General features: G+C 36.0%; 6 protein-coding genes and 1 long non-coding RNA gene across 11 annotated transcripts in view; 3 read left to right on the forward strand and 4 right to left on the reverse strand.

Moving 5' to 3' along the window:
* Positions 1-42,165: 42,165 nt before the first annotated feature.
* Positions 42,166-80,921, reverse strand: LOC121409411 (chloride channel protein C-like). Its single transcript, XM_041601349.1, has 20 exons — positions 80,793-80,921; positions 77,126-77,223; positions 76,143-76,392; positions 75,323-75,452; positions 74,454-74,534; positions 73,455-73,630; positions 69,976-70,068; positions 69,207-69,330; positions 68,471-68,590; positions 67,554-67,748; positions 66,678-66,763; positions 66,111-66,250; positions 65,484-65,661; positions 64,533-64,704; positions 63,969-64,135; positions 62,913-63,095; positions 61,790-61,892; positions 61,184-61,279; positions 60,141-60,398; positions 42,166-42,680 (listed from the first exon to the last, which is right to left on the reverse strand). Exons 2-20 carry the CDS (start codon positions 77,136-77,138, stop codon positions 42,636-42,638), a joined length of 2,610 nt encoding a protein of 869 aa, XP_041457283.1. The 5' UTR covers positions 77,139-77,223; positions 80,793-80,921; the 3' UTR covers positions 42,166-42,635.
* Positions 80,922-85,244: 4,323 nt separating this feature from the next.
* On the reverse strand, positions 85,245-101,377 carry LOC121407208 (protein arginine N-methyltransferase 5-like). Its single transcript, XM_041598170.1, has 13 exons — positions 101,260-101,377; positions 99,656-99,774; positions 98,909-99,126; positions 98,287-98,443; positions 96,763-96,926; positions 95,753-95,914; positions 95,413-95,549; positions 94,842-94,964; positions 93,910-94,085; positions 93,039-93,148; positions 89,459-89,666; positions 86,069-86,133; positions 85,245-85,734 (listed from the first exon to the last, which is right to left on the reverse strand). The coding sequence occupies exons 1-13, from the start codon at positions 101,358-101,360 to the stop codon at positions 85,582-85,584; spliced, it is 1,893 nt and encodes a 630-aa protein (XP_041454104.1). The 5' UTR covers positions 101,361-101,377; the 3' UTR covers positions 85,245-85,581.
* On the forward strand, positions 90,458-90,727 carry LOC121407209. Its single transcript, XR_005968886.1, has 2 exons — positions 90,458-90,621; positions 90,664-90,727. It is a non-coding gene; the product is annotated as an uncharacterized LOC121407209 (long non-coding RNA).
* A 3,785-nt stretch (positions 101,378-105,162) lies between the features above and the next one.
* On the forward strand, positions 105,163-111,760 carry LOC121407210 (60S ribosomal protein L14-like). 2 transcript variants are annotated; one of them, XM_041598171.1, is made up of 5 exons: positions 105,163-105,201; positions 105,757-105,774; positions 110,285-110,386; positions 110,913-111,161; positions 111,607-111,760. In XM_041598171.1, the coding sequence occupies exons 1-5, from the start codon at positions 105,190-105,192 to the stop codon at positions 111,667-111,669; spliced, it is 444 nt and encodes a 147-aa protein (XP_041454105.1). In that variant the 5' UTR covers positions 105,163-105,189; the 3' UTR covers positions 111,670-111,760. The 2 variants fall into 2 exon arrangements, with proteins under 2 accessions (XP_041454105.1, XP_041454106.1); XM_041598172.1 differs by lacking the exon at positions 105,757-105,774.
* Positions 111,761-114,102: 2,342 nt separating this feature from the next.
* On the reverse strand, positions 114,103-121,760 carry LOC121407212 (methyltransferase-like protein 9). 2 transcript variants are annotated; one of them, XR_005968887.1, is made up of 6 exons: positions 121,480-121,760; positions 119,256-119,446; positions 118,048-118,257; positions 116,766-116,953; positions 115,118-115,827; positions 114,103-114,943 (listed from the first exon to the last, which is right to left on the reverse strand). XR_005968887.1 is itself a non-coding variant. In XM_041598173.1 (5 exons), exons 1-5 carry the CDS (start codon positions 121,585-121,587, stop codon positions 115,544-115,546), a joined length of 981 nt encoding a protein of 326 aa, XP_041454107.1. In that variant the 5' UTR covers positions 121,588-121,760; the 3' UTR covers positions 114,103-115,543. The 2 variants fall into 2 exon arrangements, 1 of the variants encoding a protein (XP_041454107.1); XM_041598173.1 differs by having other exon boundaries at positions 114,103-115,827.
* A 2,419-nt stretch (positions 121,761-124,179) lies between these two features.
* LOC121407213 (serine/threonine-protein kinase 24-like) lies at positions 124,180-132,510 on the reverse strand. 3 transcript variants are annotated; one of them, XM_041598175.1, is made up of 5 exons: positions 132,017-132,510; positions 130,059-130,099; positions 129,433-129,556; positions 126,196-126,865; positions 124,180-125,169 (listed from the first exon to the last, which is right to left on the reverse strand). In XM_041598175.1, exons 1-5 carry the CDS (start codon positions 132,155-132,157, stop codon positions 124,997-124,999), a joined length of 1,149 nt encoding a protein of 382 aa, XP_041454109.1. In that variant the 5' UTR covers positions 132,158-132,510; the 3' UTR covers positions 124,180-124,996. The 3 variants fall into 3 exon arrangements, with proteins under 3 accessions (XP_041454109.1, XP_041454108.1, XP_041454110.1); XM_041598174.1 differs by having other exon boundaries at positions 126,196-126,868; positions 132,017-132,500; XM_041598176.1 differs by having other exon boundaries at positions 125,018-125,165; positions 126,196-126,868; positions 132,017-132,508.
* A 9,637-nt stretch (positions 132,511-142,147) lies between these two features.
* LOC121407214 (phosphoethanolamine N-methyltransferase-like) overlaps positions 142,148-144,179 on the forward strand; it is a 9,647-nt gene continuing 7,615 nt past the window's right edge. The window contains exons 1-3 of the mRNA XM_041598177.1: positions 142,148-142,503; positions 143,101-143,256; positions 143,673-143,809. Coding sequence (XP_041454111.1) covers positions 142,214-142,503; positions 143,101-143,256; positions 143,673-143,809 — 583 coding nt within the window. The 5' untranslated portion in view covers positions 142,148-142,213. The remainder of the gene's footprint in view (positions 142,504-143,100; positions 143,257-143,672; positions 143,810-144,179) is intronic.

Consider the following 144,179-nt stretch of genomic DNA (forward strand, 5'->3'; position numbering starts at 1 on the left):
CTGCGTATTGTCGTAGGACACTCCTGGGACTGTCCTAGGACAAGATTATCTAAATAAATTTGTCGGCGTTCGGTGCTGACAGCATGCAGATCGTATTAGGACAGAACCGGAGACATTTAGGACAACGTCACGAGTGGTAAATTCAAGGACTAGGACAATCGGACAACTTGCGAATACTCCATGAAAATTATCATCCATATTTTTTTTTATTAATTTAGGGGTGTTATTTTGGTTTTCTTCGACTACAAAGACTATATAGGATTTTCTTTTATTTCAAATCAAATTGCATACATTGGTGGACATCCCAGGGGGACAGGGGCGACGCGTCCCCTCACTTTTTGGAAGAGGGGGCATTTGATATCAAATGCCCCCCTCCCCAATATTTGGAACGAGCAAAAAAGAAAAAATGGAGAGGGAAAAGAACCAGAAGGGAAAAGAGAAGAGAAAACGAAGAGGAAAAACAAGTAGAGAAAGACGGGTGAATTATATAAGATGAGGGGGAGGGGATTTCATGTCACTATGTTAATTTTTCGCTCACGCTTTGTGCTCGCTTTGCCTAATCTATGAGATGTATAACTTGCTCAATAGACTTATATTGAGCTTAAAAGATCAAGTTTTGAAGTAAATATACCAAACATTTCTCGGAAATTAAGTTTTCATTTTGTTTGATTTACAAATAGATTTTATAGTTTTCTGTAAAATGACTATATTTCATGGTCTAAATATGAACATTTTCCGCTCGCGCTGCGCTGCATTATTTGATTTGTCAAATAACTATTCTCTTCGTGTATTCCATAATTTTTTTAAAATATCCCTTTTTAGGATGGTCTGATTGTGAATAATATCAGCTAAAGCTGCTCGCTTACATTTTGATTGGGGATTTATGTATATCAATTGTAACAAATTATTTTAAATTCCTCTTTTATGACAGTTTACTAAAATTTTCGGCTCACAGTTTGCGCTCGCATTATTTTTGTTAAAAATATATCAACCCATGCATCCTATTCATGATAACAAAATGTCCAGTTATCTGACCTTAATATCAATTTCGCGCCCTCATTTGATTAATAAGTAATGTAACAATATTTTCATGATTTCCTAATAATCATTGTCCGTTTTTTTTTTCAGAATAGAATATCGAAAAGTTTCTCTCCCTTAGGAAGATAGTCATCATAGTCATATGAAGACAAAAAATGTCCTTAAAATGTCCCGGTCGCAACTCAAAATATATGTAATGATAAAAATATAAACTTGAGCTTCGCATTCGCATCATTTATTAAGCGAGATCAATATCCAATTCGTAACTGCGCTTAAATTCTTTTTTTAGATCTGAAAATCAAATATCATTAGCTCGCTCATCGCGCTCTTATTATTGATATTATAATAAAGAATGTAATTAGAATGTCCAGATTCTAGGTCTGGATCTAAACACACGCACGCATGTTTATTTATTTTTATTATTAATGTAGGAATATTATCCATCTATCCAATTATCCATCCTTTTCCTGATTTACAAAACGTAATATGTCGAATTTCGTTTCGGCTCGCGCTTCGCGCTCACATCAAGTGTATAGTCATACTCCTTTCCTGTTCATGCTTTTAAAAGGTGCTTAGAATGCCCAGTATTTAGGAAGGAATGTAAAAAAAAATATACAGCTCGCGCTTCGCGCTCGCATTATTTGATAGTTGAAATATGTAGGATAAAGGAAAGTGTGTTAGCGGTGTAATGTAGTATTCACTTTTTGAAAGCAGATTTTGTGCATTTTTATACATAAAAATAAATTATCTCGGATCTTGATTTTTTTTCAACTAAGGTAACTTTAAAAAGACTGCATGTGTTCATAGCAAAGTCGGGGCTCTCTTTATGACATTACTTTCTTATAATTTTTTCTACAAATTAATACATAATCATATATTACAACAGAGGAAGAAAACAGGAAGTAAGGATGCAAATTGCATTCGACAGGCACATGCGGATCAAGGGGTGAGGTGGTCTTGCTCCCCCTTTAAGAAACTACAAACAGAAGAAAAATAAGTGAAATGGAAAGGGAAACTTAAAAAAAATGATATGGTGGAAAAGAAAAAGGGGGTGCCGTGCTGATGCGGCCCTCCTCTCCCTGCTGCTGGCTTACCCCTCCCAGTATTAAAGAAATATACAAACAGCACAAAAGAAATAGGAATAAACGAAGGAGATGAATGAAATAAGGTGAAATAGAATCGAGGAAAAAAATCGCGATAATGAACAGAAAATAATTGGTCGAGATTATAAAAGTGTAAGATTAACAATATCAGTTTTAATTTTTAGACGAAAAATGTGAATCCAGTGTCCAATCGCCTTTGCCTCCTCTTGTACCAATTGAAATAGACTAAGTAAGAAAATGTAAATGGGCAATTCTAGGAGGCCGAATGCGATCGCTACGCCCTATTGACTGCGTAAAAATAGGAAAAATGGAGTAACCAAAGAAGAGGGGGGAAAAATGAAGAAGATTGAAGAAATTGACAGACCTGCAGACGGCGAGAATATCTACGTTCAGCTAGTTCAATTTGTAAAAAATAATGGTCCATTTCACGCTTCATACTTTCAATAGTTTAATCATCAGAAGATTGTGCACGCTGTTCATTTTTTTACGAAAAATACTTAGGTCTTTTCTTTTTCGTCCTTGATGTTTGAAAGAAGCAAGTTTGCGCTTCGCGCTCATATTTTATGTTTATGAGAAACATGCTCTGTGCACGACTTTTTTCAGGAAGGCCTATTTTTTTGTAAAGAGTCGTGGTGTAGTGGTTCTTACTCCCGCCTTGTAAACGGAGAGTCGTGTGTTCGATTCTCACCGCGGTCTAAACCGTCCTTTGGCAAGACGTACTGCATACTTTGCCACTCTCCACCCAGGTGCTAAATGGGTACCCGGTTGGAAGCGAAAGTTATTGTATGCTTGAATTTGCCAGCGCCATTTTTAGACTGGGATGAATGCAAGGAATGCTTCCCAGGGTGTGGAAATTGTGCACTTTTCATGCGGGATTGAAATGAATCCTGGGGTAAATCGTTTTGCCCCTGCTGTAAATCGTTTTGAGCCGTTCTGAGAAAAGCGATATTTATAAACTTGCTACCATTTATTATTATTTCTTATTAATGACACCTCATTCATGATCAAACAAAGTGCTTAAAATGTAATAGGAATATAAACTTGAATTTCAGTTTGGAATCTACACCTGTATTATTAATTTTGTTATGATATTTGTCCTATTTGTAAAGTCAAGCGCTGCCTATACGGTCCTTTTTTCAGTCGAGTACATTAAAATAATCAAACTTTGCATGAAACATCTTTTTATGTTCAGTACAGAATAAAATAATCTGCTCGCATCATTGCCAGTTGAACTATTGCAAGAAATATTTGAAAAGTCCACTTTTTCAGATCAGTAGAAAATGCTTGAAATATTCCTCCTTCAAGTCTGTAACCCCCCCCCAAAAAAAAAAAAATCAACTCGTGCTTTGCGCTCGCGTAATTATGTTTAAAACACTACTTGAAATACTAGGTTCTCAGTTTTCTTTAGTATATACTAATTAGGCCCCTTGACCCCGTACTTCTTTACTTTTTGTAATTTTCTTGTCTTGTATTATCCCGTTGCCCCATCTAGTGCTTTTGCAAATGGTTTTTGCTACCTGTGTACTCGTTCCATACATATTAGCATTTGATCCACACATTCCTGAATCACTCCGCTTGCCTTCCTATTCCAGTCCGACCGTTCCTGAAACAGTCCGCTTGCCTTCTTATTCCTGTCCGCACGTTCCTGAAACTGTCCGCTTGCCTTCTTATTCCAATCCGCATGTTCCTGATAAAATCCGCATGGCTTCTTCTTTCCTTCTTGAAGCTGACCTGATTGCGGATGGTTTCCGGAAGACGCGGAAGGGTTTAGGAAGGGCAGGACATCATCAGGACATCGTCAGGACAGGGTCCCGAAGGTGTCAGGAATTCAATATCCGCGTCCAAATTTTGGTCTCGACCAAAATTTGGATGCGGACAAATTTTGATTTCCCGAACACCAGGAAGGGTTTAGGACAGCGTGCGGACACTCCTAGGAATGTCCGGACAGGTTGCGGAAGGGTCGCGGATTGCAATTATTACATTCCGCGCCTTGTCCTGACGCTGTCCTGGCCCTAGTGGAAAAGGGGTTTTAGCGAGACAGGTATGTAACATAATAACAAAAATTTGCTTATAATGTCCCTTTCTAGGTCTAAATGTCAAAAATTTTCAGCCCCGTGCTCGCATGATCAGTGAGATACTTATCCGTTTATTGGCACTGCCCTTAAAATAACTCTTTAAGGTCAGTATACCTGGCAACTGAGCGCGCTTCGCGCGCTCACTAGGTGACTCAAAATTTTTGATGGCGCCCCCCCATGCCGTGACCCAAGGTACGCCACTGACTAACCTATTCCAGAGAAAGATGCTAAAATTATTAGAAATACCACTACTGGTAGTAATAAACTAATATCTCTATAAAATGTAGAAAATTAAATGAATATTGTTTCTAATAATTACGATACCAATAACAATACTAGTTCACTTGTGAACTCTCAATGATTTTGATACCTAAACAAAATTTATACCATGTTTATCATTGTTAGCACTTCACTGAAACGCATTCTAAGTTTATTCCACTGATGAAAGGCAGATAATTATATAAAGTTGCTTGTGAATTTCATCTACACCCCCCCTCGCAAGTAACACACACAAAAGTAGTAATGTTACATGGACATCTGTCATCATTCTTCGATCGAATTGTTTGAATGTTTCATGTTTCATGTCATTCTCCTTTTAAGACCAAATAAGAAGTCGTAGCAAAGAAAGTGCATTAACCACAGATGAACTAATGTTGTTGAGGGATTACATTTCAAGTTAAAAGGGAAACCTCTTTGCCACAGCACCTAGTTGTTCCTCTCAAAACTTGTCTTTCTCTGGTATAACTTTTCCTTTCCATTGTGCGGACGATTTGCAAAATATTTTTTAGGACAAACGAAAACTTGTATTGATAAAATCAACCCTCACAGAACTGCTTTCTAGATTGTCATGTAAGAGCATATAACCATTTAGGGGCACCGGGTTCAGACAGGTTAATCGATGTGACACCTACAGGTGCTTAAACCATTCCCAAATGACGGGGATAGCTGGGTTAATGAACCAATTCGTTCTATGAATCATTGGTGGTCGGAAATGAAGATGGCTCTATTTGCGAGGACTAATTATATCTCCCATACTTTTTTAGTCCAATATTGTTTTATCTGTCTTTTTTAGCCGTGGGATCACATTGGGGTTTTCTGTTTTAATTGATACTAGACCTCATTGTCACGCACTAGAAATCCTTCGATGTCTATAAAAGCTTTGTTCTCGATCGTGTGGCGTTTAATTTGCTTGTTTTGGTGGAGAATGGTTGCGTAGACAACAAATCCGCAATGAATAACAGAATGAGGTGGAAGATACCTTGCACAAAGATGACAGCATTCAAACGAAACAGGAAATATAAATGGTAGATACATATGATTTTGGTTAATATGATTGGTCCTTGAACTGGCTTAAAAATAGATTATTTTGTATAGCGTTTGATCATGGAACAAGTGAATTGTTGATATCATTTTATTGACTTGTCGGGAGATTTAGCAGGAGGTGTGAGTGACCACTAAAAGTCTTGATTGATAGATCAGTTGACTGGTAAATCGAATGATTGACTGATTGATAAATATAGATGATTGGTGGATCAATTGACTCGTTAATTGAATGATTGATTGAAGCAGGGGTAGTCCTTTGGAAGCGCATAGAGACGTTTTCATAATGTGATTTGCGCTATACAAGGACTGTTTTATTATTATTATTATTATCATTATTATTATTATCATTATTATTATCATTATCATTATTATTATTATTATTATTATTATAACTATTATTATTATCATTACTATTATTGATATAAATTATGAATATATTGATACATAAACAGATACGTGGGTTGCTGGTTTCTCAAATAAATATACGATTGATTATTTGACGTTAATTCTGTACTGATTAACAATATATTCACTTATTGATTAATTGTTCAATTTATTGCTTTCATTATGATTACATAAATATATATACTGATTGATTAATCATTTGATTGAATGATACAAATCGATTTCATTCCCATGTCAACAATCGCCTGATTGATCAATAGTTAATTGTTAATAGTGACAAGTGAGAATGGTTATTTTTTCTGTATCATTATTATTTTGTATTACACTGTGTTATACTGTGTGATTGACTTATCGATCGAATGATTTTAATATTAAATTTTTGGACTGACGAAATATAATCCACACGAGTGGATCGGAGAGTTACTTAAAGTTAATAATTCATTGATAGGTTAATAACCTTTAATTAAACAATTTTACAGATTATATTTTGTGGGGTTTTTTTTCGATCGCGTGACTAACCTATTGGCTAATTTGATAAATTGTAATTCAAAGAATTTCTGAAATTTGCTCAAACTATATCGAAGTAACTGTAGCAGTTGTGTCGGTTCAAGAACGTTAACGACAACGGTGGATCTAGTATTACTAGATCGGGAAGGGTGTTCCACCATTAGAAATTTGTCTGTGTGATGAGATTCTTTCAGCTTTCTTTCAACAAACAAAAAAAGTGCAATACAATTGATGGGGAGAATATTCTATCCCTATATATGAAAAGGAAATAGCACGTTAAAACAAACATGACACGCTGCATTTCAAAAGGGATAAATAATGGTAGCAATATTATTGAAACAAACAACCTAAAAAATACAAAATCTCCATGCACGGTGACCTTTTGGATGATAAATATCATTAAAATAGATTGATGAGGTTACGGTTATGGTTCAAATTCATAGTTAAAAAGCTTAGGCGAATTTCGAGGCGCCTAGCATGTTTAGAACCCGGGTTTAGAAGCGCTACTTAGACAAAGCTCACTTGCTGGAAAGGGTTAATGAGATGTGAAATCGAGAATATTCAATTTGCTACAAAAGGGTGTGTAAAATAAAGAAAATGGGTTCTATAGACGAGAAAGAGCTCATTTCATTTTATTTAATTTTGTTCGTTCTGATAAAAATATAAAATACAGGTATTAAAGGTAGAAAGACAAACATGATCAGATGAGAGGACTATACAGAGAGTGGGTTAGAGAAAGGGAGATGAGAGTCAAATTTGGCTAAATACATTTTGTTTCAAAAAGTGAAAGCATGAAACAAAGTAAATATTATGTGAAGAGGGAAATCATTCAGCCATGGATATTCATATCAATTCGAAAAAGTATGAAATATCATAAAGATATATAAAGAGTGACGACTGATGCGATCAACCTCAAGTATAAAAAAATCCATCAACTGACCGTCATATCTTTTTCTTGGGAAAATGTCCACAATGTCCTTTATAAACAAAGAAAAGCTCAGTGAATTTTCAAGAAAACTGTGAATGTATGAATATAGAGCATATCTAGGAAACATTTTGAACAAACATGTATTTTAGATATTGGCGTTTCTGGTTTTCCATAATTGTGGTCGATTGGATCAACCAGTTTATTTTCAGTTTGGTTCAGTTTTTATTCTTTTTCTAATTTCCAGCATTACAATTCATACATATATCAATAAATTTAATAATCATTTAAAGTAGAGAAGTATGATTCATGCCAATATTTAGAGAATAGTAATAAAGTGGTTTATGTTTTTATATAAATTAAAACAAAACATGCAATATATAATTAAACTTATAAATCATAACTTTAAAACTAATTATTAGTACTCATCCGCTCATTGCAATTCATAAATGTATGGTTTAATATATCGATAAAACTTACAATGCAGATCACAACTCTTTGTAACTCAGATCGTATACTCTTTGTAAGAAGGGGCCCAAATATTAAACTGAATACATGGTTGATGGGCGGGGTTAGTGACCAGGCCTACTCTTTAAATGAATTGGAAACCTGAAAATTTACTTTCATCTCTCCAAGTAATTCTAGTTCAATTTTTAAGGTTTAAATCTAGCGTTCGCTGGTCACTGACTACAGCCGGTCTGAATTTATACTAAATCCATTGAGTGAGTTGTGTAATCAGGAATCAATCGATGAGTTTAAAGAAAGACTGCGACTTTTTTTTAAATATAGAAACCATATTGGTAACACCAAATAGTACTTTGATTGTGAAATAAAACTTTGAACTTCATTGAAATAAATCATGACGAAATATATTTATGCAAAGAGATAACTTTACCGAGAGGGCCTAGTAGAAAGTACGAAATAAGAGAGAAAGAGAGGTGGGGAATTTGATGGGGTCAGATAATGATTATGAAAGATGGTTCGCTTTGCATGACGAAGCGCCGAAAGAAATCAGATTTTATTTTTTTATTATTGATAACATTTCGTAAAAAGTACATTTCGTAAAAAAAAACCATTTTTACAATGAAAATACATGTGTGCATCAACTGCATAACACCTGCAGGATTGAAACGTATCAATGAAATGAAAATAAAGTGGAGGGACCTACTAAAAATGCGAAGCTTGTAAAATGTAGACCCCCTATCAAAATTGTATACAAGGGGGTCTACATTTTACAAGCTTCGCCTTTTTAGTAGGCCCCTCCATATATAGATTATGAACATGATAAGTAAATGCAATGATTACAGTTTAGAACTCTGTGGGACGAGATACACTATGAAAGCAACTATTTACCTGCCCTAGTTCTCGGTTGTTGACAACAATTATTATATTCATTTTTGCAAATAAGTATCTTTTATTATTTTTCTAAAGCTGGATATCTTTATTAATAAACTTAATAATCGGACATCAAGTTATATTCCTATTTTCAAATGGATATTTTTCCATCTCGTCTAGCGGTATAGTATTAGTATATTAATAGTAGTAGTTTTTGTTGTTGTTGTAGTAGTAGTAGCAATAGTAGTAGTAATAGTGGTGGTAGTAGTAGAAGTAGTAGTAGTAGTATAGTAGTAGTAGTAGTAGTAGTAGTGGTAGTAGTGGTAGTAGTGGTAGTAATGGTAGTAGTAGTAGTAGTAGTAGTAGTAGTAGTAGTAGTAGTAGTATAGTAGTAGTAGTAGTAGTAGTAGTAGTAGTAGTAATAGTAGTAGTATAGTAGTAGTAGTAGTAGTAGTAGTAGTAGTAGTAGTAGGAGGAGTTAGGAGTAGTAGTAGTAGTAGTAGTAGCAGCAGCAGTAGTAGTAGTAGTATAATAGTAGTAGTAGTATAGTAGTAGTAGTTGTAGTAGTAGTAGTAGTAGTAGTAGTATAGTAGTAGTATAGTAGTAGTAGTAGTAGTAGTAGTAGTAGTAGTAGTAGTATAGTAGTTGTAGTAGTAGTAGTAGTAGTAGTAGTAGTATAGTAGTAGTAGTAGTAGTAGTAGTAGTAGTAGTAGTAGTAGTAGTAGTAGTAGTAGTAGTAGTAGTATAGTAGTAGTAGTAGTAGTAGTAGTAGTAGTAGTAGTAGTAGTAGTAGTAGTAGTAGTATAGTAGTATAGTAGTAGTAGTAGTATATAGTAGTAGTAGTAGTAGTAGTAGTAGTAGTAGTAGAAGTAGTAGTATAATAGTAGTAGTAGTAGTAGTAGTAGTAGTAGTAGTAGTAGTAGTAGTAGTAGTAGTAGTAGTATAGTAGTATAGTAGTAGTAGTAGTAGTAGTATATAGTAGTAGTAGTAGTAGTAGTAGTAGTAGTAGTAGTAGTAGTAGTAGTAGTAGTAGTAGTAGTAGTAGTAGTAGTAGTCGTCAATGGTGGATCCGGAGGGCATATCCGGCCCATGCCCCCCCCCCTTGAGAGTCATTGTCAATATTTTTAATGTAAATATGCCGTTCATACACAAGAGTGTGAACGGCATACCCCCTAGTAGTAGTGTAGTTGTTTTTTATTAAAGGTCAAGTCCACCCCAGAAAAATGTTGTTTTGAATCAGTAGAGAAAAATTCAACAAGCACAATGCTGAAAATTTCATCAAAATCGGATGTAAAATAAGAAAGTTATGACATTTCAAAGTTTCGCTTATTTTTAACAAAATAGTTATATGAACGAGCCAGTTACATCCAAATGAGAGAGTCGATGATGTCACTCACTCACTATTTCTTTTGTTTTTTATTGTTTGAATTATACAATATTTCAATTTTTACGAATTTGACGATTAGGACCTCCTTGCCTGAAGCACAAAATGTTAAAATAATGGAATTCCACGTGTTCAGGGAGAAGTGAAACTTCATTTCTCATGACAATGACGAGAAAATAAAGATATTTCATATTTCATATAATAAAATACAAAAGAAATAGTGAGTGAGTGATGTCATCAGTTCCTCATTAGCATACCGACAGAGATGTGCATATAACTGTTTTGTGAAATTAAGCGAAACTTTAAAATGCCATAACTCTCTTATTTTACATCCGATTTTGATGAAATTTTCAGTGTTATGCTTGTTGAATTTTTCTCTTTTTATTCAAATCAAGTTTTTGTTGGGGTGGACTTGTCCTTTAATGGATTTATCATCATCATCATTAACGCAATCACCAATGTCGTTATCACCATCTTCACCAGTTCCATCAGCACCGTCGCATTTTACCATTCTGACTATTGATTTTTTTTACCTGTTTAATAGCATTCATATGCATCAATCACTGCTCAATTTCATCAGAATGACTGAATCAGGCTCAATAAATATGACGAGCTGTCAATTAAAGCCTACACAATTAAATATTGCATTCCATCAAAACAACTATATTTTCTACAAGAGCACTAAAAAGGAAAGTTCGATACGAAAGAGTTCTTGTTTAGGATCATAATTTGGAGTTGATTACGGTATTGAGTTGGAATGCCCATTATCTTTGTTGACATAATTAGAATATTGACAGTTTCAGGTGCATTTGAGGCAGATTATTGTGATTATCGGGTTTTTATTGTGAAGGAGGAGCCTGTGTTGTTCTTTCGACCAGAAAATGACACACAGTCAGGTTGATTACTAGTCTAATTTCAGATATTTTGTATTTTTTTTACTCGCTGTGGAATTACGGTTTGTTTTTGTTGTTTGTATTTTTTGTTGTGTTTTATTCACTTTGGTTCCTTTTCAGTATCTGATTAGCATAATCTAAGCTTACTTTAATTCGTTTGAAACAATAAAAAATGAGAAAAAGAAAAAGACAATGAAGAACACGAAATTCTGTGACACACACTGTAATCCGTTTGGTGACCGAACAGAAAAACAAATAAAGAACTCATTTAGCCTGAAATAAGGTCAGGTTGTTTGTGGTGTTTTGGTGAATTCTTGAATGTCAATGGACCGACACGAAATTAAAAACACGATTACGTCCAACTATCATGGGAGAAAAATAAAGTTTTATCTGAAACTATAACTTATTGGCTGCCAAAAGCTATTTTTGCTCCCTGTACGCTAAAATTACCGGCGATGTGGTTTTTAAGTTCGTTTAGTTTTTATTTTAGATCTATCCATCTTCCCTGTAACATTTCGTTATCAATTTGAATATTCTAATCCGGTGACTAGAATTTATGATTTGACGGATAATAGTTAATTTTCTTGTTTGTATAATAATATCGACATTGATTAATCACTGGCAGGAAGTAAATTAACTTGGCAATCTGTTGGCGAATGAAGGAAAGTAAATAACTTTAAAAAGTCCTTATAATAATTATTGTTAAGTTTCCTTGTGATACTATAATATGAACTATATAACTATTATACTATCAAATTATTAACTTCAAACACTGCTAGAAAAGCCATCTGTTTTGAGGTTGTCAAGAATGAAAAAGTGGACCAAAATCTGCATCTTTTGAAACCATGTAAAAAAAAGTACGGCAGAAAATGATAAATATAATGAATCAATGAAATGGATGAAAAATAATCACTGTGAACAAAGTGCACCCCTAGGGGTTCAATCTAAAATTTAGGGGTGCAGTTTTGAACCCGTAGGGTGCAAAAATGAACCCCAACCAGGGGTTCAATTTTTGAACCCATAGGGTGCTGATCTTGCATCAACCTTTCGGGGTTCAGTTTTGAACCTTTATTTTTTAGTGTGAAGTTGGTTCCAATAAGATTCGCCCCAAAAAGTAGCATCGTTTTATAAATGCCAACAACCGAAAAAACTTGAGTTATGATAAAAAAAACATTTTCTATAATTATACTATTGAGCAACTCTCCCTTATTTATCAGAAATTTAAAGTGATTATGAAATATATAGAATCATCATGAAATATGATGAAAGTTACAATCTACAGCATGGAGGCGAACATATTGCAGACGCTAACAGAATTAGTACCTGAATAATCATACAACCCTATACTTTCGCCAAAACATTTTTGTTTCTCTCATATCAAAACTCTATTCTTGTTAAAATTCAAATATAATCCCATGACATCAGAATTAACTTTTCATCTGAGAAATGTTATTCTGGTTTCTATATAGAAGTCAATGAAGCGTCGGAGTTGTCATATCTGACAGAACAAATACATCTCCTAATATTATATATAGATATAATTTTTCCCATTACGTTATCATCTAAATTGAGTTCTATCCATACATTTCAATTTGAAACAATTATTACCGCATCCCCTGTCTAAAGTGGATGTGATTAATAATGTTAATACCCAGAAGGGAGATTTTATTTTTCATTGATCGTTGCCCGGGCGTGATCAAAAAAAGGTTAATCGTCCCCTTTTGCAATTTTTCAAGGAAATTGCAAACTATAAATAAGTTGTGTAAAGTTTGTGCAAAGTTTTGTCATTCTAACCAAGCCTGCTAAATATAGAATGCGATCTCGTTTATCGTGAAATCAAAACAAACTTTACACTTTATATATATATATATATATATATATATATCCACTTTTTCAATCACAAAAAAGCAAGAAGGAACAATATGGAGAGTTTGTTCTGAATAACGATAAAGGTCTAATGATGAGAATGAGGCAGAAGGGAGGGGCATTGAAATGTAAATTATTTTCGCATTCCCCGGCGACGCAGGTCCAAATTAATAAGATATGTAATTATTAAGGATCTAATTTTGTGGCTTTCCAACCGCATGTGATGATATTTTCAGAAAATAACCACCAACATCCTAACAAGTTCAATTGTTTATAATCAGGCTTATTTCAATTCGATGGGGGTGTATTCAGTGGACCAAGCCGGGGATGGGTGTCATAAACATTTATTTCATTCACGTTAACAAATAAACATATTATCATGAAATATACAACTACACAATAATAAGTGTATGGTGAGAAAAAGAAGGTCTCTTCAAAATTCGACGATAGCTGAGGTGGTTAGAGGAGTGGAAACATAATATGAGGTATAACAAATATCAGTATGCCTATTAAAAGAAATGAAGTGGTATGTCGAGTATATTGAAATAAAATGAATTGATAAACAGTAATGGCTAAATAAATGAATAGATAGATAGATAAACATACAATGTGATTGATAAATGAATATGCAATAGCTGTTACCATTGTTACATTATGTATCAATGCACGACTCAGATAGTAATTTAGCCCTTATAATCTACAAAAATAACACCTATATCATAATACCCATGGGCTGAAATTTCATTATATGAGTGGGGGTGGGGAGCACCGAAATTCTCTGCCCCATTTATCAGTATTTCGAAAGATCAGAGAGAGACAATTGATGATATGAAAGTGAGCGAAGCGAGCAAGTACTTTTTTCAATGAAAAAGCATTTTGCAATCGAAATAGATTCTTGGGCTCTGAAAAAAATAAGTATTTATTCTAAATTGGGCTCTTTGGCTTTAAAATATGGAAAAAGTGAGATCAAGCCCTCAAATTCGAGGGGACTGTTTCCAGGAAATAATTGAGAAGGGGGCCCCTTCCCCACCCTATCAATCTACACTTTTTGCCGTTCGCACGTGTTCCCCAGACCAGTCTTGTTTTTCTCACGTATCTCTGTGGCTTGTTAAACAGGTATTTTCATTTCGTTATTATCATATTCGTTCTCGTGAAGGTGACGTAATATTGGTTGACACCAAACCATGCTATCTTCCTGTCTTTACCGAGTCACGTGATTTGAAGGGGGTGCGTCTCGCTGGCGTGTATGTCATATTTTTTATCGCATTTCTTTGTTCAGTCGATATTTTTATTATTTACAGAAAAGAATATAAAAGATTTTCTTTCAAGAAATCCTTATATGAAAAAATTTCAACCAAGTTTCATGTTTGTTTTTTCATTCTTTCCTTTTCCATCTTTGATTTTAGATTTTGAAAATTTACAGGTCAATCTATCTGTATTCTTAATTTGAGAAACATAACAGGTGTAGGTCTGTATTGCAATTCAAATATTGTGCAAGAATGAAATCACCAAAATAAATGTCCTGTGTACCAAGAAATTAGACAAAGGAAGGAATAATTTCAAATCATTATACTGTCAATCAAAAATGACTACTCGTAATAGTCTATTCCCTTTAAACACAACTATTTTCAGTAATGACCACATTGTCCAGAAAGAAGTCATTTCTGTATACATATTCTGTACATGTTTATTGATTTGAGATCTATATTCATACCAGTGTTTCACGAACAAGTAACTGACAAGTCAACAATACAATTTGGAGTCCATTTGAGGGTTAAACATACTTGTCAGGACCAATACATCACACTGGCGCAATAAAACTATCGTGGGGACACAACATGAGTCGAGAGAGAGAACGAGATTTTTTGAATTTTAAAAATAGAAATCTAATTTGGTGGTAGTTTTGAGATTTAAAAAAATGTATAAGAAAAATATATACCATATTTCACCCCTATTAATTTTTCCTCCGTCTTTTTAGCTCGGTCGTAGAACTAAAATGGGGGCACAGCCTCAAGCCTCCAATATCAGAATAAATATACTCAATAGTGATGTATAGTAAACTCGTAAGACCAAGGTAACTTAAGATTCCCCCTCGGTCTTAAAAATAGACCTTCTATTGGTATTTCATTTTCTCAGATAGTTAATGTCAATATATAAATCTTAAACAGGTCTGACGGGTATATCAAAATCTCATTCTTTATTAATTTTCATCCCCCCATCTCTGCATTGTATCCACCACAATGTGCCTACAGGTGGGATAATTATTTGTATTTTCATTCAATTTTCATGAAATTAATTATAGACAGTATGTCTACTTCCATTGTGTGGTGACGTAAAAGTATATAGATAATGTTGAGTCATGTTTATCATTTACGAGTCAAGACTAATGATATATACTTTATTGGGATGTGATTTTAATAAACTGTGGTTAATTTTTTTTTGGTCAGCTTAGCCTCGGTGCCATGATTTCCTGTGATTTTAGTAGATTTGCTCAATCTTTCATGGAAGTGTGAGAGGTTACGTTGCCTAAAATCACAAATAGATATTTTACCATGTTAGTTGTTTTACTTTTAGATTGAAAATCAGAATAAAGATGATTAAAAAACGACAAAGTTAGATGTTTGTTGTATAAATAAATAGTTGTAGTCTCCTTAAATTCATTTCCTTTCTAAATTTTTACTCACCCCCCCCCCCAAAAAAAAAAAAAAACACGAAACAAATTAAAACACAAAATGTATTCCTTAGTAAAACATTAAGGTAAAAATTAATTTACAAACATACTTAATCTAATGTACAAAATATACTTTAAGTGATTTCAATTTTTTTCCCCCCAATGGGCAAACAAGAACATAGAATACAAAGGAAAAACAACAAATGAAAAAAAGGATTAGGAATGTTCAATTATTGAAAACTAATAGGTCACCGACGAATAGAGCAAACATAAAAATGATTTTCACTGAAACAAAAATCCTAGCCTTGGATTGCTAACCTCAAATTATGTATTTCCAACCTTTTTAATCCCACTGCACCTGTTTTCTTACCATGGCAACGGTCATAAACAATCGCCAAAGACCGATGTCACGTGACCTAATTTGTGACTTTTGCCAATTTTTGCTCCAAATTAGCCCGGAGGATGGTGTCGCGATTATAAATCGTGTTTGAAACCTATTTCCCCTTTCGTTAATAGTTTCAGATGGCAAGTGTACACAGCAGTGTTGGGTTCTCAAACTATGGCCCGCGGGCTGGATCCGACTCACGAGATTCTGGTAGGTATCCTCCTTCTTATTATGTTATAATATTAAATATCCCTCAATAATGAATGATCGCAATATGTGACCATGCAGCCATGATAGAAATAATTAAAGTAGAATTATTTTGACTTTCAAACGAAATTCAGTGACTTTTGTGTCGTTTCTGTCTGAATTGATATTAAGAAACATATAGCAACTAACTTTGCTGCACAGATGGGCATCCCATGCACAGGCAGTTCAACGAATCTCAGGAACATACAGGTATATTTTCCACGATGTACAACTCAAAAACTCATACCAGATAACCTTGACCAGTGAACATTTTGCACCTTCGTCTGGTAATGACTCATTTTGTATGATATTTAAGCAATTTGTTACCCACAGGCAGTGTCACCATGGTCACTGACTTTCCCACTGCAAGTGATAGATTTAAGAGAAACTAAAATTATTATGCCTAATCTACAGCTCCACTTTGACTACAAAATTTACTTCTATTTTATACCGTATCTGTCTCCTCAGTTCCAACTATTTGTTAAACTGATATGATTGAAAAATTAACAAGTTTCTTTCTTTCATGATTACTATTAATTCTGGCTGCATTTTGTCTTTTTGCCTATGTTTCATAAAACAATTTTGTCAGCTTCGAGCAAATTGGTTGTGTATTGTTGGTATTTTTTGGAAGTCTCCACCGCTAGGTGTAGAAAATGGCGAGGGGGCTTCGGGCCCATGCCCCCCCCCCCCGAAAATTTTCACGACCAAGAGGGGAAAACAGAGATATAGAACAAATTAGTGACATGGAGGAAAAATTACATTATTTTCTGAATAATATGTCAAAATCCATCCAAAAGGTAGTTTTTTGTATTAAAAATGGTCAATATTTTTGTTCGCTCGTCCGCATTTTTAATATATAATGCTTTACCCAACTGCCATATCTTGCCTCCTCAAAATTCTGGGCACATTATGCCACTGATTTCCAGTTTACTTTGGCCCTTTTAACAAAAAAAAAACACCTGTGCCCCGTCTTACAAAGAGTTACGATTTATCCACTCAATAGACACTGTTAATCTATATTGATTAAACTATTTAAAACAATAGATCTATGTCGATTGTGTGCAACTGATATTATGCAGTCGTATTCCTTGCTATATTCTTGTCAGAAAGGACTGCGTTCTCGTCAAAATGTGACTATAACAAAGTAAAATAAAACTATAGCACTACAGTTATAATAGACACATCATTTACTATGCGCCATCTATCTAGTAAACTATTCCGAGGCGCAGTTGCTTCCAGGTTCCATCTGATTTTTCATCTAGTTATTAATAAATATTGTTAGAGTGTATTATTCCATGTAATTTGTTATCTGAAATATATCCCCTTTTCTAAATAACAATGAAAGCCCGTAGAACAATGACGATAAATCGTTTTCAAACCACGGTAATTAAGAACTCGAGGTCAGAATAGTGAATAGTAAAGCTTTCAATATTTAACCACTCTGTCAAACGATGTACTGAGATAATAAAAATCAATTAATTATTAATTTCAAGTGCACTCCCCTGTTTTTATATTTATTTAAATTAATACTTGATAACACAAAGTAAAATAAAGGAATCAGTCTGACTTGATGTGTTATTTGATTGACAAGTTTCATTTTAAGATCAATAATTATTTGGACTCTTGGGAGAGCGAAACCTACTTTCCTTGGGATACATTCGACGAGTGACCGTACTTTCAAAGCCTTGGCTTTGATTATTGCAATGATCATCAATCATTTTCACACTACAAGTGTTTCTACAAGTGTTGTTTTAGTTTCGAGCACGCGAGCGAGCGAGTGGCTAGCTCGTTGGCGAAATAGCCCGTGCACATGGGAGGAGAACTTGAAAGGTTTGTATTGGCTCTCCTGGGGCTTTCACCCCGCCCCCCCCCCTCTCTCTCTCACACACACATATCTATCTGTACGTCTCTCTTTCTATCTATATTTCTTTCTTATTTATTTCAATGTATTTATTTATTTATTCATTCATTTACTTATTTATCTATCTATTTATTTATTTATTTATCTATCTATTTATTTATTTATTTATTCGTTTATTCATTATTTTATCTATTTGTTTTTTTTTGCAAGTACCAGACTTCATCAAAATCCACACCCCCAGAATAAAGAATAAACAATTTGATGACGGGGAAACACACGTCACCATTTAGAAAATACCAGTCAGAAAAAGAGCATGATAAGTTATGTCATTGTTTCTTGTACCAACTCTCTTATGATAGATTTTTTTTTAAGATATGGTAGATTTTACGATTTTAGAAAAGGGCAATATATGCATAGAATTGCATGGCTCAGTGTACGTAAACTTTTATAACGAGAGTAATTTAAACCACCTATACAACATAAAGTGGTATTGATCATAATTATTGATAGGCGAATATCAGATCGAAACCTTACTCTTCTATGGAAAGATTATAAGGAAATGAAAAAAAAATTCATCATAATCAACAAGACAAGTATTATGTATAATGTCAAATTATTGTATTTATCAGATGGACGCAGAACGTCAACAGCGCAGCCGTACAGAGGTGCTGTCTTCAATGTTTGCAAGGGTGGTATATTTTATGAAATCGCTCTAAATTGTGTTTTTTTTCTTAAACATCAAATTACCTCTCATATATGCCGAGTAGATTTTCGAACGACAGCTTTATTATTTAATTATAATGATTATAATTTACTTATCAATTGAAAAAAAAATACTAATTGTTATAAGTGCAAAGTATACCCTAAACTGTCCCGCTCAGAATTTTGCCTCATCATTTTTGAAAAATTATTTCATTTATTTATTTACCACTTGTGGAGCACCCTATATTAGCAAATGGTGTTTTTCGTAGGAATCGTACCACTGGTCAGTAGCAGAGTTGCGCTGGCCTGTGTCGACGGATATGCACTATAAGCTTCTCGGAATTTTGAATTATCCTGATAATCAGAAAATGGCGACAAATAGAAATTCATTTTATTCCAATTAAAAGAACGATTCTACTGAAAGCCAAAAGGAAATAAGGCTATATCTGTTCCGCTTATATACTCCGAGAATATAAAATATGACGAAATCAACAACAAAGATATTTCCAAGCAACAACAGCATGGCAACAGCATGGCAACCCTAGTTCTATTTTAGTTGTTGATTTATGTTTTACTTACTTTTAAACCAACCGGAAAAGTATAATAAGTAATATTGACTTTACTTTTCCGGTTGGTAAAAAGCACATTAGTATGTATTTTTGCTAGAAAATTCCCAAAGACCCCGTTCTTATCTATTTCCTTAAACCAGTTTTATGGAAACCGGTTTTAGTGGAAACAGTCTAACGTGGGAAGGCTCAATGCGGTCTTACAAATTAGTTTGGAAATTCACCTCGTGTAGATTTCCCAGAGCATATTGGCAGCAAGGAGCTGAGGACTTGTCCCGCCACTATCATACTCATATAGCGAGATAAGTGCAATTTATCTTAACACACTTGTACAGAAACTCTTGGCCTCCACACTGCCTCCAAATGAAGACATTGGAAATAAATTCACCTGCTTGAACAATGATTTATATGTATTTAACGCAATCTTCCGAGGCGTTAATAGTTTGTATTGATATTAAACGCTTTATTATCAGTTTAGAAATACCTTCATTTATTTTCCTCTGCCACATTCTTATTTTCCATATTGAACACACGAAATCGATAACGAGCCTTGGCGACTTGATTGTCTGGATAAAATATTACAAAAGTATCTAGAAATAAATCACAGTTTTTTATAATTGTATGCACAAGCATGGTTGGAGGAAGAAATAAATTTAATGTGGATTGCGTTGATTCCACACAAAAATCTCAGGTAAAGAATAAGCATAAAAATACTGTTTTCACAATCTATAGGAGGCAGCATAACTGAGGCTCCCCCCCCCCCCTCGTAAGAAAAAAAAGACAGAAGACGGATGATAAACAGCATGAACAGGAAGGGCGTAGGTTGTGCATTCATGAACATGGATTATTAATTCTTCACAAACATACTTCACCTTTCTTCTTTTTCCCTTGGAAATCAACAAGTAAATAAATCATCGCTAACATTTTATGTTGAACAGAATGGTTTAGATCTTTACCTTGCACGCTTTCTAATTATTGGAAGGAGGAAGTATATTTCTTTCCTTTGAAAAGTAGGCCATATCCATGATATCTGTGAATGAGTCGAGGCGAAGCTCAGTATACATGGTATTGTTGGTAAGGCATTCATCCTCACGAATCGGATAGGACATAAAGCCGTCGGTTCTCTGGCTGCTTACTAGCAAGTAACCATGCCATTCTCAGCAACCACGTTCAACATGTTCAATCGCATACGCGTAATAAGTTCCTACTTTCCCTCACTTCCTGGGAGCAAGGTTTATATATATCAGATGGTATGGTAAGTAATCAATTTTAAATCGTCAAACTATTTAAACAGGATTTTTCAAAGTATGCGATTTCAACTCAGAAGCTGAAAGTTTAAGACCTTGCGAAGTGGGTCTCGCTTCTGAAGAAAGACCACCGAAGGTGTTCGTGGAGAATCCTTTATCTAAAATACACCCAGAACGAAAATGAAGCAAGTGAACCAGACTACTCGAAAAGTATATAGTTACTCAATTGCGCTCTCCTCCATGTGACCAATACTTAGAAATGAACAACCATCTTGCTACATCAGGCAATTAAGACATGGCATACCAGGAGCGGTGCCAATATATTTTGACAGAAGTGTGGGGCAAGACGGCCTAGAGGTTGATTTTTTTTTGGTTCTGACTTAAATAACAGGGGTAATATACCGTACACCTACCATGCAGATATTTCTTTTTAAAAACATTTTTCTTGTTCCCCTTTCATATTTGTTAAAACGTTTTTCACTACTAGAAAAATGGGGGGGGGGGGCTGTCAGACGCGGCCCCTTTTAGCGCCGCCCATGGACACGGCATCAGAGATGGTGTAAGTAAGAAAGGTAAAATTTGTTACTTTCAGAAAACTACTCCTTTGATGACATGCATGGTTTGTCGGTCTACTCTCTGAATGCAAGAGCCAATCTAGACCCTAATCACACTCCTTTTGGAGTGTGATTAGGACCAATCTCTTCGGAGGACCAATCTCTTCGGAGTGAACTGTACAGTATCCTTTTAGAGTGCATTATAACTCCTTTTGGAGTAACCTGCTAGAACATTCAGCAGTTCACCCCAAACGGAGTCACAATGCATTCTAAAAGGATGTTAAATTCACTCCAAGGGGATTATATCACTCTAACCGACCTTTAACACAGTAACAAAAATTTCGTAATTTGAATGATAATTCCAGTGAAAAATGAGGCTAATGACGAATATTCAGCTCGTGTGAAACCAAACTAGAACATGATAGAATCACGTATGCTAATCACAGTCACGGTTACAAAAGCAATCGGCTCATTGATGATTCAAGATTCTAGTCACACTCCTCTTGGGTTCTTTTCACACTGTAAAAAGGCCCCAAGAGGAGTGTGACTAGAAAATAGATTAGATCTTTTGCATTGAGCATGGAGGTAGAAAGAAGGCATTGAGAGGGTATATGACATTTGTCACTTGCTTCAGTTTGTTTTAGGGCCTTTTCACACGTGAATCTTGCGTCATCATTGTAATGATGATATTGCAATTCGTCTTTAGAATCATCAGACCTTTCACACGCTTCACTTATTTGAATTCGAACTCCCGAGCGAAGGCAGTATGAGTGCATGCCAATTGTATTATCTACGGAAGTGCTTGAAAGGTCACGTTTGCTCCGCCTCTTAAGAGATGTTTTAGAGGTCGAGCCTTTCACACGCAAACTTCGTACCGTAATTTGAGTGAAACTTAATTGAAATTCAATTCCAGAGAAGAATTTGAATTCGTGATTGTGATTCTAATCATGATCTAGTTTCACACGTGCTAAAAAATTATTTTTCACTTATTTTTCACTGGAATCATTATACAAATTACGATTTTTTCACCGTCTAAAAGGGTCGATAGTCAAGCAGAGTATTCGATTGCATGACAACTGCGACAATACATTCATGCAATAACTACTGTCTTTTTTATATTGGGTAATTAGAGGAAGTCTTAATTTAGATTAATATTTAGCTAAGCCCTGGATAATTTCAAGAGAAATGTTCTCTACGAGTTATAGGAGCTATACAAGATTATGCATGGCACGGATGTTCAATGACACCATAGGCGGCGGAAGCGGGGGGGACGGGGGGGACGTGTCCCCCCCTAAATTTTAGGTGGGGGGGACGGTCCCCCCTAAATTTTGTTTTGATAACTTTTTTTTTTTTTTTTTTTGCTTGTCAATTTTTTTTCCTGCGTCCCCCCCTAAATTCACGTGGACCCCCTTGACACGTGTGTTGTCCCCCCCTAAAATTTAGGTTGATGACCTTTTTTTTTTTTTTTTTTTTTGCTTCTCAAAATTTTTTTACATTTGTCCATCCCAAAATTTCAGGTGGACACCCCCTAAATTTATTGGCTTCCGCCGCCAATGAATGACACGTTTGACAACTAGAGTACGCATGCAATCATTTGATGTCTAATTGTTTCATTTATAATCAATGTCCATTATCAAATCATTTGTTGTTTGATTAGTGAGTTTGATTTCACTCCTTGTTTTAATCATACTATTTAATGCAATATACAGGGACAGCAGAATGTTTTTTTTTAAGTTGAAGATACATATATGTATATAATCAATAACCATATATGTATATAATCAATTACCAACCCACCCCTCCCCCTCCTTAATTGACGGAGTGGTATCGTTGGTCACATTTTTTTTGTGGAGCACGTGTATCCCAAAACATGTTAAAGGCTTCTTTTTTCGTGTCTGCAGGTGGCTCGGTCTTTCAGGATAGTTTGGGATTTAGAGAACACTGAATAAGAATGCAGATTAAAAATAATATTTACTTCGACCATTTAGAAACATCACTGGCGGATCAAGGAGGGGGCACAGCCGGCCCGTGCCCCCCCCCCGCCCCTTTGAGAGGCACAATTAAAATTTGTAATATAAAACAAAAGTGTGCCCCTCCCGTTTTGAAAGAGAAGACCTTTCTTCTCTGCTTGTCAATTTTTTTTGTGGACGCAGGGAGGGGGTGTCATATTTTTCCTCTGGAAAAATGGGCCCCTTTGAAAAATCCTGGATCCGCCCTTGAGAAACGTACATGGCTCATGTTATTACCTGAAATTATTATCCCGGGGTATTATTTTTTTTTAGATACAGTATCACAATCATTAATTGAAATGTCAATTAAAATACTATGGACCTTTGTCCATGCCGTCAACCGTCAACCCTCATTTCACTGCTTAGAAAAAATCTCTGATAATCTAAAAAGCTTATTATCCCAAGTTCTGATGTTTCTGTCAAATGATAGAAAAAAAAATCTAAATCGATTTTCGACAATTTTTGAAGCAAGAAATCTCCCAAACTAATGATATGCAAATTTCATGACGTAATTTGCATATGTAAACAATAATTTCTGTTTGTGAAATTTTGCATGTCTCTTTTGCATTACTTGAACAATATATTTTGAAAGTTTTATACAAAACTAACATGGTTTGGCTGAGATATTCTCCCTTGACTTCATGCTATGTGTAGAATGTCTTAAAAATGGTGAAATAGGGCCATTTACGTCATTTCGGCGGGAAGACCACGAATAAAACCCGGCAGCAATGCATTTTGTCAAGATCCATACCATCCATGCAGCTATGGGGTCATTTGCTTGTCCGGCTTTCGGTTGAATAAATCTCTGGGCTGCCGGACTAATCGTCTTACTTACATAAATGTTAGCAATATTTTATAACTGAGAAAATGTATATGTTTTGTTTGTTGAAGTAGGTTCCTCTTCACCATCATCAATCAGAAATCTTCAGTCCACTGGGGTTAATGATGCACAGGTTTTGAGAGGACAGACCGATTGCATTATGCATGAACAAAAAAAAATGCATTAGTGAGCGAGTCCATAACACATTTTTCACGTATGATTATCAAGATTAAACAAGGCCAATTGATCATGGAAAAAGTAAAGTTGAAAAAAAAAATACTCTAATGATTTAATAAAAATGAAAAATAATTTTGCGAATTTCCAAAGGTTTTTAAATGTAATATATTAGTTCAAGCATTTCAGTTCATCGAAATCAATATTATGTTTATTTATTCATTTTAAAATATTTATGATTATCATTTTAATTAAGATTAGGCTTTTATTAATTGATTAATAAAGTAATTAATTGATTATTTTTCTAATTAATTAATTAATTTATTTATTTGTTGTTATGAATTTATTTTTTATGATTTCATAAAATATATTGACTTTTGGAGGGGCCGTTTTCAACCCTCCTCTCCTCGAAAAAAACACATACATATTAAACGGTAAAAAGAAAGATCCAAAACTGCTGGCCATAGAATTACAAGTCTGCACACAGTTTGAAAGAATGTGTATAGCATTTCCATTTATTTGAAAGTAGGATGAAAGAGCATTTTGCACTGCTGACGGGCATTTAGTGCCGTGGCCGGGACCCGGATCGAACCCCGGATATTCGCGTGTCTATAGCAAGCGCCTTCGACCACTAGGCCACGGCACCTCTTCTATTGTTTTGTTTTTAGGTAATTTGTATTGATTCTTTCAGTGACATTAACAAACAACAGTGAAATATAAACATTTCGGGACCGAGCTTTTAAAGTACTTGTGCACCCCCACCTCCCCCAAACGACCCAACCATCCCCCTTACCCTCATGGTCTTGACCTTCTACAAACTCATGAACAAAAGAAAGGAAAAAAAATGTCAATTTACCTCGCAAAACTGTATACAATACAGCAAGGTTATCATACACATATTACTCATCGTGGATATTAAGTTGCATCAAATTCACGCGGAATAAAGCCGACAATATTTGTGGAAAAACCACCGAAGGGGCGTCAACGATATGTCCCTTAGACTACAGAAGCACCAATTAAGTAGGATTACAACATTAAAGCGTCGTTTCCATTGATTTAAAAGTCGTGTTTTAGGGGAGTACAAATAAAAAATGAAGTTCCTTTTAAAAGTCATTTATTAAAGAGAACAGTTATATTAGAATTTTACTAACTTACCAATAATTATACAAGACTTCTTTATCGTGTCGTAATGAGCAAAAAAAAATATGAGGGGCCAAACATGGTGAATGGGGCAATATTACGAGAAAGCGAAGCGAGTCAGCAAAAATAATAAATATTTTAATGCGAGAAGCTATTGAGATAATGATATCATACTTAACATTCTTTTTTTTCATTTTTTTAAATGTTTAACTTTTCTTTCATTTTCTCCTTTTTTTCTTGGTCGTGGACATTTTTGGATCCCAAGCACCCCACCCCTTCGTATATACGCCAGTGTTGCTCTTGAAAACAATTGGCCTTGTACAGGTGGTAATAGACCCTAAAGTAAAAGACATGTCTGGATCAAAAAGCAAAAAAAAAAATAGCCAATTGTACCCTTAAAAGAGCAGAAAGCATTCTCAGGTGCAAACCTGCACCCAAAGGAGCTCCCAGTATTTTTTTTTCTGGAAAAGGTTACAAAATTACAGCTTTTTTCTTCGTGTGATAACTACCATGCTAACAAGACTAAGGAGTCAATCGAAATCTAATTGTTATTGGTCACACCTACCATAATGGCAACCATGGAGTACCGTTATCATAACTATCATATCTTAATGATGAAAGACGCCTCTCCTGCTCATAGTGTGAATCGGGGAACATCTTGCCATACCATTGAAGCCAGTGGGAACGTATCTTCATTTATTACCTTGTTTCCAATGCGGTAGTCAAGTAGGTGTTCACATGTTACAAATTAATGAAAGACTTCCGCGCCGAGGAAGTAATTGACATTAGAAATCCCCTCCTATCACACTTTTCGAAAAAGAGAGGGAGAGAGTCATTAGAGAGATGGAAGGAAAGAGAGAGAAAGGGAGAAAGAAAGAAAGAAAGAAAGAGAGAGGGAGCGAGAGATGTGCACTAAAGAAATCGCCACATTGTTGTGTTTGAGTTTGAAAATGACATCAAATTGACAACACAATAAAATTAAGTGTATCCTGTCAGCTTATGATGATCATACTTATGACCCACTATTTCATCACAGCAAAAAAAATGGAAATGATATTCAAAGATTATAACAATTTTCCACATGGATTCCTCCCTCTTGTGTTTGGTAAATAGTTTATATGAATATCATGAATATGAAAAAAATTACGAAGATCACCACCGAATAAAGGAGTAATCATAATAATGAAATATTTATTAAAGGGGTTCTCCAAGCTGAAAAGGATGTGATATGATCAGATAAAGGAAAATCAGACAAACAAAACATTGAACATTTTCATCAAAATTGGACAAGGAATAACAAAGTTAAGACATCTTAAAGATTTGCATTATTTCGGTGAAACAGTTCTGTTCATGTAAGAACATAACAAAAAGAAAGTTTGGATGTGACATCATCAGCCCATCTAATAAACATTCATGATGACGTTCTGACAGCGCGTACCCCAAAAATGTCCCTCTGACATTTGGCTTAATAATTTCTAAAATGTGGAAGTATCATCAATGAAATGTACAAAAGTAGAAAGCTCATTTCCTGTTCTAACTGCTATGAAAATTTCATAGGTCTCGCTTTAGCGGTTTTGAATACATATGCCATTACAGTTTGAGAGCCATCATAAAAAAATGAAATGTAAATATACTGTACTTATTGAAGTGTTTTTTTTTTTTTTTTTTTGCTTGTCAAATTTTCCGCGGACGAAATCTTTTTCAAATTTGGGTGAAAACCTCTTTTCTTCTTCTTTTTGCTAGTCAAATTTTCATCGGGAAAATGCCCCCCCCCCCCCCTTCCCTTTTGGAAAATCCTGGATCCGCTCCTGATTCAAGACAAGTAGGAATTAAAAATTGTGATTGTTTTCCACTTGATATGAGGAATATATTACAAAAGCGGGGGGTATCAATATCCAATCAAGACCTTGGCCCTAACCCGGCCAGGACTGTTAACTTGTCCACCTCAACCTCAAGCCCAGGAGCTTGAAATAAACTCAGGGTTTGGCGACAGCTATATATCAGGGGGCCAAGCAAGGTCCGATTGCCCTCAGCTCTGTGCACTTGTTGCGCGATCTGTTCCTCTCTAATTATCACTTCCTATAGTTGGGCGTTAAATTCTGTACCCTCTGACGTATAAACAGTAATTGCATGTCTTTATTAATAATATCATCAAGCCACTTGTTGGCCACACACATACATACTCGCACACCCATATTGGGGGTTGGTACGAGGGTGAGGAGAAGGGAACCCCCTTCCCCTTTACACATACAGTAGCCCCCTCTCCAAAGAGAAAGAGGGCGAGAGAGAGAGATTTGAGTTTTGGGTTACGCGGTGAAATGAAGAAAAAGGAGTGAAAATGTACAGGTATATTAAAAAGGTGATAAACGCTCCCTCATTGGTCGCAGGCCCCCCCCCCCCCCCCCCCCGAGGAAGTTGTTCCACGGAGGGTATAAGAAGCATGGAAGTGATGAGAATTGTGGGGTCGTTTACTTGGAAATAATTGATTAAGATGTCAATGTCATCATGACTTCGTCTCTTTTAGATCACACGTGCCTTGGATCTCCCCCAAAATAACCATGCATTCACTATATACCATGTATACTAGCATCTCCGTTAATGGATAAAGAGATCTGGTTGGACGGAACGAAAATATGAGACAGTCTTAAACATGAATATAAACTTTATTGTCCAGCACTCAAAGGGCATGCTTCACAGAGAATAGGACTTCTTACAAGATACTTTTATAAGCTACTAAACCATGAAATTTGATTGGATATTACTGGCCGAACTTCATACATTCTGTTTGACCCCCTTTTCACTCTTACACGAGTGTAATATCGGGAGTGTAATCAATTTTGTGTGCAATCAAGTTTTACTTTTAGGAGTGACTATTTCACAGTCATTACCAAATTTGAAGGCAGTATTCAAGTGCTAAAACAGGTAATCGACCATTTGAAAAAAAATGATGTCATTATTTCTCGGACCTTTAACACGATGATCAATCCCCGGCGATCTAACGCCCTTTTTATTGAATCGTTATTAGCTAATAGATAGTCACCAATACTGATAGATCACACATTATTATGAACACGAGTAATTAAATCATGTAAATTGAGCACCTGTTTGCGACACACAGGTCACCTAATATATTTAGGGCATGCCTCTGATTCAAAAGACTATTTTTGTCGAAAACAATCAATACTTTTCAGTTTTAAGGTACAATGAACTTGAGAATTTCAAAATATGTCATGAAAATTATCATCAAACACAAATTCCTTTCGTACCTTTACGGAGAGTGGGGGTGCCCACGTAACAGCTCCGAGAAGCAATATTTATTTACTATTCCCCGCAAAAAGAGGAAAAACAAAATACCGTAACAGGTGGCTTTATCGTCGTCCACGTGGGTGATACTATTGTCAAAAGTGGTGCAAATTAATTTTGTTATGACGATTTGCTCAAGCAGAGACAAAAACATTCACAACTTTTGTTCCAAAACTGTAAGATCATCCCCTTGAAAGAATAGGTACACTGACAAAATATGTCAAAAATTGCCCCTTTTCTGAAATTTCGTCTCAATCAAACGCGTCGCATTCAGGCGTGAACAAGTGTTTCGATTATTATCACGAACGAACTGTCAAAAACACAATAAAGGCATAAATTGAATAAATCATTAATTTCAGTCTGTGGTGTTTACCAAATCCTGTTTTTTAATTTTGCCTTTTATCGTTTCCGACAAAAATATTTGCTCACCTTTTGATGTGATGTGTAGGTTCAATGAAGTTGACTCCTACACGTTTTGACACGGTGAACGATATTATGAGTGACTTCGGTCGTTAAAGACCCTCTTAAATTTTGAAAAAATGTCCTAAATGATGCCTGTCATTATAGCGATATATAACTGAATTATGATAGGAATGTATATGACCTAAACCTGTAGTTACGCGGATGATACGAAATAAAATGTGTTGATGTATTGTGTGATATTATTACTACTTTTTAATCATCTTTAACAAAATCAAATTACTTGTAGAATAATGAGATTGAAATGGGCTTAAAGTGTCAGTAATAGTTTTCAGCTTCCATTATGAAAAGCATCATTTGTTGACAGGGTATTCAATCCCACAAGTGATAATAAATTAATAAAATGAACAAATAAACAGATATGTAATCACTTAATTTGTTTGTAAGATAAAATTTTAAATAATACTTTTCAAATAAATAAAAGAGGAAAACTATTCCGCGAATGACCAATTAATAATTATCCTTAATAGTAATAATACAAAAATCAATAGATGAAAAAAAAAAGAGAATGTATTTCTCTTGGAATGTATAATACTCCAGTATATTTCTCATCATTCAATTTCCCCAATGTTTGTACATGTATCTAAGGCGTTAAAAGATTGTCGCTATATATACTGTTGCTGTTGTTGTTAACCTAGCTGCAAACTCCAGTAAGAATATCATTTGAAGAAAATTACACTGGAATTGTGATTTCACATCAGTGCAAAATAATTCTAATTAATTCAAATTTGATGAAATTAATCTTATTTATTTTGTCCCTATTCCATTGTTCCCTGTTTCTCAACAATTATAACAAAATATAAAGAATTATGACAAAGGTTTGCAACGTGGCACTGCAGTTATAAATCCAATGCTTGTCACAATGAAATATCCATGCACTGTTTAATAGTTCTAGATACTGCTCAATAGCATGCACTGACTGTGGGGGCTGATGATGTCACACAGGCACTATAAATGTTTTTTTATTTTAATATCAAAGCATAGAAAAATGAAATAAATTACATTTCATAATAAATTACAAACGAGAAACGTCTAAGTGTACGACATCATCAACTTTCTCTTTAAAATACAATGTGTCCTTATATTTGAATTTTCAGGCGAAAATTAAGGGTGTAACTTTTTTCAGTTCACATCTGATTTTGATGTATGTTCAAGAATTATATTTGTATGTTTTTTTTCAGCCTATTTATTCAACTCTACATCCTTTTGGGGGGAGGGCGAACGTTAGATTTTTGTTCTTTATTTGACGTTCTGTTTAATTTAAGTTATGGCATCCCTCCAAAATGATTTTTTTAATACTGAAAAATAACAATGACGGATAATCTCACTTTTGATTCATTAAAGGCCTATATGACAACTCGATTAACCCAACAAAATCAGGTCAAACAGGTTCTAGCGGGCCAAAAATAAGCGTCATCAATCACATATAATTGGTCATCTTCGCACTCGGATTAGTCAATACATTTCACTTTTAATCTGGGATTTACAATCCTCGGGAAGTGAACACGCCCACCTCCGCGTTGCAGGTGGTTGAAAAGCAACCTTAAAACAGGTGGGAACTCGCCCTGCCTTTGCAGTAGATCACGTGGGTACTAGTGATAACCCAAAAAGGGTCCAGTCATATTAACACGTGCTCCGTAAACTCCCGGATGTAATTCATCGAAAGGAAATACATCCATATCGGTAATTTGTAATTTGCGGATATGTCATGCCAGCTGGGATTGAAAAACATTAATTATCATAATGAGCGTGTGTATTTATATCTCAATAATCAAATCGACAATTAACGCACCTCGCCCCCTAATGACGACAGGTTGCAGTGCAGATCACGAAGAAGTCGAAGAAGTAATGTTATGTTAGGATATTTTATAGGGGCGGCGCCAGAATATTTTGAGAGATGGGGAAAAGGGAATGGAAGGGAGTACAAGACGAGCTAAAATTGACATCATTTTTTATCAATTAACTTATTGTGATGATGATAGAGTGACCCCCCCCCCCCCGTAGCAGCGCCATTTACCCAGAATTGGTCTCCAGAGTAAGAGTTCGATTGAAAAAAAAGACGCTATAGGTCATTTTAGACCCCGAAATTTATGTGCTTGTGTATGTTGAATAATAGGTCCATTATGATATGATTTTCATGCTGAAAATTCAATATCTCGAGAGAACATTTTTTAACCCAAACCTTAACGAAGTATAACAAAACATATCGCGCTTTGAAACAAACCAACTTAAAGAGGCAAAGGTAAATGCGCTTGAGTTGTGATAGGTTTAAATTTCACTGGATAACTGAAGCAAATGAGAAAAAATTGTCAATGTGTCATGGGATGTACATGACAATATTCGATTTTGAAAATGTACAATTATAATTTCTTGCCGATTATATGTTATCTCTATTCTCTTCTGCTAAGAGTCGGGTATGCGAGGGGTGCACAATTAACATGGCGAAATGAATGGTGTATGAAAAATCTTAACGATGGAAATTTTAGGAAGTTATATGAGTACCGAATAGGAAATCTTATTAAGACAAATCAAATACAATTATTTTAGAAAGTTATATGAGTACCGAATTGGAAATCTAATTACGGAAAATCAATGTGAATGAAATTATCCCCACCCCCTGAAATACGAATGAATGAAAATCAAACAGATAAATAAGCAAAAATACACAATAAGCCCACAAGTTATCACTACTCTGATAAACTAATGATGTAGTCAATTGATTTTTTTTTCATATCTCGTTTCATAAGGGACCCCCTCCCCCAACTCGCCGTTTGTACTGCCATGTGATCCTCCGGCCTTGAAACTTGGTGAAAGTGCATGAGAAAAATGTATTCTGAGCATGTGCAGTATGGACACGTCACATTTTTAAAACTGACTTACGATAAACGCGTGACAATGATTGTGATGATTCTTGTCTCGAGAGGTCATTGCACTTGTCGATGACGGGAACAAAAACTATTACCCTAATAAGATATATACCACTGCCTCTCTCTCTCTTGAAATTATGATGAATGCTACGTCATGATTAACCGAGAAGAAAGTTTTTAATTAAGCGAGGGATGTGGGCGGGAAACACCCGAGAATTAACCGGTATAACAGGTGTGCACTATACATCACATTCACAAATAGGTTTTATCTGTAAATAAAATTATGAACATGAACGAGCATTATCCTTTGATGACTCATAATGTACAAGGAAAATAATGAGTAGAAGAAATAACCAGTTGTCTCACGATGCATTAAACGTTTGATACATCCTATGAGACAACTGGTTATATCTTCTACTCAATCCTTCACCACGATGAACCGCTTCCACATCATCAAGGAAAATGTTCTATATCATCGAAAGTGATATTGTTTGTATTGAAATTTTAACTTATTTTGTTACGTCTTTTTATTTTATATTTTTGTTATAAAGATTGGCAAATGAATGGATCACCCCCCTCCCAAATTGATTAAGTCCTGGATAGTTCACTATCTGTTCCTTTTAACCGGGCATGTTGGCTCAGTGGTAGAGCGTCCGCCTCATGACCGGGAGGTCGTGGGTTCGATCCCCGGCCGAGTCATACTAAAGACTTATATAAATGGAACCTTCTGCCTTCTTGCTTTTCGCTCAGCATTTAGACCGGAGAAAGGTAATAATAACATATTACGTTATGCAGGGCCCGCTGGAAGAGCAGTCTTATGATTGAAGTGGCTACCCTGGATAAATAAAATATTATTATTTAAGATTTTTTTTTTCTTTTGGCGGGGGTGTAAAGAGGTATGACACGAATACTGTGCATTGTAATTAAAATGCATCTTTATCGTTATTATCATCATTTACAATATTACCTAGAATAAGTAGAAGCCATAATTTTCTCACCCTGAGCTCAATTGAGGTGTAATAATTCATCAATTAACCCAAGATCATAATCACAACCAACCAGACCACCTAATGCAAACAACTTTTAGCGTTTTACCAAAACAATAAACTAAAGCGAAAGAAGATTCATTCAAACATTGTTTATAGCGTGAGAAACTTGCCTGAAACCTCTCTCTTAAAATCCGTGAAGAAAAGTTTAGAATGATGCCTGAAACTTACAGTTTAGTCCCATGACAGATATATACGTAAAGTGTTAAACAAAGTACGTGCAACACTATAGAAATTGATTGATTACATACAAGAAAAGAAGAATTCGTTACTGTTTGTGAAAGCTTTGGATCTTAAGAATCGTCGAAATTCAATCAAAAAAAATCTGTGGTATTTTTATTGACACAGTGTTAGAATGTTGATGTCATGAACTTGATGAATATGCCTTATATTAAGAAATGTTATCTTCATAACTTCGATCCTGGCTGGTCGGAGTACTTTTACTTGCCGCTTTTTAAGAAAATATCCAATTGAATCCTTTTTGTCTTTTTTCGCATTTGAAGTACTAAAAAAGTAATGCACTTCATTTTTTTTCGTGTGAAAAACACGACATTGAGGGGAAAATTGAAAATGACATCAACTGATAATAAAATTTCACCGACGAGGACTTGCAAATTACTGGAAAATTCGAAAAGGAAAGTGTTCAGATCCATGTCACTTTAAAAGGGCATTGATTATGATTAATTAGGTTAACTAATTTCCATAGATGGATTACGCAAACATGATTCTATAATGACCATGTATTGCGGGGGCAGTGGGGCTGCATGTTGCCTCCAAAATAATGTTCATAATTTGTACTCCACACCATATAGGACACAGCATATACATTTCCAATAAGTGCCCCCTTTCGACCCCCTTACCCATTCTTAAACATAAATTTGCTCCCAAGTATATTGGCAGAATCTGTGGGAGAAATGTAAACCTACGAAGTATTGATATGTTTTCTTTCCAAACATTATTGAAAATGGTCCACTTATTATCCTAGAGGTCATGGGAATTGGATGACGGAGTGCCAGCACCTGTATCACGGGTACCCAGCCCGGTCGACAGGTAGCTGAACTTTGGACGAAAACATCCTGCTCAGATAGGGTATAATGAAATGAAATTAATGAGCATTTTCCGGGATGCCGGGATGGACCGAAAGGAAATCTCTTCTAACAAAAGGTGTTGTGTTATCATGATCATGAAGAGGTAGGAGAGATCCATTATCCTGGGATTTAGCACCCCCGCCGCATGCACCCAAAGATTTTCTTGGGGTTGTTGCGTGTATTATTCTCCATAGGCAGTCCCCCTTGTGGTAGGTGTGGTAAAATAGAAAAATATTACCAAAAATGACCTACATTTTGTAGTGAAGCCGCTTATTTCTATTTTGGCTTGTCAAATTTCTCGGGACTAAAATTTCCTTTAGTAAAACCCCCTTTTTCTTGTTAAATTTACATCAACACCCGCTGTAAAAAAAAATCGTTCCCAGGGCCCAGGAGAGATTGTGAAATTATGATTGTGGATTTGAAAAATGGTAGAAAACGAGATTAGACAAAGGCGTTAAAAGTTAATAACAATGAAACATGAAGGGAAAATAAAATCTCAATTATGATGATTAATCAATGTCTTGCTAGAATGCGAAAGGGCAATTTTTAGAGGAGTTATATTCAGTTTCTTTCTCTCTACTGCCATACAATATCTTTGAGTATTATCAGCCAGCACTTTCCTCTGGAATTCTCAGATAGTCCATGTTAAGAAAAAGTTCTAAAAGCACATTTTGCTTTATCCGAAAACATTAGAATGATTTACGACACTATATCTTTCGGAACGCAAATCAACAAAATTGATAACATTACTTCTTCCTTTCTCTTATCATCATTAATCATTTTGTTTTAATTTTTCTTTTATATTGATATAAGTTGTTTCCTTTTATGTTAATTTTAATGTTTTCATGTTTTTAAATGTTTTTGAAATAATTTTTAATTATGTTTTTGTCATATTACTTTTGTATGGTTGTGATTTATTTTAATGATTTGCTATTTAGAAATTTTGCATTTTTGCATTTTCTTTTAATTACGGCCTAGGCCTAGCTCAAAAACAGCTATATGCTGATTGTGGCTAATTAAGTTTTATCCGTGAATGAAATTAAGTAAGACAAACAATAAATAAACGGCCACGTTTTTTCTTATTTGCGACATTCTCATTATTAAACATAAGACAAAACTTAAGAAAAAAAGGAAATAATTTGAATCAAAAGAGAATGATAATGCTAGTCTCATCTTAATTCAAAGTTGATCCTGTCTGGGCAATCAGAACCAAAGAAAGGTCGAATATGTGTGATTTCATGTCGATTACAGAGTTGTTCGTAGTTCCTTTCTGCGCATGATCAAAAGATTCTACGCATGATCAGTGGAAGGTCATTTGTACTAAAGCGACATGGTGGTTTAAAATCTAATGAGATAAGCACCAACTTTGATGTCTTGATTATTCATATATTCTTTTGAATTGTGGTTTTCATTTACATCCACAAAAAACAACAATGCGTACATGAACGACTGGTATTTCACAGTTTGTCAAGTACATTGTGCAACATGTTATGATATGCATTCAAAGTAGGAATGCAACAAATACCTTCATAAAGTGTTCATTGGTGTGCTATTCTAGTCACCTGGTCTGTTCAATTTCTTCATCCTGCTATGTAAGGCAAGCTTACGTAATATCTTGCTTTGAAATCTGCCTATCGTAATGAAAGGTCATTTGAACGAACTTGTCCATGAAGTAACTACGAACTGGTCTATCAAATTGATGAAATCACTGAAGGTATACAGTATTAACGACAATGACATAGACAAGAGATGGCAGTATTTACCAATTAATGTGACTGGTTATTTTTGTCTCTATGTTGCGTATCTTTTTTGAGTGTGTGTTTAGTTAAATTCTCATTGCCTGACATAGCAGTATACACTAACCCTATGGTAATTTACCCGAACTGGTTTGTCTTGAAAGAGCTGTAGGCAAACTTTGGCAAAGGCAACATACACACCTAACGTCAATGCCAATACCAATTTGCAAAAATAGAGAAATAAATTTTCGCGCCCGGGCCACTGTCACAGAGGATCCCTTTATCTTACCCCCCCCAAATAAATACATAAGGGATGGAATAAAAGTTTGAAAGGGCATGTTAATGTAAAACTATTCTAATTTCATGCATTAAAGGGTTGTCTTATATTTTTAAGTCGATATAAAATTTACTATATATATACGTTTGATTTAAAGGGTCTTAAAGAGCCGTATCACGATACATTTTCAAATTTCCCATTTCAAATGTAGCCAGTAGATTTATTAGATTATATTTTCTTCAACATTTCAAAGTCATTCCTGGATTTATTTTCAGAATTTGTAGAGTTTTATTGTTGTTTTATATTCAGAGTTTTCTGGCCTACGTCCACTTAGTATGGTAAGAATGTCGATATTGTAAACAATAATAATTGGAAAATATATAAACAAATATATGAATAAATACCTCACTGAATAAATAAGTAAATAAAGAAAACATAAAGGTAGCTACAATACAAATAAGACAATGGAATACCTTTTCAAAACAAAGACGAGTGTCAAACTTAATAACGTTCCAAACTATTCATTAATATCGTTCCTTTCCTATAAATATCACCATCAAATTTTGTCTTGCAGTAGCTATATCAATTGAAATTGAGAAGAAAAGGAAAGATTAAACAAACAAGTGATGCTGCTTTGGGAGCGCAAATGAAACTAGATGCCCCAAGATAATAGCAAAGCATGGGTAGTCGAACAAGTTTGACTTCCTCGTTTTCCTTCCGCCAAACAGTCAAGTGCCATCAAACTGTTCACACGGACATTAATTAATGATCATTCATAAAAGGGGAAGTTCACCCTGACAAAAAGGTTTGTTGTAAAAATACCAGGAAAATATTAAAATATGGGTAAGGTTTGAGGAAAATCCATCAAAATTAGGAAAGTTATTATAATTTTATTTTTTTTTATTTGTGACGTCATATACCAGTACCTGCCCAAATTTGTTATGTAATATAAAAAGTATACATTTCAATTTTAATAGTTCATGATGACTACAGATTTGTTCAAGAGCGGATGTGAAAAGATTTGTCCGTTGATATACTGAAGGTACATTAAAATCATTTACATGATGTTGTTTTTTTAAATAGAAAATGACATTTCATTGAATGTTTTTCCTTACACGATATATGGGGAATCTGCACGCAAATTATGATGTCACAAATTTAAAACAAAAAATTCTCAAGGCTTTATTTTTAATCTTTGGTGGACTTCCCTCGTCAAACTTTCACCAATGTTTTTTATCTCCTATTCTTACAATAAAGGGTGAACTTCCCCTTTTAAATAATGTTTCATTCGAGTCACTAGTTTGTATTCTTTCAGTTAAAAGAAACCAAGCTTTTTCATTCTTATTTTCATGTTTGCATATTTATAACATTCTAACCTCCCCGCCCCACCCCCCTCCTGGAGAGGGAAATGTTATATCAAATGACAAATTTTAGGAATGCAGTCGACGGGTGTATAACATGTATAATAAGATGTGAATTAATCTTCTTCATAAAATTAGAAAATGACTGGCAGTGGAAACAAGACCAAATTACATTTCGGGGTAAATATGTTGACGTGATGGAACAAGTGAAAACGAAAGAATTAAAGACAAAAGCGTGGCGAAAAAAGGGAAAGAATTCTCAGCACAAGAATAACAAAATCACGCGGTGTTTCCCATGATGTTGAAGTTTTTGTTATAAACATTTTTGGTTATAAAACACTTGTTTGTCACAACACAGCCAAGGTCTTAAATTCTCATTAGCAATCTGGTTTAAAATGATAATTAAAACTTTCATTTAACAGAGACGTACATAATTAATGGACCACGAGGTGACTACATGGGCAAAAATAATGAAAGTTGATCTCATTGATGAAATGTCTCGAATTTCGTTCTCTGTCATGTTGTTGTCCTTCAGTACAATGGCCAGGAAGCGAGATTTGAAAGTGCGTGTGTGGGCGAGAGGTGGGGGTGTGGTGAGTGTAACCATCAAGGGCCGCGGAACAGTTTTAAGAAAATGGGGGGGGGGGGGCTGAGCCCAAAATCACAATCAGGGGGCGTTTCATGAAAGTCCCATTTTACCCGACAATTACCATAGTAACAGTACCTCTCAGCCAATCAACATCAGAGAAAGACTTCAGATCTGACAACTTGTCGGATGAAAATGTTGATGAAACACTCCCCAGATGTTATTTGTACGTTTTCGTACAGTGTTTTTTTTTGGGGGGGGGATGTAGGAGGGGGAACCCCCCCCCCATCCCTCCTCCTCCGGTTCCGCGGCCCCTGACCATGTTCGGCAATGGTATTAGCAATTTGCCTATGCCTTACGATGAAAACAATGTTCAGGAGAAAAAGGAGGATGAAACTTAATACTTTATATATCGCATATACAACCATGTATTGATTCCCGGGCCTTGATGACGGTGTCTCAGCAATTGCCCCAGCAAATTGAAATTACCCTTATTGAGACGATCTTTCCTTTATGATAAAGGTGATGATGATGTTAAGATGACAATAATGATAGAAGTGAAACTTTGTCATAATGTGACAATGTCATAATGGTAAAATCAAGATATAGAACATCATGATTGTGGGATTAGGATGAAGATGATAAGATGAATATTTTTTTTTATTACGCAGAAAACAATGATGCTGATTGCAATCATATCAAAAATAGAAAAAATGTGGTAACAATACTGCTGTTATCACAAATGAAATGGAACACCAGTCCTATATACCTCATAAAACAGTTGCAATTACTTCAGATCAATCACAATTTTCAGAGTGATTTCAAACATGAGCTTCAGAAATAGGGAGTGAATTAATTTTCAATGTTATCTGAATCTTTACAAGACACTAGGTAAATTGAAGTAAGGTGTCGGTGATGGTGTTGAGAGCATTAATTAGTCTGCCGAGCTGAGGTCCAAAACATACTTATGATTTAGAAAATCACATTCATATCAAGCTGCACACCATATCATGTTAATCTTAAGAATAATCCAGCGTCAAGTTGGGTGTTAGTTCTAGTGTTCCTTTTTTTTTCGTATAGAGGTAATATGGTGTAGTGGTTAAGTCTCACGACTCTTGAACCAAGGGTCGAGGGTTAGAATCCCACCCAGTGCTAATGTCTTTTGGCAAGGCACTTACGGTTACACTTCGTAATTCAGAAGGTTCTTTATTCCGAATGTTCGTAATTCCGAAACATGTAAATTGCCTATAACTCGATGTTCGTTAACCCGAAACGTAAAAGGGTTCGTTAATCCGAACATTTGTGGCGTTATTCCGAAGGTTCGTTATTCCAAAGGTTTGATAAAACGAAAAAAGGTTCGTTAGTCCGAAAACGAAATAAGGTTCGTTGTTCCAAAGGTCCGTTAATCCGAAAACGAAATAAGGTTCGTTGTTCCGAAAACGAAATAAGGTTCGTTAATTATTACAATTTCGGACTAACGAGCCTTAGGAATTACGAACCTCATTCGTTTTCGGATTAACGAACCTTAGGAATTACGAACCTCAATGTATGAAGCGCTACAGAAATGTAATTATTCATGTTATTAACACTTATTGAAAATCACCCATTGAGGACAACAACAGTGAAATCTGTTTTACATGTTTTGGCTGGAAACACATTACAAACACACAAATACCATTGGTTCAGTTTTGAAAATAAATCTGAATCACAATAAAGATCTATCAGTACTTTATTATATCATATTTCTTGTCATATCATGGACAAATTCAGCTTCAAATCACTAAACTAAATGTACAGTATATGTGAAATCACTTAGTAATATTGACAATGACGTCACAATGTACAGTGCTAAATGAGTAAATTCATTGGTTTGGCAAAATAAAACACTACTCAATGTATATAGGTGATTCTTATCTTCTTGACACTTTCTAAACCTCATAAAAAATGTATAATATTTTCACCTTTTGCTTATATTTCTGATACCCGAAATGTTTTAAAATGAATTGAAATATCTGAGTATCATGTCGTAAAAATTTGCTGTTAGTCAAGTGTGATATCTACTTACTAATTCAGATGTTCATCTTTGTAACATTCTTTAATATGAGTCAATGCATTGTAATTCACAATACACTTGTAGTTTGTTGCTGCTACATAAGGGCAAGAATATATATATATATTTCTATCATATATTACAAAAAACAATTTAGAGACCGAGCATTAATTAAGCCTTCAGTCATTCATGATAGATTACCAAGAATTCAACAGGAACAATACAAGTTAATGTATCCCGAGAACTGAAACTACTTAACCACAAAAACATATAAAATGGGAAACAACATTAATTGTAAACGAATAACAATGTATTGTTAAAATAAGTGACTGTTATGAGCATTTGTGAATGGAATGAGCAATGAATGGTAAATTCCTAGAAGTGGACACTTGTATTCTTATGTCAATTATTGAAGTGTCCAGAAAGAATGTATTGTCATTATTGTAACTACCATGGCAACAGGCTCAGCAGCCAATCAAAATCATGTAGAAGTTACCATAATGACAATTCACCATATTCGCATCTTCTTAGTGAAATAGGCCCTATATGTTGTGAGAGTTTAGGTTAAATTACGACTGCTCCCTTACAAAAGTTGACTTCGACCATTAAAAAAAAATGCTGTGCTACTGCTACACAGTGAAATAAAATTATCTGTTTAATTTCAATTCAGGCAGTATTAGTGACAGCACACTTAAATAATTAGTACTGACATACACAATATTTATGAACCTTTTTGTTTCTCTTTAAAAAATACAAACATTGCAGGAGCTCACCTTATCTTCACTTGACTCAAACAATGTTCACATTACCTGCATTTAATTGATTAGACATATTAGGGCTGCATTATGATATTAAAGACTTTCAACACTTTTACACTCATAATGTACATTTACAAACACCTGAATGAGTATGATAATGAATATGAATTTTTATAAGAAATCACAAACATACTAATTGACATAATTTACATTGCCTACATGACAGAAATGACCTCTGATCATTTTTAATAGAATGAATAAGTTGAAAACAAAAGTTTTGAAGTTCTGATGGGGTGTGTTCCTTTCCATATCATGTTGGCAATGAAAATATTTTTTTAATTAATGATGTTTATGATTTTGAATCAAATGTATTCATGTGTTAAAACTGTTAAAGAAATACTTTAGAACAGGGGTTCTCAAACTACGGCCCGCGGGCCGTATCCGGCCCTTGGAACTTCTCGATCCGGCCCGCGAGACTCTGCTGGGTTTTTAAATAATTTTTAAGTCACAATATGAAACATAGCTCAATATGATTACATTGTGTATCCATGTTAGACCTAACTGTAATAAAAGTAATGAAAGTCAAAACATATGAAACTGTCATAAATTTGTTGGATTAAATGCTCCCAAAATAAGGGCAAGATTGCACAAGAGAGCATCTAGGACCCCAACCACAAGGGTTTTTGCACTTCGTGCACATTTTTTTTTTCTAAGTATCCACTTCACCCTGGCCCTTTCAGGTTTACTTGGAGTCTAATCTGGCCCTTCAAAGAAAAAGTTTGATAACCCCTGCTTTAGAATGTTAATACAGCTCAAACTCAACAAAATATCGCACATATCCAGAAATGTCCTGCATTTCTAACCCCAAAAACATAAAAATATAGATTGCACACTCTGTCTATTTACCGTAGGCCTAGTCATCAATAATACGCAAGCACTTGGATATATCATGCCTAAAGTGCCTTATACATAACAATAATACTATTACAAAGTATTGAATTAATAACAATACATAAGTAATGCGTGATTTTTACTGAGTATATAACGAGAACAATTCATAATCTTCCATTAGGAACATGCAGACATTACAAGCTCTGCTTTTTTATGCAGGTTCCTTCATATTTCATTTTTTATTTACTGCCATTATCTTTCGTATTTGTATTGCTATTATTTTGTTGTCATATGAAGTATGAAAATAATTCAACTTAATTCAATATTGAAAATTTTGTCTTTTTAGAAATACTAGACAAAAAAGGGAAAGCAAATGTCAGAGATTTTCAGTTTATAGCAATGGTTTGTTTAAGATCCATATGTTCCGATATTCGAGTTTACATACAATTATCTTTTATATATTAAGGCCATCTCATTTTTGTAAATTATCAGCTCATTTCCTTATCTAACCAAATAGTTCCTGATTTTTTTTCACATTGTGTAATCTCTATGAAACTTCCATGCTGTATGGGAGAAAATGGTGTTGAAATGTATGTCATCTTTTATTCAACTTTACAACTTAAAATTTTGACAGTATGAAGTAAAGTTATTCTTTCAGATAGGCTTTTTTTATAATTTTTACTTTTTTGAAGACCAAATTATTATTTTAGCTATTTACAGAGAACGTTCGCTGGCGACTTATTGTTGGTTTTGGGGTGACCTTGCCTTTGCCTTGTGTTTTGCCTATACATGTAATCATATCAATTACAAGTGTTCAGTGGCCATTAGAAGAATGCATTTATGCATTGTCTTGGATGACTGAGTTTATACTTAACACAAAGTTTGGCATCATGGTGTTAGACATACTGATATTTTAGACTAATTTAACGTGTTAAGCACCTTTTTAGCACCTCAAGCCCAAGGTCATGTTCCGATGGTGGCATCCAAATAGTCCCATTCTTCAAAATTCTGTTGGCAAATGATGAAAAAATTAAATTACAACATAAAGATTATAGATAAAATATTCTTAAACATGTTAACACTTCCTGGGGATGAAGGCAGCTCAAACTCACTGCAAAGCAAGACTACTGGGATCATCAGTACTCTACAAGAATCTGAGGCAAAGGGAAAGGAGATTCTCACAAATATAAAAAAATCTGAAGTTAGAATTATATGAAATATCAACATGGATGTTAAAGTCCCCAGTTAAAATATTAGAAACATCAGTTTGATTGAATGTACTCAGCTGAATTCAGAGAATGTCTTTAAAAAATGCATACTTGGACCGAGTTTAAAGTTGATCTATGAAATCGTTTTTCAGATATAAAGCGAGAACAAAAATGGGGCACATGGATAACCCGATAATTTCTGTGTTTGCCTATCTCTTACACTCATTCTCACTAATTTCACCTGTCGATTTTCTGTGACCCTCCACACACACTAGTCCTTTACCTTTTTCTATCATTTTTCTAGAAAGGCAAACAGTTCTTTTTCACTTTGTTAATGCTTACTTTTTCCAATGTATGTTTTTTGTCTTTGTATGTTCTATTTTGTAGCCCTCCAATTTCTTTCTTTACTGGGCTGGAACTTCTAAGATCCAACAGATCTTTAATGTCAGTCCACATTCTAAGCCAGTTTTGCACATTATTTTACTGTGTTATCATTTTTGCCCGGGGGGGCCACTTACATTGACGAGTGGATACCATGCGCGACCAAAAAAACACGTAAAAAGGATGTCCTTTTCACGATAGGGCACGTTACGTACGTAACGTGAAAAGGGTGTCAAAAATACAAAAATAATGAAAAAAGGGTATCTATTTCGCTAGGAAAATTACGTGTTTAGGGTTGAATTTGCGGGGATGATAAAACAAAATTAAAATGTTTTATAAAGGATGTCCTTTTTGCCCCAACACTACGTGTTTAGAGTCCTATTTGCGCGAGGTGTAGAAGGTGGGGTCGTACTAAACCAAATAACATGAATAAGGTAAAGCCGACAACCAAAGGACCCGTTACAATAAAACATTCCTGTACTTGTTTAGGGGTTCATTTCAGGGAATAATTGCCAAGAGTATCGTTTTGTTTCCAATACTTGTTAAGGGTAGGGTTTCACACGCCAATACTTGTTAAGGGGTGCATTTTCAGAATATGGAAATTACGTGTTTAGGGTGCTTTTCGAGACCCCATGGTCGCGCATGGTATCCACTCGTGAATGGAAGTGGCCCCCCCCCCCGGGCATTTTTGTTACTATGTATTGTTCTTTCTTGCCATTATGTAATTTCTCATTTACTTGTATGTATGTTATTTTTATCAAGTGAAATAAATGAATTAAAAAACATACTCCAGGCGCGTATCAGCATCAGATCCTACAAAGCGCATTTCATGGGCCCAATCGTCTGGGGACAATAGTGACTCTATTATGCTTGTACATGGGGCCATACATTTCTTTTAAATTGTCAATGCTGGATACGGTATAGCGACCCCGCCTCCAGCAAGTACCGCCCACATTGGACCGAGATATTAAAACTTCCTTCACCTTGGTAACTCACATCATAATAGAATCCATACATCATTGATACACTTCTCAGTTTAAACAGTTTTCAGAAAATTACTTTCAAAAGGTCTCAAATCTTGGTTTTTGCATCTACATCAGTAAATAAAGGTTGTTCCCAGTTCATTGTAACATCATTTGAAGCCTTATAAAAAGGGAGGTACTTCATTTTTTGAAGGCTTTGAGAAAATCATAAAGTATTAAAAAATGCTTCAAACTCTCATTAAACAGTTTCTGTCACGCAACATTTTTTTTGTAGGCTTGTTTTATAAAAGCCTATTTCACTCATGCAAAGCTTGTATATCATAAATATCAAGGAAGAAGAACAATTTTTCTTCAAAATTTTTGCCTTTATTGTTCATAACATGATTACTTTCAAAGAAAGTTGCCCCAAATTTTAATGAAAAACAACTAACTTGTTTAAATATATTGATGATGGGTCATGTATTTTGTATATAGGACATCAGTTTTAATTACATTTCCACTTCAGCAATACGATTGGTGATTTCAAGTACGGTGTTCGGTGTTCCACGTCAGCAATACAATGGGTGATTTCAAGTACGGTGTTCGGTGTTCCACTTCAGCAATACAATGGGTGATTTCAAGTACGGTGTTCGGTGTTCCACTTCAGCAATACAATGGGTGATTTCAAGTACCGTGTTCGGTGTTCCACGTCAGCAATACAATGGGTTATTTCAAGTACGGTGTTCGGTGTTCCACTTCAGCAATACAATGGGTGATTTCAAGTATGGTGTTTGGTGTTCCACTTCAGCAATACAATGGGTGATTTCAAGTACGGTGTTCCACGCCAGCAATACAATGGGTGATTTCAAGTACGGTGTTCGGTGTTCCACTTCAGCAATACAATGGGTTATTTCAAGTACGGTGTTCCACTTCAGCAATACAATGGGTGATTTCAAGTACGGTGTTCGGTGTTCCACTTCAGCAATACAATGGGTGACTTCAAGTACGGTGAGAGCATGATCATGGCTATCTGAACCAACATCATCAGAAAGCGAAATTAAACAAAGCAAAATGGAATTGAAGCAAAAACTTGTTTTCCATATATCTGTCCCAGTCCTGCGTCATTTGCCATCAGTAGGGGAATCTCTACAATACACCATTCACGAGCAGATAAATGCTGCATCACATAATCTTCATTTCTGATGTATAATTTCAAAACACATCAATGCCAATGGTTTCTTCATGACGTACAATCTTGTTTTCTTCTGTTTCATCTTCAAAGGCCTTTGATTTTTTCCCACCTGTTCGGGTCTAATGGTTGATATATGATTTGGATCACAAAACGCCACTTCATTCAAACATGGACCTGATTATAATAAAATTGGAAGATGATCAGATTTTGTTCACCCTGACCCATCACCAATGAGATAAATTCTGTTCAAGATGAATGATTAAGTAAAAGAGTCCAGATATAGACCACCAAAACCTCATAGGCCTGTATTCTGAAGTCGGGTTTAATTTAAACTCTGGTCTATTGTGTTAAACTATTGACAACCAATTATTGTTACATAATTCTCTTACAGTAGGGGCCTAAGGGTTCAGACAGTGTATCAGCTTCATTTAAGTCTCAAATCATTCTTAACTTACCGGAAAGGATAAGATACTTTTCCTCACCATTAAGAAGTAGAAATGAGCACAATTAATATAAAAAACATACCATTTGAATAAACTTCTGGCACTTTTTTTGCGCAATAAGTTTAGCACAGAGTTAGACAATGACCTATATTAAACTCAACTTCAGAATACAGGCCATAATATTTTCAACTGATTTTTTTTTTCTAAAGACATTCTTTGGGCAATCTGAAGACATCCGATTGCAAATTTAGTAGGTGCAAGAGATGTTTACCAGTTTTGATGCGACATTAAAAAACAAACAAACATGGGTTTATTTTATCCATTGACTAAACATCTAATCCCTAGGGGAAGACTACTTGAGATCTGCTGCGAAAGAATATTAAATAACTGCCTGATATAGCAACACTTCTAAATTCATCCAAAATCCCAATAGTCCCATTCTTCAAAATTCTGTTGGCAAATGATGAAAAAAATGAAATTGAAAAATAAAGATTATAGATAAGAGTCAAATTACTCTTAACATGCTAAACACTTCCAGGAGATGAAGGCAGTTGCAAAGCACGACTACTGGGATCATCAGTACTCTACAAGAATCTCCAGTAAAGGGAAAGGAAATTCTCACAAATAAAAAAAAATCTTGAATTAGAATGATAAAAAATATCAACATGGATGTTAAAGTCCCCAGTTAACAAAATATTAGAAACATCAGTTTGATTGAATGAACTCGGCTGAATTCAGAGAATGTCTACAAAATGCATACTTGGACCAAGATTGAAGTTGATCTATGAAACTGTGTTTTTTTCAGTTATACAGTGCGTATCAAAAAAAAGTTTACACTTTGAAAAAGACCTGGGAATATAAAAATATACAACACGTGGGTATTTATTTCACATATAATCTTAGGTTTGGGTCTCATCTATCCAATGAAAGTAAAAGTTTTGACAGAATGTTACACTTGAGTGAGCACTGTCCATTTTTGTAAAGCTCGCAGAAATCTGTTTGCGCAGAAATGCTTGTTTTCACGCTGTGTCAAGTGGAAAGGGCGAAATCAAACTTACCCTGCGAAACATTTCTCATACATTTCCCTTGCACTTTTAGTCAACTGAAATAAAACGGATACATTCAAGCATCTTGTAACAATTTTGCTGCCCAAATTGACATTTCAACACTTAGTAAGCATAACCTTTAACCTTTTTTGTGCCAGCTGGATCTTAGGACATAACTGAATCTGAACAAAAGTTTATTTCAGACATCTCTAGCATTTTTCACTAAGTTTTTATCATTTAAAGTGGGTTTACATTTCATTTTTCATTTAATACTTGTTTCTCCACACTTTTCCCAAGCTTGACAATGATTATCAAAATTCAAAATGAAAATCAAGCCTAAACCATTTCATGTTAATCACAGCTCAGTGTAAAGCAAATATCGTCAAGATGGCCTCTGTGTGTGGGGAAGTGAGGTGGGGCGCAATGCACTCTTCAAAGTGTTTTTGGCAAGGAAACAAGTTTAAAAAGGTAAAAGATATCTTCAAATCAATTTTCCTAGCTAAATTTCACATGTTCTTCATGATTAAGGTCTACTTTTATCCGCATAACTATTTCAAAGTTCTGCGCAAATCATTTTTCACTAACTTTTCAAAAGTGAGTGGTGCTCACTCAAGTGGAAATATTTTTCGACAGTTATATCGTCATTTGCTTAAATGGATCTGTACCAATGTTAAAGTGTGGAAAAATCTTCAGGAAATTACAAATGTATAATTTTACAGGATTTTTTCAAAGTGTAAACTTTTTTTTGATACGCACTGTATAGCGAGAACGAAAATGGGGCAGATGGACAACCCGAAAATTTCTGGGTTTTCCCTTCTCCTACACTTATTCTCACTAATTTCACCTGTCAATTTTCTGCAACCCTCCACACACACTAGTCCTTTAACTTTTTCTATCATTTTTTTCTAAAAAGGCAAACATTTCATTTTCACTTTGTTAATGCTTGTTTTTTTTCCAATGTATGTTTTTTGTCTTTGTATGTTCTATTTTGTAGCCCTCCACTTTCTTTCTTTACTGGGCTGGAACTTCTAAGATCTAACAGATCTTTAATGTCAGTCCACATTCTAAGCCAGTTTTGCACATAATTTTACTGTATTATCATTTTGTTACTATGTATTGTTCTTTCTTGCCATTATGTAATTTCTCATTTACCTGTATGTATGTTATTTTTATCAAGTGAAATAAATGAATTAAAAAACATAATCCTGGCACGTATCCAGCATCAGATCCTACAAAGCGCATTTCATGGGCCCAATCGTCTGGGGACAATAGTGACTCTATTATGCTTGTACATGGGGCCATACATTTCTTTTAAATTGTCAATGCTGGATACGGTATAGCGACCCCGCCTCCAGCAAGTACCGCCCACATTGGACCGAGATATTAAAACTTCCTTCACCTTGGTAACTCACATCATAATAGAATCCATACATCATTGATACACTTCTCAGTTTAAACAATTTTCAGAAAATTACTTTCGAAAGGTCTCAACTCTTGGTTTTTGCATATACATCAGTAAATAAAGGTTGTTCCCAGTTCATTGTAACATCATTTGAAGCCTTATAAAAAGGGAGGTACTTCATTTTTTGAAGGCTTTGAGAAAATCATAAAGTATTAAAAAATGCTTCAAACTCTCATTAAACAGTTTTTGTCACGCAACATTTTTTTTGTAGGCTTGTTTTATAAAAGCTTATTTCATTCATGCAAAGCTTGTATATCATAAATATCAAGGAAGAAGAAAAAAATTTTCTTCAAAATTGTTGCCTTTATTGTTCATAACATGATTACTTTTAAAGAAAGTTGCCCCAAATTTTAATGAAAACAACTAACTTGTTTATATATATTGATGATGGGTCATGTATTTTGTATATAGGACATCAGTTTTAATTACATTTCCACTTCAGCAATACAATGGGTGATTTCAAGTACGGTGTTCGGTGTTCCACTTCAGCAATACAATGGGTTATTTCAAGTACGGTGTTCCACTTCAGCAATACAATGGGGGATTTCAAGTATGGTGTTCGGTGTTCCACTTCAGCAATACAATGGGTGATTTCAAGTACGGTGTTCCACTTCAGCAATACAATGGGTGACTTCAAGTACGGTGAGAGCATGATCATGGCTATCTGAACCAACATCATCAGAAAGCGAAATTAAACAAAGCAAAATGGAATTGAAGCAAAAACTTGTTTTCCATATATCTGTCCCAGTCCTGCGTCATTTGCCATCAGTAGGGGAATCTCTACAATGCACCATTCAGGAGCAGATATATGCTACATCACATAATCTTCATTTCTGATGTATAATTTCAAAACACGTCAATGCCAATGGTTTCTTCATGACGTACAATCTTGTTTTCTTCTGTTTCATCTTCAAAGGCCTTTGATTTTTTATCCACCTGTTCGGGCCTAATGGTTGATATATGATTTGGATCACAAAACGCCACTTCATTCAAACATGGACCTGATTATACTACAAATGGGAAGATGATCAGATTTTGTTCACCCCGACCCATCATCAATAAGCTAAAGTCTGTTCAAGAAGAATGATTAAGTAAAAGAGTCCAGATATAGACAACCAAAACCTCATAGGCCTGCATTCTGAAGTCGGGTTTAATTTATATATGGTCTATTGTGTTAAACTATTGACAACCAATTGTTACATAATTTTCTTACAGTAGAGGCCTAAAGGTTCAGACAGTGTATCAGCTTCATTTAACTCTCAAATCATTCTTAACTATCCGGAAAGGATAAGATACTTTTCTTTAGTTCAACATTAAGAAGCAGAAATGAGCACAATTAATATAAAAACATACCATTTAAATAAACTTCTGGCACTTTTTTTGCACAATAAGTTTAGCAAAGAGTTAGACAATGACCTATATTAAACCCAACTTCAGAATACAGGCCATAACATTTTCAACTGATTTTTTTTCTAAAGACATTCTTTGGGCAATCTGAAGACATCTGATTGCAAAGTTAGTAGGTGCAAGAGATGTTTACCAGTTTTGATGGGACATTAAAAAAACAACAACATGGGTTTGTTTTACCCATTGACTACACATCCCTAGGGGAAGACTACTTGAGATCTGCTGTGAAAGAATATTAAATAACTGCCTGATATAGCAACACTTCTAAATACATAGGGATAGGGGAAATGGGACAGACTTGTGGGATGCTGGGGGAAGGGGCAAATCTACCCCCTCCCCCCGGTATGGAAGCCATTGCAGCAAGATGAAAGAAAGTTTACCCTTGAGTGGTTGTTCATGGTTGGATCATGAACAGTACTACTTTATTTGCCATGTCAGTTTTACCCCTTAATTTGGGGTTTGGTACCTGGGTATGAAAGCCTGTGTGAATAGGAGTCAAGTAAAACAGAGTTTCTTTATTAGTGAGGCATTAAATCTCATTATTTACAATTCTTCCCATGAGATTTCAGATTTTCCCACTGTAGGGTGAACTATAGTAACAACAAGTAATGAAAGCTACATTTATCTATTACTTGGCATACCCACACAAAATGTACATGTATTTACTTTCTCCTTTCCCTGAAGGGCATTTTAGGAAGAGTTCCAAGACTCCATTGGAAAGCAAACTACATAATGCTTTTGCATCCTACCAGGTACCCATTTGTTCAGACTCTTTCTCAGACCTACGTCATTTGCCATCAGCTAGGGAATCTCTACAACACAGTATTTGCAAGCGAGTCAATCGGATACCACAATGATTGCATAATAAGGGCATAATACTCTTATCCATCTTTTCCAAACACTTCCAATGCCAATTACTTCTTTATGACGTACAATCTTGTTTTCTTTCTTCTCAAATTAAAAGGCCTTTGATGTTTTCATCTGTAGACCTAATGGCCCTTATTCTGAACTCGGATGTAACTTAGAACACACTCTAACTCTTGTGCTAAAAATCAAGGAAAGCCCAAAATATCAAAATTGTGTTTACCCTGTGTTTCTTATGTTTACTGTGTTCTTCCCAAATTTTCTAATCATGAAGACATCTATGTTTTTCATCCTGAATAGACAGTTAAGAATTATTTGAGAGTCACACAAGCTGATACATTCAAACTCTACTGCTAGGAGATTTATGTCACAATTGGCTATCCATAGTTAAACCACAACTTTAGACTTTTGTTTTTTAATCAAACCCTAATTCAGAATCTAAATGCCAGTAATCAAAGTTTATGACCCTAGTTCCTACTAGGAGATGACATAGATTTAGAAAAACAACTTGATTATAACTTTCTCAGATCTACGTAATTTGCCGTCAGCTGGGGAATCTCTACAACACACTATTAACAATCTTAATGTCTGCATTATTTTCCTATCCATCTCTTCAAAACACTTCAATGCCAATTGCGTCCTCATAACCTACAATCTTGATTAGTTCCATCTCAAATTTAAAGGCCTTTGAGGTTTTCACTTGTATACCTAATGGTCCATATTCTGAACGAGGGTGTATCTTTATTTGTACTAATTTGTATATATGTTTAAACAAGTGGAATGCCTCTGGCCGTCTCACCTGCATCACGCGGTTCAATATAGCAGCAGTGCTGACTTTGAATACTACTCTAACTCGCACAAGATGTTCAGTGATACATGGTTACTCTTATGTCCACTTTTTATGAACTAGACCAATAAACTTACAGAGATATGATGGTTATTCAACAAAAAACCCAACATGGCCAAAGTTCATTGACCTTACATGACCTTTGACCTTAATCATGTGATCTGAAACTCGCACAGGATGTTCAGTGATACTTGATTACTCTTATGTACAAGTTTCATGAATGAGATCCATAAACTTTCAAAGTTATGATGGTAATTCAACAGATACACCCAATTCGGCCAAAGTTCATTGACCTTTGACCTTGGTCATGTGACCTGAAACGAGCACAAGATGTTCAGTGATACTTGATTACTCTAATGTCCAAGTTTAATGAACTAGACCAATAAACTTTCAAAGTTATGATGGTAATTCAACAGATACCCCCAATTCGGCCAAAGTTCATTGACCCTAAATGACCTTTGACCTTGGTCATGTGACATGAAACTCTAATAGGATGTTCAGTAATACTTGATTAACCTTATGGCCAAGTTTTATTAACTAGGTCCATATACTTTCTAAGTTATGACGTCATTTCAAAAACTTAACCTCAGGTTAAGATTTGATGTTGACGCCGCCGCCGCCGTCGGAAAAGCGGCGCCTATAGTCTCACTTTGCTTCGCAGGTGAGACAATATTGATACAGAAATCAAATAAACTAGTAAATTCAATTCAACTTAGACCATGATCTATTAACTCTGTCAAAACTGTGTTTACTTAGCTCTTCCCTAATTTTTTTAATTGTGAAGACAACTATCTCATTCATCTTGAACAGATAGTAAAAATGATTGAGAGACACACAAGCTGATACTTTGAACCTCTACTGTAAGAGATGTATGTTCCAATTGGTTATCCATAGTTAAACCACAGCTTCAGACCAGAGTTTCAATAAACCCGTCTTCAGAATACGGCAAATGAGTCCAAATCCAAGTCATAAAAAGTTACTAACCCCAGTTTCTTCAAGGAGATGATATACAGTTAATATACTACTTGATCATCACCATTTGAGTAAATTGGCAGCCACTGAATGCTTAATAAGAGTGAAATAGTCTTCAGGATGCTAGAGATTTAAGAAGGTAACTATCAAAGCAAATACATGGATAGGTACAGAAAGAGAGTTATCAAGTTAGGGTAGACAAATAATATGTTTGGGCCGTATACCAGCTTTCTATTTCTATTCCTTATTATCTAGAGAAAAATAAAACACCCCAAAGAGCAAACAGAGCACAATACATTAACAGTCTTCAAAATTAGACTTTGATTTCAATTGTGCCCTGAGGGAAAAGGGTAGGGTCACTTAAGCATATTAATCATCATTATTATCATCAGCATCATCATTATCATCACCATAATCCCCTTCGTCATCATTATCACAATCATCATCATCATCATTATCATCATCATCATCATCGCCACCACCGCTACCACCAGAATCATCAATACCATCACCATAACTTTCGTCATCATCCCCTTCTTGCCGCACATCTTTTTTATTGGTTTTGCTGGAATGTAGCTCTTCCAATTTGACGAGGAGCAGTTTCTCTAGCATCAATGATCAACTACTGCAACCTTTATCCTATATTTTTAGCTACTTTCAAAACTAGCCTATCGTTAGTAGCGCAGGGCCAAAATTTCTTAAATTTGAATTAAAATAATTTCTCTTGATATTACTCCTTACTCTGATTTGGGTTGGGCCTTATCCAATTTATCCCACGGGTATCTGGCAAAAAAAAAAAAATCATATTCGGAGGATACATTTTCACAACCCACTGCCTAAATCTGCAACAGTGGAAAAGCTAGCATTGCAGTTAATGGGATATTCCAGGCTCTTTTTTATTTTCCAGGGTCCTTTTGAGTGCTTGGGGTGTGAAACTGACCTGATCCCCAGTTGTTTTTTTTCTGATGGGTATATGAAAAAGAGGAATTCAGAGATGTTACTAATGTAAGAATAAGAGTTAGGAAATAGCAATAATGATGTTAAAGCTAACAGAGTCCAAGATTAGCAGATGTAGTGTGTAAATAATGGTGTAATTAGATGTTAAAGTGAAAAGCTAGTGTCCCCTAACAGACAAAACAGCATACATGTATGTCAGAACACCTGATGTGACTTCATGCTTGTGTGATGAAAAATTAACGGTAGTTAGTGGATGGGTGCGTTTAAGTGATTTTAGAAATAGAATAACAAATTTAAAAACTAATGTAATGCACACTTCAACAAAAGAATAATGTGGTGATTTATTTTAAATGTCATTCTGCAATTCAAGAGCAAAATGCAATAATGATATGTTTGAATTCAGGACAATAAAATATCTCCAACAGTGACCAAGGCCGAAAAAATTTAAAACTCATCAAACCATACCCAAGGTATGATCAACACATGATCGAAAAAAGAGACAGAAAATGGCCAATGATAATTAGCTAGGTTTTATTTGGTCAAGACGGCTGACAAAATGGCAAGTAATCAGTGAATATTGGGTTGATCAATTATTTTTTAGTTTAGGTCAACAGAGATATCAGCTATTACCCTGAATCCAACTAAATAGGACAGAACTATGAACAAGAAGCTACGAAAGGTATTGATAGTGTTTTGCCATTTCTATATTTGCATAGCACATATATTTTATTTATCATATGACATATATAACTGTATCATTAGCTCACTGTTTTCACATTGCTAGCTTGGAGCACAGAGCAGTAATTACTCTATTTCAAGGACTATGCTTCATTTTTATGGGATTCATAGAAATAAATATAATTTGACAAAGTACTGTATTTCCATTATATTATACCATTATGTCATGTTCTTAATGATATTAGTTTTAACATATAAGTTTATTCGTATTTGCATGCACCGTATGTCACACAGAAACAATAGTTCTTCAAAACAGAGATGACATAGTTCTTAAGTAATTTTTTAAGTACAAATATCAAGGAATATAGACTACATAGTAGGAAAGTTGTCAGAACATTTTAGTGATATTCATTTCATGTTTTTATTACTAAAACAGACAAGTGATTTACTCATTACAAAAAATTAATAAATAAATAAGCATCTCCAATTTAACCATTACCATTATCACTATAATAATAATAGTACTTCCGGTAATATATGTTTTACTTTGTATCATTTGTAGAATGTACCTTGGATCACACCTTTATCATAGCTTTTATCTATACTTAAAATTACAATTATATAAATTGTGCATCTAGTATTGCAGCACTATGACATTGCATCTGAGTGAAATAATTAGTGGTGCAACATTATAACAGAGTTCAATAAGAATCATGCAGTTAGAGAATTAGAAGTTAGATGAGTACCATCAATATAAAACACAAATGAAGATTAAAGTAAACATAAACGTGACAAGAATTATAATAAACATTTAGAATTTCATATTTTTGACATTTGAATTAAATCATCTTCAGTAACTGGACTAATTTTCTGACTCTATCCCAGAAAAAGTGGAATAGATTTTCAACACTTCACCTTCAAGATGTTTATTTGTATTGTTGGAAAAGTATCTCCTTAGTAGCAAAAGAATAATAACAAGATCATTGAACTTGGTGAAGTAATTTCCATCCAATGCATGTTTCTTAAAATCCAGTCATTTTGCAAACTTTGGCCATGGATTCTGAACAAAATTTGGTTGCAAAAAACATGTGGAATTTGAAAATGGCTGGATTTAAATGATTGATCAAATTCAATGATCATGGTACTATTTTTATGAGCAAAAGATGATTTGACCAATTACATCTTTGGCAGGCAAAGTAATTATGTCTCTCATATTTTCTTATGGGGTTACCAAATTTTGTGAGCAAAGTGCGCAGAAAATTCATGGTTTTATAGTGCTTTCCAGTGCTTTTAAATCACACTTGCATGTCATATAAACTTTTCAAGCTGTCCAAATTAGTGGGGGGGAGCAAATCAATATGTTGCCCCCCATCCCTCTGGGAATTACAGATGATGCATAGAGTCATAAAACTTGACAAAACTGTAATTCCAAATACAAGTAACTTTCATTCAAATGAACTGACTTGAAGATTAGTGCAACACTGAACAAAAAGCAGTGCAAAACTATTAAAATCATGCAGATCAGAGAAAACAATATAATAAAGTTATGCTCACTCTGATAAACATAAGGGAAATATAAATGGAATGTGTTACCATAAATTTGAAAAACTTTACAAATTCATCTTCCAACAATATTTTTCTGACTTTGCTTCTCTCATTTTTTTGTTTTAGGAAGAAAAACAAACATAAGAAAATTAATTTAAATGCTATGAACAAATACTTTAATTCATGTTCCTTTTCAATTTTCATTTTAAAAACCTAATACAGTGAAATTTCCCTTTAAAGATGGATGTGAAAAAATGTTTAACATTCCTGGGGATGATTCATATTGAGCTAAGTGATATAAAATAATAATATTGTTAACCTTGAAAATTTTGGATTTTGTTTGATCAAATTGTAATTTTGGCATAAGAAAATGTAAACTTTATGAAACTTAAGAACACTACTTTGCTAACATATACTATATCAATATTAATTTTAAAATAATTCTTTTTTTTTCAAAAGAAATTAATACAATGGTACAAAATTTAATATTCGATTGCACTAATGAAGGCTAATGTGACATATGCAAAATTTATTATGATCAAATGTCTTGCGACGGATTACAAAATTGGAAATGAATGCTGATCTGCTCCTTGCAACACCCCAATATTATATATTTTCTAGCTACATAGTATTTTTTATCAGCACGTCTTCCTTTTCATGTTGAATATTGGTGCTTATAGATCTTCACAGGGTGTGTCGGCCAAGGGAAATGATTGGGTGTTATTTTCAGGCAAATGACATCCTGTCTGAAGACAAGCAAGGTAAGATTAATTACAAACCTCAACTTATTATTTTGCCCTTCTTTTCCGGATCTTTGCATTTCTTCTTCTTCACATTCTTGTTTTTAATAATTCCTTTGAATCCTTGATTTAAATATTCCTTTGATTCCTATCTATAAAATATTCTGGCTAATCTTATTCATAATTAATACTTAATACATTGCAAAGCGCTTTACAGATATAGTTTTAATCCCTGTTATCGGATACTGGCTTGCCTACATACATTGTATGCAATTTCTCCTCTCCCTAGGAAAAGTTATTGGAGTCAAATGAGTGTCATCAAAGACATTCAAACATGATTGTGATACACTGTTAAAAAATGATTATCTTAACAAAAACTTACATACTTTTCTTGATACAAAAATAAAGGGACATATTGACTTTTTCATTGAACATAGAAGACCGTACTCAGTCTTACTTTTCTGTGAATTAAGAAAAAACATCCAATTTGCATTACATTTGGTGGAGGCTTATTCAAATTATTTCATAAGGATGATGTTGTAAAGTTCACCAAACAATTCTAGTTTGGGAGTTATTTTCTCTTCTATGAAAGAATGACAACTAAATTGGGTGTGTAAAGAGGAAATCAGACTTTAACAATTTTGAAATAATCATTAGTGATCATGAAACTTATATCCCTCAGGCACTTTGTCACAGTCTGTGCTGCATCTTTAAGCACAAATTTTAATTTTCTTTCAGTGAATGTGCTTGATAAGTTTGAAAGCGTAAGGGCCATGATCATAAGCACATCAGAGGACATTTTCCCAAAAAAGAATGGCATATCAGATTTGAGTTGACGTCAAAACCCTTGTGGACAAGTCCTCAACTCAGGTAGTTTTATACTCGCACAACTGGCATTGACGTTTAGCAGTCCTTTATGTCATTGTGTAATCAAATGCCCCTAAAATTACAAAAGTACAGTGAATTTATTCAGTAAAATCATTTAGTAAAACATTTAAGCCATTTATATATTTTTCCCCTTTAAATCTTTGTTGATAAATACATCAAATAAGAGCCATTTTAGTAGTAAAAGCAGAAGGTTAATAACTTCAAGAAAATAACAATTTAATCAGTAAATTAATTAGAAAATTAATGATTAAGCATTTTGGTTTTCTTTCAGTGAATGTGCTTGATAAGTTTGAAAGCGTAAGGGCCATGATCATAAGCACATCAGAGGACTGTTTCATATATTTACAACGATGGCAACTTTGCCATTATGTAAATTTCCATGGTAATGTGGCTCATAAGCCAATTACAATCCATTGTATTTACCATAGTTGGAAGTCCTAACAAACAACAATTATGGTCTAATTTAACATTTTAAAAGTTTTGTTTAAGTATTCATTGTGTCTGATACGTCTAAGTTTAGAATGCAAGTAAATCACCAACAATCCTGCATGACATTTCTTGTCAGAACAATGGTGTTGGGTTATGCATGGTCCCTAAACCTCATCAAGAAAACATCCAAATTCCAATTTGATCTTTCAACTGAAAATTAAAATGATTGTCATTGATTTGATGATTTCTGTTAAAATGGTAAACTCGAATTCCCGTTTTGATACACCCAGTATACAAGGTTCCAACATGCAGACATGTTGGAGGACAAACAATAAAAACTTGTGCATCAAACTGTGCATGATCAATCATTTTCCTTTAATGGTCTAATACATAGGTTTCCCAATATGTCTTCCCACATGACAGCTTGTGACATCATGTGGAAACCCTCTTTACCCCACATGAACTTACACATATACATGCATTTCTGAGAATTTGCAGAGCATTTCATGTTTTCCATGTTGGTATCTTGACATTTTCCCAAAAAAGAATGGCATATCAGATTTGAGTTGACGTCAAAACCCTTGTGGACAAGTCCTCAACTCAGGTAGTTTTATACTCGCACAACTGGCATTGACGTTTAGCAGTCCTTTATGTCATTGTGTAATCAAATGCCCCTAAAATTACAAAAGTACAGTGAATTTATTCAGTAAAATCATTTAGTAAAACATTTAAGCCATTTATATATTTTTCCCCTTTAAATCTTTGTTGATAAATACATCAAATAAGAGCCATTTTAGTAGTAAAAGCAGGTTAATAACTTCAAGAAAATAACAATTTAATCAGTGAATTAATTAGAAAATTAAAGATTAAGCATTTTGAACAGGTGCATTGCTAGTAATTTTCAAAGGAGGTTAGGAAGGTGGAATAAAAAAAATGGGATACAAAAGGTAAGGAGTGAAGGGTGAGAAAAGAATATAGAGGAGGGATATGAGGGACTGGGAGCATGAGAGAAAGAGGGTTTGGAAGCTATATGAAAAGGATGATATGAAGTGGAAGGGAGGCCTTCAGATACAGATGCAATCAAAACCAATCCAAAAAATCAAATGCAACAGTGTGTATTAGGGATTTGCGATTGAGTTTTTGAGTTACGATCAAACACAACTATTTTCCGCAACAGGTCCCTGATCACTGAAAAATATTTTAATTCCCATTTACTTATATACTTAATAAACAATAGCTAGGGAGGTATTTCTGGTACCTGTACAAAAAATAATATGGAATGTTTTGAAAGATATGCTCCTGTACAAGCCAACTTCATTTTAGATTTGAAGTGATTTGATGATGGGTGAGCATTTCAACAAGACTGCATGCCAATAAATGACATGATCTTGCTTTGTGTTTTAATGAATTGACAAGTAGTGTAGCAAACTTAAAAGATATAAAAATATAAAACATATCATAATATCAAAAGCAGAGAAAAATATATGACAGGGCAAAGAATACATTGCTCGTAAAATACTGAAAATAGCCCTTGCCTATTTGCCAAAATAACTCTTCAGTTATCCCTAGAATACTGATCCTTTCCATGTACAGTATAACAACACCTATGATATTTGGTATTGTAATGCAAAAATCTAATGTCATGGTCACTGAAATGTGCAACCATGAACAAGAGGCAGAACTGAAGTTGATCAGTCAAATATTTCTATGAAGTATAGTAAGAGAGAATACAATACTAATGAACAGAGACCAAAAAACAATCCTAAGAAGCATCCTTGGTGAGCAAAGGCAGAAATAAAGGTAGAGTTATTGGTATATCTAGAAGTTATCTGGCATCAAAATAAAAAGTAGGGCTCTCAAAAGAAAAATACTAATACTGATAAGGATACAATGTTTGAATACACAATAATATTATTCCGCTGTTGTGTTTCCTATCATTATGATAATGATAATTTTCATTATTTTTGAATCAGTTTTTTTGATAAAGCAACCAAATGAAAACATGAAGAATGAATGAAGTAGTAAAGTCACATGTTATCTTGCTAGTGGCCTGTTTTAATGAATCATACACAAGGAACTTGACACTATGGGTCACTAGCAGTTAACTGACTACATCACATATTGTATTGCTGCACTACTGAACTAACTTTACAACCAATTTAGAACTTTGTGCAATGCAACATTGATGATTTTGTTGTACTAAATTTAGCCTAAATCGTGACTAAATGTCTTATTGGTGAAATCTACCCTAACCTACCTATCACTGGTGTAGATTCCAGCACCAAACATTTGGTTCAAGGGGGGGGGGGTTATCTTCTGTATCATCCCCTCACTTGAAATGGGTGATGTCACATATCTAAACCCGTGATTTTTTTATATCACAGGTCCCAGCTCATGTTAATAAATTTCCCTTTGGTCACATCTACCCTAAATTAGATATGACTTACATCTGAAAGCTCTACATTGGAGTTCTCCTGCGAGGACAGGCCGTTGTTGAGCATCGCCGACGACGGATGAAGCACTGCATCAAGCTTCTCCTCCATCCTGAAGCCCATGAGATCCTTTCTTGTGATGATGCCCATGACCTGATTCTGGGCGTCGACCACGGTGAGATGTCTGAGACCGAGGGTACGGAATATGATGTAGGTCCGATGGAGGGAGAAGTATTCTGGGATGCATGAAGCTGATTGGTTCACATAAGGTGTCTGGGGAGATAGCGTTAACATATTACAATTATCAGTAAATGGAATGCTTAAGACTTGCGGAAGAAGTTTGAATAATCTAAACATATTTAGAGTTTGTACTATGTAAATATTCAAATCAAAATATGGCTTATCTTGTTAATTTAATATGGTAAGAATGTAAAGCTTCCATTTGAAAATATCAACCCCCAAAATACTATTTTGTTATATCTTAGGGAACTGTTTTTGAATAGTTAATATCCCAATTAATATTTGAGAACAATTTCCCAATTGCCATTCCTTGTAACAGTTATTTCAATCTTTCTTTTCCACGATGATATTCTCTGCAAAGCTATGTTTGTAATCATTTAAAACACCTTTTTTTTGGGGGGGGGGTCAGAGCTTTTAGAAGATATAATGCTATCCATATACCCATCTCTTTGACTTGGACTTTAAATCATATGCTCAGAGTGCAATGTTTGGAGTTTCTTTAAACCCAAGATTTCAGTCACTATTTGTGTTCACTGCAGAAAACTCAGAGTGAGTGACCTACATGTATATTTTACAGTATATTATTATACCATTTTTCCTTATTACTGAAAAAAATACACTTGCAGTAATTAAGAATGTGCTAATGATAATTTAAATAGAAATATTCACAATGATCACAATAGAAAGTTTCTAAATGAACTATTTAAACTGTTTTGAGAAAAGTATATTTTTCTTTAACTTTTTTACATTCTAGTCAAAGTGTAAAGCATTCATGGAATTCACATATGATTGTAAAACTGCCAAAATAATAATCTCACCAAATTGATGAACATGTGTTGATATCTCTCATCCTCCACATATGATTGATATAAGCTGTAAGCTGACCTTTTATCCTTCAGATGATCTAATCGTAGCTGGGGTCAAAGGGCATATATAAAGGTCAAAGGTTAATATATCAATACCACGGTACATTGTAGTTAAAAAAGTACTAGGGAAAAAAATGACTCCATTAAATTAGGTGTTTTCTGGGCCTATTACACAGAAAAAAGAAACTCAGAAGAAAAAATATCATTCATATGCAAGAGAAATAATGCCTGACAAAAATGATATCAGTCATTTTTTGTTGCTGATAATTTGTAATGGCTCACTAAAACAATGTATATTTGATTGACTTTTAATACAGGCCTTTGAGAGCATTTCAATTTTATTTTTGAATATGACTTTAAAACAGATCATAATTTTATACTGAATTAGAATAGAAATCTTTAATTCATATCATGATATCCTCATACAAACATCTGTCTTCAGAATCATTCATATTTGAGCATATAAAATAAGGATGCATTCAAGCTGGATTGCATTTGACTGGATTGAATATGAAAGGAGAAGATGATTAAAGATGTAAAAATATATATACTTCTTACCTTTTGGTAATCTAATGGATTCACTTCAGGGTTATCTTGGTCAAGGGTATCATTTGGTCCTTGAAAAAGATCTTCATTCAGCAACATAATCTGAAGCTCAATTCTTTATTTAGAAACAAAAGAGTCAATAAATTTTAAATCATTTAGTCGCAACATTAGTATTTATTTCCATATTAAAAAGCATATACACAATGAAATATAGTAGATTGCCCACATTCAATTTGACTGGCACAGTCATGCTGGTCATCTGTGGGGTCCAACAAATTAATAACACTTCATATTGACGTATTTCAAGTAGAAAATATATAAAGATAAAAAAACGAACAAACATAAACAGTAGGTAAAATTAGCAAACCATCAAGAACATTAATTATAGAAGTAATTCACACAGAACATAGGTAAAAGATAAAACTAAAAAAATCAGACATAAAATTGTTTTAAACAAACATGTAAATGCAATTATTAAATACATAGATAATAAAAGTATCTGCAAGATATGTCTGTCATATGCACAAATAAATGAATAGTATTAATAAACACTTAACATAGGTAAACAGTAGAAATCAAGAATCAATTATCAAATTGTAAGTATAAGTATACTTGCATAAACATAAACTCAGAAACTATCACATACTAGTATGTTGTGCACATACATTAAGGTTAATAATAAGCTTTGCTAAAGTGCCATATTGGTTATTGAAAATCTGTACTGTGCCACTATCCAACATGTGTATCGAGCAAGGAGTCATGACATGGTATCCAAGGTTCCCACATAAGAGCCTCTGGCAAAGGTCAAGGGGCACCATAACACTTAATATGAGGCCTATTAATTGGCATACCTGATGACTGCAGTCAACCTCTCATCTCTCTAACTCATCACGCCTTTTCATCTTTTCTGGTTTACGATTCTTTTACGACTTCATTCACCTCAGAAATCCTTCAAACCCTCTACATTCTCGCCTTTCCTAATTTTCTTATTCCACCTTGGACTCACCACATGGTGTAATGCAAACCATTACTGCTTTCATTCTTGATTACACACAAAAAAGACATGAAACAATTCTGTCTGAAGCAAATCTTTCTGTTTTCCAAAAAAGTCATTCGATCCCTTTGACAATCTTACCTGGTGATGATACCCCGGAACTGATTTTTGTTGCTGGGATCATCCCCTCCCTTGATAACGGGATACCCTCCATGTCCCGTCTCTATTAGTAGCTTGGCAACCTCCTCAACTGACACTCTGGGATGAAGCGTTCGCACTGGTGATGTCATTGCGTGTTTAGCTTGATATAATTCCAAGTTTACACTTAGAAAAAGAGATATAACACGTATTGGGTAATTGACTAATCAACAAGAAGGAATCAGAGGTTGCTATTTTAACCATATGGAAATAATATACTAGTAGTGATGTTAATTGATCGATCAGTCACAAATTTAATTATGTCAGATGATAATTGCTGACAAGTTCTGCACAAAGATGGTTCCACATTTTCTTTAATGAACAAATATGTACCACCAACAGAGGAGGTGGTTTAAACTATGGTTCCCGAGGTGATAAAGGAAAGTGACCATTTGTGTCACTGAAGCATCACTGACGGTTTCAATAAACTGTTCAGAATGCTGGTTAACATGTACATATCCTGGAAGAATATTAAGGCTCTGTCAAATCAATCTGTGCAAGCCTTGCATGTGACTATTTTTGCTACACACAGGTTAACCACACTGACAGTATCTCGCAAGTTCATGCAAGTTTGATTTACACGCAGAAAAGTTTTGAACATGCTCAAAACATTTTTGCGGGCGAGTCGCGGGCAATCACCTACAACTCACCCACATGGCTTGCACAGATCGATACAACAGAGCCTTCAATATCAGTTTGGCTCATGATATCACTATTGGTCAATATTCCATCCCTTGTTCAAAATGCACAGGGGCCTGTTTCATAAAACCTTATAACTGTAGTAGCTTTGTCAGTGAATGTAACTCCCATGAAAACCTTGACTGTGATTGGCTGCTCAGCCCTGTTACCATGGTACTTGCCATAATGTTAAAGTTACCAGAGTTGTAATTCTTAATGGAATATGACCCAGGCCTGTCATAATCTATGTGTAGTATATTCACATTAATTTCATCATCTATTTACAATCTTAAATGAGATTAAGATCAATTGCAGTCTTACTTTTTTCCTTGATGCATGATGACTGGTTCCTCGTCCAGGAAAGGGATACACTTGACCTCTAGAAGGGCATGGTATAGGGGATGGGTCAGGTAGTCTCCGACCCACTTGGCTACCATGATGGCTACCATGATTGGTAGCAAGAATTGGATGTCGTTGGTGATCTCCATCTATTGGAGATAAAAGAGAGAGAAAATGAACCGTTATATTTGACTTCTAGAAGGGCATGGTAAAGTGGATGAGTAAGGCAGTCTCCAAAACACTTCAACCATGATCGGTAGCAAGAACTGGATGTCGTTGGTGATCTCCATCTGTCGGAGGTAGATTTTCATTTTAGATTCTTCATGTACTCTTTTATTTTGATGACACAATAGTCTATCCCAATGAGCTGACCCTTTGTGCCATTTTATATTTCCTCCTCATTTGGTTTTAAAAAGTTTTTTAATATCGTTTATTTTCATCAGTTTATCAAACAAAAAAGATAATAGAACAATATAATGAAAGATTGTGAAACATATGTTATGTGAAATGTGCTACATATATCTGCAGTCTGCAGTGTCATCTTACCATAATGACAGTGAGAGACATGGTCAACCTAGACACGCCCCCAAAGAAGGATGCAGCACCAATCAGAGCAAACGCTCCTGGATCCATCCACGCCCAGTATTCACCGGTCTGGACGCCAAACATTGACACCATCGTCAGTCCAATCAGCCGGCCATACAGACCACCTATATACCTGGGAGAGATTTCAGGGTAAATGAACGTTATTAGGATTTAATCTGAGATGTGGTGTGAATTACATCTAGCAATCATTTTCAAGAAACACACACATGGGTCCTGTTACACAAAGGTTTTTTAGCGATTATTCTTAAACCTAATTGTACATCATAGTCAATGCAATCAATCATGAAATAATGTTCTATGATCATTGTTAAGCATTGTGTTACAGGCCCATGGATCATCAAGGCGAATGGGTTATATTTTGCTGACATCAGACTTTAGTGAAAAAGCACAAGAAATGCTGGTAATAAAGGTCCAACACATTTCTATCATCTGACTTCTTTCACAAGATATTCCTCATTGAGGAATCACTATAAAAAAACAATCGTGTACATTTCTAATCACTTTATGTATTACAAGTACAACCACTACTATCAGTTACTTCACTATATTGTTACATGAATAAAACATTGCATACTAACAAATGAATACATTGCACTCAACTAGTAATGGTAAATTCAAGGGCAAAAAATAGAGAGATACAATTCTATCTTCGATCAGGGGGCAACATATCGCACATAATTATCAAGGTATAGCTCATTAACGCAGCCAAATGACCCTGCCATGGCATTGAAATCTGTCATGTCTATTTTTTTTACATCAAAATTAATAACCACATTCTGTACATAAGGTCCAAATTTAGTACAGTGGGTAACACAAATTAATTAACCATATCCACGAATGTACAAACGAATTCATTAAAATTGCCAAATGTTTGGTTAAGTTTTGACTTACAGCATGGGAACTACCAGACCAGCCGAGATGGAAGGTCCACACGACCAGCAAGCCATGATGAAGTAGAATGCAAGGACAGTGAGAAGAGCACCGTAGGTGAACTCCCAGTGGGTGTCACGAGAGAAGAGGTGATGGATGGCTTCTTCACCGGTCACAAACAACAGGGTAGCAACTATTAAAGAAAATCATGATGAAGAAGAGGAGATGACTATGGCTTTGATTATCCTTTTTATCAAATTGATTAATCAAAGTCACAAACAGGGTGGCAACTGAAAAAGTTAACCCTAACTAGACTGGGGAACCAACCACCCCCCCCCCCCCGCGATAAGTATAAGGTGCGAAAATAATTTCTTGACATTTATTTTTTCAAGTCTTTTGCAACTATCAAGGCCATGCTATATTTTTGCCGCCCGGATGTGTGGTTCCAAAGTTACCCAATATGTGGTACATGCATGTAAGTGAGTGTCGCTCGACCCCCTCCCCGGTTGCCTCCCATCTACTATCCCATCTATCTACCTTGATTGAAAGTTACAATGAAAAGAAGATCAAATGATGATGCTACCCAATATAAATCTTATCCTAAGAGGCCAGCAACCCTTGCCCATCTTCTAATGGATCTACATGTACCTTGATTGAAAGTCTTGTTACTGAATGATAAGGTGCCATTGGTGTTGTATTGAACCATGCCTGGCTCACACGTATACATGCTGACTGATTTCCCTGTAGAAGCCTGTTCATCTAAACATCTAGGACTATACCCAGTTGGTCTGGAAATGTAAGAAACAAAAACCCATCAAATCACATGAAGCAAGCATTAAAATTACTGTTATTGACAATGAGTTGAGTAATGCATCAATCAGTTCTTATACCAGTACAAAATATGTTTAATAGTGTACTTCAATGAATAAATGTATATAAATACAATGATATCAAAGTCACTCTCTTTTCACATTTAAAGACCCCAAGATGACCTTCATGAATGAATTTTCTCTGCGTTTTAGTATATGTGAAAGTTGTAATTGCTTTAAATTATGAGTTTGTGAAATGAAATAAATATGGAGAAAAATGGTGGTCAGACCTACAAAATGATTGATAATTTCTTGGGATTTCTCTTTGATGCATCTGAGAACACTAGCTTATTTATATCTATATTTTTTTTCTTTCTAACTTCTCCAGCAAAGATAACTGACTTACGGTTTGTTTTCTCCTTCATAATAGCATGTGTAGGGTGAACACTTGAAGGCTGCTGGTAGAAAAACGGTGCCTGTGGCCACTAAAATCTGAAATCATATCATTCAAAGTAACATTGTTAGAATATTCAAGTTTACAAAAGGAAACACTAAGGCAATGAGCAACGCCCACCTCCTAGAGGGCCGAACAAACAAGCACAGTGAGTGGTCTGTCATTGACTGAGTGTTATGAATAGCTGGTCTTGACATTTACTTCTTTTAGACAATACAGAGAATAAATTAACCCAAAATTTTATTTGTATATAGAAACAAATGGTTTTGCTTTTAGAGTAAGCATACTTGCTTTTTGTGTACTTGGTACCTTAATTATTGTGGATGAATGCATCAAGTAATTAATTAGTATGATTATCTCACAAGTGGTTCAATGGTACAAGGATACTCAGAATATTGCATTATGGGTTAGGAACTGGGCCAGATTTGAGTAGTTTAGGACTTGATGTGGTGCTATTGAGACTGCTGGTTTGTATCTGCTTTAAACTGACAAATTAATCAGCTTGCTGATTCAACAGCGAGAAGACATTCACCATTTTCATTGCAGTTCTTAATTCATTCCTAATGTAACTAGCTATTTGCTCAAAACGTATATCACTCTATGCATTGTAGTGACGGCATTGCATATCAGACATTATAACTACCTAAATATTAGCTTTATACAAAGGAAGGAAATAACTAAACAATTACGTTGGCAAAATACATTATCTAATTACAAAAAAAACACTTTGTAATGCTTTTTGTATGATATTTCTGATGTCAGAATGAAGTTAAATTTTTCAACATTTTCACTAATAGCTATACAAATATATACAATCTTGGAATTTACTATAATAATGCAGGGTTCCAACAGCCTCATCAGTTTCTGTTGCCATGGTAACCTTGTCAATGCGATCATGCGTCGTCTGAGTCTAGCAAGCTTGAGGTTACTGAAGACAAACAGGCTTCCCAGGACACCGCCGATGATTCCGATGATGACCGTTGGGATAAACATGATGATGTTGACATCGATGCCTTCTCTGACCTGATAATGCATTGTGGGTAATGGAATATTAATGAAAATATTATTTTTTTATGTAATACATAGTTCAATACAATTTCATTTTACCATACTCCAGAAAACTACAACTTTCATTGTAACTTTGAAGATCAAAGCTGTGTTCTAGATAGATGAGTAAAAATCAAAACACAACAATAGGCAAATCTATTATTTATTATAGATTCCAGTATGTGGAATACAATGCACAATTAAATCAAGAGTCCTATAATCATATTAATGCAGCATCATTAGACTGGCTTTATCAGAGTAGTTGTCGGACATACATTATCTAAAAGATGTAGGGGAGTGCGTTCCATTAGAAAAGGGGCAAATTCTACAATATGGTACTTCTTCCTCAAGTACTAAAACTTAATTTCAAGATCAAGACTGTTGTCCCCACCTTGTCCACTAGACCAGATACAGAAATGTTTTTTTTTTTGAGGGGGTCTTCTAGCCTTCATCAAGGTGACTTTACAAGATGCTGCATCTCACCTTCTCGTCCTCATCAAGAAAGCAATACAACATACATGATTTTATCTTCTTGTCTCTTCAACCACATCAAGTTGACTTGATGAAGTTCAAGAGATGGCATTTCAGCAGTCTTGTCCTGACAAAGACAAGCTGATGAGACATAGTATCCTGTTTCCTTGATTCAATTTCTTGTCTTGAATCTTACTGCACTTTTTAAGGTTCAGTAGAGAACTCACCTGAAACATGATGTATTTCTCTGCCTTGAAAAGCCCAAAGTTTCCTTGGTATCTGAACGCTGAGAAAGCCGAGTTGAAGAGGTCGGTTGTTACTGTTGATACCATGCAACAGAAAAACACCTGCAATCATCAAACAAGGCATCCTAAAGTGTCACAACTTTTCTTGATTTCAAAACTACCATTTTCATCCTTATTATTCTTTCACCATTGAACCCATTTTTTGATCAATTGTCTAATCATTAATATTGTACTCACTACTAGTTTCCAATTTTTGTATTTTCATTTCAAAATACATCTCGGACCCTGTCTTGCAAAGAGTAGCGACCGATCAGATCAATCATAACGGAAAGTCAGCAACACCATAAGGATCATGAGTACACGTATCAGCTCAAAGTGTTTGCCAACTCTACAGTCACACACACGAACTGACTCCAAAAAGACAAAATCTATATGTTATTCCAAATGACAGATGACTATCAGTCAATTTGGAGGCAGTTTCGTTTGTGTGATTTTAGCATTGTTATTCAATACTCATTCATGCATCAAGTTGTCGACAAATCTGTGTGCTCCTGATCATCATTTCAAAAAGGACATTGCTACATTCCCACCAAAAGAGAATTATGACATTTATAGATTTCCACACTTACATTGAACTGAATTTTCACAATTGATTGGATTAATTACAACTCTCTGTAATATGGGGCACAGCTCTACATGGAGATTGGGTATATCCTACCTGCCAAGATAATTTCATACTCCAAAACGATGAGACCTCTTCCATAGCAAACAAGAGTCCCCCCACAGGAGCTCCAAAGGCCGATGCTACCCCAGCTGCTGCTCCAGCTGATATGAAATTTCGTCTACACAAAACAAGGAAATGAAATCACTTACTAACAGAATTTTTTACATTCTTGAAGAACAAAATTTATCATAATCGTCATTGCTTGCATAACACCCGATACTTAGTTCATCAGAAGTCTCTTAGTGCACTACAATAAAGCCATATCATTTAAAGGACTAAATTCCTGCTAGATCCCCATTCATCTCACCTGGGTTGATAGCAGCATAATATGGATGAATTTCTTGCTAAAAGAAAATATCACTAGTAGAAGTACTACCCAAACCACTTAAATCATTTCTAATGACTATTTGAAAACTCATTTCTGATTCCATTATCTTGTCAATGTCAACAAAGAATATTTGCATTTATAGAAATTCTCCTTGGTCAATTCACAAACTAGCTTAATACACTATAGTACAAGCTAATGATTTTCAATATTTAAAGACAGATTCAATTCCAACATTGCATGCATAATTTACAGAATAAATGCCTGATTATAATTAAGGCTTAACATTAATAGAATTGGGGTATGTGACTACAAGTAGAAATACATCAATGATAAGAAATGCTGAAGAAAAGATATGAAACCAGACTATTTCAACATATAGTAGTTCAAAGTTGAAAGACTATACTAATAGTTAAAAGGTTATACTGACTTACTTACCTATCTTCTGGGTTTCTAAATCTTTCAAATAATGGCAAGGCAAATTTCATAGTCTCTGATTTGAACTGACTCACTCCTGCACCAATCAGGGATCTGCACATAACACATATGGAGAAACAAAATTGTTTTAAAAAGCATGTCCACAGAGTGGTAATGACATGTACCAAAATGAATACATCACTGTAATTTTGATAATATTGAAGGGTTTTTTTTATATGGCACTGAATCCATCAAGAAATCTCTAATTATTTTACAGACAATAATATACTATGACACAATTTTTTTATTAATTCTGGCTTGGCCATACACAATGTACCGTATTTGCCGGCGTAAAGGCATGACAGAATTCCTGGCAAAGTCAGACAAAAAACTTGGTTGGAAAATTGTTCAACAATCGCCGCAGAATGGGAAATAATAAACACACATGCTTTAATTCTTCTAACTTACTATTTCATCTTTCCCGGAGGCGACGCAAGGAAAATAATCCACCATCGGCGTGAAGAAGCGGCCGAGGTAAACAAGCGCTGCGAAGGTAAACAAGTGCGGCGGATGTATCTTATTTCTTTCAATTAATGTCTTCTTTTCTTACAAATAGAGTTGAATAAATACACAAGCACGGGCGGTGTTTCAATGTTTTTTTACTGAAGTCGGCGATGTCATATGAGAGAAATAAAGACAGAGAGAGGTAAAGACAAAGAGAAATAAAGATGAACACTGATTCTTTCTTGGAGGTTTGTGGTCTTGAAAAAGACTGTTTGTTTACCAGGCTAAAAGCCATAAAAATCTTCCTCGTCTGAGCTTTCCTCAAACAATTGCCGGAGCTGCTCATCATCCATGTCTGGGTAGGCCAAATCCTCGGTCTTCACCCCTTTCGTCGCGATGGTGGAGCTGCTGGGCACATCAAACGTCAGGGGCGTCTGGTCTGCGTTGCCCATCCTATCGAGGGGATAGTCGATGTGGGTCCTTCGTCGGATGGACAGATCGTGCCGCTTCATGAACCGGTAGGCCCATGAGGTCCCAGCCATGAAGTCATGAACTCCTTGCTCGTTGGCAATCTTCCTAGCCTTCAAGCACAGAGCCAATGTGGACACAGCATGACCCTCTGCCCTCTTCTCCTGCACCCAGCTGAAGACGGTCTCCTCTACCTCTGGCCACCTTGATTTGCCGCTCCTCATCGCCCTCTTCTTACTCGGCATGGCCTTCAACGTCTCCTTGCTGTTGCGCCATCGACGAACGTTCTTCTCATCGACGTCGTATTTCCTGCCTGCAGCCCTGTTGCCAAACTCCTCTGCATACGTGCAGACAGCGAGTTTGAATGAAGCGGTGTACGAACTTCTCATGATGATCGAGGGTAGTAAGAGATGCTGAGCAGGAGTAGCTGGAATCTGGAATGGATGGCGAAGATGTCGAGCTTGGTGATTGCACTGCAACAGATGATCGAGTTGATAACGGAGCTGTTGTAATCACTGGAACTGATGGTATGAATGATGACAGGCCTTGATTTCACAACCATTTTATAGGCATAAACTCACTCCGTGATCTGTAACGAGGGTCACATAGGCACTAATCTCTTTTTAGTTCTTTTAAGAGTGATTGGCTCTGCTATTGTCCTCTAATTGGTGTTCGATTGGCGCATTACGTAACGCACTAATCCCCTTTTGTTTAGTGGAACTGATGCCCTGTAGATCCTATTGTGCACTAATTTATTTCTGACTGGTGTATTACATAATGCTTAAGTGTACCCATTTTTATTAAAATTTACTCCTGCCACCCTGTAACTGGTACGTACATCATTGCCACTTGTTTATGCGCATTTAGTTTATAACACAAATTATCAATTCATGCACAAAGCAATTTCAAATAACATACCTTGTTATAGTTCCCTCGATCTCTTCCTGAGCGGGAAAATATATATATTTGCCTATACGCCGGCAAATACGGTAAGTACTTTCTCCACACCCTAGGGAGTATTCCAGAAAGGGTTATAATCAAGCTTAAATTGCCTAAATATACTACAATTGTCTTTTGCAACCTACCATGTAGAAATAAACATTTGTGATGAGAGTAGAGACTAGATTGTCTTTCTATAAAAAGTGCATGAGTGTCTCGGTGGAATCCTTTTTTTATATGAAGTGTCACTAAATAACTACACCAATATATATTTAATAATAATAGGCATTTATATAGTGCCATCTATTCTATTCCGAGGCACACAAGAAAAGAAAGAATGAGAAAGTTTGGATGAGTGTCACAGTGCCAATAACTAATACTAAAATACTTCAATACTAATATAGGGTCATTCCATGCCAATTCACCCAATGAATGTGCAGTTTTGCACCCGACCCTCTCAGAATTTGTTGTAGTTTGGTATACATAAAATTCACCATGGCCCAAGCACAAAACAAAAAAATAAGTCCAATTGGTCCGTCGGTTTTTTATTAAGCTTAATCAGTTCACAAATAAAACATTAAACATTTATGCTCATGAATAGGTATCTGTTCAGGCATTTTGATGTTCAGCAATATATATCACATAGATATATATATATTTCGATGATAAAAGTGAAGACTTTACTAAAACATGAATATATATATATATATATGATATATATTGCCGAACATCAAAATAAATATATATTGCTGAACATCAAAATGCCTAAACAGATACTTATTCATGAGCACAAATGTTTAATGTTTCATTTGTGAACTGATTAAGCTTAATTTCTTTTCATGTGTTTGCATACTGTAACTTAAGATTGGAAGAAATGATGTAACTAGTAAACACTTTACTAACATGAATATCAGTATGTGGGACTAGAGTGAAATTTCACGGTATCTTTGGAAGAGTTTTAAAAGGAGAAGAAATAAAATATCATCATTGATTTTAACATATTTCGTCAACATCATACCAATAATTAACATACACGAAAATCAAGTTAAAAATCTATTTGTCCGGGGGTCAAACTCAAGGTCAAAGTTAAGGTCAAAGATCATGACCTAATAAATTGCTCCAATGCATTATTTGATGCATGCTATGGATTCCTCTCTGAATTTCCTATCAAATGGTACCAGTTTTGTGAAAATTGGTCAACAGGTTACAACGCATTGGCCATTGAAAGTTGAAGGTCACGCCCATTTTTGTCAAAACAAGGAGAAAAGGGCGGGCCGCAGCGCGAGAACCGACCGACCAATTGGACTCATTTTTTTTGTTTTGTGCTTGGGCCATGGGGAATTTTATGTGTACCAAATTACAACGAATTCTGAGACGGTCGGGTGCAACCACTGGGTGAATCCAGATGGAATGACCCTATATCTGGTACACAATACTCCAATCATGTCATAATATATTGAGATCTGGTATGGTTTTGATCATAAGAATTCTACAATACACAAAGCGCAGGGTATGAATGTCTTGTTGCTTTATAGGGCTTTCTTGCACCAATGCAACACACAACTGATAGCACAACATGGACAACTTACCCCATATGGATCATAGGACCTTCTGGTCCTACTGGTAGTCCGCTGCTAACGGCACAGATACAAGAGAAGAACTTCACAACCAGGGTCTTTACATTGAAGATGTGACGTACCTTGGTCCCATTCAAGAACCCAATCAGTTCAGGCATCCCAGAACCAGCAGCAGAAGGTCGCAAGTACTGTCAAATAGAAAATAGGGTCTTATAAATATGCTCGTGATTCCAATTAGAACCAAATAAGACATATATATTCCAAAGAGCTACAATTTTTTCGGCATGTTTAATAAGAGATCAATTAATGGATAAGCGATAGCTAAATTCATAATCATGAGAACATGCAGATCAATCTTCCAACCTATCTGATTATAAAAAAAAGAAATTATATTGCTCAAAAATAGTAAAACAAAATATAGCACTTAAAGTTTGAATGCACAGTAAAACTATCAAAAATAGAATAAACATATCTGTATAAGAGTTCTGAATGGTGAAATTCAGATTCTTTTCTCCAAAGTCAGAATGATTAAAGAGGGCTGCATGTGGGTTCCACAGGGAAAGGTCCTAGCACCATGGTCTTTTGGTTGCCTAATTGCACTAAATAAAATGCGTTCCTGTCATCAGATAAAATAAACTCTCAACCAATTCAAACAAAAGCAAATTACGATATGGTTTCTCAATGCAGGTTTCTTATCAATAAATTAATCCTTGTTTGATCATGTCATTTTTAATTCATCAGTGTAAATCATAGGGATTCCCAGGTAATTTTAGTGTGGGTGCACCAACAGAGATGTAGGTTGGAGCTATGTCTATATTATCATGCCTGTAATAATTGAATATTGCCTTCACACAATGTATGCACATTCTCTTGGCATACAAAGTAACTGTAGACAACATTTACTATGAATATATCATTTCTAGAAGTTGCTTTATTTAAAGAACTTTTAATCAAGATAGAGTTACAATTAAATCACTGCATCATACATTCATCTACTGTTACAGTACTTACCACAACAATACTAGTGCCAGCCAAGACAATAGCCAAACTGACTCCAGTTAAGAAGAGCCAAGCTATTCCCATACTTCTCTCCTGAAAGAAAAGCACAATATTTGATTTATTACAAAATTTTGAAAGGCTTCTAAGTCAAGTATCAATTATTTGAAAGATATAATTGATGTGCATACTGTATCATAGAATTGGAGCATGTTTTGAGAATGTCATTGAGACTACCACTCCAGTATTGAGGATATCAACTCTGTGAGGACAGTGTTTGATGAAACATACAGTAACACAATGATAATTATACTTGCTCATTCATAATCTATTCACTCAACACTTACTTTATCAGAACTCTCTAAGCACTCTACAGTAATGCAGCATAATTACCCTAGTTTTAGCAAAGTAGCAGTTACATGCATTGCGTTTCAAAGAATAAATTCCTACCAAGTATTCATTCACCTCACCTGCGTCGTGGCACAATGGCAGTACATTTCTTGTTGAAAGAAAACACGCCATGGTTTGGATTTGAACCCACGTCCCTCAGATTGAAAGACGAGAGTCATAACGATGAGACCACAATGTCCCCCACACAATGCAGTTGATAGATACGTACTATTAACTGTACCTACCAATCAATGCAATTAATTGTAAAATATCAATACTGTGATCAACTGAAGCTTGTAATTATGGAGTATGGAAGCATGAAATTGTCATAAACATGCTGAATCGACACATAATTTTAATTGCAATGTGTCAGAAGAATTAACAGGTTGTAATCAGATGTAAATTGACATGTTCAATTTGAATAAAAACATGTTCGTTTGTTGTGTCAATGACGATTTTCTGTTTCCATTATGTGGCTCAATCTGGTCAGGTACCTGTAAATATTTTTCTGTCCTGTCCCATTTGAAGTCTGATATAAGATCTATCATCTGATGAAGGAGGAATCCTACAATGCCCGTGGTGAACCCGATCAGACCCATCATCACCCATCGATCCCAATCAAGTCTGATGATGCGGAGAAGAAAAAGGAAACATGGATAAGTAGTAAAATTGCAACAACAAAAAACAGCAGGCCCTAGATTCTTACATTCACAGGGCAGGCCACTTTCAAGTCAGTGAGAAGTGCAATGAAGCCCATTATCAAGAATAAAGAATTAGAGAGTTTATAAAGCACCCCATCAGACCCATCATCACCCATCGATCCCAATCAAGTCTGATGATGCGGGGGAAAAAAAGCAAACATGGATAAGTAGTAGCATAGTAAAAAAAACAGCAGGCCCTAGATTTTTATATTCAAAGGGCAGGCCACTCTCAAGTCGGTGAGAAGTGCAATGAAGCCCATTATCAAGAATAAAGATTTAGAGTTATAATTATAAAGCAAAATACCTAGCTGGTATTAAGGCATTGAAAATGCATGAAAATTGCATTTTCGTATTCAGATTCTTCACAGCTTTCCAGTAATATATAGTTGTCTAGGCTTCTGATATTGGCCTTGTTGCATAAAAGTTACTATTATGGTAAATTTGCTACCTAATGGTAATGCTGATCAACAGCCAATCAAAATCAAGGATTCCATGCAAGTTATCATTATATGGCAAAGTTACCATAATGGTAATTTTATGGAAGGGGTCTCAGGTCTCTAAGTCAGAGTTCAGAATACAAGCCTTAAATATTAGTGCACACATTCACATGTACCTAGCTGGTTGTTGCTTGAGCCAATTCTTATAGACATGACTGTGTGGTGGGAGGTAGTCTAGACTCTCATATGCTGATAAGATCTCCCGCTCCTGGGCTGTATATTGATGGTTGACAAAGCGACTCTCATAGTCCCGCCCCTTGGCAAAGAATCGATTTGTGTCATCTGTCGGGTGATGATCTTCTCCGACACCATACTTAGGCTCTTTACCACCTCTGATCTTCATCCTTCCGGCTGAATAAAGAGGAACTGTAAAAAAAAAGTAATTCATATCACTGAATCTTGAAGATTACTCATATGCCATCCTATCACAATGATCTGATGTGAGGAACAGATATATGCTGTTACCATGGCAACACAGTATCTGGTACATTAGAAAAATGAGTCTTGCACATCTCCAATTCAAGACTTACTGTATGTGTATCACTGATTTGTCGTAAGCCTTTTCTTTTGTTTTAATGACTATACCAGAAATCTTGTCCGAGTCCCAACTGTCTGTTTAAAAAGGCACTAAACCATAACACAACATTCAAATTTATTGTCATTTGAATAGAATTGCATTTTGGTACTTTTTTCGCAAGGTTGTTCAAGCCCTTGTGGTTTTCATTGGAAGCAATTGCATGGGACATTCTACATTTACTTTTCAGATTTTTTCACACCTTCTTTTTAGAAAAAGGTGAAGGAATATTGGGATGATATACTTCTTGTTCAAAATTGTTCATGAATGTAATTCCCTTCCAATCTTACTATTTATTATTTTTTGTTAGATTTATCAACCAAAACGCTTGGTAAGATAAAACTAAAAGGATGAATAATTATGTACAAATAACAATTTAAAACATAACCTAAAAGATATTTCAGAAGAATGTTCATTAATTTTTTAATTAACAAATCATTAAAAGTGCATGTACTTCATTGATATCATTTCAAATTGGCAACAGAAAAAATGCATGAACCATACATATAGTGATTGTAAACTAACCTTCCGTTGGCATAAGTGGAGAGTCAAAGAAACCACCAAATCACTGACTAGATGCTATGTCTTTCAAGATAAATACCATGATTTAATCCAAGAAAATTCTGTAATGACAAAAAAGAAATTGTTCAAAAATGAAGATATTTAATTGAAATTTCAGTTTCATTAAATACAAAGAGCAAGAATAGTTGTAGGCATTACACGTGATTCAGGAATTTTCATAAGGCTGCATTTTGAGGCCATTAATTCAACGAGAAATACCAGTAGTTGCAGTAAACACTGATTTCATAAGAAAGTCTGTAAAACCAGGCTTAATTGTCGGTATATCATAGAGGATCTAGATCTGGTACAGTAACATAAACTGAACTTTGTGAAATCTTGAAATCTACACTGAAAAATGTTCACACTGAAGATCACCAACACAGATAGGCACACGTGGGACAGTGTATTATTATTGCTGGAAAAAAGACCCGATGGAAGTGACCGAATCCGGGTGGTCATTATATTAGATTCTGTAAAAAGTCATTTTGAGATCGTTACCAGAACTGGAATTTATCTTTAAATGCTTAAATTCAATCATTTTCCTCCATTTTGAGTCAGATTTTTTAATGAATATTTGTCTATGTATTGCAGGTGTAAATTTGCAGTCATTGCGGGTCTTCTTTGATTAGAATAGAATCTTGACAAGCACAACTAGTACAATAATATGCCAATGGCAGTCTGTACAGATGCGCACATGCGCAGACAAGGGGGACCTTAACAATTTTAGACCAAAAGCTTTGGTCTCTGTTAAATTGGTTGTTCCGGAACTCTGTTGGCTGCAGCTGCACCCACAAATTACAGAGACCAAAGTTCTTACTCGATCTGTACAGGGATTCAAAGGCCATATTTTTATGTATTAAGTTCGGATAAACCAGGGAAGTGGGAGTTGCGCGACAGTCAAAGTCACTGTTTTTTTTTTTCTTTTAAGTTTATTTTTTCCCCGTTTTGGTGCATTTCAGGCCAAAAGGGAATAATAATGTTTATTTTAGTCCAATTCATTTAATATATTTTTTATGATATAAACACAAAAATCAATGAGCCCCATCTGGGGGATTTTCCATTGTTAATGGCAGCTGCACAATTGCGAGCCATCTGTTTATGAGGAGAATTTTTTTTTTAATGTTTAATAAACTCCTCAAAACAGACGACTGCTAGCTGTCTAGAATCTAAAACAATTTATGCATTCAGCAGTCAAAGAATATTAAAGGGGAATCCAACCCAAATAAAAACTTGCTTTTAGAGGAAAAGGGAAAATCAGACAAGTTGATAGGTGAAAGTTTGAACAATATCGGACAAATAAGACAGTTGTGAATATTAATAGTCGCTATACCTATATGGGGATTTCAAATTGGCAACAAATGTTATGTCAAAGTGATGTAAGGCAAGGACTACTTTCCCATGTACTCCAATACATAAAATGACTAAAATTACATTTATTCAAATGTTTTACTTCAAATTATATTTTTCTTTCATGAGGACATAAAACAATATACTACTTAGACTATATTTCAATTACTGCTCCAGGGGAGTGGGTACCACAAAAAAACCCACAAATCCCTCATAATTAAGTACATGGCCTATGGGAAAGTTGTCCTTGACTCTTGTCACAATTTGCTTACACAGTTGCCAATTTGAAATCTACATAGTCTTAGAGATCTCAATTTTAAAACAGTCATAACTTTCTTATAGCTTGTCTGATTTCTTTCAAACTTTAGGCATTCTGTTTTATATTTTTTTTCCTTGTAAACACATATTATGACCAGGGCTGAATTCCCCTTTAACAATTTTACAAACACTGCAAACTGAATTTTAGATGCAGAGAATGAAGTGGGCATCATGATCAATTAATAACTGAAGATTAACAACAACAAAAGAATAGTTTCAAATGCAAGAGAGGGGATCATGAGGAGATATAAGCAATTATCTTTGAAGCTTGATGATGTTGTTGGCTCATCATGCATCCTCCTCCTCTTTATCTTCTTCTAGTATCTTCTCCTCCTGTCCCCCCCCCCCACTCCCTGGCTTACTTGCTAATTGCTCCTTCTCCCCTTCTTACATTAGCTTCTTCATTTTGTTCTGGCTTCCCTTCTTCTTTCCTTCATTTTTTTCTAATTTCTTTAATATTCAACTCCCAACTTGATCTTAATAATCATCACTTTTTTCACAATTATATTAGTGAAGTCCATGTCTTTTCCTCATATGAATTTATTTCTGATGATTTCAACTGTGAATATTTCCAATAAAACTTTTTATTTAATATGTAGCGCGCGCTTGACTTTAACATGTTTAAATTCAGTAATGATTCACATTAGAAATACTTATTATTACTTCATTATTTAAATCTGAAATTACCCCCTTCTACAACTTCCACTACTATTGTACTAGATCTAGATCTTAAGAATTGTTCAATCACATCAAACAGTGACAGTAACACAAGGACAAGATCACTCACACAACATGCGAGGTTAGTAATACTAACCTCGCACAACGCATGTGGTTTCATAGTGGACTTTGACGTTTTCATTCATCACACGAATGTGAGGGAATTAGAAACGCCAAACGTTTCAGTATTTCTCCACTAATGATTTCTTTTTAATAAATTTAGTTTAAAAAAACAAAATGAAGTGGAAATTATTTATAAAACTGTTTTTATCGCTTACCTCCAAGTCTCAACCAGGATACTCCGTTCGATCCGTCCTTAATACTGCGGTGGAAAGTACGCAAACAACAATCGAAAAGCAATTTTTCGTATCGAACATTCTCAATTCAAGTCGTCAGCGCATAATAGGAAATTGTACCAAAAATCAACAGGTTGCATCTCATGTATATACTTATTGGTAAAGTACGCCATCTTTTGACAAGATGATGATGAAAGTGGATTGAACGAGCAAGAAAATAATGCTGATCGCCTAGAATGCAGCTAGCTTGCAACACCGTAAACAAAGGTACGGTAGGCACTTAAGAACCAAGTTTGAAAGGACACTCGTAAAATTACGTCACTCTCGCGATGAATAATCATTAGATCGTGGTCGTGCGTGTTCAATAAAAACTCTCTGCATGCATGCACTCAGTGTGTATTGAACACGCACGACCACGATCTAATGAATATTCATCGGCGAGAGTGACATAATTTTACGAGTATATATCCTTTCAAACTTGGTTCTTAAGTGCCTACCGACTTTGAAATAATATCGCGCGCCCTCTTTAGGCAAAAGTTGATATCAACGCTGATCAAGAGGCATCTACGTGAAGATCACGAAAAATGCTCTTATTTTATTCAAAACAACACCAAACAGAATTCAACAAACGATCCATATGGTTCGGTAAGTGTCATAGAATAAATATAATGCTTAGCTACGATGTAAAGTCATAGTTATTTTAGTAAAAAGGGTGTGAAAGATTCGCGTGCACCAGGTGCATATGAATCCTTCACACACGAGACGATTTGAAACCATGAGTGGGACAAGATCTACGAATTGTCATTTAGCGCATGAAATTTAACGGTACACTTAACCCAATGTGTGGGACTACGATTAGAAAATGTCAACAAAGAGATCAATGAATACATAGCCATAGGCCTAACGCTTATTCTAAAAAATATCAGACCATGATTTTTGACTACCGTACTTACATTGAATGCACCTCTTACATCAAGAGAATCGTTTGAACGTGCCTATCTATGATTGCCCGTTTAAAACAATACAACTTCGTCAGCTGTTAGATCTAGATTTTTGAGCGGAGCTTGTTGTTGGAAGTTGGATCGCTGATCTTAATTCTTGTGGCCGGGCGCCTGATTGGAATTGCTCGATCGGCCGGGGCCGGCGCGGGTTAAGGCCGTGATCGCGGAAACGCCCCTCACCGTATCAACTGCACCCATCTATATCTCCATTCCTCATCCTATTCCCTATGATTTTCTTCTTTTTTTGTTGTTGCCTTTTTGTATTCATTATAATGATTGCAAAAATACTTCATCAAATAACCATATTCATGATCTTTTAATCCAGGTATTAAACTCAAGAGGCAATTTATTTAGAGGAGGGATGCTCTAACCCCCCCCCATCAAATCACCTTAATAATAATAATAGACAGTTCTTGTATAGCGCATAACACATTATAAATAACGTCTCTATGCGCTTCCAAAGGACTTGGATATTATTACCCTGGCTTTAGCGCCGCAGCCTTTTACAGCGCGGTGGCATTTCAAGGAATAAATTCCTGCCAGCTACCCATTCACCTCACCTGGGTTGAGTGCAGCACAATGTGGATAAATTTCTTGCTGAAGGAAACTACGCCATGGCTGGGATTTGAACCCACGACCCTCTGTTTCAAAGTCCGGAGACTAATCCACTGGGCCACAACGCTCCACCTTAATTTCTCTTTCATCTCACAATAACCTCTTCTCAATTTTCAATCTCATTCATACATCATGTCTTAACCATCCTCCTCTTGCTTGCATTTCACATCCAACATTCTCCATTACATCACCTACCCTTCCCCCTATCTCTTTCTTCTTATGTCTTACATATTTCTTCCCTCCCTTTGTTGCTTCATCCTTGAATTCTTTTTCCCTCTCCATTCAAAAATTTCCTTCCTTGTCCCTATTTTTAATTAATGATGATCTGTTCCCCTCACCTTCCCCGTCATATTCCTTATCCATTCTTTCTCTCCACATAATGACTCTCACTGAGTGAGTAAAAGAAAAAAATCAAGCTTGATTCATTTTAAGAGGAAATGGGGGAATAATATCGAAGTTTGGTGAAAATCCATTAAAATGTGGAAAGTTGTGATTTTGTGACTGTTCATATAGCAGCCCCCCCTAATAATCCCCTATACTTCATGTAATAACAATTCATTACATTTTCTCAATAAATTGAAAAATGTATTAGCTGCACATTTCTTTCATGTTATCAAATTATGTACTTAGTACTTTGGTGGTTAAACCAAAAAAAAATCACAAAATATTGAAAATGACAATGAATAGATCGATATTACATGGCATATGCGGGAGCTGTATACATGTGACATACATGGCAACACTTAGGAAATCACTAGGCCCATTTATTCTTTGGATTTTCAATAAAACTTTTTATGCATTCCTCTAATTTTTCTTATTTTATCAAAACCAACTTGAAGGAAGGATCTAATTCTGCTTAAGAAAATTCTAAATGATACCAAAATCACAATCCAGATACGATCATAGTTACTATTTTATTGACCTAAATAAAATCAAGCCATATTTGCAGCAGATATTAAAACAGTTCACGGATGTGGAAAGAAGCACTTTTTTGTCGTAAAAAGCTGAAAAATATAAACAAAACTCAGCCAGAAATAAACCAATACAAAATATGAAGGCTTTGACAAATAGATGCACTTGAAAATGTTCACAGAAAGAATAACATTGTTGAATATTATTGAATCATCCCAGAAGCACTGTATTGCGTACTAACTTTGGAATATCAACTAGATAATTTATCTTCATGGTACAAAATAAGTTATTTCAACTTATTCATTGAATTTCATGTGACAGTATTAATAATAATTTCAGCACACCAAGACATTTATGCGACCATATCAAAGATATATAGCAGGAATTATAGTGGTCATAGAGTATTCATATTTTCACGCACAAAGTCACATATACTTATTGGTCAGCATCTTTGCTCAATCCACTTATGTAATGAAGACAGCATACAATAAATGGCTTACTGATTTTGCTTGGGTAAGATATGCATTGTGGTTACACTGTGAGTTTTTACTATTTCTAACATCCATTCTCATAATAAAAAAAAAATATGTTGTGTACGAGAGAAGGGTTTACTATACATATCTTGACAAGTACCTAAATTATTGTATCTAAAACTGCCAATTCAATGCCCAAACAACCTGCATGATGTTTCATTGTAGAATGTATACAGTAAATTAAATAAAACATCTAAGTACATAAATTATGGTTGTCTAATCCCTCACCGTATCAAATATGTGGAAGTTGCACACACACATTGAAATCAAGAACAAGCCATGCAATGTATCAACTTTGATTTTTAAGTGTGTATGCTTAGTTGTAATAACGATCTAATCATGAAATAATTATAATTAGTCTGTGCATTTCCTAGAAGTCCTCAAACTTTACTTTTGACATCTTGAATACATCACGTTTGGATTCCATAATCTGCAACAATGCTCAATTACATGTATCTTACTTTTGTGTTTATCCATCACTGAATATGGTCTTCCTGAATACCAATTAAAATGAATAAAATCATATTCAATCAAGATAAATCCATAGTTCCTCACAGGAGTTAATCAAACCCTACCTCTTCACACCAAGAATGCAAAAGAAGTTGATTTGATAATTCTTTGTTGTGATTACTCAAGTTAGATGTTAATATGCCAAATAGATCTCAAGTTAATTGAATTTTCATGCAAATGAAGTGCCACTCCACTTGGCCACTATGGAAAGATAAGAGACCCCAAAATCGATACATAAAGAGTGATGATTACATCATGAGCATAAGTCACATTCATATTTTTAAATGGTATTCATATATGCTATCCTGATGATCACATCAATCGACAGCAGAGCATGTACATTAATTTTACAATTCTATATAGAGCTAGAAAACAACTTGCAGTATAAAATTTGATCACACAGACTTTGTATTTTGTTCATAAATTACATGTTTTCAATGAATGTTTTGTCCTCTTTATCTTGTCAGTTAGAGGAGAAATTTCACATTGAATATTTGGTCCTCACTGCAGCTTTTTCCCCATTTTTATTGGCTGATAAAATTGTTCTTTATATGGTACAAATTTGCATCATTTGTCAAATACACATTGATGTATTTTGCACACAGATTTATTGCAATACAGTGAAAAGCTTTTGGAATTGTGTGAACTATGTCAATACATTAAAATTCCATGATTATATGCATTTGTTGGAGTGGATAGAAAGAATTCACAACTCACTTTAATACTTTTAACCCTAACAGCCATTCACTTTTATTCTACTAAATATCAACATGGACATAATTAATTCATTTTACATCTGTGACAGATTACAAATCTTTCAGATGCAACATAAATTGATGTCGTTGTTACATGATGCAACATCATATGTTGATAATTGCCAGGGACCTTTTATACAGTTGTGCGTAGAGTTACTGGTATACAACAATAATAAACTTGAACAGAGAGTGGCAAATGGGTACCTCAAACATATACTGAAGTTTTGATATGCAGACATCGATTTAAGTCATAATGCCCGTGTACATTTCATATTTGCTCACATTTAACTTGAGAATAGTCCGAACTGAGGTGCTATCAAATGCTCTCACACCTTTTCACAAGATCTAGAAATAATTTAGCTGTTACATCTGACTCTGCATGATAAAAGTGTATCTACAGCCACGCCTGAATATACCAAGTGCGGAACACCCCCCTCCCCTCATCCCAACCTACAGTGCTGAATAGTGAAGAACTATGGGATTACAACAGGGAAGCATATATGAAATGAATAGTAACTTTTCACTAAAATCTGTTATGCTTCTGAAATCCCAGCATCTGATCAGGTCAGAATAAATGAAGGTGAATTTCACACACTATTTGTGTCATGAAACACTCCACATATCACTTGTTGAGAGTCTGTTTAGATATGGTAGGCAAATAGGCAATTATCAAAGAAAATAAATAATCCTGCAATGTTTCTTACATTGTAAGTCAATTTGGAAAATTTTCATTTGCTATTCTACTGTGATTACAATTAGACGAAAAGTACTTCACAGATGTAGCTTCCGGGAGCGGTCTCATAGAGAACTATAATTGATGGGATCAACCACAAGTGTTCCAATCAATTGCAACCTTACAATCAACACATCTCCAGAACAAGGGTGCAATGAATAACATCAAAGAATTGTTCTTGCATGGCTCTTGTATATGTCACATGATTCTAGGACACCTCCCCGAGAAGACAACTGCCTAGGTGACTTGCAAGTTTGTCTTTTCAGAAAGTGGAGTATGAAGGAGATGATCTCTGAGGAGAATACACAGTAAAAAATTATTCCAAGATACTTTTTCGATAATCTTATTTAATGGTACAGCTCTCTCCTAGGGTGATGTCCTGTACCTTTAGTGGGTCTTGTACAAGTGAGGTGTGAGCTGAGAGAACACTCACTGGGGAGTCTTATCCAGTGGAGTTGTCCTCCTGGGGGAGTTGTCCTGTATTTTCAGTGGGCATCGTACAAGTGAGGTGCGCTCTAAGAGAATGTTCATTGGGAGAGTTTATCCAGCAGAGTTGGACTCTTGGGTTTCCTAGTGCTCCACAATCAAGCTGCAGTTGATTGGAATAAGTATTGACCTTTCCAATACAGGAATAGGGTTATTAAGGATTAAATGCTATGATAGGCAAAGCAATGAATGTATTATCACAAGCTGATGGTGTACGATTGGCCATTGATGTTGTGGATGGGCGTAGCCACAGGTTCAGTCAGTGACCACTCATACCATACGCTGCGGCTTCGGACATTCCTCCAGAAGTGGACAGTCACCCTTGAGTTGGCTCTTAGATGAATAGGAGTCTGTGTAAAGAAAGAGCAGTCAAGGTGAAATTATATAAGTATATTCATTAGTTTATGTGTAAGGAACAATTTTATCTAATGGATATCATAGTCAACTTTTGAAAATGAATTCGCTGTTTCTGAACGAAATAAAAAGGAAGCAGGGAATCCTAGGGCAGCCTAGGCTGGGAAGGGAGGGGGGAGGGATTTCCATGACATAAATGGTCAACACACTGATGATCCCTGATGTGCTGCTGAGGACCCAATTGAAACTAGCAGAAATAAGATCTTTCTGCACTTTTCATATATTCCATAAATGAATGCTTCATATCAAATATTTTTCTGTTATACTTACTTTTAATGGAAAGAATATGGGGAACCAGCTGAACATTCCTTCTGAATATGTGCTTGGTTCAGTACCTACAACAAATAAAAGAAATAACTGGTTTTAAGAGGTGACTCTACCATTCAAATCAACACATGTTTGCAGGATGATTCAATATAACTGGCATCAGATCACAAATACTCTGTCGCACATGATACTTTGCAGTTGCCAATTTGAGAATCAATTTACCATGACTGCTAGGTTTCAGTCCATTTGTCGTCTCTCCCCCTTTATTTCTCTAGCTTTCTCTTTATCTCTCTCAACCTTTGATCTTGTGAGCCCAAATTCTTCTAATTAACTGTCAGCAATTGATGAAACATCGAGAGAGATTTTTCAAATGACATGACTGCACATTTTATCAGAGGGAGTTGTACATTTTATGCATGCAAGTATGCATTAATTAAAAAGGAAATACATATTCTAACAGTATTAACAAAAGTTGAATACCAGTTATGATTGTTTGTCAAATGTTTATGTATGTCAGTGTACAGGTGGTTTTCACTTTTTATGTTGTGTATTTTTTATACTTGACAATAAATTATCTTGAATCTAGATTTCCTGACTCGGTTATCTTGATTGACAGATAATCAATAGTGTGTGAGTGTGTGTGACATGGTCCGACTGTCTTATCCTGATTATACTAATATCATGAATCCCTGTAAATATCTCTCTTCTTTAAGTTTTGCCAACTTCAATAAGTACAGTGTGGAATCACGCACAAAATAATTTCCGGCCATTTCATTCCGTCGGTCAAGGGAGAGGGGCTAACTGCCAGCCCAGAGGTGCATGCAATGCTCAAGAATTTCATTCAAGAATCAATCTTTGATGAATGGACTGGGGTATTGCTACATGATTGGTCTATACTGCGCATGATCTTAACTCGGCAAGGTGATAGGTCTATTCTGTGCATGGTCACATGACAGTGGCTTCATAATGACGAATGTACAATCCGTGTTAATATGACAAAATAAAAGCTGTTACGAGTATTCCTAGCATTAGTTAAGAATATATGTACAGTGTATTTACATTTAGTACAGTTTGGCCTATAACTATTTACAAAAGAAATGGCATCTTGGGACTGACAATTATATATTCTTTGGATTGATATCCAAGATATAATTGTAAGTGCAAATAAGTGGCCATGTAGGAGAAGAAGATACTTTTGGGAACAACATTGGGAGAGATGTCTGGTGGCTACTTTCATTAACATCAATGAACTGAGCCCTGTTACTTTATAGAGTGGGTAAATATGAAAGTCCTGTGCCACGATGGGGCATGTGTGTCACAATGTGAAACAATGTTTAGAATTTACCATGAACGTAGGAACTATAGGATTTATTCATGGAATCTATAGGCTCATTGCTATGAATATCTTAATGGAGAGCCAAAGAAATACTAAATAAATAAGAAATTTACTTCAAGAAAATGTCTTGGTTAAAGAGAGAAGAGGGACCCAGCAAATATCAGCATTAGTAATTTTCACATCCCCTTTGATTTTCATTTCTTGCTGGCACAAAAAGACAAAGTTCTTCCAAATAGCTGGAAAAAAAATAGGTTGATCGCACATTAACTGTGAAGTACGCACAACACTGCAAACCTATTGAACGTTCATCAAGGAGGGGCGGAAAGGTGTGGTAATGGCGTGGAACTGCGATCTGGCAGCATGAAAGGTGTAAGTCTGGTTTTAAATATATGTTTTTTGAAGGAGCCCACTTGGATGTGAGGGAATGGATCCTAGGATCCCCGCTGCATGGCTATGCCTTGGATTCAGGGATGAATTACAAGAACTCGGTAGTTGACTGGGCCAATTTCAGACATAATCAAAGCTGAAAATTTGCAAAAGACCTATATGACAATGGAGAAGTTTTGCATGGTGAGATCAAATTTGACAAGTCTATTTGGTAGGTGCACCAAATATCACTTAGGGGATCCAAGAGGACTGAAGATATGGATCTTAGGATTGTTGAGGGGTGGACAAATGAACCTGACTAGTATCCAGTTCAGAGGTCTGGCATTGATAGACAAGCATGTCAAGAAAGGGTCAAACTATCTATTCCGATGTATGGCATGCTTACGCAAACTTGAATAATCATGGAAATAAACATTTCAATGTGGAACACAAGGATACTTTTGTCCAACACTACAAGGATACAAGCAAAAGGGAGCATCAAAATAGGTGATACAAATACTATTGAAGATGATTGGAGGATAGCCAAAGACAATTTCAGATAAATGAATGGCACGAAGGTGACTACATTCGAGTGGCATTTATTTGAGGTGATTTGGTGCAATCAAACCCTTGTAATCAAGAAGTACCTCATCTCTGCCTTCTTCGATCTAATCATTTTTTTTAGAGGTCAGATCTTGAGATCAAGGTGCAGCTATCCGACACCTGGCTAATCATGAAAGCAGATGGGATAAAGTGGGAGGAGATAGGGGAATCTCAAAGGATGTCACCACAGAGGGCATTCCTTCTAAGGTTGGCACCAAGGGACATTGCTGGACCATTGACAGGTAGAATGACAAACCTACTCAGTATAATCAATTTAGAAGTGGATGACTCTTTCCAGAACATATGCATCTTCTCATAGCTTTCTAAAACTAATTTCAAATTTGCATTATTATCATGATTATACTATATCTTTAGTCTATATTATGTAATTGATTTCATGTATAATTCATGTTTAGCTTTTCTTTTGTTATGTTTTGTAAAACATTTGCAAATTCAGCTGTTACAAGCTGCCATCATATGTTGAAATAAATCTTGTATCTTGAATTTTTTAGTAGTTTCAATTTTTCTCTTAAACATGTCATTTTTATTCTTGTACATATTGAATATTGTTTTAATGTTGGTGAGAAAATAAATATAATAAACTGAACTGAGCAATTGTCAGGATGAATGCCAAGAATGCATTGATTTCTAATATTTTTGTAACACTTGGTCAACCTGTTCTCAAAATATTAAAGATGTAAAAATTAAACAACACAACAAAAGATGGCCAGAGTAATCCTAGGAGCCAAAGCTTTATCAAGGTTTTTCTTTTACTGGTGCATCCATTAGGAATAATATACCTCATGTTTAAAAAAATGCTCAGTCACATTCTTTATTCAGTCTTTTATTTTGGCAATACAATAGTCTTCGTTAGTAAACTGGCCCTTTAAGTTGTTTTATAGTTTTTTTTATCTGTTTGAATTGTTTGTCTTAACGTCACTTTTTTACTTTTGGTATGTTTGTAATATTTGTATTTTTGTTGTAGGACCTCCATGGACAACAGTATACCAATTACTGATGGAGCAAACCTACTAGAAGACTGATAAACAGGTAAATAAACAAGGATATTTTTTAACGGGATTACTCACTGAGCATAATGTCACCATACAGCACTGTATCAAAATACCCTGCAAACCCATGAAGTTCTGCATCCTCCTTGATGTCAAAGGTCAAATGCTTGTATCTTTGGTTGTCTGTCGGTAGCTTGGCTGGATGAGTGAAGGTGAACACTGATTGCGGCTTGTCAAGGACCGTCACGTTCTGTAGACGGACTACGTAAGGTGTCTCAAAGTGGGCCTGGAGATAATCAGATAAATTCCGTTATGGGAGGATGAAAATAAAGCCAATTCTCAATTAAATTTCTTTTTAAGCATTTTAATATAATAATGCTAAGCATAAGGAATGGAATATTACATAGGTTTGGGGAAATTTCCTAAAATAATCAATGTTTTATTAATCTGAGCCCCAATTTAACTCCATTCTCACTACAATTCATGAACTGCTCAAGCAATGATAAATGAGAGCATTAAAACCTCTCATATCAACTAGAAATAAGAGAGAAATTTCAGAAAAGTCCCGCATGTAATATGTTGGATTTACATGTACATGTATATATTTTATCCCACTGCCATTTTACAGTAAATCTTCTTATAAACTATTGTCAAAGAAATTATTGCAATTGGAAAATTTTAGTAGGCATGGGAAATGCTGTATAAATGCATGAGTAATCACTTCAATTTTGTTTTGTTTCTTTGCCTATTAACACTATTTCTTCATTAACATAGATGAAATGAACTGAAAATAAACTTAACCCACAATTATTTTTACTGTTCAGTTTTTCTTGACTTATAAGCAACTTGCTGTTTTGGTAAGAGGTCCTCTCCAAGACATTCAATCATAAAAACCTTACATGAAACAGAAATCCTTAGAAATCAATTCAAATTAATCAGGAAGTACAGATGAGTTCACCAAGGCTCAATGCTTGACCCTCTCCTCTTTAAAGTGAGAACAAATGCTTGAATGCTAAGAAATTACATCCTTAAAGCCCCAGTCACATATAGACCCCGGACCACCCCGGATGCCCCGGGGTGAGATCCGTGTTGGCGCCTTGGGCATCCTTGGAGGTCCGGGGTGGTCCGTGTTGGTCCTTGAACGTCCGGGAGGCCAACACGGCAGTTTTTGACTGTCAAAAACATCCGGCGTCATCCGTGGACTGCCGGGTTGGCAAAGCCATCCGGGATGGTCCGTGTAGGTCCGTGTGGCTGCCGTGTAGGTCCGTGTGGCTGCCGTGTAGGTCCGTGTAGCTGCCGTGTAGGTCCGTGTGGCTGCCTGGAGTATCCTTGGCAGTCCGTGTTCTTTTATCCCATCAAATCTTCACAACACTATTTACTTTATGAACTGTTCAGTAGTTGTTAAACAGTTGACACAAACATGCTTAATTTATTTATGATTAAATTAATTAAGCATGTTTGTGTCAACTGTTTAACAACTACTTAATTTATTTATGATTAAATGGATGATTAAATGATTCAGGATATTTTCTTACGCTTTGGAGATTGGCCCCAACCTAATATTTATAAACTTAGTGCATGTATGAATAATTCATTTTCCCTTTTTTCTAATATTTACCCCAACTTTGTCTGTTATTATTATTTCACATGTCATTTTTTATGTTATATGTATATGTTATGTACCTGTTACATCGAAATTGTACATTAAGTTTTATACTACTCCCCTTCATTGACAGTTATGCGTCATGACCTGGGCCTATTTAATTTTTGTTATATTTTTTATTGACTTTGTAAATTTCTTTCCTTTATTGTGATTTCAATAAAGTGATATCAAATCTAATCGAAATTAAATTTGTCGTTCAAGAAGTACTAAAAGTACTTAACAACTACTGTTAAAACAGTAAACTGTGCTGTATAAAAAACAGCGTTTTTACTGGTTGAGGAAGTCTTGAGTTTTGATATCTTTTTTAAAAACATCATAATCTAATGTTGCGACAAGGATGAGAAACAAGTGGAATGCCTCTGGCCGTCTCACCTGCATCACGCGGTTCAATATAGCAGCATTGCTGACTCTGAATACTACTCTAACTCGCACAAGATGTTCAGTGATACATGGTTACTCTTATGTCCACTTTTTATGAACTAGACCAATAAACTTACAGAGATATGATGGTTATTCAACAAAAAAACCCAACATGGCCAGAGTTCATTGACCTTACATGACCTTTGACCTTGATCATGTGACCTGAAACTCGAACAGGATATTCAGTGATACTTGATTACTCTTATGTACAAGTTTCATGAATCAGATCCATAAACTTTCAAAGTTATGATGGTAATTCAACAGATACACCCAATTCGGCCAAAGTTCATTGACCTTTGACCTTGGTCATGTGTCCTGAAACGTGCACAGGATGTTCAGTGATACTTGATTACTCTAATGTCCAAGTTTAATGAACTAGCCCAATAAACTTCCAAAGTTATGATGGTAATTCAACAGATACCCCCGATTCGGCCAAAGTTCATTGACCCTAATGACCTTTGACCTTAATCATGAGACCTGAAACTTGCACAAAATTTTCAGTGATGCTTGATTACTATTATGTCCAAGTTTCATGAATCAGATCCATAAACTTTCAAAGTTATGATGGGAATTCAACAGATATCCCCAATTCGGCCAAAGTTCATTGACCCTAAATGACCTTTGACCTTGGTCATGTGACGTGAGACTCATGCAGGATGTTCAGTGATACTTGATTAACCTTATGTCCAAGTTTCATGAACTAGGTCCATATATTTTCTAAGTTATGATGACATTTCAAAAACTTAACCACAGGTTAAGATTTCGATGTTGATTCCTCCAACATGGTCTAAGTTCATTGACCCTAAATGACCTTTGACCTTGGTCATGTGACATGAAACTCTAATAGGATGTTCAGTAATACTTGATTAACCTTATGGCCAAGTTTCATGAACTAGGTCCATATACTTTCTAAGTTATGATGTCATTTCAAAAACTTAACCTCAGGTTAAGATTTGATGTTGACGCCGTTGCCGCCGTCGCCGCCGCCGTCGGAAAAGCGGCGCCTATAGTCTCACTTTGCTTCGCAGGTGAGACAAAAATGAATGAATGAATAAATAAATATCAGCTCATTATTATGAGCAGATTTTCATTTGCCGTGCTGGTCAATAAAGCTGCCGTGCTGATCCTTGAGCTGACGTGTTGGTCCGTGTAGCTGACGTGTTGGTCCGTGTAGCTGACGTGTTGGTCCGTGTTGCTGACGTGTTGGTCCGTGTTGCTGACGTGTTGGTCCGTGTAGCTGACGTGATGGTCCGTGTTGCTGACGTGTAGGTCCGTGTTGCTGACGTGTTGGTCCGTGTTGCTGACGTGTTGACGACGTGCTCTGCCGGCATGGTCCGTGTAGATCCGTGTGAAGCTGCCGTGTTGATGCCGTGTTTACAGTCATCCGGGGCAAAACTATCCCGGACCTCCCCGGATCATGCCGGCATTGCCGTGTTGATCCGTGAGGATCCGTGTCTATATGTGACTGGGGCTTTACCAAAGATCAAATTAATTTGCAAGACTCAATGCTTGGACCTCTAATCTTCAGGGTGAGAATATATGCTAAAATATTGACGATGAAATCAAGATACTTACTTCTGGATTTTTGTCCTTTTCCTTACATAACTTGACTTCATTGTAGAGTTTATGAGACATAAGAGGACTAAGATAAGAGGTGTATTTACATGGAATGCTGATACAGTCATCTGATAAAAACAAATAGAAACCGACAAGATATTAAAATTTGACAATGCTTCCTCACATAAAAACAATTCTTCAGCAATAATTTTCTGAGATTAAGATGAAAATACCTCATTTAAGAGAGATTCAAGAGTGACTATGATGCTGAATTCTTCCACGTATATAATCTCCTTGTGGTAAAAATTTTTGTGATATCTTAATACATGAAAACCACAAAAAAAAAGTCATTTTGCAAAAAAGATGAAGACACTAATTCTACCTCATGAAATATCCTTTTTGAAAATTTACAAAATATCAACAGGATAGTCTTGATCAAATATTTGGTGTACAGACAGAGAATGAGTCTTGAAAATAGATTGCATCAATCAGCTATTTCAAGTCAACTTATGATGCCATTTATTAATAAAGATGAAATCAAGATGTAAGAAATGCAGAAATTTCTCTTTTAATATGAAAGAAAAATGTAATGAAATGTAAAATACTGCAATTAAAAAAGTCAAAATGATGAACACTGATGAACACTCAATCTTTTGATTAGTTGTAGAGATATTTTTGCAGTTTTTTACGAAAAGCGCAGAATTCAAGGTGTTAATTTCGTGATTCTGCTATTAAGTGTCCTGAATACCACAAGAGACAAACATTGAAGTGATAATTTTGCAAGGTTATGACTTATGGAAATAATGATTGCGAAAATTTCAGTTCCGACATTATCCTGTAATTTTAGAGCAAATTCTTATGAACAATCCATCTCCTGCTTGATTTATACCTTTAAGGAATGGTTGAGCTCCATCTAGACACTCTGGTGAGAGTTCATTGTCTCCGAATGAGCCAAGGAGCTCACTGACAATGATATCTGCCTTCACCGGAGCCTTCCACTCTCTCATGTCTGTCTGAACAACTGTTACTAGATCACCCCATTTGTCTTCCTTCAATGTGAATAACCTGTGAATTCAACAACATTTAAAAACATTTGTTTGTCATTTTGCCTCCGATGAAGATTCTGCTAGATCGAAAGCTTAGGCCCCTTTTGACTCACTAATTTACTCCATTGGCTCTCTTTTTTTTAGATAAGCAGTTTTCAGCAGCTTCTTTTTGCCAACATTTAAAAACATTGGTTAACATCACAAAAGTCTTGTTTTAAGAAATCATGAAATTTGATTAGTTGTATTTATTACTACTCATATGGATGAAAAACACCAAGGAAAAAAATGTACTGTTTCAAGATAAATGTGATGGTCATGTGACTAGAAGAGAAGAGATCCACTGGCTCAAGAGAATATTATATTTCTCTGTTGCTAGGAGAAATCCTTGTGGGAGATCATGCAAGATGTGGGGAGCTATCAAAGACAGGACAGTATGGAAGAAAGCCATCAAGGAAATGAACAGTCCAATCCCACTAAGTGGGGAAAATGGACTTAAATCCTTTAAGTCTCAATGAATTTGAATTAGAAGAAATTGAATTAGAAATTCAGTCAGGGGTGTTGGGTACTGATTTCACCACATGCTAAACAAATACTTTCGAGAATTCTTGGAACTTATAGAAAACATGTATACTTTTATCATTAGGAAGAGCATTCCATAGTATCAAAGAGGCATGTGTACTGGAGAGCTCACCCTATGTTTTTGGTCAAACTGAGAGGACTGGCATTACACATTATAAATCATGGTAGAATCCTTTTGAATCATGTGAGTACTTACGTTACAGCTGCATTGGGATTTTTCTCTACGGCATATACATGGACTTTCCTCTCAGCTTGCTCGGCTGCCTTTAATGATGCTGTCACAAGAGGGCCTCTCCCAGCTCCCAGAACCATTATTATTCTGGCAAAATGACAAGAAAAGATAAGAAAAACTATAAATTTCATTTGCACATGTACATGTACATGAAAATTAATGAAAAGTATGAAATAGACAACCAAAAAGTATTGTCTTGAAAGAGACAGTTCTATACAATGTCTTTGTCAATATACATGGATGATTACAAATAGGGCTGCATTTATTGCAGTCAGAAAACTGACCTTATCACTGTGTAGCTGAATTGCACTGTTTGACCTGTGGAGACATCACGTAAGCCATTTTGTTTTAGCTTGTGGCTGTCATAATTGGCGTGAGGCACGTGCATCCTCTCACAAATCGGAAATAGGTGGATATGATTGAAGAACAAAAGCAGTTTAAAACAGCTTAGCATCTATTTCATATGCAGGAATGTCTTACTGACTGAAACGTATTTTCTAATCAGACAAAATGTTAGTAAATCAAAAAGGCTTACGTCTTTGTTGTTGATTTTTGTGTCTCTGGGACAGAGTCTATCAGAGCTTTGAAGACTGCTTCCTGGTAGCGGGTATACTTCACAGGATCTTTCTCAAATATCTCATACGTCTGGGATTCTAAGTTGTCTGACAAGGGCTGCAAATGAGATTGAAAATGAAAACAGGAATTGGGAAGTGTCCATGTAAACTTGATTACATACCCTATCAAGACTTCCAAATATAACAAAAAGTTTATAAAATGAAGAATAATTGATCAGTAAGCTTTAACATTAACTTCTGAAATATGGAGTGTTACAGAATGGTGACACAGATCCTGATAAAAATAGCTGTCACTCTAACCTGAAGAGGACACTGTAGGTAGTCTTCATAACCCTTGGCGAAAGCATCAACTCCTCCAAGAGGTGGTTGGGATTGGTAGAGGTGTTCCATGTACTGCTGGTAAGCCTTGATACCTTTATCTGGATGCCTATTGGTGCCTTTGATCATCATCTGGACATCTAGCTGTAGGGTTTGGATCATGCAGACAGAATGGTTAGTTTTTTTCCAAAAATTCATATGGTCAAACCTGTGGAGCATTTCATTAAAATATTGCCTGACAAGTTGTCAGGTTTGGCAACTTACGCACTGCTTACTATGGAGACTGTCAGATGAAACAGACTTTGTCAGAGAAAAAGTTCAACAAATAATAATAATTAACACGGCATTTATTATGCCCAATCTATGTGTGTAGTAAACTATTCCGAAGGGCAGAGGATGGAGGGATGGAGGGGGGATTACATTATAAACATAATTAATAAAAGTAAGAAAACAGAATGGATTTCAAATACTTTTTTAACGATTCAATTGTTCGGATCCTTTCACAAAATACTCTCCCAGCTATTCAGCCCACCGAAAGGAAACAAAATAAGTGGACATGGAAGAAAAGTAGTCTTTATTGATAGATTCTGTAAATAAATATTCCTTTTTATCGGGAGACAATTTTGGTTGCCACCAAAGACATGTGGCCGCTAAAACAGATTTGATTATATGTGCATTGCATCAAAACATTGCTCTGTTAAGCCCAGCACACACTATATGCTCTGCTTGTGATCTGATTTAGGGGGCATCACTTGATATCTACATTCTAAATGTAAAATCTAAATAATCAAAGATCCAAATAGTGTGAATATCAACATCAAAATTAGACTGTTGGCTAGAAAACCAAGCTGATACAAACAATTTTGCTGAGTAGATGATTATGAACATGACTACGAAACAGACATTTGCATTACAAAAGAAAATATATACTTTGTAAGATATCAATCAAACCGACACAGATCCAAACCAGCAGGACTACAAATTGGACTTACCCTAAATAGCTGCATGACCAATGATTGATGAGCCTTAGATAGTACAGGGAATCCTTTCTTATTGGTAAGGAAGAGAGATGTGGAGAAGATGGCACATTTGACCGGTTCACCCATCCACCTATCAATAATCTCTTGTGATGGTAGGTCTGCTGTGGCTTCAAGAGCTGAAAAAACAAGTAGAACAAGAAAAATAAAACAAGGCAAAAGCAATTTTGTGTCTCGCCCACTTACGAAAAATAACCAGAAATATCGTGATTTGCGAGGGCACGCAAGAGAATTATATTGAAACTTCATTGTGAAATGACTGGGATAGAATAACACTTGTCATAAGAGTCTTGCATGTAAACTTTAATGTTGACCTGAAATGACCTTTGACCTTACCATGTGACCTCCAACTGCAGCATGATATGCAGGTCGCCTAAGTCCATCTACCATCCAAGTTTGGTTGAAAAGTGACTTATGGTTGTGGAGTTAGGTGTCATAAGATAGTCTTGCATGGACGGACGACAGACGCCGGACGACATTTGGATCCCTAAGTCTCGCCTTCACCTCTGGTGGGCGAGACAAAAATTGGTCAGAGCTTGTTGGGCTTAAAATTGACTGTATTTTTCCCAACTAAATAAAACAGTGATATCATAGATTTAAAAAGCCAACCTCGTCTACTACTGAAATTAGGAAGAAGCAGACATTACACTCACTATGCACATGAGAAAGAACTGATTTATGCTGTGGACAATCAATATGAAGCATCTCTCGTTAAATGGCGTACTAGGATGGGGTCAATATGCAACATGCAGTCAGTCTAATCAGTGTTTCTTATAAAGAGTAAAATTAGATTGAGTGTGTGTTTGCATTTTAACAGACATGTATCTGTCAGTATAAATTGGCATGAGTTTGATGGTGTGAGTTTTCATGTGAAAGAAAAATACTCTATTTAGGTCGGCTACGCGTCGTTGAATAGAGTGTCTCTTTCTTTCACTGAATGCGAAATGTCGCATTATTGCACGAATAAGAATACATGTATTTGCTCTTTGTGTTGTAAAATGCCTTGGAAGTTAGCGAAAATATGAACAAAGATCGCCTGAAGACAGACAGCCAACCTGCCTGAAACGTTGAGTCTACTCTCCTGCTCCTGCTACTACTCCATTCACCGACTCAGTTCCTCAGTCCCTCCATACACATGTTGTACCATAAACCACTACCGTGATTGATCATACCACCATGCAAACCTTCAAACATTATCTGATGTCACCTTTGTCCTGACCTACAATGGTACATTTTGGATGGTACGTGTGCAACGATACAAATGTTTGACACTCAGCCTACCATTCGCTCGCATTCAACAAGCTAAGTAGGCATTGTACAAATAGGATTTATACGTCGGAGACAGACCTGTAACATCTTCATCCAAATGACGTAACAATGACTTGAACCTTGAACCTCTGCATCAATTTGTAACTTCCCCACATTACCGGCCCATGCCACAACACCCAGTTAGTAAAGCTCTGTCCCTTTATGACATACCTATACCAAGCCGCTTGTGATGGTTACAGGCCCGCCGTAATGTGTTCCACCAGTGCCAAGGCTCGTTGTCTTTCTTTGTGTCTTCAAACAATGAAGGGTTTTCCACTAGGTCATCAGTCATAGTCCCTGGAGCTTGAATTGGTACATGAATCCATACCTTACAAGGTAAATAGAAAATTGAGAGGTGAATCAAGGACTCGATTGGGCAACATCCAGGCTACCTTAGGCCACTATACAAATATCTATCCAAAAGATCAACAAAGAAAAATAAAGAAACAATAAGAACAAAGTGACTTTGTCTATTGCACGTTGTCTTTAGTCTCACAACTTCATGTACTAGAACTACTTCTTGTTTAGGGGTGTGTGACTCACAACCTTCCGGTCTACTCACACTGCAGCTCGCTCTAATCTAGTCGCATTCGCTTTCCCACCAAGTTCCCAATCCCTTCTGCATTTCAAGGAAAAATTATTGCAGAACTTGCTACTTGTGTTATCGCTCTTGTTGTATGCTATTCTTACCTTCAAGCTACCAGAAGTTACTGGGTCACACAAGTAAATGAGCTACACCTGGGAATTCTTGCTGAAAGCAAGAATTGAAATCACTGTGAATTTGGGCCCTTACCTGGTGATTGCTATGACCCTGCATGTGGCTGTAGAGGCATCTTGCCAGGTTAACACAGTTGATGTTATTCAAGGGCACCAGGACAGCTGGTAAACTCAGATGGGCCGCATAGTTCAACTCCTGCATCAAGGCAACCTGGGAGTTCTGACGAACTACAGCATTATCAGAGTCTGGCTGAAGCCATTCTGACAGCTTTCCAACAACCAGGGCGCTCCAATCTATACGTTCAAGAGATTGTAAAATGCAACTGAATTTGGTCTTGCAATGAAAAAAAAATTGCAGTTTGAGACTTAAATCTAGCAATGTGTACGAATATTTCAACTCCCTGAAAAGGTCTTTGTATATATAGGCCTATGCTTATTCTTAATTACTCTGACATGCATGCTGTTTTCTCAAATTTCTCAAATTACTTATGTTAATGAGAAATTTTATAAGAAAAGAAACTGACTTCTATATAAAATTCTACAGCAAAGGTCTTTAGAGATCAAGTCAAACTACTATACCAATTTTCAAACTATTACCTTTTATGATGGCTCAGTATCCCCTCCTTTATAACAATTGCTTGCTCATATTTGCTAGTTTCACTATAAAGTCAATCATCATACTTCTGATACATTTATAATCCATCACATGTACTTCTTTAGGACCTTAATACACAACAATGCAGAAGAATATCAATTAAATTCTTGACATGATTCACTGAAAAGTAAAACCAAAAATTAACAATAGTGACAGTTTTACACCTACCTTGGCTTGGTAACAGTAAGTCCGATCTTGCAAATGCTGCCACTCTGTCTTTGGCTTTTCCTTCTACAAACTCTCTCTTGAATCTTGGATGCACGATGGGCATAGCCACAAAGTCAAATCTATGAATTGAGAGAAATACAAAAGAAAATAATATTTCAAACATACATGTAGGGCCTACAGTGTACATAGTAAATAAAAAAGCAATGTCTTTTCTTTCTCGAACTCTAAGGGCAAGCTCTCATGGTGGTACAAGGACATGCTACTGTAGAGCTACTAATCACCTATCCGTTGGTACTTCCAAAAAATTTTTATAACATTTCAAAACTTAAAGGGATGCTCCAGGCTGAAGATTTTTATATCTAAATAAATAAAGTAAAATTCACAGAGCAAAATGCTGTAAATTTCATCAAAATCAGATAACAAATGAAAATAAATAACAAAATTATTGAATTTTAAAGTTCAGCAAAATATTTTGTGAAAAAAAGTTATATGAACGTTGTCATGAATATTCATTAGGTGGGCTGATGATGTCACATCCACACAATACTTTTTCTTATATTATTACTTGAAATCATAATTGTTTAATTTTTTTCATGTATGTGTAAATGATGTGTCTCTATTATGATGAAATAAGTTACAGCAATAAATAACTAATGCACTTAATCAGTAGTAAATCCAAGTGTTTTAGTTCTTGGTAGAAACATTTTGAATAGACCTAATATAGGCCTAATTTCATATAATAAAACACAAAAGAACAAAAGGGGATATGACCGAGTTGGATATGACATCATCAGCCCACCTAATGAATATTCATGAAGACATGCCTGTAACTGTTTCACCGGAGTAATGCAAATCTTTAAAATTCAATAACTTGGTTATTGAATTTTACAGTGGTGCTAAAAAGTTTGTGAACCCCACCAGAATATTAACGTATTTAAAAGTGTTAAAGTTCTGCCTTCTTTTATTCTAACTTTCTTTTCACTTTTTCCCCTTCAATATCTTTACTTCATTTTTTTTCTCCATTCATCTCTTTTCTTTCTCTCCTTCATTCTTTCTTTCACCCATTTGTTCACACTCCCTTCAATTCCTTATCTTTCTATTTCCTTTCTTGTATTTTCCTTTATCTTTCTTTCCTTCTTTCCTTCCTTTTTTCTTTCTTTCTTTCATCCTTCCTTCCTTCCTTTCTTTCTTTCTTTCTTATATTCATTGTATGTGATTCCCTTTTTTTATTTTGTGCCATGGTCACAAAAGTACATGAAAATATATGAGAGAGGAAAACATTTTAACTAATGTATGCAGGCAGCAGCAGCTAATGCATTTTTTTAAAAAAAGGTTAGTTATTCAATTAGTGCGGGCGATCGTTGGGGATCGTCGAGTCGAGCGAGCGACTTCGTCTACACAGCCTTCGCCTTCGGACTGCGGTCACAGTCACTCGCCTTCGGAGTGCGGTCACAGTCACTGAGTCAAGTCTACAAGACTACATCATCATGACGTTTTCTCGATAAATCTTGATCATATCTCCCAGTCCTTGAATTGATTTTCCATGCTCAGTGAAAGAATGAATGATAACATTGAAAACAAAAGAATAGATGTGTAATAATTACCCAGCATATGATGCCAGCTGCATCGAATTTGAGATGTCGGGAACACAGCCGAGGCATCGCCCGCAAGACACATGCTGTTGAGCCGCCATTGCGTTGTACATGTACGAACGACAGTTATGGAACGCTAAGAAAGCTATTGTGAATTTTCTATGGGTATTTTTACTATAGAGCCCCGGGGGGCAACCCCGGGGGGGGGGCTACGGCCACTTTTACTTTTCAAGGGCTTTTTCAAGACGTGCTTTTGCTTTTCAAAAAACAATTTGATTTCCATTGGTTTTTAATTTCGTCAGCATTAATACCTCTATTTTAAAGGACAAGTCCATCCCAACAAAAACTTGATTTAAATAAAAAGAGAAAAATTCAACAAGCATAACACTGAAAATTTCATCAAAATCGGATGTAAAATAAGAAAGTTATGGCATTTTAAAGTTTCGCTTATTTTCAACAAAATATGAACGAGCCAGTTACATCCAGATGAGAGTTGATGACATCACTCACTCACTATTTCTTGTAATTTATTATATAAAATATGAAATATTTTTATTTTCTCGTCATTGTCATGTGAAATGAAGTTTCATTCCTCACTGAACACATGGAATTCCATTATTTTGATATTTTGTGCTTCAGGCAATGAGGTCCTAATCGTCAAATTCGTAAAAATTGAAATATTGCACTCTAAAAATTCGAATGTTAAATCAACATTTGAAAGGTTGGAGGCGTGACAACCTTTTCCAAATGTTACATCCAACCTTGTATACAGAGCTGAATCCAACATTTTAAGTGTTGTATAGAACCATTTAAAGTGGTAAATGCAACATTTAGAAAATGTTGTCACTCCTCCAACCTTGAATGTTAATTTACATTTCTTGTTTTTAGAGTGTGTATAATTCAAACAATAAAAAACAAAAGATGAGTGAGTGCAGTGGCGTAACTAGGGGGGGGCATGGGGGGGCACGTGCCCCCCCAATCGGCTGGCAAAAAAAAATCGGGGAAAGGGAGAAAGGGAGAAAAAGAGGGAAAAGGGAGGAGAAACGTAGTGGGGGAAAGAAGAGATTTAATTGTTCATTATAATGTTATATTATATTATGTTGTATGTTATATTACATAAGAAGCATTTTTTTCATTACTTAATGAAACATTATTTGCTTCATTGTTCCTGGTGCTCGCATAGACTGTTTAACGAGATATATAATCATGTTGTACTAAAACCTCCCGTTTTCAAATCAATATACACAAATATATTTCCTCGCAATTCGAGTTATTATTGCTTTATGTAGTGACATATTCTTCTTTTTCATGATTACTTAAAGTGATTGCCCTATTTTAAGGTCTTAATATAAAAAATTTCCTGTCCGTGCTAACGTTCGCATTAGTGAATTGGTGAGATTTCTGCTCTTCATGAACTCCTTAAATCAGTTCTTAAAATGTCAAGTTTTCTGACAAACAAGCCTTAGAATGCCCCTCTTCAGGTCGGAATATCCTAAATTTTCAGCTCGCGCTTCGCACTCGCAGTATTTGATTAGTGAGATGCGTATGATACTCATGATTACAATGATGACTTCAAAAAGTACTTCATGTGTTTAGATGTAATTGTAACAAAATCGGCAAGCGCTTGGCACTGGCATTAGATGACTATGGTGAGATAGGTATACTCTTAATGGATTCACAAAAAGCATAGTCCTTAAAATATCCATGTTTGGGGTCAATAAATAAAAAATGTCAGCTCGCGCTTCGCGCTCGCATCATTTGGTTAGTGAAATACATACGGTCTTAGGGAATACATACAAACAAGCCTTAGAATGCCCCTCTTCAGGTCTAAATTTCCTTAATTTTCATCGCGCTTCGCGCTTGCAGTATTTAATTAGTAAAATGCGTATGATAATCATAATTACAATGACTACAAAAGGTGCTTCATGACTGTGTTTAGATGTAATTCTAACAAAATCAGCAAAGGATGGCACTAGCATTAGATGACTGTGGTGAGATATTTATACTCTTAATGGATTTTGAAATATAGTCCTTAAAATTTCTCTATTTAGGTTCAATATATAAAAAAAAATTTAGCTCGCGCTTCGCGCTCGCATTGTTTGTTTAGCGACACAGTTACATATCATGATTACAAAAAAATTGCTTATAATGTCCCTTTTTAGCTCTGAATATCAAAAATTTTCAGCTCGCGCTTCGCGCTCGCATTATTTAATCAGTGAGATACATATCCTGCATGTCCTTAAAATATCTCTATTAGGTCAGAATACCTGACAACTGAGCGCGCTTCGCGCGCTCCCTAAGTGACTCGAAATTTTTGCTGGTGCCCCCCCCCCCCAATGCCGTGACCCACGGTACGCCACTGAGTGAGTGACATCATCGACTCTCTCATTTAGATATAACTGGCTCGTTCATATAACTATTTTGTTGAAAATTAGCAAAACTTTGAAATGTCATAACTTTCTTATTCTACATCCGATTTTGATGAAATTTTCAGCATTGTGCTTGTCTGATTTTTCTGTATTGATTCAAATCAAAAATTTTCTGAGGTGAACTTGACCTTTAATTTCTTTCCATTGCATTGATTGATATTATTTTGTGCAAAAAAGATAAAAAGCTCTTTTCTGTGGCGACCCGAGAAAAGAGAAAGTGTAAGAGAGAATTAGGGTGAAATAATTATGATATCATTTTCTCAATATTATTTCAATTTTTTTTTTCTCTCTCTCTCTCACTGTTTTCATCCGTCCTCTTTGTTTTCAGAGCAATAAAAATGTCGAAATTTCTGCTCGCTCGTTCGCTTTCTCATAACTTTTTATAAATTTTGTCCAATACGCCCCCTCAAAAGTTTTAATTGGCATATTATACGCCACTTGCTCGATTTAGTTGGATATTTCTTCCCTTTCCTTTTAAAGCCATCAAATTAGGCTCCAATTAAAGTTTAAGATGGCTGTTTCCCACATATAGGTATTTGTTGTTTCATTTTTAAGAGAAAATTTTTCTATGAATGATTTATATCTGATATTATGACTTAGAACAAGACTATGTTAAGCATATGTTTATCGTTATAAAATGCTAAAAAATGAATATAATATATTTTGTTATTTAAATGTGGAAATGAAACTGAAATAAAATAAAATGAAATAAATTCTACATGGATTCTAATCATAGTCGCAAGTAGACATATAAATGGATAAATTGGCCGACGGAAGAAAAAAACTCTATAAAAAAAATAATCCATATTTTAATTCCTAATAGATTTAGAGATCCAAAATAAACAGAAAAGTCTATTCGCCATTCACCAAATTCTGCATTGTCTATAATTAATTCAGGCCTGTCGATCTGGTTTTGTTTTCAAAATACACTGAAAACATTTATCTCTATAGCCGGCGGAATGGCCGGGTATAGAGCCCCGGCCCGGGGGCACTCACATATATTGGTCATGCTGGTGGGGACGTGCCGCTTTGATGACCCCCCTTTTCAGACCTAATTTTCAGTTCTCTATACATACTTCGAATGACAAAATTTCAGTTCAGAAGCCGCCCAGCCCTTTTAGTCAGTTCCTTAGACCCCCATTTCAGAGTTTCGAGAGGCACACACCCCCATCAAAAAATTATTTGAATGCCCCCCCCTCCCCCGGGGGAGGGGGGTATAGAGAAATGAGATCCCCATTTTCACATTATGGCGTCCCATAGATTTTTTTTTTTTTTTTTTTTTTGGCAATTGGAATGGCTAGATGGTTGAATAAAAGGGTTCATGGGTTGCATAATCCTAATCCTTTTTCGATGAATACTGCTTTTTACAATAGGTTTTTCTTTTTTTTCAAAGTTGGGAATGCTTTTTAAACAATCGTTTTATTTTCTATCATGAAAGCATTGGAGTGACCAATATTAAATTTTACTTTACGCCCTCTGTAGGCCAAGTCGATCTTTTTTCATAGTTTCCAGCATGACTGACAGGGTACGATAAATAGTCCCGGAATATGCCTTAAATGTTACTCTATTCTTTTTTCCCTTTGATATTTTTCATGTGATATCTTGTACCTAAATTACTTTCCCACCTAATATTCTATAAATCTGAGTATATTTCATCATAAAGTGTGTAGGAAAGGGGTAGAAGTGTGTGTAATTATTGTTCGTATGCTCGTTGATGTCGGGTGCGTGGGCCGTGGTGTAGCGTATTGAGTGCGATGTGCCAATTGCGTGTAGACCCCCATTAATTCAGCACGGGACAAACGGCGATGCGAAACCTGCATCAGTCAGTGTTTATATTCTATCAACTTACATGACTTAGGGTTTTGAAATGTAATTTAATTGAAAAGTAATTGGAATTGAACATTTCTTCAATTAAGTAATTGTAATTGGAGAAGGTAATTAAGCCCCTGGCCCTGCCTGCTCCAGATTATTAATTTTGTAAACTTGTATTTTCATGAAAGTGCTTTATTTTAATTCTGTTTTTCAGTGACATGATCATTTATGGATATTTCTTTTGATTAAATCACATCTTGTATTTTAGGGTGTAAATAAAAGACAGGTAAGTATCTAAAAAATAAATATGAAATATAATTGTATAAAAATCATGCTTATCATTGATCATATGTTAAATGTCTGCCCATTCTTGAAAAGATTCACTGTGAGAGTAAGGTTAATGTGGGGAACTTTTTTGTATCTGTATCTCCGTTGACGTACAATCATCAGCATCTGGTTGTCACGTACATTATTTAAGCTTATTACGGTCTTATTCAATGCCATGGTCGGTGTGAAAGGTAAAATAAAGTTACAGCAAACAATTATTTCATGAAAAATTATTTAGAATCAAGGTTAATTGCCACAATATTATCATATTCATAGATCTGGTACACTGCAATAAACTTATCTTTGTGAAATTATGAAATTTTAGATGAAAAGGTAATTCTAATGATCACTTACATAAAGGCATATGTGAGATAAAATAAGTGTATAAAATGAGTGTATAAAATACCCGACATGCTCATTTTGCTCATTTCTCAGCAATTACACATTTTCCCCAGAGTTACATGTACTTGGCATAATTTTTTCATACAAACACATATGGGTGGCCATTTTATTGGATTCTGTTTAAACTCTGAGAACATTTTGAGATCGTTACCATGACTGGTATTTATCCTTAATGATCCATGAGTTTGTTCTCTTTCTCAGCCAGGGTTCACTCTTTTAGCCCCTTTTACATTTTCCGCACATAGCTCTCTTAAGAATAAGCCTTGTTTACACTTCTATTCTCTTTGCCACCAGTCTTCATCAGCCTACTTCTGTTACCCTCATCTGTCCTCCATACATTGTATCCCCTACTTGATCATTCCTTTTGTTATAAAAATTCCTTATCTCTATGACTGACTCTTTAGTCATGTTAAAGGACAAGTCCACCCCAACAAAAACCTGATTTGAATAAAAAGAGAAAAATTCAACAAGCACAATACTGAATATTTCATCAAAATCGGATGTAAAATAAGAAAGTTATGGCATTTTAATTAAAGTTTCGCTTATTTTCAACAAAATAGTTATATGAACGAGCCAGTTACATCCAAATGAGAGAGTTGATGACATCACTCACTATTTCTTTTGTATTTTATATATGAAATATTTTGATTTTCTCGTCATTGTCATGTAAAATGAAGTTTCATTCCTCCCTAAACACGTGGAATTCCATTATTTTAACATTTTGTGCTTCAGGCAAGGAGGTCCTGATTGTCAAATTCGTAAAAATTGAAATATTGTATAATTCAAACAATAAAAAACAAAAGAAATAGTGAGTGAGTGACATCATCGACTCTCTCATTTGGATGTAACTGGCTCGTTCATATAACTATTTTGTTGAAAATAAGCGAAACTTTGAAATGTCATAACTTTCTTATTTTACATCCGATTTTGATGAAATTTTCAGCATTGTGCTTGTCTGATTTTTCTCTATTGATTCAAATCAACATTTTTCTGAGGTGGACTTGACCTTTAATTACCCTATCCCTCCTCCCTGGTTGACAAATTATGGATATTTATATTGTAAAACCCTTTAAGGGATTGGACCATATCCACGAACATACATAACTAAGTCATTGTTATTACTTAAGTTAATTTGAATGTTTGGGTGTTATGAATAAAAATTAAGTTCATTTGCAAAGACAATCACAATTTCTGTTGAAAAATGAATTAGCCTCTGTCAAGATCAGGCAGTTGAACACAGGACTTCATACCCGGGGGGGGGGGGGGGGGGGGGCCACTTCCATTCACGAGTGGATGCCATGCGCGACCATGGGGTCTCGAAAAGCACCCTAAACACGTAATTTCCATATTCTGAAAATGCACCCCTTAACAAGTACTGGCGTGTGAAACCCTACCTTTAACAAGTATTGGAAACAAAACGATACTCTTGGCAATTATTCCCTGAAATGAACCCCTAAACAAGTACAGGAATGTTTTATTGTTACGGGTCCTTTGGTTGTCGGCTTTACCTTATTTGGTTTAGTACGACCCCACCTTTTACACCTCGCACAAATCTGACTCTAAACACGAAGTGTTGGGGCAAAAAGGACATCCTTTATAAAACATAATTTTGTTTTATCATCCCCGCAAATTCGACCCTAAACACGTAATTTTACTAGCGAAATAGATACCCTTTTTTCATTATTTTTGTGTTTTTGACACCCTTTTTACATGTTTTTTTGGTCGCGCATGGTATCCACTCGTCGGGCTTCATACTTGAAACATCTACCTTGTCTTCTGTATACTGTGTTGGGCAAGAACCTGCAAATGCTTGGACCTATAAATTACAAAATATAGCTCCTACATTTAATATCAGTTTGACATTCTCAGCAAAATCATTTTCATTTTTTTTTTTCTTAAATGGTGTGATATCTACAGAAATAAACACTTTATTTTCCATGACAAATTTGATGGCACAACATACTTAGCATTATATAAAATGGATATGAATGAGTTCTAAATTAATTTCAATATGTTATTCTGTACCTTGCATAATTTTAGGGGTTGTTATCAATACTACTGAGCCATGATTCTAAAAAGTGACATAGGGATTTGTGACCACTTTTTTTCACTCTGTAGCAGTTGATATAGCCCTGTTGTCACGCATTTTCATTTTATGCTATGTTGTCTTTTCAATATTTATTGGGTGTAGATTGTGGTATAAACTATGATGGGACAGATACAGGTAAAGTACGAAAGAGCAACTTTGACCCAGCGAGCAGAAGTGGTCCTCATTTTATAAATTTTATCTTTTCATATTTCAAAATCACATTGGTTCAAAGGTGTTCCATCTATTGGTAATTCAAATTTTGAATGTCCTGTCATAACATTCATTTTCATCATTTAAGAAAACAAAAATCACAGAAAACCAATGAAGCTTCAAAATGGCATTCATTTTGTGTTTGTATTTCATGGTTCAATTTTCAGCACCCCCTCCCCATAACATTTATCGCCTTCAAAATCTATGCTCTTATTTAATATTTGTAGATTTTAACAGTAAGAAATTGTATAATGGTTCGTTATCTGTTGATCACAATAGATTGTTAAATTAAAACATACTATCCAAACATTGAAATTGCATCATTGAAAAATATTTTTGCATTCATAATACAAGTGTTGTCTGCATTCATTTAATATTATTCCTTGTAGAGTCAAATTTCAACAAAATACATTACAGCTTGTACTTGAAATAAAGTTCCATTTGTCTTGTTGATATAGTTAAAGAACAAACTTGAACATTTTATTGTTTGAAATTTGCACCCCCTAAAAACTTAAATTAAAAAAAAAATGTAAGTGGAACTTCCACTGATGTAGATGGGTTTTCAATTTTGGATCCTCACTCTTGTAAAAGAATGAAATTGAATTGAGCACTTGTCATTTTTCAACACATGTGAAAGTGATCTGTTACAATATCTGTGTCTGATATAATTCAGACTATTTTTTTGTCCCAGAATCCCATTTATTTTTAATGGACGAGGTATGATATTTCCTGCTATTACATTGAAGGCCCAAATTTTTATCATCCTTTCTGTTGCTATTAAAAAGACTTCTGATATCAGGATAAACTTAATATTTGAAAGAACGGTTGGGATTCACAAAATCTGACAATTATTTCCATTTCAAATATTCTTTGAAAATCGAACAGTCAAGTTTAATAGTCTCTGTTTGAAATTGGGATGAATCCATCTGAGGGACCCCCTCTCTCACTCTCCCTTTTCTGTATATCCCTCTTTCCTCTCATTCTTTCGTTCTCTCACAATATCCTTTCTTTTTCTCTCTCCTTTCCTACTTTTAAGTCTTTCTCTGCTGCATTTATACCAATTAGTTCAGCAGTGTATACATCCAGTTCCTGAAATCTATGTTTATTGTTTAGGAAAATTCTATATTAATATTGAGGACATGTCACATTATACACTGTTAATTATCTATAATTATATGAATTTTCATTGTTGTGGTCGGAATTTCCCCCGGTATTGTTGGAGATGCCCCCTCCCCTTTAATCAACACCTCCTTTAATAAAAAACAATATAATACTTTTCAGGTCTCTTAACTTTAACCATACAGGGTTTATGGCCGATCATTTATCTTTTAATTCTTACATTTTAAAGATATATTTGTATGTCATGTACCTGTCACTTCCATTTATACTGTACCTTTATATTACTGACCTACATTGACAGTAACGAGTCATGATCTGGGCTTATCTGAATATTTATTGTATTTGTATATTTATGCACTTTGTAAATTTCTTTCTTCGTTGTGATCCCAGTAAAGTGATATAAAATAAAAAATGAACAAATTGTCAAATCAGTTATCTATCCTTATAACTTATATTAAATGCTATGTTGCATTTGTTGAAATTTCATGTGGTCAAACTTCACTTTCAGTCAGTAAGATAATGTACTTTCAGGTTGTTTTACATGCTCTTCAATAGGGAAAAAAACTATATGAAGTTAAATTTACAGCAAACCAGGCAGTATGAGCATACTGCTAGGGAACTAATATTACATTATCTTTTCATTTGATAGGTGTTCAGAAGGTTTGTGGAGATTGGCCGTGTGGCCTACATCGCAAGCGGACAGAACAAGGGCAAGCTATGTGTCATCGTTGATGTCATTGACCAAAGGAGGGTAAGTGCTGAGGAGGTTCTTTGTTTAAAATTTGTGTATTTCATAATTTTTTTCAAATTATTTTATTAGACTGATATTTTTTGCCCATAATGCAAAAAAATTGAAAAGATTTTAGAGACATTTTGCATTTTGTTCTCTTGATTTCACTGAGAAGTAAAATTGAAAAGGGCTACATTTTTAGTTGCCATATCTATGAATTAATTGACACATTTTACATGAATATGGATTTGTATTCAGATTGTCTATTTTTGTCTCATCTGAATGAAGTTTGGCAGAAATATGGATGAAGTTTGGCAGAAATACCTCCCAATTATCGAAGTATATTAAAACATATACCACATAAAGATAGCATCAAATTATTTTGGAGAATTTTTTAAGGATATATATGAGAGTTTTTTGTTCCTCACTATGGGGGTTCCATAAACTTTTGGATTTAGAGGTTTAACGTTTTTTTTTTTTTTTTAACTCTTGGTATAGCTAACATTTTCACTGTACCCATTCTGTTTCTCATCTTTTTTCATCATAGGCCCTCGTTGATGGACCACTCTCCGGTGTGAAGCGCCAGGGAATGCGATTCAAGCAGCTTCACTTGACAGACTTTGTCATCAGCATCCCACATTCCGCACGTAACAGCACAGTGAGGAAGGCATGGGAGAAGGACAACATCACCACCAAGTGGGAAGAAACCATCTGGGCTAAGAAGCTGGCCGCCAAGCAGAGGAGAAGACAGATGACCGATTTTGACCGCTACAAGCTCATGCGCGCCAAGCAAAAGGTGAGAAAGTTTAATTGAATGTCAAAGAAGAAAAAATATCAAATAAAACCTGGATATTTTGTTCAAACCTTGAGAGAGGACCTCTTTCATGCTGCAGTGCTGGCAGTATGACTAGTTTTGCATGAATACAGTAGACCTTGCCCTTTTTAGGCATGAAAATTAGATTTTATCAGAACTTTTAAGTTAATTTTATGTATAAAATGGCAGTCTTCTTTCTGTTAAAAATCTTTCACCTTAAAGTCGGCCTCACATGTTGGTCACTCTGAAATCCTGAGCAGCCCAATCTTGTTAATGATGCAACATTGTATAATGCAAATGTTAATTTTAAGTTGTCTAGTGTACTCTGTAAGGAGTCTGTAACGTTGAACAATTCTTACAGTCTTTCTTTTTTATCCCCTCCCCCTTTCTCTTTCTCCTTTCTCTCTTTATTATGGTCTTATTACAGAGGAATTCTATCCTGACAAGAGAGATGGCCAAGCTGAAGAAAGCAGAAGCTTCTGCCAAGTAAAATATCTAATGGTTTACATGTTACATTCAACATCTTGTGACAAAACCTTTGTGAATAGTGCAGTCAGGAAATAAAATATCTTCTGAATGCAGTGCTATGTATCAGGTGTTTTCTATTCTCAGAAGAGATGATATATTGAGAGAGAGAGAGTGAGTGAGAGATGATAACCAGGTGGAACAGAGGGAGTAAGAGAGAGATGGAATAGGGGGAAGATCAAGATAAGTGAGAGTGAGAGATAGGTATCAAGGAGTAACAGAGAGAGAGTGAAAGAAAGAAATTAGGAAGGAAGAATGGAGAGGGAGAGAAAGATAGAGGGGAATAAGGATTAGTGAAAGTGAGAGATAGACAGAAAGGAGTAAAAGACAGAGAGTAAAAGAAAGATATAGGAAGGAAGAATGGAAAAAGATAGAGGGAAGGATAAGGATTAGTGAGAGTAAGTGAGAGATAGATGACGAGGAGTAACAGAGAGAGTAAAAGAAAGAATTAGTGAAAATGAGAAATTCACAAGGAGGGAGAAAGCAAAAGATATAAGAACTAGGAGTGAGAAAGATTGGATTGAGAGGTGATAAAGAGGGAGTGAGAGAAAGATGACAAGGATGGAGGGAGTAAGAGAAGGATGGGAGGAATAGAGGGAAAAGATAAGGAATAGTGAGTGTGATAAGGATGAACAGAGGGAGTGAGAAAAAGGAAGAATAGGAAAGATTAGCGGGAGTGAGAGACAAGGAGGAACAGAGGAAAAGATAAGGAGGAATGGAAGGATTAAAAGGAAAGGAAGTGAGAATAAACATGGGAGAAAGCTGAGGAATAGATGGACTGGAAGATAATTATATTGACTGGCCTTGAGGGGATAAGCAAATGTATTGCCCACAACGGAATCATATTGGTTCTTTGAAGGCAATATATTTGTTCTTGGAAAAGAGAGCCAGTCAATATTTTTATTATAAAATCATGAAAATGGAGATATGTCTTTGAGAATAGGGTTCTTTGTGTCGTGTGAATATCTGGGCTGGGATCTGGACTTGATCATTATGACGCACTTATCACGTCCCTAGAGACACGTATCCAACACCTGGATCCAGTGTTGTCTTTACTGAAACGTAAACTTGCTGCATGGATCATTATGAAGCATATTGCTTTCTACGCATACTCGAATGCCCGCATGTGAGACCACGGAAAATACAGTTTATTTTGCATCATCTTTGCGTGCAAAGACAATACACGCATAGACTGAGAAAAATACATGAAACATACCTATCCCTTCCCGATATTCAAATAACCTCGGGCAATACGGCTTTGTAAATGACTAGCTCAGATGTCTGATACAGGTAATAATGGGGAATAGCGAGATGGATAATGATGTATAGGACTATGATCATAGTGAAAGAGATAATGAAAAGGTAATAAAGGGGAAGGAGTGAGAGAAAGGTGACAAGGATGTATGCATAGGACCCGGAGAGAAATGGGATTGATGGAAAGACAAAGATTGGGAGGACAGAAGAGATAGAAGCACACCAAGTCCAAAACTGTTTACATCACCATCACACGAAGATAGTATTATGGAATTTTATGAAATGCAGTATGAGATACATTTAGATGAAGAACCTAGAATGACGTTTAGATGAAGAACCTAGAATAGTTTAGGAAGAGTGTCTGACAAAATCATATACTTTTTGTAGTAGTAGTAATACAACCTTACCATTCCCTTCTGTCTCACCTTCCATCCGCCAGCCCCACCTTGTTACCCCCCCCCCCCCTTTCCCCCAAATTCTCCCACTGGCTTGCTTGCTCTCTTTCACTTCGAATTACACCCAAAAAAAGCCATACCAATGATGCTGAAAAAAAACAATTGCACAAAATATATGGAAGCAAATTTATTGCACATTTTATTTAAAGAAAATATAAGTTTGATATGAAAACTCGACATATGACATGGATAAGTAAAACACTTGAGGTGTATGTTAAACACAAAATGAAACTTCATTTATCAAGAGGATTGAATTACTGACAGCAATTGTAAATTCATTTACAACTGGGACATTCTATTCAAAGAAATCAACTCTGAAAATTGTCAACGCATACATGTTTAGAATAACATGAACGTCTTTTAATATTGCAAAAAGGTGGGGCAGAGAAATACTAGGAGGAAAATTGCAACTAATCCCATCCTGACAAATCTCACAAGCTCGTTTCAACAGCCACAGCAAAACTTCACGTTTGGCTGCGCTGATGTCTATCATTTCCATTGGCATAAATCCATGATGTCATACTATTCAAGTGGGGCGGGATGACACAATAGATCATCCCCTCTGAAAAATATGTTCACTGCTTGAATTTAAGGCCTCGTCACACCGCTCGAGCGTTGTTGGAGCGGTGATCGAGTGGTAGGGAAAGGGTCGAATTTCGCTCACAAAATTTGGGAAAAAATCGAAAAAAAAAAAAAAACAATCGAAATCGAAAATGGTGAACGGTAGCGAGAGGTGATGATTTTTTTCTCTCCGCTCCACGACCTCTCCAAGAAAGCTTGGGCAGTGTGACCATGCCTTTACACCTGTGCTTATTTCAATTTTCCATAAGCTTCTCTTCTTTTTATAACATACAGATGAAGTATAAGTAACAGAGTACACATCAGGAAAAAAAGTGTTAATGGCATGCAAGGATGCAGGAGTAATAATAATAATCCGATAGCGCTTAATACATCGGAACGACATGTCTAAGCGCTTTACAGATATATCCCGGTCATCGGATTCAATCAGTCATTCCCGCATGTTATGTAAGCATATCCTCCACTCCCTGCAGAGTATTCCACTCAGTCGCCAGTGAGGCACACACGGTACTGGACAAGCAACAATGACTTTCACATCCTACCGGGTACCCATTTAGCGCCTGGGTGGAGAGTGGCAAAGTGTGGATAAACATGAAATGGAATGGTGGCATGCACTTTGAGGAGGGGGGGGGGTACCAAAACTAAAGATCCTAATAAAACACTTCAAATTCTGGCTTAAGTATTGAACTGTAAACCAGCCCTGATGCACAACATGAGTTGATTCACATACTAGCAGATTACTTGTTGGGATGTGTGTTCTTCACAGCTGTGATGAAAAGTCATTTCATAGGCCTACTCCCTATTATAAATTTTGATATTTCAGTTGTGAAACAAATCAAGTTTGTCTCTACATACAGTATATTACAATGACAAGGATTTAGGCACTTTGGATTGTATATTGCTACTTGGTCTTCAACTGCTTAGTGTACTTTCCATTAGGTCTCATCCAACCTGGTGGGTGTTTCATAAAGCTGTTCGTAAGATACGAATGACTTTACGCACGACTGGTGATCCCTTCTTGTGCTATGTGATATCCCTATGTAAATTGAGATATGACCTGAGAAAATGTTCCAGTCGTGCGTAAAGTCATTCGTAACTTTACGAACAGCTTTATGAAACACCCACCTGGTCTAATTTTTCTTTGTGTACAACCAGTTTAGCTCATCTAAACCATTTGCCATTTACCATGTGGTATAATTTCCTGTGAGGCTAGACACATTTCATCTAAGATCCACTTTGTGTATATATGGTTAGACGAACTGTTCATGAACCAAATTTGAATTTGACAGAGCCAAAAAAATATCAATAAAAAGGTGAAGTGGAAATTGAACTAATGAGAATTAGACTGAGTGGGTATTAGACCAAGAGTCGTGCAAACGAAACGGCAATTAGACCAAATGGGTTTAGTAGACTTACTGCTTGTAGATCAAGTTGTCCCATCTCTGCACAGGTACAGATTCTTGCATCCATTCCGATTGCTCCCACTGAGCACACAAACAAAAATACTGTTATTCAAAGAGTACTGTTTTCTTCACACTCATGTGATATTCATCATCTTTCTGATTCTATACTTAAGCTACTGCTTGGAACAGCTTCCATTTCCAGCTCTCGTTGACTGTCTACAGCATCTTCACCCCTCTCTAGAACAAAGAGCGCATCATTCAGGTGGTAGAAGGGTTCGGTGGCATCCCCCTCACAGAGGTAAGGTACCCTGGAGAAGCTTCGGACTTGGAATCCTGCAGGCTGGATCACCTCCTGGACTAGATGCTGGACCTGTTCCTCCCAAGTCTCTCCTTGGATCTCAATCACTTCAGAAGGCTTGTTCTGGTTTGAACCTATGGAGTAAAAATAAATGCCACAGGCTGAAAATAAAATGTGGGCAATCACATAAGATGATAAAACTTTCTGCAAGTCCAACCCCCATTTATATCCATTCTCACTTCATGAACTACTCAAGCCATGACAGTATTAGAACATTACCACTTTTCATATGATCAAGAGTACAGAGACAAATCTTTCCAGGAGGAGGTGCCTTAGCCGCAAAAGTCCAGGGTTTGATCCCGGCCATGGCACCTGTGACCATGAGCAAGGAATAAAATCAACAGTGCTCTTTTATCCTTTATTCACATAAATGGAATTTCTACAAACATTCTTGGTAACTACTTGTCCACTTGCTTTAAACAATCTTTCTAAGAGGAACACATACATATGGAGTAAGATGTAAAAAAATTCATGAAATTGCTTATGTGCATGAGGGCATTTCCAAATAAATTTAATAACAAATGAGTGGAAAATGGCAAGGTAAATAGGTTTCTGAATTATTTTGTAACCTCATAAATTCAAGTCGTATTTATGCTCATTTATGCACAATCATACTGATAAAAATGTTCGGTGCAGAGAACATTTATTTTTACATAGCAGTTGCAGGAAGAGAAGGTAGTAGTGGTAGAAGCATCAGCTGCCTAACTAGCACTAGATTTATAGCCCAATGTATACTGAATATCTCACAGCAGTTGTATAATTAGAAATGATAAAAATAGAAGTGGTACTGGTTGAAGTTGTTGTAGTAGAGAAGGAAGAAGTAGCACCAAGACTAATATTATTTGAAGTGGTAATAACAGGAGCATTTGTTATGATAGTTACTGGACTTCCGTATCATAAAGGAGGATATGAAATTTTATGATGACACAATCATACATGTAAATCTAGCAAGGAAAGAATAAAGTATCAAAATAAAAGGCTTGTCAGTTATTGCACAAACAAACATACTTACCATGTTCTACAAACTGCTTGAATGGCAACACCACTGCCATGATGACCACACCCGATGATGATAGTGATTCTTTCATTTCCTTGAGTAGTAACAGAGGCTGATCACATCTATCAAGTAGGTTCAAACAGCTTATCACATCATATGCATGCCCAGTCTTCTCTAAACTCCATCCATCAATGGGAAGTACTCTGAATGGAGGGGGGGGGGTGAAAAAAAAGAGAATTTAAAGTTGTAAAATGTGAAATGAAAGTTATCTTTATGGCACAAAGTGTTTCTTACTCCTGTATCATCATCCAACATGTTTTCAATGATAGCATAAAAACTAGAGCCCTAACAGAACTCAGAGCAAATCTCAAATGAAAAAAAATCTCCCGGAAGAAGCTTCCCAGGGCATAGTATACCTTACTACCTCATTTCAGGACAACTAACTAATCACCAGAGAGTTGTCATTTTTATAAGCATATACTTGGAGATTTAAATTTGGACACATATGCAGTAACTAAAATTTGCACAACCTGACATTTTTACCTCTAACGTTATGTTACCACAGACGATTAGGACTTTTCTTATTTATTTTCCACTTGTGCGCTGGATAGCCCTCTTCAGCTACAGGCTGTTCTTCTGAGGGGTCAATCTTTCCCATTATTTTCCATCTACCACCTTCACCTGGCACCATTTGCCAATGCTCATATACAGCACAAACTGGCTTACCCTATATTAGCCAGTTCATATACAAGATCTGAGAATGTACAGATAAAGGTCATTCGAGCTAAAATCTAAAACCTACAGGCATGAAACTCTTAAATGACTGCCTGGCACTGCAACATTCAAATCAGGCAAACTATAATGTACTATTCCAAACAGAGTATCTTAGATTCTTTGATTTAATGTAAAAAGAGGGTGAATAGAATAGCTTGTTGCAGCTGTTTGTAGCTAAAAGGTGCATGGATAAATTGGAATGCCTCACAGAAGCATGAAAACTCATGATACATTCCATATCCAAAATGGAGTTATTCAACTACTCATTTGTCAAAATAGGATTATAAGCTATTCATGAAGCACCTATGTTACTTAGCAAGTACCTATTAAAATACCAAAACATAACTTTTCTGTAATTTGAAATATCAATGGATATTTGAGGTCATTCAAGACACGTGCTAACTATGAGTATGATCAGGTGGGCTGAGAAAAACAATACATGGGGGCTTGGGGGCAATTTAGCCTCTGAAATACTGAAAAGAGCCCTGGAATCTAAAAAAAATAAAGCAACAGGAACACTCACTTGCAGCCTTGTTGGGACAGCCTCCACTGCATAGTCCATGATGCCTCCGTGGCATAAACCTCTTTGAACATGAAGTCTACTTCCTTTGTGACCTCCCCATCACCTGCCCCAAGGTCAATGACCTTTTCTGCTTTCCAGTCAGCTGTAACCCCAAGGAGATGCTGGATTTGGTCTCTGGAGAACACAAACATGGACCCTCTCTTCAACAACCTTAATTGTGGGATAAGAAATGAACGATGGTAATTTTATTTCTCTGACATAATTTTTGTGTGTGTCATGCTTTAGTCATGATCTTCAGCATAAGGAAAATGAAACTTATGTACATTTATTGAAAAATAACTGATACAGTAAAATCAACAATTTACAATCAATGCAAATTGACATTCTTAGAACATACACTGGAGTCTCCCTAAAATTGACCCTCTCTTCAACAACATAAATTGTAAGGAAATCCCAGGGGGGACGTGTCCCCCCTACTCAAAATAGTAGGGGGGACAGAATATCAAATGTCCCCCCTATTATTTTGGGTCTTTGGTGATGCTAAGAAATATATAACTCAAAATGGGAATAAAACGTGCGTTTTGGGACGAGATGACCTTTTTTTTTTTTGGCTTGTCAAATATATTTTCGTCGAAATGACCTTAATTTTTAGGTAATAGCCTTTTTTTTCTTGCTGGTCAAATTTTCCAGACCCTTGTCCCCCCTACCTTTTTGGAGAGATTTCCGCCCCTGATCAAAAGGAATGAAAGATTGTGGATTGTGTCTGTCAGAAACCATAATATTTTGTCATGCCTGTCACAACCCTGGTCATAAAGAAAATAAACTGAATTGAAACTAAGGACTCAGCGGAGTAACTTTACAATGCAATGTCATAATCCATTATGAGCGCATGGATATACACTGTGGTGTTAGAACTAGGCATCATACTTCAGTTCATGACATTGGATTCAAAAGGTAAGCCGAAACTGGACTAATGCATACAGTACACTTATCAATAACTAAATGATTATTCAATTTTTTAATACATTGTTAGTTAGGACTCCTCCTCGGGTACTTTGGCCTGAAATCAATATAATTTAATGAATAACAATATCAATTATCAAACAATAAAAGCAATGACAATCTTGATAATTCCTACTTCAATTAAAAAAAAAATTCTGACAAGCTGACAAAGGCTAGCAAAAATTGTCATTATCAATCCCTCTTACCCATTCACCGAGGTAGTTGACATGAAGAATGAAAGAGCTGACTTGGCTAGGCTATGCCACATTTGGGTCAGCATCCAACCAGATTTCTCGTAGCAGCCATCAAGGAAAGCCTCTGTCCTCTGGTCCAAATTGCTCTGTACAAACTTGGATGCCAGCCAGTCAGGGAGCTTGCTAGTATCACAGCTGTACCACTAGGAAGGAGAGTAATAAAATTGAAATTATGAGAATTTATTACTCCTTTCTTTGCTATGAACAATTATTCAAATTTTGCTGTAATTGGTCCCGCACACTGGAACAAACCTCCAACCCATAATGCTCCCTCTGGAAATTTTCAAATTGCCACTCTTTTTTTTTTCTAGCAGTGTTCTAGCTTGAGCCATTTTAGTGGTGGTGGCTATTTCACGTTTTTTCAGGCCGAGCTAGTGGTCTTAAATCCAAAAGTACTTTTATGTAATAACAATCTGACATAAGAATCTTCGAAAATAAACTATATCAATTATACATGTAAGAATGTTTAATGTAAATTATGCAAATAATAAAACAAGATTTAAATATGGAATGAATGCAATTTCAATTCCTCTTTGCAATGACTCTGAGTTAGTTTTGAAACACTTTTCTTTTGAAATAAGTGGACGACAAAAGCAGTGTTTTTCACAAAGTGTACAAGTGTACAGAAGTGTACGTCTGTGTAGTACGAGGAGAATTTAAAAAAAAATGTTAAAAAACTCCTCGAAACAGACGGCTGCCAGCTGTCTACCTCGCATACCTCGCATGACTGTAACCTAGACTAGTCTTGAGGATGCAATGTTGATTATTTTTGACAAACTGACATGTATATGGTTGGAACTACCCCTTATCGACCACCTAATCTTCTAAGCATCGTATCTGCGAAAATATTCATCAATTTTACCCAGTTTTCGTCTCATTTGTGCAGAAAATTAAGCAGATCAGATTCCCATGTTTCGCACGGCGACTCCGATTCGATCCGCGTATATATCGACGAACAACGAATACGACGATTTTACATTTGCTCATTTGCACCCATCTTTTGAAACCGACCACCCGCGATACTCTAAGTTTACGGCCGATTCTTGTCGCGGTGGCGAAGAATTTTAACTCTTCCAAATCAGTTCTATGATGTCAACATGCTAAATGATCGTCTCACTACTTCCATTGCGAGCTCCGGTACATGATTCGACGATTGACGACGGAAATTTGTTCTAAAGCCGTTTCCTATCGGATTTCTTGGTTTTTCAGCGGGGTTTGGGTCTGGTCAATACAATTTTGATTAATTCTACTCAATTTATACTTTTTGTTGCTTCCTTTTTTCTCGTAAAATCGATTTTTACCGTTTCTATGGACACTGCGCCTACTCTCCCGCGCGTATCGTTTGTAATACGCAATAATTTTAACGCGCGCAAGGTGGTCGGTTTCAAAAGAGGTGGTCGATATGTGGTAGTCTCACCATACTTCTTCATCATTGATGAAAAAGTATGTCAGTTTGTCAAAAATAATCATCATTGCGTCCTCAAGACTAACTGTAACCATAAGCAGTGACAGTCTCTCACGAAAACTACATAATCATTGACAACTTTGTTGCAAAAAAATAGATATGGTAGTTGGTACGGTACACAAATACAAAAATAGATACGCGTGGGACCCTTGTATTGTATGGTCAGTTCCCCCATGTCTGCGCGGTCTCCCAAGTCTGCGCACCCGCGTATCTGCGCGATTCTAGGAAAAAAAGATACGCAATGAGCACGAACTTTACACATGCAATACATAGACGGGTATTCATAAAAAAATCCGACTCAAAATGGTGGAAAAATAATGAATTCAGGGCATTTCATTCGAAAGCCTCAAAATGTAGCCTTTGTCATCAAAATCCCCGAAACGTGTGCAAAGTGAATGAGTGCGCAGACATGGGGTACCATTTTTTTTTCAATCTGGAAATGACAGCCCGAGGGTTTTTCCAGGAAAATCATATATTTCTTTCAAATTTTTATGAGATATTTGGCACACTAACTCATTATGATGTAAGGAACATTATCAACTGAAAGATTTTGTGAAATAAAAAGAAATTCACTTTAAATCTTAACTCAAATCGTTAGGTGCGCAGACTTGGGGCCCACCATCATAACAAGTATCCCTAGGGCCTACCAGTGCCAAACCAGCACCATCACCAAACACACGTTGTTTTCTTTCTAGATTCTTAGTATCTTACCGCTTCCACGTCATAATATTTTCTCAAGTTTGATCTCCTGAACCTCTCATCTGTATTATGTTCATGTATTGCACGGAGTAATGGGTTGCGAATTCGATGAGAAGCCATAATGAATTCGTCTCCAGTCTTCAGTCAGAGTAGCTCGCTGGACTCGACTACACCGATAAGCTGCCCAAGCTGCATCCCGCGCCGGCGCCGCGCCCGGCGCCCCACCCCCGGCCGGCCCCCGGGCTGCCAGCAGTGAGGCGAGCTCGCGGCGAGGCCGGTGCATACAAGATGCAAGGCAGCTTGATTGGGTTGGTTTCAGCATGGACCTACGGCTACGGTCCATGGTTTCAGGGTTGGGGGTTGGGACGTTGGGTTGACTTAATTGTGTTGATGGCAGGCGCGGATCCAGGGGGTGGGGGCACGTGCCCCCCCCCCTTTTGAGAAGAAAAATTAAAATTTGTAATGTAAAAATGCCATTGATAACTAGGTGTGCCCCTCTTTTTTTCTTTTCTTTTTTTTTTTGGGGGGGAAATTTTCTCTGAAAAATTTGCCCCCCCCCTTTGGAAAATCCTAGATCCGCCCCTGGTTTTTGGGTGGGTTTGTTGGACATTCATTGGAAAATAGCGGAAAAATTATAAAATATTGCCGGTTTGAGAAAAATCCATGAAAGAATTAAAAAAAGAAATTTGAATTAGCCCTATTTGATCTGTGACGTCATATGCGAGCAGCTTTCCTAAATATCGTATGGTAAAAAATGAATAAAATGTGATTTTCTCAGGAAATTGAAAATGGTATTCACTGTACCCTCAGTACACTGGCGGGTCGATCCAGGGGGCACCCGCCGGCCCGTGCCCCCCCCCCCCTCCCTCCTTAAGAGGCACAATTAAAATTTGGAAAGTAAATATGGCGTCTTGCTCAGGTTCGGATCAACAGGTGGGGGGGGGGGGTGGGCAGCTAAGATGTCTTGGCACACAAGAAATTTACCACCCCCTCCTTTCAAAAAAAAGAGAGATACAAACCTTATTCATTTGAGAGTGACGACAACCTTCTTTTTGTCTCTTTGATTGTCTTTTTTTTGCATCAAATTTTCCTCCGGGATTTTCCCTTCATTGTTATTGATGACCATTTTTTTTGGGGGGGTGCACCCCTTATCAAAAAAATCCTGGATCCACTTCTCACCGGGGGGGGGGGGGGGTAGTCTCCCCCCCCCAAAAAAAAAAGGGAGAGATAAAAAAGATAAATCACATATCCAACAAAATGCTTAAAAAGTTCCCTTCAAGTTAAGTTGCCTGCCTATTGTTCATAATTACTATTAAAAAAATGTGTTCTTAAGGTTGCGCTTTACGCCTTTACATTTATTTAATTACTGGTATAGCCTACATTATCCCCTTCATTACTTTTCTTTATGCATGTATGTCAAACAATGCCTTAACGTTCCTTTCAGGATTAGTCAATTATATTATGTAGGCCTATTTATAAATTTCAGCTCACGCTTCGCGCTATCAAATTATAAGCAAATTACGGATACCGTTAGTGATTATAAAGGTGCTCAAAATTTTTAGGTTTCAGGTCTGAACATCAAAAGTATTTAGCTCACACTAAGCTCGCGTTATTTGTTTAGTAAGAGAAATGGCGTGTTCATGATTAAGGAAGTAAGTGCTCAGGCTATTAATGCACCGCTTTCAGGTCGCGCTTCGCGCGCGCATCTTTAAATGGTGAAACACTACATCATGTTGATTAATTCATACAAAGAGTCCCCCCCCCCTCCCCGCTCAATGTCGGAGTGACGTCTATGCATGGTCTCTCTTGATTACCAATAAGTGCATATTGCGATATCATCGTCGACGTCATCACCATCATCATATCGCCCTATCCTGATTATCATTTTCATATCGTTGTTATCATCATCATCATCATCATCATCACCATCATGCATGGTAATGTTTCAATGGAACTTATTCATAACGCACACCAAGATCGGCAGTGATATTGAATTTAATAAATAATATACCCATAAGTAACACAGAAATGTCAAATATTTCAAGCATAAAATGGCAAGTATTCTGAAGTCAAGTTTAATTCATGGTCTGTGTTAAAATAATGAGAAGCCGAAAATATATGCTTTTTGCGTTTACTATCCCCCCCCCCCCCCCCCATTCTCAGACAGTTATGAATTGACTTTGTGTGGAATATGAATTGCGCCTACAATGTTAAGATTTTGTGTAACATCTGCTTCCCATAGCTTACCAGAGCGTTTCAACAACATTTTCGTCCGACAAGTTGTCAGATCAGACAACTTTTCTTGAATGTGGTTTTGCTGAGAAGCACCATTACCATGGTAATTGTCAAAACAGGACTTGTCGGATAAAATGTCCCGCAAGAGCTTTCATGTAGCGCTCCCAAGAGTCCATATAAAGCGCAGAATTATTATACGGGTTTTTTCTTTGCATATAACGATAACCCATTTTAATATTTTTTTTTTTTAAGAAAAGTCACCCAGAAATGTCCTATATATTTAAAACATTAGAATGGTTCTTAGCATACTTCGAAAACTTCCCCTTTTTTACAACTATAGCTCATAACTGCGAGCAATTGAAAAGATAGTCCATAAAATTTAATGGCTCATCATTATAACATATTGAATGTAATATAACATGTAAAATATTCAACTTGGCAGAGAAAAGGCAAATTGAAATGCTGTAGATTTTTTTAATGAATCAATCATTTATGTTAAATCCATCTACTTTTCATATCTTTCGGAATGATTATTATAACGTGTACTGTATAATGTTCTTCGATGAGAATACTTATTCATAAAATACTAGATTTTTTTTATTATCCCATGAATATAATGAATGAAAACAATAAATACTTCTTAAATAAGATTTAAAAAAAAGCAAGTTATGCGCCTGCGCACTGAAAACACTATTATAAATACATCATCAATCGAAATTACAATTACAATATTTCTATTACTATTTATCGGGTAAAAATTGTGTTGATCAGGGGTATTTCATCAATAGTTTTCGTCCAAAAGGGTTTTAAATCCGAGAAGCGTTTCATTAACATTTTCATCCGATAAGTTGTCTTGTCTGACAACTTCCTTGATTATATGATTGGCTAAGAGACAGTGTTATAATGTCAGATAAATCACTACTTATCGGATAAAACGTCTTACAAGTCCTTCATGAAACGCTCCCCATACCTCTTTTCTTGAATTTGATTGGCTGAGAAGCATTGTTACTATGGTAACTATTGGGGACTTGTCGGAAAAAATGTTAAAACTTCTGACAAGTCATTTTATGAACGCTCCTCATGCAGGTAATCCATTTGCTTCTGCAAACTCATCAGTCGGCTAACATTCCCTGGCCGACTTCCTTGCTTGACAACCATCGTGGAACCGTTTATAGATAGTACCCAGTACGACTTCATAATATATCAATCATATATGTCTGCATAATAAATCTGTTTAAATATTGATGGTCCAAATATTTTGCTCGGAAAGATTTTGCTTTTGTTAAACTTCTCTTCATCGATGTTTTTTAACAAGTCTTTTCCAGAGTGGAAGTTGTCGGCGATCCACTTGTTTCTTCAAGGAAGTGATATGATCGAGAACAAAGGGAAGGTCCGATCTTGACTGTGGATTCCTCTTCATGCATTTGATGGCTAAGGATGTTAGATCTTTCAGAAGTGGACATCTGTCTGCATAATTGTGGAGGAGAGAGAATTTAAATTAATCTATCTTCGGTTCAAACGGGCTCTTGTCAGGGAAGAGTTCATATTTTCTACGTGTATTCCATAATGTTCCATTAAACAAATTTATTCAGAATGCCCAGATTCTAGGTCTAAATCTAAAACATGCGCGATAGCCTGCATGTTCTTTATTTAAAATGTACTTAAATTATCCAGTTTCACATCAGAATATCAATAATTGTCTGCACACGCTTCACGATCGCATTATTAATGACACCCAATTGACTATCTCCTATTTATGATTTACAAAATATGAATAGAGTGTCCCGCTTTAAGGTCTAAAATCTAATTTTCTTCCTCTCGCGCTTCGCGCTCGCATCAATTGTTTAGTTACATACCTATCCCATTTATTAATACAAAAATTAGAATGACCAATTTTTAGGTCGGAATGTCAAAAAAATTTGCTCGCGCTTCGCGCTCACATTGAAATATATTGGCGTTCGCAGTAACCATCTAGTTACATACAAATCTTGTTCAGGATCACACATAACATTGCCCAGAAAATTAAATTTTCAGGAAAAAATACATGCAAGTAAAAAAAAATCGCTCGCGCTTCGCGCTCGCACTTTTCATAAGGCTTATGAGATTATTTCATGTTTCTATTGTTTTATAGGAATAAAACTAAGAAGTGATTGATCGGGGAAAATATAGGTGAAGATAATTTCGGGCACCATCCCCTAATGGCGAAAAGTCGGATCCGCCCTTGTGACACATACAAACACACCAGAAAAATGGCCGGTGCCCCCCCCCCCCTGAACAAGCAAGGACCCTCAGTGCCCCCCCAGGAAAAAAATCCTAGCTACGTCACTGGGGACAAAACCTCCTGCCCCCACCCCATTTTGATATTTATTTGGCTTGATTGGCAGAAAATTTCTGTCCGGGATTTGCGTATACCACTGTCCCTATCCCTCCTTTGTCCAATACGCCCCTGTCCCTAGCTAGTCTACTCCTTTCAGAGGAAATCTTGTAAATTACCTTCTACAACTTTTGTGATGTCTTCAAGGATTTTGCCAACTGAGAATACATCCGATGAAATCGATGTTGACTGTCCATGTAGAACGACCTCAGGGGCTACGTAATCACCCTCCTCTCCGTGGATGTATGCTACTTTCAATTCTTCTGGAAGCTCCGTCATCCGTAACGGCGACGAGATCGTGCTGACCATACCGAAGTCAATGATGACAGCGTGGTAACTATGACCTCTTTTCTCGAGAAGGACATTATCGGTCTTAAGATCGTTGTGCAGGAGTCCTTGGTCGTGAAGCTCCATCATTCCTCGCACGACATCCTCTGCGATGTCGAGGCCGTTTGCCACAGACAAAGGCGGGGGCTCGAGTAGAGAGAAGGTGGTTCCTGACTTTTGATTTCCAACAAATTCTATTGCCAAGCAAGGGTCGTTGTCGAGATCGAGCGTGCCTAAAAACCTCGGAAAGTACTGACTGTCGGATAGAAGTTGGTGGACAACTGCCTCTTTCTGTACCCGTGCACTGATCGCGTCATTGGACTCATTGACCATTTCGTTGGACGCGTGGTGGTTTTGTGATCTGCAAGATTGTTTGATTGCCAGAGCCCTCTTTGTCTGGATGTGTCGCCCCAAGAGCACTCTTCCATAGGTTCCTCGACCAATCTCTTGCAGATCGTTGATCTTCTGGAAGTTAAAGGAGAGAGAGTGTGTGTGTGTGTGAGAGAGATGGGGAGAAGGGAGGGGGGGGGGGGTATGGGAATGTCAGATAGCCACGATCTATCTATTTTTTTTCTCTCTCCCGCTTTCCTCCTTCACCCACTCCTATAAGCATCACCCTATCCTCTCGTTTTTTGTTTCTTTCACTCTCTTTCCATTGACTCATATTCAATTTCTCAAGAACCATATCAATACAATTCATCCCCTCCTCCTCGTAATAGTTATACCTACTTAGTTATTAGTCTAATCTATATCCAATTCTTTGAGGGATCCACACACTGGCGTAAATCCGTGTTGATGGGTGGGGGGATGACTGAAATATTTTGGCATTTTTTTGCAATCATGTTTTTAGATATGCAAGGAAGATATGTCTGCACCGGCGTTCCGTGGGTCACGGCATTGTGGGGGCACCAGCAATTTTTTTTAATCACTGAGTGAGCGTGCGAAGCGCGAGCTTAATTTTTTTTATATTCACACCTAAAAAGGGACATTATGATCAAATTTATGTAATCATGATAGGTACTTGTCTTGCTATAAACAATAAGAGCGCGAACTGAAATTTTCGTATATTTTGACCCCAAACAGCGACATTTTAAGGAATATATTTTAGGAATCCATTTAGAGTATGCATATCTCACCATAGTCATCTAATGCGAGTGCCAAGCGCTTGCTGATTTTATTAGAATTAAATCTGAACACAAACACTTTTTGTAGTCTTTGCAATCATGATTATCATACGCATCTCACCAATCAAATATTGCGAGAGCGAAGCGCGAGCTGAAAATTTAGGTAATTCAGACCTATAGTGGGGCATATTCTAAGGTTTCTTTGTAGGAATTGACTAGGACCATATAGGTATTTCATTAACCAAATGATGCGAGCGCGAAGCGCGAGCTGAAAATTTTTGATAGTCAGATCAGAAGAAGGGACATTTTAAGGACTGATTTAAGAATTCATGAAGAGCAGACATATCCCACCAATCCACTAATGCGAACGTAATCACGGACAGGAAATGTTTATATACGAAGACCTTAACATGGGGCAATCACTTTTTGAGTCATGTAAAAGAAACATAATTATGTCACTTATGATAACTCAAGTGCTAGGAAATATATTTGGTTTATATTGACTTAAAAACGTGATGTTTTAGTACAACAGGATTATATATCTTGTTAAACAGACAATGCGAGCACCATCAGGAACAATAAGACGTAGGCCCTGGGCAAATTATGTTTCATAAAGTTATGATAAAAATGTTTCTTATGTAATGTAACATAAATAATTATAACAAAACATTATAGTGAATAATACTTTCTTCTTTCCCACTACGTTTCTCTTCCTTTCTCCCTCATTTCTCCTTTCCCCCGTTTTTTTTGGGGGTGCCAGCCGATGGGGGGGGGGGCATGTGCCCCCCATGCCCCCCCGGTAGTTACGCCACTGTATGTCCATATGGCAAATACCCCTCCAATATTGTTATCTTTTTTACCCCATGATGGTTTGATGGTTTTATTAGAGATTACTTCAAAATGTTTTGAAATTCCATCTTAATCCCTCCCCCCAAAACCCCAACATTGATGAATTGGAAGAAACGGGGTTTCTCTTCAATGTTATAATAAGGACAGAAGTATTTCGTTTGCAAATGGTGAACTGGCTCGTTATTTGCATTTTATGATCCAATAATATTGTTTTTATTTGTTAAGCGGTATTTTAGGAAGAATTTTCACCAACAAAACAATTATCTCTTGTGATTTTTTTTTCCATTTCTTCCGTAAAAAGTGTGTGGGGGGGTGTTTGTACAGGCCACCCCCCCCCTTCTCGAAAAGTAGGGGGGATATATCCCCCATCCCCCCCAGGATTTACGCCAGTGGATCCACATTTAACAAGCCCTGCATGCTTTTCAGTGGATCCTTTCATTTTCTCAACTTTTATTTAATTTAAAAACAATATCAATAAAAATAGCCTTGCAGATGTTTAATCGAGATTGTTTGAGATAATCGAGATAGTTTTTACCTTCATTGTTTATAGCCTACCGAAAACATCTATCTGCTTCGTCTGTATGGTCTTATTGCTTACATAGTATATCCCTTTGTATTGGTTTGTATGGTTATTATTTCATATTTGTGAAATATGCTGAGTCGAAAATAAATAAAGGAAACTTGGAAATTACCGCAACTTTAAATTTGTTTTTATTGTATAGTAAATTGTTCTGGGGCCGCGCTACATGGGTAAGCGGGGAGAGACCATGCACCCCCAATATGAATGTTCAAGTTAACGATCAAAAAGAGGAAGAAAGGAGGGGGAGAAAATGGATAAGAAAGGCAATCATGAAGAGGGGTATGATCGTGTAACTGTAAAAATGGGTAGTCTTGACCCCCCCCCCCCTGACTTACTGGAAAAAAATCCTACACAACTCTCTTTTCGGAGGCTTTGGTTGTTCCATTGGTGTTGTCACTTTTTTTTCAACATTGCTTTTTTGGGGCGGGGGCTCCTTTTTTTCTTCAGTTGTAAAGGTGATAGCTACTGAAACCTACCTTAACTCGTTTGCATTTGTCAAATGTTCCGACATCTTTCATTGTTAGCCTTTGGCATTTGACTTTTGATGACAACTTCTTGATGACCGCTTCATTGAGCACCTGCAGTCTGTTCGAATAAGATCTGGTATCAGAAAAAAAAAGAATAAAAACAAAAACTAAGTACAGTGTAGTTCCCTTTAACGGCTTTACATCAGACAGACTAAACCTCTGAGTCATCACTTGTTTTTATTTTGTGACTTTGATTTCATTCAAATTAGAACTGTTGTTCCTTCCTTTGTTGTACCTGTTCTTCCGTTACATTTTGATTTTATAGAGTACTAATCTACTTTTCCTAATTTAGGATGTGGTTTTACAGGGCATTTTCCATGACACTGTAATAATCAAATAACTTGTAGCGCAGAACGATAGTTCTGGCAGCCCTCTCAGAAATAAATTGGTTCATTGAACCAGAACCCCCCCCTCTAATACCAAAATAACATAACGATGTACAGTAACTCATACATTGTTCTTCATAATGCAGCAAATTTTAGAGCTTTTATGTAGGGTTATACTCTAAAACTTCATATGACCACACCACCCCCGCCCCACCCCGCCCCCTCTCGACAATGAGAGTAACTACTTACGATGACTTTTTCTCGAATACATCATCGGTCTCACATCCATCCTGTATAAAAGGGAAACAAATAAGATCATTTTCCGAAGTAAAGAAAGAAAGAAAGAAATAATGAAAGAATGAAAGAAGGAAGATAAGAGAGAGAGGGAGAGAGAGAGAGAGAAAAAAAGAAAGAAGGAATGAATGAAAGAAGGAAGGAAAGAAAGAGGTGAAATAGGGGAGGAAGAGAAAAGGGTGAATGTAACAATATAGACTCACCATTTGAATTTTAAGCGAGGAAAAACAAAACACTTCTAATTGATGTGGCAGGATGTTTTTCGACCAAGTCTAAACTTCATCCTCGATCAGGTCTACCAAATAAATTTATTCTCAGCATAATCATCTATTCATGGCTGATGACTGGGGAAAACAATAGCTATTATACTCGGTCTTCAAAATATTGATTTAAAGGAAGTATATCATTTCAGAACCGGCAAAAACACGATTCGACCTTCTTTGATACCCCTCCACTTTCCCTGTCGCACTGAGAAGGGGTATACTTCTAAATGTACGTCTCTGTCTCTCTGCTTCTCACCCATGGGCGGAAAGTCAAGTCCAGGCCGGGGGGGGGGGACGTGTCCCCCTACTCAAAATAGTAGGGGGACACAATGTCAAATGTCCCCCTACTATATTTGGTCATTTATGATGGTAAGAAATACATCATTCAAAATCGAAATAAAGCATTGTATTTTAGGACGAGATGACCTTACTTTTGGGATGATAACTTTTTTTATGTTGTCAAATTTTCCAGCCCCTTGTCCCCCTACATTTTGGGAGAGATTTCCAAACATTGTTCTCACCCCAACCCCCCCCCCCCTCTCTCTCTCTCCCTCTCAATCATGACCGCTTTCTTCATTAACAATCCCATGAACTTTCTCTTCAAGGGATTTTCACCGGATGTTTTTATGACAAATTTATATCGCATCCTATACTGCATATTCTCTAATATTATTTGGTAGCAAATAGTAAAACCAATGATTCGCTTCAATTGAACAAATATAACAAAAAATAGAGATTATAAAACTGTGACAATGAATTAAATTCCTCTATAAATAGGTACATCCCCGGTACACCTTTAACAATTCATCTCCATTTATACATTTCCATCAACATGATTAAGTTCCAATTCTCTTTTGGTATAGACTCTATGGTGTATAAGGAATGCTATCAACATTGTTAAAAGTTTCAAAAATTACAAGATCAAAATTTTGGGCACATCCGATCAAGACATGACTGGATTTTTGTTCGTGTAGACATGTACTTGCAAGTTTTTTTGGCGAGAGGAAGTTGGTCATTCAAGTATTTCCAAACAATATTTCTAATCGCTATCCTTGACAATAAGGTACATCAGTTAATACAAAGTCGTTCAAATTTTATGCACATGAGACCAATGTGATCATACAGGATTTTATTTTTTTAAGGCGTGAGCGAGCAAAATTTCTGAGGGGTTCACTTTGAATATAGTGCACTTTGTTGAAGATTCGCAATCGAGAAAGAAAAATCAATCGTATTTAGAAATTGTGTTATTTTGTCGATATTCCATTTTTTTCAAGTTTTCACAACTCAATGTGCTATATCCCTTAAAGGCCGCCATTGCCACCAAATTACCATGGCAGAATGCATCATCCCGGAAAATAGCCGATACCCCCTCCCCCATCGCACCCCCCCGATAACAAACACACGACGCACAATAAAAAATAAACAAGCAAACCAAACAAAGAAGAACATGAACCACCGCTTTAGGTCCATGCCCCCTCCCCCCCCCAAAAAAAAAGAAATAATAACAATAAATAAATGAAATAAATAAATAAAATAAAAAATAAAATAAAGACGAAGAAAAGAAATGAAAAGGGAAATTTTCCAGAATGCCAAAATTTAATTTTTAGATTTTAAGAGTAACTTTTTCGCTCGTTTCGCTCCCTCACATACCTGAATAACACTGTCGTCGCCACTAGTCTTATGAGAGTTGAGAACTTCAATGGAATCACATGTTGTCTTCAGTTCTGGGAATAGCTCGGTGATTTCACTCATTAGACTTGATGAGCTGCTTGACAGCGAGTAGGAGTCCATGATTCGGCCTTCTGATTTTTAGAATTGTTTGAGCAAATACCACAAAACAAATCGTACATAGGAACGAAAACACAAGTGATCGAGGACGATGCAGTGCTATTTATAATCACCGCTGCATTGCTGTACCCATGCTGTACACAAATGGAAAGAAAAATAATCGAATTTCCAATTTCCAGATCAAAACATGCGGTAAGGGGTAATTTTATTGCTAGCCAAATAAAAATAAACATGATAAAAGACGGTCAATTGCCAAATCGGAAGCTCGAAGCTGCCGCATGCACAAAATTTGCCCCGGCAAATGGGCGATGGACAAAATGAAAGACAATTGTATCGTGATGTTCTCATTGATTGGTTGAAGGCCGGAAAGCCATGTCAATTCGCTTACAATTGTTTCCACATTTTTAACGATGTTATGGGGTAAAGACCAGAGTACGACACATTTTTTTTTTACACTGAGTGAACATTAGATGCCAATTATCCATTGGTAATAACCATCGAGCATCATTGTTAAAGTACATTTCTTAAAGTAAATTCCAAGAGTCTTATTTAACTGTTCTTTCGGTACTATTTGAACATAGTTGAATGACTGTTGTTCGCCCGTTGTTCGATGGATGTATTACTAAAAAATACCCTGATTGCATTGAGAACATAATTAAAGTCACCTCAGAAAGAATTGAATGGATAGATTGGATCATTGATATTACGTAGCTGGAATATTTTACTTTTACTTACCAGTTGTCCAAGAGGTAGACCCATAATGAATAGACTTATAATTACCCCGCATAGCAACACATGTCGTGATGCACCGATACAATGCAGTTCAGGGTAGATGATGGCAAACCAAAGAGTTTTAAGACATGGAGGACCATATCCACATTCCCTTTAGAGCCAGTTTAATTGATGTCGCGAGGATAAAATATGTCAGGCATTTGATTTCCTTCACCATTTGATTTTTTACTGTCCAATTTTAAACAAAAGATTCTTGCCTTACAGATTTACTACCCAGTTATAAAAGGGAATATGCCGCTATTGTGATTATTTACTTTTCGCTGCCCCTGGCACCTGTCGGATGATTATGATAAGACAGAATGCTAAATTTTACTAGGGCAAGCAAAAATAAATGTGGCAATATTTATTTTCTTGAAAATAATTTTAAATTACTTGACTGGCAGCATGTGACTGCAACTGTGACATCATCACAAATATTCTCACAAACTATTCTTCTTTTCTTGCAGTGTATAGAAGTTTTTGGAAATTTATAAAGTTTATTGTCAAATTCTGAGGGTTTTTCACATTTGAAAGTGTTACCATACAGTGTAATTCGCTCAATTTCAGGAGAAAATAAGTCTATGAGATATACTTCGTCATGTATTCAATATCAATGTTTATTGTCTATTTTCAACAGAATTCATTTCTTAAATCTCCAATGATTACTGGCGGCATCACAGGTCGCCATCAAAGACAACAGTGCACCTATTCTTTTGTACTTTTTAGAAAGTGGAAGGCTTTATGAATTAATTTGCATTTCGATGTCATTCCATCTCTTAAAAACTGCAGTCTGACGAACCAGGATTAAAGACGTGTTTCTGTATAACTTTTTGATTACCCCCCCCCTCCCAATAATAAAGGAAGAAGGTGAAAAAGTTACAAAAAAATATAATCTCTGTGAATCATAAAAACACGAACATGACGAACAAATAATGAAAATAAAGTCCTGGTTTGTGTTACATTATAACATCTATCATCATTCCTTTGTTATGACGTCACTATTTGTCGTGCCCCCCCCGACCTGTCAAAATACCCTGGTTCCGCCCCTTTTAAACATTGTAAAGGTGCTTGATGAAAAACTGACCACTGCTTTTCCATATTTCTTTGTAATTTCAATTCACACCAAAATTGCACCGTATACAGTATATACCTTCTCGCGATTATGCATTTTCTGTTATTTTCATTTTCAAGTCAAGAAAGTCAAGCCTACCCTGTTTCCTCGATTAGGGGGCCATGATCCATCACGAGGGGCAACATGGGGACAGCCCGAGTAGAAAATTATTTTTAAACTAGAATTTAATTCGTCATGCGGACGAATTAGGTGGTCTGTCATGATTTTTCATTCAGAGTCGGCTAATGTATAAAATGAATAATTTAGATATGATTGATAATCTTGATTCTAGACATCCTAAGAATAAATTTTGACCATTGCTCAATGTGATTATTAATGTTTCCCATAGACTTTACACGTAAGCAATTTTGAGAATTACAATTCCAATATTGCAAGTGAAAAACGGGCATGATCCCGGCATCTGATCAAAAAGTGGAGGGCACACTACCGAAAGCCCAGAATCTCAGCTATAACATATTAAAAGCTCCGGCAAAACTGACACGAAGAAATGGAGATATGGCTCACGAAATAGAGGAATGTCAAATCTAGTTTTGAGAAAAAGTCATGTCCCATAGAGATTACACACAAAATACATGTGATATGAAAAAAACAATTATAATCTGTTTTATCTTGCTAAATTTTAACTTTCATCCCTTTTAATTATCATAAAGGATCATGTAAGAGGTGGCAAAAAGAAAAAAAAAATAAAAAAAAAACATCTTTTCTACCCCAGGAATCGAACCTCCGCCCTCGAGAAAGCAAGTCAAATGCGTTATCCATTGAGCCACGATATTCCCCATAGAGATTACACGTAAGCAATTTTGAGAATTACAATTCCAATTTTGCAAGTGAAATACGGGCATGATCCCGGCATCTGATCAAAAAATGAAGGGCACACTTCCGATAGCCCAGAATCTCAGCTACAACATGTTAAAAGCTCAAGGAAAGCTGACAGGAAAAAATGGAGATATGGCTCACGAAATAGAGGAATGTCGAATCTAGTTTTGGGAAAAAGTCATGTCCCAAAGAGATTACACGCAAAATGAGGAAAAATGACATGCCTCTTTTCATCGCTGTTTTACGCAATGATGCGTTTCTCAAAACGAATATTCATGTTAACTGAGGAGAAAGAGTACATTATAAACTACAACATATTGAAATCTGGGCGAAAAATGATCTATATTCGAGAAGTTACAGCCAAATTTGCATAAATTTGATGACGTAATTTTTGAAAAAAATGAAATTTTTAGTTTGGGCGCCTATTTGATGACGTCACGATATAATTTAGGGACAATGGTGACATGAAATCAAATCTACAACTAATACTCTATCGATATATGAAAAAAAAAATGGGGGTCAACGGACTTTTTAAAGAGCTACAGTGAATTTACAATAGGCATGTTTTTGCCCATATATGGCCTATAGTGAGAGCTCGCGCGCACACGTGCTGCAAAGTTTAACGGGTGTTAATTTCGTTATTAATGGTTGTAGAAGGTTGATCAAGGTATCAAATTGCTCAGAATTTTATTAGCAATGCAATGATATTAAAAAAAACGGTTTTTCTGCGTTGCGTTAAGGTGTAACGCGCGGAAACGCGCGCGCATATGTGCACGCGCGCAAATTTTTGAAATGCTTAAAATGACCTGAAACGTACCCAAAAAATTTTATAGGTCATTTGGACGATGTTTTTACCTTTGACGCGCGCGTACGCGCGCGTCATGACCTCTACATGAACTTTGATGACATTGACATTTGACCCTTGACATGAAGTTAATGTCATGTAAATATTGTTAATTTTTGATAATTGATAATGAAGATATGATCAAATGAAGAATTTTACAAAATGGCGCGTAGATGACGTCATCATAACCATATGACCTTCAAAAGCTTAGTATGCCGTCTCTATGATAGATTCTATGTATGACGAAAAAATCAGCAAAATTGATTCAGCCAATTCCGAGAAAAGTTGGCGACAAACATAGGTGCTAAAAATAAATAATAAAGAAAGAAAATTCTGACGAAATCAATAGGTGATCTGTCATAGACAGACCACCTAAAAATGATTTATATAGCGTAGGTTCCACTGAAGTACCCCGCACTGATAATCATGATGATGATAAACTGAGCGGGGCTTACCCTCATACAAATAAAATATCAGACATCACAGCACGCGAAAAGGGGGAATTTCCCCATGATGATATACCTGTGTTTCCTATTACGGCCAATCGTGCACATCCAATCCTGTGGTTCGGGGGAACTTTACATCAGTCGACGTGTTTTAGGTTGAGTCATCATCAACAATATTTTCAGTTCAGTTGCTTTGCGAAGTTATTGACATGGATTTAATTGTAGAAGTCCTGGACGCAATATAATAAAACGACACTATGTCTATGAAACTTAAGTTTTTATTACCGTAATATGAACTTGATGACACGTTGTCATACCGATAAACAGGTTTGATTCTGACAGGTGCATACAATGTTGATCGAGCTGTCGATCAACTCATACCAGGTGTTGGAGCTACAGGTAAAACAATCTACTAAATGTTGCTTCTAACGTCACCACCAGGGATTATTTCCAATTCGTCTAATGCCAATTCGTCCAATTGCCAACTTGTCTACTACCATTTGGTCTATCATCAGTTCGTATATTTACCACAGTGTCTACTTTCATTTAGTCTTATCCCGGAGTCTTATGTCATTCCGTCTATTAACCATTTGGTCCAATAGCCATTTAGTCCATATACCATTTGGTCTAATTAAACTGAAGTGTTATTGTGCAAAATGAATGAAAACAAAATGGGTATTAGACAAACTGGTTATTACATTAGACGAATGGTGATTAGACGAATTGTTGATGGACGGAAAGGCACTAGACTATTAAGGAAGGCCATGTGGTGAGTGGACGAGTTGGCAGTAGACGAATTGGCAACTTACCGCCACTAGCACCAACATGCCAACACTGAACATTTAACTCATCTTCATGTCATCCGCCCTCCCTGACAAAATACATTGACACCATCTCTATTCATGGTTACCTTTTCACCAATGGCAAATCAAGCCCATTGCATGAGTCTCTCGGCTAATGGCAAGTTTTCATTTCTCAACAACTTACATTTATGTAACTGAATATTTGCTTTCTTGATTTGGGAAGAAATTGAGTGTTGACAGTTCAAGTGCGCGCTCACTTCTTAATTCAAATATAACGGCTTTTCTTCTTTTTTTTTATTACATGTGACGCAATAATACAAACTTTCAGCGCTTCCAGCAAGAGGTCATAAAAGGCGGCCTCATTTTAGGCACAACATATACCGTGTTTACACATTGACTCGGCTCGCGTGTTGAATCCGCGAGCCGGGTTGAACACTGCGAAGAAGGGATCAGAGATCGCGTTTATACGTACATATAAAAAGGCGAGTTCAACACGGCTCGCGGATCTCGAACGGAAGAAGAATTATGACGTCGCAAATTAAAGGCTGGAAATTCACCGCCCGAATCGAATCTTGTCCGTGCGAACAACAACAATGCCAAAAGTGAAAGCGCGCGCAGTGACCTAGGTCAAGAGAGTTCGACACGGCTTTCTGTTTACACACGAAAAAATTGCCGAGTCTGACTCGGCTCGTGGGTTGAAACCTACGATTTTATACCATGTTTACACAGGGACACGGCTCGCGGGTTCGACACGCGAGCCGTGTCGAACACGGCAATTTTATGCTGTGTAAACGCGATCACTGTGATCCGCGAGCCGTGTCGAACACGGCTTTTTTGATCCGCCAAAATCGTAGGTTTCAACCCGCGAGCCGAGTCAGACTCGGCAATTTTTTCGTGTGTAAACAGAAAGCCGTGTCGAACCCTCTTGACCTAGGTCACTGCGCGCGCTTTCACTTTTGGCATTGTTGTTGTTCGCACGGACAAGATTCGATTCCGGCGGTGAATTTCCCGCCTTTAATTTGCGACGTCATAATTCTTCTTCCGTTCGAGATCCGCGAGCCGTGTTGAACTCGCCTTTTTATATGTACGTATAAACGCGATCACAGCATGCCCTCTTCGCAGCGTTCGACCCTGCTTGAGGATTCAACACTCGAGCCGAGTCATGTGTAAACACGGTATTGGAGGATCGAAAAAGCCGTGTTCGACACGGCTCGCGGATCACACTGATCGCGTTTACACAGCATAAAATTGCCGTGTTGAGCACGGCTCGCGTGTCGAACCCCCGAGCCGTGTCCTGTGTAAACACGGTAATAATGACGTCACAATAATGATGCGCACAGCCGCACCACTGACATGACTGAAATAGAATACTGGTAATAGAAACTTTGAGCCAATCACCGGAAAGATCGCAGGATACTTTTCGATGATACAATAGATTGTGACGTCACAATCGTTTCATTTTCTCGCGATGGGTATTTTTCAGATACAAGCGCAAGCAGGATCTTTTGTTGCTGTTTTTTCGGGGGGGGGGGGGGCTTCTGTTCCTCCATTTGGATTGGTTGTGATACCTGTATTACACCATCAATCTCTAGTTCTTTCATTTGTTCCCATTTCCATCAAAAGAACCTTTATCTATCTACCCCTTGCACTCAATATACAGTAGGCCTTACCTTAGGCCTTTCTACTCTGGTTGAGACTATACGGTATTGATTTAGTTTACTAATTTTAATTTTATTTGTCTCAGCTAGTATTTATGATAACGTTTGAGTTTAATGTTGTTATTATGCTGTAAACAAGTGAAATCATATTTCTTTTAAATTGTGAGTCATGAGTTTATCCAGTTTCCCGTGTGTCATTTGCTTCACTTTTTTTTAGAGAGAACACTTTTGGACAGAAACGTTAGACCGTGAACTGTTTGAAAAATAAGAGGATATGGGCAAAGTAAACATAAACATTGAGTATGCGTATAAATGATTCGGAGAGAACTTTTTGGACAGAATTGACAGCTATATAGTCTAGAAAAATCAAATCATCTGGTTTTCACATTTTTAAAACAATCTCATTTCAATAGTCAATAATTGTCCAATGGTTGCTATAAAAAGGACGGACGGGCTATTAATAAACTGATTATTAAAAAAAAACACCAAGTGAGACAGTTTCGCCCTAAATTTTTAAATATGTAAACAGTGCCCAATAGCCTGGCATCGTCGATATTTTTTTAAATATATATTTGTATGCCTGGCATCGTCGATTTAATATTACAGTTCCCAGATATTTGATTTTATGATGAACAGACTCATGATTTTTTTTTGCAATAGGCTACCTTGTTAGCAACCATTAGGACTATGTATCATCCAATGCCTTTCATGCACACGATTATTTTTTTTTATAAAAGACATTTACTTGTATCTTGCAGGCCTGGTATCTTGTTTTAAAAGGAAGAAATAGACTGAAATTTTAACTGAAAATTATGCTCCAAGGTCCATGCTATAAACGTCCCAAACAAAGCCCGGTTCCAAATCCAAATATCAAAATCCAGGGGACAAACGTTGACGTTTTGTTTACCATTGTTCTCTCGCAAAGTCTCTCGCGGTCTCGCGATTATCATAGCCTAATCTGGCAGACCCTACTAATGCAATTGGTCGTTGGTAAGGAAAAATAAAGAATTTCAGAAGATAATGGGGACTATTTCGTTTTTAATTTATAAATTTTTATTATAAGAAAATATTATTAGATTATAAAAGAATAAACAGAAAGAAAAAGAAAGAAATCATAAGAATAAAAAAAGTTATGACTTGTCTTTGAATCGTAGCCTAACGTCTATATGAGGCCATATATTCATAAACACGTTTTCATCAGCTGATCGGGTACAAGTCGAAGTTCACTTCGCTTATCGAGTTTTTATCTTGAGAAGTTGAGTACCGTACCTATTTGATTTGCAGAAAGGACCCAAGAATAGGGAGATATTGTGCCCGTATTGTGAATTAGCTGAGAAGCAAGAAACTGTGAATATTATTTTCACAGCCATTTTGGTCACATTGAGAGAGGTAATGCATCAACGTGGACGGGACAGTAACCGACGAAGCAGAACATTCAGTCGTACAAGAGTTGCAATTCACACCATTTGATCCAATTTCAACAAGTGACTTCAGCCGGTTTGCCCGGGATCAAAATTTCGAAGAACCTGTGCCAGGCCAAGGCCAAGCAGAAGCATGGATTTCAGTAGTGAGTGTAGTTGTTTGATATTACTGACTCGAATCCTGGTGTCGTGGGTAATTAAGAACATAAACATGCATAAAGAAGCTAGAAGTAGTCATTGATACTTCGGAGTCACATCACCAGCATTATTTAATGATAATGCCATATGGATATGATACTTGATAGGGGCCAGATCTAAAATAAATCCTTTTTTTTGGGGGGGGAGCAGGTCTATGGCGAATAATGATAAGGTATGGTACATGTACATGATTAAGGTAACTAGGTAAGCAGCTAAACAGTGGCATAATTGCCGTTAAAAGTAGATTTTTTGTTTTTGTATTTTAGATTAGTAGTTGTTGATCCATTCAGACCTTTTGTATTTTTGATATACCAGTATACTGATCCGGCTTTTCACTTAAGTTCAATCACAGTGGTTGAGTGGTCTAAAGGTGACCACACACCTTACGATTGGTCTGCGATCCAATTTCAGAATAAAATGTAGTCGAATTTGATGCGAATAAATAATATTGAGACTTGGAATATCTTAAATCTGTGACTGTGCTATCATCTTTCTTAGAATAAAAGCGAATTTGATATCTAGTGGTAATGACGTCATAGCAGTCCTATGATTGGCTACGATTTGAAAATAATTTGGCCTTTTCTCCAAAATAAAGGCTTGCAATCTTTCAAACTGGTTATATCAAATTCTTTCAATTCATTTTAACCTCAATGTTATGTTCCATTTACATTTTCTGAAAATTAGCGAAATGCGATTTGTTCCAAAATCTGATCGCAAACAGTCGTAAGGTGTGCGGTGGCCTTAGGTGCCTGACTAGACATTCAAGTCCAGGGTTTGATCTCTTAGGCCAGGGCACCTATGCCCATATGAGTAAGGCATTTAAAGGTCACTGCTATTTTATCCTTCATTCAAATAAATGGAAATGCCATGCATTCTTGAATACTTGGTGATGGTATAGACTTCTTTTTTTTTAGTCACCTCTCTTCTCGTGTGTGGGTGTGTGTGTGTACTCATTGTGTACAAAGTCTAAGAATTCTACCATCTAAAACTCTAAATTCCTTGGAATTATTTTATCAACAATTGCCAATAGGTTCTATTGACTGTAAATAATTCCTAAGAAAAGACAAGTTATATGATCTTTTACTTGTAGCTTCTTGTACATTTTTTCTTAAATGCTCCCTTCATAGCCTGCTTCAATGGCAAATATCAACGTGAATATAGAAATGTAAGGACATGTATTCTGAATAAAGATTTTGGTTATTATCTGATACATTGTGATTTCATTTTGTCATGATCCCTTCTGAGAACGATATAAACCCAGCAACACACAATTGACATTCGTTCAGCATCTTATCTCAGATATCAGTGAAAATCACCTTCAAGAATGATATCTTCTCTCTGTCCCTAGGTAGATAGACAATGATAATCAATATTTAAACTGTATTGTGTAGTTATATCAAATATAGGCTAAATATAAGCTTTTGGTGATATCTAGGTAAATATTAGTGGTGCATAGGGCATTACAAATTCTGTGTTTACTGTAGAAAAGGTTCAATGCAATGATTTATGAAAGTCATTTTCATAGGTTACAGGATAAAATCAACTGTCTGTAATGAAATCAAATATTTATGCAAGAAATATAATGAGAGAGGCCATATATTACAGATCATTGATTTAAAATATGATTATCCCCCTTTGTTTAGGTACCATAAACGAGACAGTCACAACTTGAGAGTTATCATTATTTATTAAATTTGAGGTTGTGTCCAATTTTCCACACCCATTCTCAAAAGACTTTATTTTCTATCAGTAGGCCTAATATTAATATAATCCCATTCTATCTAGCCTACTTCTTTTGGTTGAATTCAGGATTTTTTCTGTTCTCTCCAACTTTCTTTTCTCTATTTCCCCTCTCCTATCTCACCCCTCCCAATCTATGCCTCATTGCTTTTTGCTTCTCTTCTTTCCTGTCTTTCTCCCCCTATCCTTGCTCTATCCTGTTCTCTTTTACTTGATCCCTTCCATACACTATGCAATCAATTTCTCAACCCTTCTCCCCCCTCTCTCTCTCTCTTTCCTCTCTTCCATATTCCACTCGCCTCACTTTCCCCTGTCTTCCACTCCCCCTGTTCTGCTCAGATGTTAACGCAAGGAACAACATGAAGCAGTTCTGGGAGGGGCATTCCTCCGATGGTAGCCTGGAGGAGATGATGCTTGACTCCAATGCCTCTATCCTCACCAAACACGAACTCCCGGAGGTCATGTCTTTACTACCAGACCTTAAAGGGAAAAGGGTCCTGGAACTTGGGTCAGGAATCGGGTAAGTTGATCAGTAAAGCACCTTGAAAAAATCATGTCCTTTGGCTGAGCCACATGCAGAATTTCACATTGGCTTTCATGATAAGCAAAGTAAGTTGATATACTTCTTGGAAAAATTACACAGGGGCTGGGGGCGATTTAGTCCCAAAATGTTCAAAAGAGCCCTGGAAACTAGAAAAAGGAGCTCCGGAAATCCTGGGGGGAGGTATTCAGTATAAATGTCCCCATCCATCGCAAGTTAAGCTTATCCATTGTTGCAGATTAAGGCCTTCACAAAGGCATAAGTTGTGAAAAGTAGCCCCCAAAATAGAATAAAAATTTACTTTTTTTGCCTAACAGTTGTGTGGCACATGATGGCCAGGTGGGCCAGCCTTAGAAAAGCCAGGCGAACACTATGAGCACACTGCAGAATGAATGTACATGTGCCCTATAAGTTGCATTAGTATTATCATTTTGCTTTTTTGCTTTTTTTTAATGATTCCAAACCAACGGATATATCATTGGATATAATATAATGTATTTTGTTGGTCTCCACTTGACTTTGCCAGTTATTAACGTAAATCTTTGACTCACATTTACTTCATTTATCTTTATGCAGCCGTTTCACTGGTATTCTTGCTGAAGCAAGTGGTCATGTGACAGCTGTTGACTTCATGACTTCATTTGTTGAGAAGAATCGAGAGGTCAATGGTCACAGGAGTAACGTTGACTTCAAACAGGCCGATGTGATGACTCTAGATCTCCCGCTAAACAGGTAGAATGAGATAAAAGTGCTTTCTTCTCAAGGAAAAGTGAACTAGATATGTTTATTCTCTATTTAAAGCAAAGCTTACAGTGGTTTCCAAATGGGTAAACAAAATATGAATGGATGGATGAGAAGAACAATAATAAAAATTTGAGTATAACTTGTAATATCATAACGAAGTGAATGTATTTATCCAGCTATATGCATCACAGTTGATGAGCGCATTAGACTGCAGCATTTAATACTACTAGCATTGACTAGTACATTTAGGTATAAAAATATTTGGTTATACAACTAGTGCCATTCAAAAAATATTATTTTGTGTTATTTCAGCTATTAAATAAACAATTAAATGATGACAAATCATCTAATTGTTTATTTTCATTTGAGGACTATGATCAAGTTCAATCATTTTTGTATTCCAGTTATGATGTGATCTTTTCCAACTGGCTCTTCATGTACCTATCGAATGAGGAGCTCCTTGCTCTTGCCACTCGTCTTCTTGGATGGCTGAAAGATGGAGGTCACTTGTTTTTCAGAGAGTCCTGCTTTCATCAGTCAGGTATTGCCAATTTGATTTGACGATGAACTTGCAAAGATTACATTTAAAAAAGAGCTGGAACCCTGTGGCTTTAATATTCTTTTTGTGACAATGATATGAATGGGAGAATATAGAAACTGATCCACTACAAATTCGTCCTCTTCATTCATTCCCTGACATTAAAATTATAATAATCAGCTGAAAGAGTTAGGCTGTCGACCAGTAGAAATGGCTTGGCTGACAGACAGCAGAACTGCACCAAGTTCATTTTGGTCATTGTCAATGATTTATTTACAAACTTTCACAATTACTCTGAGTCATTCTCTCTCACAATCGGCATCTTAAAAAAATACTTAAGTTAATCTTTGATACATTGAAAATAAGGAACCAA

This window comes from Lytechinus variegatus, chromosome 2, assembly GCF_018143015.1.
Source record: "Lytechinus variegatus isolate NC3 chromosome 2, Lvar_3.0, whole genome shotgun sequence".
NCBI lineage: Eukaryota > Metazoa > Echinodermata > Echinoidea > Temnopleuroida > Toxopneustidae > Lytechinus > Lytechinus variegatus.

Excerpts from the sequence above, each read along its gene's own strand:
- LOC121409411 (XM_041601349.1), bottom strand. Across the intron at positions 68,591-69,206 it reads GTATGAAATTATCTTGGCAG|GTGTTTTTCTGTTGCATGGT; the intron begins GTAGGATATACC and ends TGATGATTGCAG. Across the intron at positions 67,749-68,470 it reads AGAAATACATCATGTTTCAG|GTCAGAGAAGGCATCGATGT; the intron begins GTGAGTTCTCTA and ends ATGCATTATCAG.
- LOC121407208 (XM_041598170.1), bottom strand. The coding sequence starts at position 101,360 with ATGTACAACGCAATGGCGGCTCAACAGCATGTGTCTTGCGGGCGATGC. Across the intron at positions 95,550-95,752 it reads ACCTACAGTGTCCTCTTCAG|CCCTTGTCAGACAACTTAGA; the intron begins GTTAGAGTGACA and ends TCTCATTTGCAG. Across the intron at positions 94,086-94,841 it reads AATCCCAATGCAGCTGTAAC|GTTATTCACATTGAAGGAAG; the intron begins GTAAGTACTCAC and ends TTGAATTCACAG.
- LOC121407210 (XM_041598171.1), top strand. Across the intron at positions 110,387-110,912 it reads ATGTCATTGACCAAAGGAGG|GCCCTCGTTGATGGACCACT; the intron begins GTAAGTGCTGAG and ends TTTTCATCATAG. Across the intron at positions 111,162-111,606 it reads TCATGCGCGCCAAGCAAAAG|AGGAATTCTATCCTGACAAG; the intron begins GTGAGAAAGTTT and ends GTCTTATTACAG.
- LOC121407212 (XM_041598173.1), bottom strand. The coding sequence starts at position 121,587 with ATGGCTTCTCATCGAATTCGCAACCCATTACTCCGTGCAATACATGAA. Across the intron at positions 118,258-119,255 it reads TCAACTACCTCGGTGAATGG|GTTGTTGAAGAGAGGGTCCA; the intron begins GTAAGAGGGATT and ends CCCACAATTAAG. Across the intron at positions 116,954-118,047 it reads CTGTCCCAACAAGGCTGCAA|AGTACTTCCCATTGATGGAT; the intron begins GTGAGTGTTCCT and ends CCCTCCATTCAG.
- LOC121407213 (XM_041598174.1), bottom strand. The coding sequence starts at position 132,157 with ATGGACTCCTACTCGCTGTCAAGCAGCTCATCAAGTCTAATGAGTGAA. Across the intron at positions 129,557-130,058 it reads GTATTCGAGAAAAAGTCATC|ATCTTATTCGAACAGACTGC; the intron begins GTAAGTAGTTAC and ends TTCTGATACCAG. Across the intron at positions 126,869-129,432 it reads ACAAATGCAAACGAGTTAAG|AAGATCAACGATCTGCAAGA; the intron begins GTAGGTTTCAGT and ends TTTAACTTCCAG.